This window comes from Chrysemys picta, chromosome 1, assembly GCF_011386835.1.
Source record: "Chrysemys picta bellii isolate R12L10 chromosome 1, ASM1138683v2, whole genome shotgun sequence".
Lineage (NCBI taxonomy): Eukaryota > Metazoa > Chordata > Testudines > Emydidae > Chrysemys > Chrysemys picta.
The window spans coordinates 294,511,240-294,655,418 of NC_088791.1; the positions used below are offsets into that span (position 1 = coordinate 294,511,240).

At 43.5% G+C, this 144,179-nt stretch overlaps 2 protein-coding genes and 1 long non-coding RNA gene across 3 annotated transcripts; 1 reads left to right on the forward strand and 2 right to left on the reverse strand.

Annotated features, from left to right (window-relative positions):
* Positions 1-1,610: 1,610 nt before the first annotated feature.
* On the reverse strand, positions 1,611-31,755 carry LOC135980873 (uncharacterized). Its single transcript, XR_010597791.1, has 3 exons — positions 30,689-31,755; positions 2,836-2,984; positions 1,611-2,337 (listed from the first exon to the last, which is right to left on the reverse strand). It is a non-coding gene; the product is annotated as an uncharacterized LOC135980873 (long non-coding RNA).
* A 7,556-nt stretch (positions 31,756-39,311) lies between these two features.
* NUFIP1 (nuclear FMR1 interacting protein 1) lies at positions 39,312-73,741 on the reverse strand. The gene is made up of 10 exons (XM_008168582.4): positions 73,378-73,741; positions 72,508-72,596; positions 69,070-69,174; positions 66,315-66,377; positions 65,891-65,967; positions 53,081-53,173; positions 48,729-48,994; positions 46,541-46,675; positions 44,616-44,857; positions 39,312-41,420 (listed from the first exon to the last, which is right to left on the reverse strand). Exons 1-10 carry the CDS (start codon positions 73,556-73,558, stop codon positions 41,085-41,087), a joined length of 1,587 nt encoding a protein of 528 aa, XP_008166804.3. The 5' UTR covers positions 73,559-73,741; the 3' UTR covers positions 39,312-41,084.
* Positions 73,742-73,795: 54 nt separating this feature from the next.
* On the forward strand, positions 73,796-109,740 carry GPALPP1 (GPALPP motifs containing 1). Its single transcript, XM_005287173.5, has 8 exons — positions 73,796-73,930; positions 80,830-80,968; positions 82,886-82,984; positions 93,279-93,387; positions 106,474-106,608; positions 106,782-106,946; positions 107,341-107,439; positions 109,407-109,740. The coding sequence occupies exons 1-8, from the start codon at positions 73,846-73,848 to the stop codon at positions 109,620-109,622; spliced, it is 1,047 nt and encodes a 348-aa protein (XP_005287230.2). The 5' UTR covers positions 73,796-73,845; the 3' UTR covers positions 109,623-109,740.
* Positions 109,741-144,179: the final 34,439 nt, after the last annotated feature.

Sequence of the window (144,179 nt, forward strand, 5' to 3'; positions counted from 1 at the left end):
TCAACACCAGTGCTAGGAAATTTACACACTAGAGCCACCAGCCTGTTAATTAAGTCTTCTTTCACAACAAAGAAATAATGTAATTAAGTCACTGCTTTTATTGTTGGCATTTCCAGTAGTGCACGACTAAGCATCTTGTAAGAGAAAAGACACATTTGCTGCAGACTCATTAACACTTCAAAATTCATTTCATTTGAATGGGCAACATTTTTCAATGTATAGGCAGGATAGATGTTCATTGGGTCATTGTGATGTCAAACAGTTTCAATGTATTATTAAAATCCAATTTAAACTTCATATCACCTCTGAAGCCAACTGATTGATTTATGTTTTACTGGCATTATGCATGAATCTGTCACAATTATAGGATATCACTAGGGTGGGGTTGAGATTATAGCTACCCAAGTTTAAAAATAAGTCAATACTTGCATTTTGATAGCAACTTCCATTCTAGGGTCTCAAAGTTCTTTACTGGCATTTGTTACATTTCACAACACTCCAGTGAATATGGAGTACTATTGTACTGACTAGCTAATTCTCAGAGTTTAAGTGATCACCCAACAAATCAATGGTAGAACCAGGACTAGAAGCTAGGAATCCTTGTTCCTAATCACCTGCTGTATTTACTAGGTGACACAAAACCATTAGTATCTCACCAAAGAAAATGCACAAACAATGAGACCATACTTTCAAGGCCTTAACAGACCTTTGAGTTACTGGGTGCAGATGAATTTCTCATGGCTCTTCTGGGAACCCTCTCCAATTTATCAAGATCCTTCTTGCATTGTGGGCACCAGAACTGGACGCAATATTCCAGCAGCGGTCACACCCATGCCAAATACAAAGATAAAATACTTTTCTACTCCTTAATCAAGATTCCCTTGTTTATGCATCCCAGGATCGCATTAGCTCTAGATGTGTGGGTCTAGAAAAACCTGTAACATTTCAGAAAAACAAACAAACTTTTTTTCCATTCCGCTCCCACCCCCTCATCCCTCAAGGCCGGGTATGAAAAAATTGGAAATTTGGGGAAAAGTTTAAAAGAAACTTTTATGTGAAGAATTTTATCTCGGAATGAACAGTGAAATAATTTTTAGAGTTACTTTTAAAAGTGGTATTACTGCTGCACTCGAATCCTTCAGAATGCTAATAATTAAGACTACGTTTTAGTCAGAGGTATTTTTAGTAAAAGTCATGGACAGGTAACAAAAATTCACGGCCCACGACCTGTCCATGACTTTTACTATATACCCTGATTAAAACTGGTGGGGGAGGGTGCGGCTCGGGAGGGCGGCCCTGGGGGCGCCACAGGTGCTGGGGGGGATGGCCTGGGGGGCGCAGCCCACGGGACGCGGGCTGGGGTGTGTGAGCCACGGGTTCTGAGGAGGCGGTCGCGGCCTGGGGGGTGCTCGGGGGGCGGGGGGGTGTCACGGCCCAGAGGGGCACTGTGGGTGCTCAGGGGAAGTGCGGGTGCTGTGGGGGGTTGTGACCTAGAGGGGGCGCAGGTGCTCGGGGGGGCATGGGTGCTGGGAGGGTTGGTGGGGGCTGGGGCAGGCTCCTGGGAAGCGGGGACCCCAGCTCCTAGCTCCATGTGCTGCCTCCACTCTACCCCAAGCCCCAGTTCTGCAGCTCCCGTTGGCTGGGAACCACAGTCAATGGGAGCTGCAGAGGCAGCACGTGGAGTTAGGAGCTGAGAGAGGGGAGTTCCTGTCGCCCTTCCGGGAAGCCCCCCCCCCAGGTAAACACTGCCCTGAGCCACAACCACAGCCCTGAGCCCCCCCCCCCCAACTCCTGCTGCTGGGGAATGAGGGGGGGCCGTGACTGCCCTAGCCACGACTGATGTGCCTGACCCAGGGGCTGCCCGAGGTGATCAGGTGACCCCTGGGCCAGGCGCTCTGGCTGCTGCAGAAGTCACGGAGGTCATGGAAAGTCACAGAAGCTGTGACCTCTGTGACAAACACGGAGCCTTACTAATAACTAATAAGTATTTCAAATGAAGTCACATTATTTCAAAACTTATAATATTAGCCAATTACAAGTTCCTATATTCTGAAGATCTATATACCATATATTTATCAGTGTAAACCCCTGAGGCATATTCTTACAGCCCCAATCAGCAGCGGGCACTGCCATCTCTACTAGAGAATAGGAGTGAGTACAAGGGTCCTTTTTGTGGATTGCTGCCTGCCGTCCTCTGGTGACTTCTGTCCTAGAAGTGGAGTTTGGTGTAGGACAGCTGCTACCCTGAAGCTGCTGTCCTCCAGACTTGTCCCAGTGAGCAGGCCACTCATCCCAGAGACATCATTTCTCCTCAGTGGACTGGGAGATTGACACCTTCTGTCAGAATAAAATGATAACTTTAAAACTCTCTAGCAGAACAAGATAGGTAAGTGTGGTGATGTCATTTGAAAGTTTATTTAAAAACAAATAAGTTCTTCATGAACCAGTGCTAACTGAACATCTTAAAGTAGTTAAAGGTGTACGACACACTGTACTTGGTTCACCTGCAGAACTCTCTGAAGATTCAACAGCCAATTGTGTCTGCAATCACTCTAGCTGAATCAGACAAACCACTTTTGTCAGACATTCCTCAACGTATGGCCAAGACAAAGTCAATTGGTTTTGACAATCTACATGCATCTGCACTCACAAATCAGGATGTAATAAAAGTGAAGGACTTTATTTATAGGTGAGAAGAATTTTGCTGCAAGCCAATACAACCTGCTGTAAACCTTTTAGATTAAAGGTAGTAATGTTAGTGATGACAGCATTTTACAGTATCTGACTAAACTATTAAACAAGCAACATGCTTAGGACTAAATATTGGCAAAGTACCTTCGAATGTTGCAGAATACAGAATCTCTTCAGGTGTTTGGTCCAACAATGCAATCTGTGAATCTGCCAAGCACGTTGCTCCTACAACATGGTGGCAATACAACCACTGGCTCCTCTTGCTTCCCAATTGCTTCAGATTCCTCCATCTTCTGCAGCATGTGAAAGAAACTGGTCAATGTTTGGAAATATACACACAAAAATCAAGAAACAGACTAACATATGAAAGACTTGAGAAACTTGTTTCAATTCATGCAAATCATCAGTTTAATTAAGTACATAGTGAACGCTCAGAATCAGAAGTTGTGGATCTTTCACACGCAGATTCTGATTAGAGAAGTCACAAGTTAAAATTTAAGCTAGCATTTCCATGATTATATTAGTAACTAAACTGTTTTAAGTTATACTACACTTGTTTATAGGATGGCTAATTTTGCCTACTGTTGTGACACTTACAATGATAATGCTCTACTAAAGAGCCTGGTGTTTACTATAAAGTTTGGATGTTTACCCAGATTCATTGCTGGTCCTTAATATTGTGCTGTGTTAACAACATTACACTGAATATATATAGGATTTATATATTTATATATTATATATTTATATATTATATATTCATTTTCTGAGCTTTTTCTCTAGAAACATGAGTGTTTTCTATATCTGCATTATAAATCAAGTCTCTTTTTACTTACTGTTTCTGGGTCTTGTGGATATAATCTTCCTTTTTGTTTACAAGTCAAAGTATTGATGCTTTCTATTTTCAAAAAATTATTTCCCCCCCTAGTTTAAAGATACGTCAACAGGCAACAAAATACACTTAAGTACCTGAGCGTGAAGCTCCATCTCTAATACTAGGTATATTTGTTGTTATTCAAAAGTAAAGAATGTATACTTATTTCATAAATATACCTAACAGTACTTTATGTTCTAACTAAATTATGCATAACACATTCCTCATTCTTAAAGAAGTAATTAATGTTTACCTTAGATAAGCAAATAAGTACTGCAGATATTTCTATTTTTTTGCCAAATTTCCATTTTTTTTCTGAAAAAAATAAAAAAGGCTGGTTTTTTTTGCATGCCTTCAAAATTTCCAGAAATTTTACTTCTCTCTTTTGGCTACAGTACATACAGGGAGCTCATGTTCAGCTGATTATCCAACATGCCCCCCAAATCTTTTTCAGAGTCACTGCTTCCCAGCATAGTTTTCCCCTCCTATAAGTATGGCCTACATTCTTTGTTCCTATATGCTTACATTTACATTTAGCTGTATTAAAATGCTTCGTGTTTGCTTGCATCCACTTTACCAAGTGATCCAGATCGCTCTGTCCTTCATTATTTACCACTCCCCCAATTTTTGGGTCATCTGCAAACTTCGTCAGTGATGATTTTATGGGTTAAGGTCTTTTCTGCCAGGAAACATTTCTCTCTCAAACTCTTTTTCTATATCTATTGCTCCATTATATTGTCTATGCTCCATTACATTTCCTATTGCATTGTAATGGAGTATAAAAAACAAGTAACCTTTCCAAGCTGGAAAGGTTGTTGGAAATGTGTTGGATGCTCCCCTCTAATTGTGTTGACTGAGGGGGAAATAAAGGGGCCATAGAAGGGAAGGAATAGACTGCACACTGCATGCTCCCCTAGCCAGTCAAATCCCCAGGCAGACATACCATGGAGTAGAGTCTGTGCAAGTTGGCATGGGGAATATTGGGCCTAGAAGGGGGTGAAGCCAGGAGAGTAGCCACTCTCTATGGTCTGCTTTCCTAGGATCCAGTGGATTTCTGAGTGAAAATTCCTACAAAGGGCCCAGAAACATCCACATTGACAGTACTGCAGGGCTTCAGCTCCCTGAATGTTGTAAATAAGGCATGAGATGTTTCCATTTTAACCACTTGAGAGCAACTGGGAAACTTGGCAAATGCAAAATGAAATGAGGAACAACAAATTGTGTAGCAAAACTGTCAACACATTTTCCTTCATGCTTTCCAGAGACCATAGCTCCACTCCTCTGAGTCAGGTTCTGCATGGCATACATTAATCTAGCCTAAATAAGATCCTGTTAATTCCACTGCCAAGTGTTTACTTTTGAAGGCCATATTCTTTCACCATAAATGACTTTGGATGACACTTGTCACCATGATACCTATTCTTGAAAATATGCATTGTGAAGTGCATTGGCATTCTACAGGATTTTCTGTGCTCGTGTACAAAGAAAGCAGTTTAAAGGTTTTGGTCATGAGAATATTGATAATTCCCCCAAACCAAAACTTGGTTAAAAGCTATTTTAGGCTGCTACTGCCCAATGTCACCCAATTCAAAATCAATACTGAAATTTGCATGAATATGTATTGTATGGATTGCCCATCGGTCCACTTCTCCCACAAAAAACCCTCTACACCGTACTGCCCTCTGAATGAGAACCACACTCTCCACCAAGATTACACCTACTTCTGTATTACAGCCTTTCTTCAAATCTGCTTTTGCTGTGATGCTGCAAATCACTCTCCTTTGGCATCAGTTAGGCAAGCAGTGAGCTGAGATGTCTGCTTTTCTGCTCAATTGTTTTACCTATCTTCCCAACCCCCAACTTCCAAACCCCACATTCCTGTTAATCTCTTTCCTCTTCCTGCTGCATCTGATGAGAGTGACATTTTCTAAATGGTTGTGTAAGTCCAATGGGGCCTAAATTGGAAACACATTAGTCCACTGTTCTGACTCCATGTGGCAAAGTCAGGAGTAAAATAGGCTGATGTTGAAGCTTGAGACATGACAGCCTCAATGTTGTCTGATATTTGCAGGTAGGTGACAGTGCATAATGCTCAGATATGATCAATGTTAGGTAGTACATCTATTCAGTGCAGCTGTCCAGTGTGTCTGAAAATGGAAAGCAGATGAGGCCAAAGGGGGAGTCATGGCTGCCAAGGTGGCCAACTCATAGAATCATAGACTTGTAGGATTGGAAGGGATCTCGAGAGGTCATCTAGCCCAGTCCCCTGCACTCATGGCAGGACTAAGTATTATCTAGACCACCCCTGACAGGTGTTTGTCTAACCTGCTCTTAAAATCTCCAATGATGGAGATTCCACAACCTCCCTAGGCAATTTATTCCTATGCTTAACCACCCTGACAGTTAGGAAGTTTTTCCTAATGTCCAACCTAAACCTCCCTTGCTGCAAATTAAGCTCATTGTTTCTTGTCCTACCCTCAGAGGTAAAGAAGAACAATTTTTCTCCCTCCTCCTTGTAACAACCTTTTACATACTTGAAAACTGTTATCATGTCCCGCCTCAGTCTTCTCTTCTCCAGACTAAACAAACCCATTTTTTTCAATCTTCCCTCATAGGTCATGTTTTCTAGACCTTTAATCATTTTTGTTGCTGTTCTTTGGAATTTCTCCAATTTGTCCACATCTTTCCTGAAATGTGGTGCCCAGAAGTGGACACAATACTCCATCTAAGGCCTAATTAGTACAGAGTAGAGCAGATGAATTACTTCTTATGTCTTGCTTACAACACTCCTGCTAATACATCCCAGAATGATGTTTGCTTTTTTTCAATGGTGTTACATTGTTTACTCATATTTATCTCGTGATCCACTATGACCCCCAGATCCCTTTCTGCAGTGTTCCTTCCTAGGCAGTCATTTCCAATTTTGTACATGTGCAACTGATTGTTCTTTCCTAAGTGGAGTACTTTGCATTTTTCCTTATTGAATTTCATCTTATTTACGTCAGACCATTTCTCCAGTTTGTCCAGATCATTTTGAATTTTCATCCTATCCTCCAAAGCACTTGCAACCCCTCCCAGCCTGGTATCATGCACAAACTTTATAAGTGTACTCTCTATGCCATTACCTAAATCACTGATGAAGATATCGAACAGAACCAGACCCAGAACTGATCCCTGCGAGACCCCACTCGTTATGCCCTTCCAGCAAGACTGTGAACCACTGATAACTACTCTTGGGATGTTTTCCCAACAATTTATGCACCCCCTTATAGTGGCTCCATCTAGGTTGTATTTCCCTAGTTTGTTTATGAGTAGATCATGTGAGACAGTATCAAAAGCCTTACTAAAGTCAAGATATAACACATCTACCGCTTCCCCCCATCCACAAGTCTTGTTACATGACATGACACCCAACATTATTGTTAGAAGAAAACCAGGTGTCCCAAAGTGTTGTCAATATTGCTGCCTCCTCCCCAGAGTTTCAATCCATGTACCACGCCTGTCTATTACAACATCAGCCACTAAACTTCTGAGCACATCTGTGCTAGGGAATCAGTTACTGCTATCTTTTGCTAATTTTCATATAGCAACTGTGAAAGCTTCCCAAATAAGATGCAATGCCACAATTAAACTGAATGCATTTAATAGCCAAATGCTTTGAAAATCGCAAAGTGATACCACTTCTTATTTCCCTGGGGCTTGCTAGAAAAATAGCTCCTATTAATGAGCCATATTCTGCACCCATTTACATTCAGTCAATTCCAGTGAAAGCAACAAATTGTCTGGGTGTAAATGAGAACTAAATTAGGCCTATAATTTTCCATTTAGCCCTATTTTACAGCCTGCCTTGGTTCACTGAACCAATCAATTAATCATTATAAAAGCTCCATTTATATTTCACTCTTCGCCCTGGTACTTCAAAGCACTTTGCAAATATTGCCCAAATAACAGCTGTGCAGCCACATCTGGGCTAGAACAAGCTTGCAGCTTCAAGGACAACGGCCAGCTGCTTTCTGACTCTTCTGACTTATTTTTTCCTGACATATTAACTGGAAAATAGATGAAGCTATGAGCCACAGAAGCGTAGACCAGCACAACTCATTTCACACAAGTGTTCCAGCCCAAAATCAAATCAGGGTCCCAAAGATTAAAGGTAAACATGTGAATCATTCCACCCTCTGCCCCTAAACTTTAATGGGGAAGCATGACTCAACTATTCAGAAACAGTTTAAATAGGGCACAGATGTAGCGATGGATCACCACACAAATCTCCAGAGCTCTGTCACTGTTTGTCACTATTCTTATGGTTTAACTCACAGCCACCAGCAACAGTTCCATCTACTCCACAAGCCAGGAACCAAAGGAATTGTGACAGGCTCTTTCTGCATGTGTAGAACGAACTTTCACAAATGTTAGTATTTTGGAAAGAGATACAAATAAAAATCATCGGCCACTGTGCAGAACGTCCTGTGAAACATGACTGCCTGTTGCAGCACGGCCAGCACCCGCTGGTTTCACTGACCCATTTGCTACTTGAATTTAACCATCACAAATGACAGATCACTTCAGACAAATTCCCTCGATTTCTGTCACTTGAAAAAGGAACGTAACATTCACGTTGAGTCTGGTCGAGTGCCCACTGCTGTCCATGGGAGTCTTTCCATTTGTTTCAATGGGCATTGGATGAGGCCCATTACTAGATTTAAACTTCAGTATAAGCTTCTCATGCTAAAAGCCCTGTGAGAGAAACAGCGAGGCAGCTCTTACCTACAACACAGGAGAGACACACTGAACTATGTACTCCAGATCCAGAATTTTGAGTCAGGGAAACCAGGACAAAATCCTTACCCCTCTATCCCTCAGACAGGTGGATAAAATAACATGAAAATAGAGGAGAGTGTCTGGCATGGTGAATTGGCAGGATACAGGGAGGGAAGGGAGCCCCTCTTGCTTAGAACTAGTAAAAAATGTTCCTTTCAAACTTTTTAGGTTGGAAAATCTTTTTTCATTGAACATTTGTTTGGATTTTCCTTTAGAGGGGCCTTCCACACATTCTTTCCCTTTATTCCACCCCCTCCCCCACATCTTCCCCTTTGCAGCCACATAATCCCCTAAAATGATCTAAGGCTTTGGGCATGGAGCATGCTAGAACAGAAGTAGGGGGAAGCAGAGCCAAGAAGTAGTTAGACTTCATATTGTGCTCCCCTCAACTGCCATGCTTTACCCATGTACAAAGAGCAAAACACAGTGTACATGAAGGATGGGAAGGGATGACAGGGGAGGAAGAGAGAGCGTAGCTGTGGGCCTGGATTAGGACAAGTGTTACCACCAGCTGTGAGGCAGAGGCACAGACGAGGGAAATATTAGGTACTACACCTCTACCTCGATATAACGCTGTCCTCTGGAGCCAAAAAAAATCTTACCGCGTTATAGGTGAAACCGTGTTATATCGAACTTACCTTGATCCGCCGGAGCACGCAGCCCCGCCCCCCCGGAGCACTGCTTTATCGCGTTATATCCGAATTTGTGTTATATCGGGTCGTGTTATACTGGGGTAGAGGTGTATATAAAGTAATATCGACAACTTAATGCTCAACTGTCAAGTGTCTCTCTTCCCTTCCCTGCACTTCGGAAAGTTCCTCCCAAAAGAAAGATTCAGACCCGCCCTTCTCATGGACACGGATTTCTCTGACAGAACCCAGCCCTCAGTTGCAAGCACATTGATGTACAAGGTAAGAGAGCAGTTCCATAGCAGACCTGCATTTAGATGCTGTATAAACGGGAGCCAAATATTCTGACCAGTAACACACAATATAAAAGATATTCCTCCCTCCTCCCCAGAAAAATAAAAAACAAATTTGTTGTGGCAGAACTCCACTTGTCACACAGATTGTATTTGGCCTCATCCCTAGTGATTCCGAGCATTCTGGTAAGGAAATTTAAAGTAATCATGTGGGTGGGAGGTGGAAACAGACTCAAGAATTCACCACATATCCCATTTCCTTGGGGAATAGCATTACAGTTAGACCTTGGTAAGTCCATATGTCGGAGGATGGAGCCAAGTCATGAGGTCTAGCTTGAATCTGTAATCGAAAACATGAGCCAAACCATTGCAGCTGACTATACACATCTGAGAAAGTAAAAATACCCTATAAAAGGTCCCTGTGGCCACCTTTTAGATAATGCCAGAATAGTCTTATTGGGTTGAATCTTTGTCAACCACGGACACAAGGTCAGCCAGAGACATGAGCTGAATCCAAGCTTCGCTTAAGCCTCCACTGCTTTAGCCATTTTAAGTGATGCTAGCAGCAAGATGGAAACTTTACTGTACTAGCACGCAGTCTATAATATATACCATATTGATAGTCACTTTTACTTCCAGGATATTAAATCACAGACAACTAATCATTAGTTAGTTGCCATCATACTAAACAAAGAAACAAAACAAAAATCACACAAAGCATCTATTTCTCTTTCCCAGTACAATCTGAAAGCACTTTAAAGTGTGACACTGACACCCTCTGGGGAAAACTTTCCAATTAGAAGCATATCTGCAGATACAAATTCCCCCTCTTCTTTTTAAATCTGCGCCTCTATATTTATCAACTGGAATAATAATCGTCTCCAGTGGTAATCAGTGGTGATGTCACAAATAAAGGATTCTAACTTCAGGCGATGTCTCAGGAAGCGCTGATCAATAAAGAGTGTTTTCATGCAAAAATAATAAATAAAACCCAATAGTGAGGGGGAGATTTGTGCAGTATAAGACTGATCTACAATACTGTATCTCAATAGAAGGATTTTCCATCTACCTTAAGAAAATCCAGAGAGCCCATAACTGTAGAATATAGGCATTAATCTTTCTCAAAATTTCACGAGACATCACTGGCTCTTTAAAGACTTATTAAAACACAATGAGGACGGTTATACTGTTGTGTTGTATGGTCAAAAGAAGATTACCAAATACTGTACTGTTTTTCTGCAGTGGGTTTTCTCCCTACACTGAATTGTACGTCTCATCTAGTAAAACTACAGTTGATAACATGGCAATCGGATTGTTTCGCATGGGTTCTACTGGCCTTTTGTTAAAATTTCAACCAGAAAGTGCATTTACATTTGTAATGTGTGTCGTGCTGCCTTGTCAGTGCTGCCCTTTGGGATAATCAGGATTTGAGGAGAGCGGTAATAGACGGATGGGGAAGAGAAATAATTCCCCTTGTTAAAATAAACGAATTAGTTTAATATAAACATGAAAAGGACCAAAGGGAAAGGAAACTACCATTGTTCAATGTTTTATTACTTGAGCAGTGGGCAAGAAGCCATTAAAAATAAACTGCCAACCTGTTCTAGAAAGCCTTATAAATTTAAGCAGACCTTTGGGATGTCTTCCTTCTTATAAATTACAGCTTTCTACAAAATCTCACTTTTGCAGAGAAATACAACCCATGGAAGGGTTGGCAAAAATGAATGGAAAAAATATTGCTTTTCACTGCTGATGTGATGCTTTACAAAATACTCAACCGTTTGTGTGTATACAGCAATTAAGCAATAACATTAATGGAATTCAATCCGCACCAGTAACAAAAATAGTCTAATACCAACTGATAAATACTGAGACACAAATCAAAAAGCTTTATTTTTAGCAACTTACACGCTTCAGAAAACATCACTATTATGACACCTCATGGGGGGGAAAGGAAGCTTGTAAATGGAATGAAGCAGTTACTTGGACCCTGTCCTCCAGCAGAGCTAATCCAGGATGGTTGCTGTAATTGAATCCATTGTGGCCCATTGTAGATGCTCTGAAAGCTCATTCTGGTTCCAAACAGTCTTTGTGAGTGGTGTACTTGCCCCCCCAAAAAATATTTTAGAATTCTTTACAATGGGCTTGATCATCTCAGTGCCAACATGGAATCCAGACAGCTGTTTTAGAATTTTAAAAATGTCGTAAAGAGTAAATAAGTGGTCCCCAAACCACGGTCCATGGGCAGCTGGCTGCTCAGATGGTTCTGGCTCTCCTCTGCTTCCAGCTCTATACACTGTTACTTTTCCAGGTATACAGCTACTATAATTGTTCCAGGGATGTTACCCAATGGAATTACGAGCAGGAGAGGTGGTGGCCCACCAGATCAGCTCTCTGTCAAGAACAGATCCACATGCTGAGGAAGTTTGAGAAGCCCTGGAGTGACTCCATTAGAGTAAATAATGATGTGCTATTTCAGACCTGCAAGTTATAAATGATGATGATACTGTCCAGACAAAGAAATGGTAGCCACTGACACCATTATGTGAAAACTGCAGGAAAATGCCACATTTTAATGGCAATCGCCATCAGTGTGTTGGACAGGAAAACCTTCTTGCCTCCTTTTGCAATTGATACCTTTCAGGGAAAAGCCTCATGAGAATTTGTTCTCTACGACTCAGTTGTAATAAGTAATTTTTTTCTAAGAAATCCACCACCAACAAAAAAACACATTGACATCAACCCTAAATCCTAATTATATTCTGTTTAGAAGGGCGAGCAGCTGAGAAAACAGTAGAGCAACTTACTATTTTACTGTGCTTTGTGCCTTGTTTTTCTTTATCATACCTAATTGGGAAACTTAGTGAATTCATATTTGTGAAGTGCTTAGAGACCCTTTTATGAAAGAGCCGAAACAGAGAGAGAGCACAGCAATTGAGTGAGCTGCCAAAGTGAGGCGATTTGGCTGCAGGGGGAGGAAGATGAGGGATTAGACCAATTTAAAAAGACACCAACTCCTCAAGCAAAGCAACCGACAAGAAAAATAAATACACCTAAACTTAGCCCTGGTCTACACTACAAAATTACTTCGGTATAACTATGTCGCTCAGGGGCATGAATAATCCACATCCCTGAGCGACGTCATTATACCCACCTAAGCACCGGTGTAGACGGCGCTATGTGGCGGGAGAGCTTCTCCCACTGACATAGCATCTGCCTCTTGCAGATGCGGATTAACTAAACCAATGGGAGAAGCTCTCGCCTGTCAGTTTAGAGCATCTTCATTAAAGCGCTACAGCGGTGCAGCTGCATCAGTGTGATGCAGCATTTTAGGTGTAGACCTGCCCTTAGGTCACATCATAAAAAGCCACAAGCATGAAAAAACGCAGCCAGAAGACCAGCAGAGGGTGGGGGCTATCCAGTTTATTTCATTGAGTCTAACATGTATGGTTACCTGCTGTGTGTGTGTGTGTGCCAGCATGCAGTGCAAGCTATTCACAACCCTCAGAGACAGCGTATGGGCTCTGGGGGCCAGAGTGGCTGAACTGGAGTATCAAAGGGAGATAGAAAAGTAGAGGAGACTTTTGAGGATGCAGTAGAATAGTCCCACGTCCTGTCCAACAGCTCCTATGCTGTTAAGGAGAAGGAAAGTCTCAGGGACTGGAGAACATCAAGCTGGAGTGGAGGCAAATGATCCCATAGTTGGGTCCCACCTTCCAGATGTCATGATATCCTCTCACACGAATGATATCCCTCTGGGGACAGGGACCCCAATTACTAGGAAGAGACCTGGCAATAGTAGTGGGGGATTTGATTATTAGAAATATAAATAGTTGAGTTTATGATGACCAAGATTTTGCATTGTGAAGTGCCTGACGGGTGTGAAGATAGCGGATCTCATGAGACATCTACATAGTTTTATAGGCAGTGCTGGGGAGGAGCTGGTGGTCATAGTACATGTAAGTACCAATGACATACAGAAAGGTACAAGAGGTCCTGAAGGCTAAAGTTAGGCTGCCAGGTAAGAGATTAAAGTCCAGGAGCAGTGACAGTTAGCTAGGCAGAGCTGCAGGGTGTCAATGCGTGGATGAGACGATGGTGTAAGGAAGAGGGATTTAGGTTTATCAGGAACTGTGGAATCTTTGGGGGAAAGAGTGGCCTATGTAGGAGGAATCAGCTCCACCTTAACCAAAACGGAACCAGACTGTTGGCACGTAGAATTAAAAAGGTAGAGAATTTTTCAACTGAAGGCTGGGGGAAAACCAACAGCTACGGAGGAGCACACAGCTTGAGTGGAGACATTCCTTAGGGCTGAATGTATTGAAGGAGGAACTCTATATCCAGGGCCAAAGACTGTATACCAGAAGCATTGCTGCCCCATGTCCAGGCAACCCTCCGTTAAGCAAAGAGGAGGCAGGAGGGAGGGAACTAAACAGCAGCCTCAGATGTCGTAAAAAAAGGAGAGCTCTGATTGGTTCTTTACCCCAGCGACCAGATGCCTGGGAGAGAGGAGGTCCCTCCTGCTCCCCAGGTGTCAGCTGGAAGGGAAGAGAGAGGGCCAGAGAAGAAGGGAGTATCCAGCTCCCCCATAGATTGTTTTTCCAGTTTTCCCAATCCTCAGTTGGGAAACTCCATCGAGTTAGGCCCTGTGGGAAACTATCACACCACTGCGATGGAAGTGAGTGCCCGACACACCATACGGTTTGCCTTTTTGACCGCTGCTGCACATTGTGTGGAAGTTTTCAGAGAACTATCCATGGCAATGGTGGGCTGCGAGACAGTTTGTTTACATTAACCATCCGTAGGCACGGCCGCCCGCAGCTCCCAGTGGCAGCGGTTTGCCGTTCCCAGCCAATGGGAGCTGCGGGAAGCGGCGCAGGCGCCATGCCTATGGATGATCAGTGTAAACAAACTGTCTCGCAGCCCACCAGTGGATTACCCTATTTGAAAACTTCCACACAATGTGCAGCAGCGGTCAAAAAGGCAAACCAGGCATGACAGATATGCTAAACATTCATATGCCCCTTCATGCTTTGGCTACCATTTTGGAGGACATGCTTCCATGCTGAAGACGCTCATTTAAAAAAAAATGCATTAATTAAATTTTTGACTGAACTCCTTGGGGAAGAATTGTATGTCTCCTGGTCTGTGTTTTACTTGCACTCTGCCATATATTTAATGTAGGGTGACCAGATCACAGAGGCGAAATATCGGGACGCGGGGGTGGGGGGGAAGGGGGCGGAGCCAAAAAATAAAAAAGCCGGTAGGGAGAAAAAAAAAAAAAGCATGAACAAGCGGGAAGCGCCTAGGCTGGTGCCGGCCACACGCAGATGTAAACAGCGGCCCCCGGGTCCCGGGATGCAACAACCCCCGCCCGGAGCCCGATGCCGCGGAGATGGGCATGGACAGGGGGAGCACCCCCGCCAAGTCCCTGTGCCGAGACCGTCCTGGGCTGGCCGCGGACGCGCCAGCGTGTGGCAGCCCCTTCCCTGGCAGGCTTCAGCTCCCCGCGGGCCCGGGAGTGCAGAGCTGTAGCTACCTTCGCGCCACTGGGCTACACCCCGCTGGAGAAGCGGGACCTTGCCGCGGCCCCCAGGCCGGGACTCGCCCAAGCATCGCGGGACGGGATCGCCTCACCTAGGGTCGCACACCCAGCCAGGCATGCACTGCTCCCCCCGCCCTGCCCCCCGGAGGCAGACAGACTCACAGATTCTAATTATCCCCAGCACCGCGGCGGAGCCGCCGCCCGACCGGCCCTTCCAGCCGCTCCTCCGCCTCTCCCTCGCCGCATGTCAGGCAGAGGCATGTGCCTGGCACCCAGCGCCAACTACACCCCTCCGGGGCCGGGGCGCACGTGGCGGAGGTGAAGCCCCGAGGAACCAGAGTCCCCACGCGGACAGCTGCTGCCCCCCCACCCATGGGCGCGTAGGGAGCCGGTTCCCCAGGCTGGACCCGGGGCTGCCCCCCTGCAGGTACCTCCCGCCCTCCTGCCTGCGATTGGGCCAGGGCCAGGCCGGACTCACCCCGCTGTCCCCCAGGCCTCCTCCCTCCAGCGCTTGCCTAGGAGGGAGGAGGAATGCGGCGTGCTTCGGAAAGAGGCGGAGATTTGGGGAGGGATCCAATGGGGCAGTTGAGGGGGTGGGGCCAGGGCGAGGATTTGGGGAGCTATCCAATGGGGGAAGGAGGGGGCGGAGTTGGGGTGAGGGAGGGGGTGCGAGCCAGAGCGGAGGGCAAAAATTGCTTGTTTGTCCAGTGTCCCGACCAAACATTGGTCGTGACGCGGGACAAACGAGCAAATATCGGGACAGTCCCAACAAAATCGGGACGTCTGGTCACCCTAATTTCATGTTATAGCAGTCTCGAATGATGACCCAGCGTGTTGTTCATTTTAAGAACACTTTCACTGCAGATTTGACAAAATGCAAAGAAGGTACCATGCAAGATTTCTAAAGATAGCTACAGCACTCGACCCAAGGTTTAAGATTCTGAAGTGCCTTCCAAAATTTGAGAGGGACGAGGTGTGGAGCATGTTTTCAGAGGTCTTAAAAGAGCAACACTCCAATGCAGAAACTACAGAACCCAACCCAAGAAAATCAACCTTCTGCTGGTGGCATCTGACTCAGATGATGAAAATGAATATGTGTCGTTCTGTGCACTGCTTTGGATCGTTATTGAGCAGAACCCGTCATCAGTATGGATGCATGTCCTCTGGAATGGGGTTTGAATCATGAAGGGACATATGAATCTTTAGCACATCTGGCACGTAAATATCTTGAGGTGCCGGCTACAACAGTGCCATGCAAACACCTGTTCTCACTTTCAGGTGACACTGTAAACAAGAAGCAGGCAGCATTGTCTCCTGCACATGTAAACAAACTTGTTTGTCTGAAAAACAACAACAAGGAGTCTGGTGGCACCTTAAAGACTAACAGATTTATTTGGGGATAAGCTTTCATGGGTGAAAAACCTCACTTCTTCAGACGCATGGAGTGAAAGTTACAGATGCAGGCATTATATAATGACACATGAAGAGAAGGGAGTACCTCATAAGTGGAGAACTAGTGTTGACCGGGCCAATTCGATCAGAGTGGATGTAGTCCACTCCCAATAATAGCTGAGGAGGTGTCAATTCCAGGAGAGGCAAAGCTGCTTTTGTAATGAGCCAGCCACTCCCAGTCCCTATTCAAGCCCAAATTAATGGTGTTACATTTGCAAATGAATTGTAGTTCTCCTGTTTCTCTTTGAAATCTGTTTCTAAAGTTTTTTTTGTTCAAGAATAGTTACTTTTAAATCTGTTATAGAATGTCCAGGGATATTGACGCGTTCACCTACTGGCTTTTGTATGTTACCATTCCTGGTGTCTGATTTGTGTCCATTTATTCTTTTATATAGGGACTGTCCGGTTTGGCCAATGTACATGGCAGAGGGGCATTGCTGGCGCATAATGGCATATAGAACATTAGTAGACGTGCAGGTGAATGAGCCCTTGATGATGTGGCTGATGTGGTTGGGTCCTCTGATGGTGTCACTAGAGTAGATATAGGGACAGAGTAGGCAACGAGGTTTGCTACAGGGATAGGTTCCTGGGTTGGTGTTTCTGTGGTGTGGTGTGTAGTTGCTGGTGAGTATTTGCTTCAAGTTGGGGGGTTGTCTGTAAGTGAGGACTGGCCTGCCTCCCAAGGTCTGTGAGAGTGAGGGATCGTTTTCCACCACTTGCCACACCAACAGGCCAGCAAGTCCCCTTTAATTTGAATGCGAGTGGCTGCATTTACCTCCCACTGATAAATAAGAGCAGTGTTTTATACTAGTTCTGTGAACAACTATTTGATAATCCTACATTTGTGAAGGTCTAATGATCGTTGTGCAGTAACCCTGACAGGGGGTTGGGATTGCTGAAATAGATTAACCTATTGTTTAAAAAACAAAAGACAGTATCCAAAGCTAAGAGACGGACCGAGGATGATCGGTTCATATTTTGGGGTGGGTTTTTTAAATTCATTCAGCAAAGCCTTCTTACCAAAAAAGCTATGTAAATATAGATATTGGTACTTCTTTGGTGCCTTGTTTCAGCTATTATCCTAATTTTTGAAGTCACCAGCTTGCTGTGCAGTAAGAACCCATTTAGCTGAATGCCGTCATGGCATATGGTGCAATGTAAGCACAAAACTTGGAATACAATCTACCGATGTTCCTAAACCACATCCCATAACCTACTTCCTAGGCCTGCCGCCAGTGTTGTGCTATGAGTCACGAAGGGAAACAAATAGAATGTGAAATTAAATAGGACAAAGCCCCTTTGCAGCATTTCAGAGCAGGACAATCATTGCATTGCAACATACAAATTAAGCCAGGTCTGAGTGACTCTTCTCCAACAGATCCTCATGTTTGTAATAAGAAACATCTCTTTAATTAGTTTCACCTAATGAAATTTGTGTACTGTAAAGTGGGAGTTTTGCTCCTGGGCAGAAACTAAAAACTTCTCTCAGCTCAATTGGGCCATTTTTTGTAGCAGTCATTAGCAAATTTTATTGAATCCTTGTGTCAAAACAGTAACAACTATTGTTTGCCTAGAACACAGGTCCATTTATAAGCTGCAATATGACACATCTTGGAAACCCCCCACTTGAAAAGCACTTCTACAAAATCCATTACTGGCAAAAAAGAGTAATTTCAGATTCTCCAAAAACACACAATAGAGAAACTTCAACCTGATTTTTAGTTTGCTGTGATCCACATTCATTTATCTGTGCCATCTTTCCAAGCATGGCTAAAAAAAAACTTTTAAAAAATGAAATAAAAAGGAGGAGGGAAAGGAGGCACCTCATTTTTCATCTCTCCAACTGAAAGCTCGGGGTTGCTCATTTTCATTACATCAAGGCTCTGTAAAATGAGTAGAATTCCTAAGATGTACATTTGCTCTTATGGAAATATTGACCCATAAGTTTCTGTTTAAATCCTCTCTGATGGCCTCCAGAGACAAACCAATATCCATGGTAACAAACAACTTCACTGCAGAACAGAGAACACATCCAGAAAGGGTATAATAGCTCTGTGTATTGATGACTAAAAGTCTGAAAGCTTTAAGTCTGAAGCATAATGGAAGAGGACTCATTTTCAGCTGAATCGCAGAGCTTTTATATCAGGATGCCGTTTTGCAAACATGTCAGAGAGAACCTAAAGAAAAATCAGAGTTTTGCCCAATAGTTTGATTTCACAACTATTTTATAGAAGGAGAGAGAAAAGGTGGTGCTCCATTCTGAGTTTATGGTTCTCCATTGAGCAGCTAAAGAAAAAAAAAGGATCAGAATGAACTACAATGGAGAGGCGGCATAATGCGCAAGAATAAATCACCAATAAAGACAAAGTGTTCGGATCAATAGTTCTTATTGAAATCCTGTTTTCTGCATATATTCACTCCCTTCAGGGGGTTTGTAAACTTCGGCCAAAAGGCCATGGTTCAACATTTCAGACTCTGCTGTTCCACCTTAGGCACTTAAATCCACATGTAGGTACCTTAATGAAAGTAGTCCAATTTTCAGAGCTACCGTGCTATCGTGTGTGTAGGTGCTGCTCTGAGAAGCCACGATACTGTGGGCTGGGAAATGTAAGTTGCAACGGTCAAGCTCTGAGCAGTGGCTCAGACCATTTGCTGTTGCTTGGCCCTGTAGCCCAATGAGTGAAATCCTGGCCCCAATGAAGTCAAGCGACTTCAAGAAAACCAGGGTTTCATCTACCCTGTTTCCCCGAAAATAAGACAGTGTCTTATATTAATTTTTGCTCCCAAAGATGCGCTACGTCTTATTTTCAGGGGATGTCTTATTTTTCAATGAAGAAGAATACGGTACACATTTTTTTGCCTTATTATCGGGGAGGTCTTATTATCGGGGGGATGCCTTATATTACAACGAGAGGCAAAACTGTAAGTAGGCCTTATTTTCGGAGGATGTCTTATTTTCGGGGAAACAGGGTAATGAGTCTATCTTCTCGATGGACTGACGCCTGGCAACCAACTGGCAGACACAACAGGCTTTCCTGTAGCCCAAATGGCCCACTCTGTTTCTCTGAGGTTAACTGCACAGTGTAGGGTAGCTTTGTCAATAGGCCACCACCCCACTGCCTGTCTCACTGAGCCATGCTTCAAACGGGACCCAGCAGCACTCACTTCTAGACCAGAAAGGATCAAAGCATAGGACCTTAAAAACAAGCCTTAATGTTAGGTTTAGGAAAAAGGTGATTTTAGATCATTTTTAAAACATTTTTCGCTTCTCGGTCCCCAAGAGCCCAGCACAGTTAGACTGCTGGTAAATAAGACAGCAGACACTGCAGGTAGAGAACATAAAACATAGTCCCAGTAATTTCATTTAAAAACAAAAAAAAACCAAGCTAACCCCTTCCAAAAAAAGACCTACCTATTATCTGTGACAAACCCAAAATACACAATGGGATAGGGTATAAAAACTATCAATGTTCCTTTGGAACGATTTGCCTAGCACATAATTTGGCTGCTTGTGGGTAATGCGACCATCCCAAACTCATGCTGATACCGCACCACACTGACCTGTACTCCCCATCTAGAGTGTTATTTCCAGGAGTGTGTCAGCTGTTATTATTGCAAATCAGATGACTATGTCAGAATCAGAAGAGCATCACCCATATGTTAGACAGGAGGAGAGGTCTTTAGTTTTGGAGACAGTTTGAATTCCTAATACCGATGTGCCGCAAAGGAACATTTACCACTGCCCACAAGATGTTTTGGGACTATCGTACTTACCACAACTAGTAATGCCATTGGGCATGGGCTATGTGCCACACCGCATGGAAAGATGATGCCACACCAGACACACCCTTCCTTCTCTGTACATGCCTTCTCATACTACGGCTTCCTGTACTTCCAGTAAATGTTTTTGTCGCATAGCTCTCTGGAGGAATGAGATGGTCTGTAATCAAGAGCTAGTTATTTGAAAATTAACACTCAACATAGCATCTCTAATGATGTTGTCAGGACAATGGCTTTATATCTTGACAGTAATGCAGTGTCTCCTGTCACTACGCAGGGGTACTGGTTCATTATCCATGTAAGTACTAATCAACCCCTGCTGGCTTAGCTTCGAAGGTCTGAAACACATGACCCTTTGTCCCTGTTACCCTACTGACTTTATGTCTTCCCAGATGCATCCCTGTTTGAAGATGAAGCCAATGCCATAATTACCAGTATTGCAGTTCATACTGCAAGGGAGTCCAAAATTATGTCTCACTTCACTAAAATGGACTTTGAAAGAGACACTGTCCTCTAGCAACACAGTAAAGTATTAATTGATCAAAGTGTTTTAAAAAAACAAACTTTTCATCCATATTTGCAAGAACAACAAGGAATCCAGCATACACCCAGGACGACGCCGGCACAGATCCAAAAGGCGTGAAAGTGATTGGAGCTCAAATGCATAATATAAAACAGACCAAAAATCTCCTCCTCAATTATTCTCAGTCAAAAGACATGTGGGAGGCAGGCACTATCTTCCCATTGTACAATTGAAAATTTCCCCCTTAAATTCCACAGAAACTGGTGTTGCTGAATGATTAAAGAACGAGAAACAGGATGACTTCCTCCTGCCCAGTAAAACTTGACAGTGATGCACTGTGCAAAGGGCAGCAGAGATTCAGATTCTGTCACAGATTAAGCCACAGGCTGCTAGTCCACACCATTTCTGAAATTTACCTCTTTCAAAACAGAACATGTTGCTTTTCTAGGCTTTAATCGGTTATCTGGAATTTATTAAGGGAGAGCCAGTGAACCAAAATTTGCTTCCCATCAAGCACACACACACAAAAGCCATCAAATAGCTTTTGATGAATGCCAAATGAGGTTTTCATCAAGGCCAACATTTTCAAACCTGGATGACTGGAATTAGGTTCCTAAATCCATATTTAGGTACCTAACGAGAAGTGACTTGATTTTCAGGTGTGCTCAGTAACCCTCGCTCCCAGAGGAGCAAAGAAGCTAGCTGGAGAAGAGTTGTACTTCTTTTAGCCTATCAGTGCAGCTACTAACAAACAAGACGTGGTTTGCTGGATCACAACTCCTCACAATTCTTTTTTTCTCACGCTGCTAACTCTGACCCTGCTGCAGAAATTCCATTCCCCATAAACATAAATGGACAGTTCAAATGAATGACCATTGGACCCTATACTTGAATACAATCAGTGACTAGAGAATATTATGATTTTTCACTGAATGGTGCAGGATACAGCATAGAAACACTGAGGGTCAGAGTGCTCAAGATTCTCTAGTTCCTGTTCACCAGCAGTTGCAGGTGTGGATCAGACTATTGGACACTGACACAATACAGTAGCACATTGAACTTTTCCTCATTAGCTAATTACAGAGAAACTTAGACGACCTTATTATATAAAAATAGACAAAAATAATACGGTAATTCAGAGGACACAAGTCCAGATCTTCATCAAACAGTAGTGATGTTAATGAATGCAAAATCCTTCCGACAAAATGGCAGTTCTACTGAAGTAGAAATCAAAGTTCTCTCTTACACACACTATGCCTGAATTAAGTGTTTCCATATTCCGAGTTAGAGCATACTGTTAAAACAAAACAAAAAACCCCACAACCTTCAGACCAAGAGGAAGCCTGATTATTCTTCATGCACCCAGAATGCATGAGTCCACATAGAAACCCAGTTATGCTCTGCTGCATCTGATCTCCTTTGGCTCATCCCTAGTTTCAAGGCTTGTTCGGCAGACCTGAAAAGAAGCATATGCATTTCTTCCACCAAGGCCAAGGCATGCATCAGACAGAAGGGAGGGATGATGTGAGCTGCCTACAAGCTGTGAACGTGTGTGTTCATGCATTTACAAGAACTCTCACATCGTGACCGGGTGGAACAGACTTCTAGTGATTCAGCAGTTAAATGCACCCAGTACATGCAATCAGCAAGAATTATAAATAGAAATGCTGGGTGATTGGATGGCTCAGGCAGCCTGATGAGGTAGATTATATAAACAGAGATCCTGCAGTTATGCTCATGACTGGAACAGGACAACTTTGAATCCCATTTATATCCTGAATTCCCTTATTAACACTTAGGCTATGTCTACACCATAGTCTATGTTGGCAGAACTTATGTCACTCAGGGGTGTGTATAAACCACCCCCCTGAGTGACATAAGTTACACCAACACAAGTGCTTGTGTGCACAGTGCTATGTTGGCAGGAGAGCTTCTCCCACCAACATACCTTCTGCCAATCGCGGGGTGGGTTTTTATGGTGGCGGGAGAGCTCTCTCCCGTTGACACACAGCATCTTCACCAGACGTGCTGCACGAGCACCACTACATCGGTACAGCTGTGCCACTGCAGTGCAGTACATGTAGACATGGCCTTAGATTGTAAGAAAGACACTGGGGCAAATTCCTCATCCAGCTCCATGAAGTCCATGGAGTTGCACCCAGGACCGGTGTAACCATTAGGCAAACTAGGCGGCCACCTAGGGCGCCAAGATTTGGGGGCACCAGAAAGCGACGCCAACTCCAGCAGCTCCCCGACCCACCCCAGCTCACCTCCACCTCCGCCTCCTCCCCTGAGCGGGCCGCCGCATCCTGCTTCTCCCCCCTCCTTCCCAGCGCTTGCGCCACAAAACAGCTGATTTGTGCAGCAAGCCTGGGAGGGAGGGGGGAGCAGGAGGAATGCATGTGCTTGGGGAAGAGGCGGGGATTTGGGGAGGGATCCAATGGGGCAGGAAGGAGGCGGAGTCAGAGCGGGACTGGGGTCATGGGGAGGGAGGAGGAGGAGGAGGAACGCACGCATTTGGGGAAGAGGTGGGGCCATGGTGGGGATTTGGGGAGGGATCCAATGGGGCAGGGAGGGGGCAGAGTCGGGGCGGGGCCAGGGGGACGGAGAGGCGCAAGGTGGAAGTTGCGCCATGGGCACAAAATATCCTTGCACCGGCCTTGGTTGCACCTGAGTTAGGCTTTGCATATAACTGAGCAGAAGTGATGGCTTAGTATCAATGCTAATAACTAAATATCTATCAATACGATATACAGCAGCGAGACAGACAGGGCATGGTGGTCTGAACACAGGACTTGTGGGGGACAAGAACTATTGAGTTGAAATCCCAGCTCTAGACAGAGATTCTAGCTGTGGGCGGGAATCCAAGTCACTTAATGGGTGACTATCCTCAGATTGTACCTGGTCCTTGAGGGTCAGGATTAGCAAATCATCCAGTAAGGGTATAATTTTAAAACTATGATTTTGTCGGGGTGGAGTATTGAGAGTTCCTTCCAGAAGCCTTGACTCTACACCAGGGATAAGCTCCCACTAAGTTGTCTGAAAGGAACGACTCCTCAGACTCCCACAAGGCAGCAATGGGGACACTCAGGACTAGGCAGCGGAACAAGTGGATCTCTAGGACATACTGCAGTTGACAAAGGGTGGGAAGGAGCAAAAAGCACCATCAGGAGCCTTTATTAGACTGTGGGCATCAGCAGGGAAGGGATGAAACAGAAACTCCCACATAGGAGAGGTCCAGAGCATAGGGACGCCTCCTCCTCCAATGATGCCTGATATGGGGCAGGACACAATAGGTGCTAGCATTCTGAAAACCTGTTTGGATAAGTACTGCAACGTTCCATTTAATCACTTATCAAAGCCTTTTAGTCATGGAATTTTGCAATACTACTCATGATATGTATTTCCACTACTTCTGGGTTTTAGCTGGGCCAGAAATTCCATTCCAAAATCTTGGTAGCATCTACAGATGCCAACAGAATTCAGGACCCATTGTCGCAGGCACCGATGAAGTCACAGTGACAGTCCTTGCCCTGAGGCGTTAACAGTCTAAATAGACAATATGCAAAAAGGATGGGAGAAAGCAAGTATTTTAGGAGGAATTTCTGTGCCTCCATTTCTTGTGTATAAAATCGGGATAACACTTCCCTACCTCACAGTAATCTTATGAAAGGTAAATTAGTGCATGCAAGGGGCTTTGAGTTCTGGATGCTATTTAAGGGCATTGCAATTTTGCCATTATGAAATTATACAGACCTCTGAACCATGCTGCATTATTCTAGTAACACACAGGAGAACTTGGTTGTTGACTTTTGTACATTACATCGAATGAGTGAATTTTCCTTCGTTCCTAGTTAGCGCGGTACAGTCAATTAAAAAGCATTTCCCCCTTTGTATTCTTTGCTACAAGTATGAAGCTTATTGTCCTATTTATCACCATTGAACTGCATTTAGAGGAGTTATTTATAGGCTTGAAAAAGATGAATCTAAGTGGTGAACTCAAACTGGGTCAAACAAATGTCTCTTTGGTCTTGGCCTTTTAGTTAGTTTAATGCAGCCAGACTGAAAAACTACAGTCTCCCCTAAATACTTGCAGTAGAAAGCGCTCACTGTTTGTGTGTTAGAGGGACACGTGGTGGGTAGCAACTCTACATTTACACTTCCCTAGACCAGTGGTCTCCAAAGTGGGGTGCACGCACCCCAGGGGGTGCGCAAGAGCATCCTTTGGGGTGTGGGGCAGGAGGAGCACCGCTGGAGCAGCACCACTTTTTCTTTTCCCCCTTCGGCAATTCGGCCAGGAGTCTAAGCGGCTTTTTTTTTTTTTTTTGCTTCGACAGTTCGGCCAGGAGCAGGGGGTGCGTGCTCAAAAATTTTTTACTGATGGGGTGCGCGATCAAAAAAGTTTGGAGACCACTGCCCTAGACAACCTGCTTTTGTTTTTTTCCATTTATCTTTAATATTTCAGCTAGCCAGATCAGTGCAGTGAGGAAGAGATATTAGTCAACTATGGAATTTCTTGGAGGGGTATATAAGGTTAGTTATTATAATTGCAAAGAACACACAAGTGACATGAGGTGTTAATATGGAAATGACTTTGTTACTGCCTGCATTAAGCTTCGGAGCATGTCCAGTGCAAAACTAGAAGTTTCCAGAAGCCTGAGCAGACTCAGGTTTGACGGGAAAGAGTGAGAAACTCATTAACTGTGTGGATACACCTCTTGGCCTAACTGCAGAGTCTTTGTTAAACATTTCAGGGCACATCTGCATCACAGTTTAAAGCACCACTGTACGTTGTAGGCTCCTCTTCTATTCCTTTTTGTCTGTTTTTCCTTTATGGTCACAATGACAAGGTTGCCAAAAAACTAGACCAACCAAGTACCACATATCCAGCTTGACAGCATCTCTAAGGGTAGGACTACACTGCATTGTAAAGTCAGGTCTGTGGGACCTACACTTGTGGACTCTGTTTCTGAGCCCCTGCTTGAGTGTCCATACTACATTGTAAACCTGAACCTGGGGCTCACAGCCGTGCTAATACATCCATATTGGACTATGCAGATCTTCTGACCCAGAACCGTGGCTTGAGCGCCATCCACACTGCAAAGTGACAGAGTTTGGACTGGAGTTTCAATGAGACTCGGGCTTTGACTTGGGTTCGGAGTGCTTGCTGACGCGAGTCACAAAGGTGTATGTGTATGGTAGTGGGGGTTGAGCTCCAACCTGAATCTCAGCCCAGATTGACAATGCAGTGCAGATGTACTCTAGGTCTGTATTCAGTTTGCACAAATGAAGAGACTGAAGCAACCCCGCTGTTTATGGAGCTCTGGCCCAGAGACTACAGATCCAAGGTTGCTCATTTCAAGATGGAGCACAGAATGCTAAACCCTGTAGTATGCAGAGTGCTCTATGGCTCAAAAGCTTGTCTCTCTCACCAACAGAAGTTGGTCCAATAAAAGATATTACCTCACCCACCTTATCTCGCTACAGCCCTGCAGTGAGAGGTCTCTCCCTGTTAATAATGAAGGCAACAATAGGCCACATTGCCAAATTAGAGTCATGCAATCTCTTTACAAAGAGTGAAGATACACATTGAAGAAGTACAAGAGTCAATACCACTGTTGGCTGAACATTTCAAATAAAAAGTAGATCCAGGGGGGTGGGGGAAGAGTGAGTCACTTAAACAGATGACACACTAGCTTGTGACTCTAGCTTTTAACACAGAAAGCAACTGCTACTTAAGCATTAGTTTTAAAAAGGAAATCCTAAGTGTATTTCCTTACTGAAGTCCCAACTGAATTTACTAATCCCATGTAGGGAACAATTTGTAGTTCATCTATACACTAATTTTGAAAAAGACAATGATTCAAATGTTTAAAATAGAATGAGAGAGACAACTTTATATTACCAATTTTCTCATGATGTGTCACATTGCATCAGGCTTTATTAAAATGGTTACATTTTGGGTTTCCCTGTGGGGTTTCACACATCAGAATTGTGACGGGTTGGATCACAGAACCCCCTTTGGAAGCTACCAAGAACACTTCTGCCCCTGCTGTCCTGCCATGTCAGCTTAGGACTTCAGTGCCCTGCCCGGTTTGAGCCGGACTCACTAGCCTGCTACAAACTCAGACCCAGGTCTGAACCATGTCCCCTAACAGCTGTAGGCTTCACTGAAAGCAGCTTACAGAAGTGTTCTTGTCTTTAACACTCAGATGCCCAACTCCCAGTGGGGTCTAAACCCAAATAGATCCGTTTTACCCTGTATAAAGCTTATACAGGGTAAACTCATAAATTGTTCACCCTCTATAACATTGATAGAGAGATATGCACAGCTGTTTGCCACTCCCAACGCCCCAGGTATTAATATATACTCTAGGTTAATTAATAAGTAAAAAGTGATTTTATTAAATACAGAAAGTAGGATTTAAGTGGCTCCAAGTAGTGACAGACAGAACAAAGTGAATTACCAAACAAAATAAAATACGCAAGTCTATGTCTAATACAGTAAGAAACAGAATACAGATAAGATCTCACCAGTTCCAGTAAGCTTCCTTTTACAGACTAGTCTCCTGCTAATCTGGGTCCAGCAATCACTCACACACCCCTGTGGTGACTGTCCTTTGTTCCAGTTTCTTTCAGATATCCTTGGGGTGAAGAGGCTCTCTCTTTAGCCAGCTAAAGAAAAAATGGAGGGGTCTCCCACAGGTTTAAATAGACTCTCTCTTGTGGGTGGAGACCCTCTCTTCTCTCCTATGCTAAGTCCAGCTCCAAGATGGAGTTTTGGAGTCACATGGGCAAGCCACATGTTCATGCATGACTCAGAACTACAGGTAGCAGCCATTGTTCACATGCTACCTTGAACGTCCTCAAGTAGACTTCTTATGTGGATTGGAGCATTCCAAGATCCATTGTTCCTTAAGTGCTTCTTGATTGGGCACTTAACTTTGCAAATTCCTTTCTAAAGAAGCTGACCAAATGCCTTACAAAGCTTACTTAGAAATCAAGCAAGTATACAGCCAATATTCATAACTTCAAGTACAAAAATTATATGTGTGTACAAATAGGATGAATAGATTCAGTAGACCATAAGCTTTACAGAGATATGTTACATGGCACATGTAGCATAAAACATACTCCAGTTATGTCATATTCCATAAAGCATTATGGGATACATTGTCACAAGAATTATAATGATCTTCATGTACAGCCAAATTTTGATTGCCCTTCCAAGTCACAGCCACTGTCCAATTTACTGGCAGACTCTACTTGACTTCCTTCAAAGGCTATTAGAATGGCCTTAATTCCTCAGAAAGGAGTTCCATTTATTGAAGTCCTTCCACGACCTTCACTTGAAGGCCTTGCAAACAAACATCCCCAGGAGATCAAGAATTAGTAGTATTTGCATGGGGAACTCAGGCAAAAGATTAAGTGACTTGCCCATAATCAAACAGGAAGCCTGTGGCAAACTCAGGGTTTGAACCCAGATCTAAGTCCTAGTCTAGTGTCTTAAGCACAAGACCATTCTCTCTCACTTGCAACAAGGCACCCCCAATTGAAAGTGTACTTAGCCCGTCAGTCCAGAGTCAAACAATGCAACCCAAGACTCTTACCTGGCAAGGTTGAGAATTAACACTAGGCTATGGGCTCAGTCTCCTCTGAAGGCATTTTTACAGACTCTTTTATGCAGGTGTCTGCACGTGTGCATAATTAATGAGCCACGCATATTTTTAATTTTTGGCACCGAAAAAAGCTTCTGCTGAAAAGTTGCTGCAGTTCTGCCATTTGCCCACCAGGGGGCGCTGTGGTGATAGACCACAGCAGCCGCTCCCAGCCAGCTAGGGAAGAAAAAGAGCCTGCCTTCTTCACAGCACCTGTTGGGCCGGGTCAGGAGCTACGGGGAGACTGACAGTGTGGGGTGCTGCGGGGGGTTGTCAGACAGGGGCTCAGGGCTAATGGAGGAGGACAGACTGTGGCAGGGGCCGAATGGGAGTGGAGGCACAGGGCTACAGGGGGAGGGAGGTGCAGGGCCAGATGGTGATGGAGGAGGGAGTGCAGAGCTACATAGGGACAGCGGGTGGCTGTGTAGGGGCACAGACACATGGGGACAGGGGGCGGGGGAACAGGGACAGGGGAGTGGCTGGGTGAGGGCACAGAGACATGGGGAGTGGGGAGGGGTGCAGGACCATGTGGGGATTGGGAAGCAGGTGTCTGACTGGGAGTGGAGAGACTAGGGGTCAGCCAGGGTCTGCCTGGGGGAAGCTCCCTAACAATCCCTCCAGCCCCCCCAAAAACCTGTTCTATACTTTTCCCACCCATACCCAACAACCCTCCAAGTTCACACCCTTCCTTCCCATCAATTACTTCCCTCTCCCTCAGCTCCTCCATTACCCCTGACTTCCCCCAGCCTTTGCACTGCTTCTGGGGGGTGCAGGAAATATGGCCTGTATTGTAGTTCAAATGAATTATTACTCAGAGTTCTCTACTAATATGCCTAGTAAGGAATCTATTTGTCAGAAAACATTTTCTGAATCTTTTTTGTTGTTTGTATTGTTACCGACATATTTGCTGACAGGTATTTTGAAATAAATGACCAAAAATAATTGAAACTGGTGTGATTATATTGTGTTATTTTGACAAATAAAATATGCAGAATTTTGCAGAATTTGAAAATAGTGTGCACAGAATTTTTAATTTTTTTGTTGCCAATTTTTAATTTTTTTTGCATGGAATTCCCCTAGGAGTAAAGCATGCATGTGGCATACTATAGCTCTTGTACGTAAATGATCAGAGATTCATATTCTCTCTAATTTCAGAGATGCAGCCCAGAGACCATGGTTACTGCATGAGGGGAAATCACACATCCTCCCACAAAGGACAGAAACCTTTTCAATCTGAATAGCCTATCTAAGAATCTGTTAAATATGGGCCAGCTTAATCACTGGTGTAACTGTTAGAGGCAATGGAACTGCCCCAAGGATGAATTTGGCCCACCACCTTTGCCTCAACAATCTCTCATTAAAACTAGAAATTTAAAACAAAGCCCCTTGCCCTTAAAGCTGACAGAGGTGCTTAGCCTGCTCCTTTTCCATACACCAAATCACACCATAATGAAATGCTAAGTTTCTGCTTTAATTGGTCCCATAAATATCAGGTACTACACCTTTATGACACCATTACATTTATTCAATTCTATGCAAAAAGCAAAGATTTTTTGAAACCGGGTTTATACTCTTTCTTCTTCTTCTTCAAAAAGAAAGCCTGAAATGTTGCTGCTCCAGCCCCATCCCACCTAAGTTAAGGTATTTTTTACTTCAGAAAGAAACAGAAGTGTCAATTCTGGTCTTCCTTGACTTTGCTAGACAATGCCAAGGCAGTCTCAGGCATGGATTAGGAGCTCTCACACCTTAACTAAATGCGTAAACAGCACTGCAAAAATCTTACAGACATGGTGTCTCTCAGAAATGTGAATTAGAAACTGAAGTTAAATAGGGGCCAGCAAAATCAAGGGGGTGAAAAATAGTAAATATTAGGGTGTTTTTTTTTTAAATCCTATGTCTTCACAATATAAGGCAGGCAAATTTCAGGACCTGTTTTGAGTAGATCTAGAGAGACAATACCTACCTAGTGATTAAAAAAATAATAATTAAAATTTAGAATTAATTCGCCTTAACTGAAAAGCGAGGCATGCAGTTTGGGAGACCAAAAAGTCTCCGAAATGTGGTACTGAGCAATTGTATCATATTTGTGACTCAACATTAGGAAATAACCTTAACTACAGAATTGCCTTGGACAATGTACTAGCATCCTCCCTTTCACATCCTAAACCTTCCCCATTTCATTTGGTCTTTTGACCAATCGTGCTATCAAATCACAGTTCATTCTGCAAGTCTTCTTAACGGGAGAGCTATTTATTTCCCCACATTAAGTTGGCATAGGAAGCAGAGTTAAAAATACACCTAACGCGCACATAGGGCAAAGGGGTTGTCCTCCAGTAAGAATAAGTAGATTAGTACAGACAAGTAAATGCTGACATTGCTAGCTAAATACATTATGATCCTGTCCAAAACCAGGATCTTAACTTACCTAATTCAGATAGACCAGCGGGGCACACTTGAAAGAGGTTTCAACAGCCTGATATATGCAAAGCGCATACTCTTTTACGATGACAGAAAGGTAACAGTCCCATCACCAATGCAGAGAGAACTATTTCTGTGAGTTCTTTTTATGACACAAGTAATATTCCCACTACCTGAGAGAAAACCCCACCTCCCCCCATCCCCCTTTTAATCTAAACATTAGTCATATTGGTTAAGGAGCACATGCAACTGCAAACTAGGTTTGCATGCATAACAACAACTATGCCACAAGTGGCCAGTTAAATTCAGAACTGACAGTTTGCCTATATAAATACTCAACTTGCATACAGAATCACAACTATATATGCATTTTCAAAGAGAGTCAGACACTTAATCTTATGGACTGGGAGCACAGTTCCAAGAGACACTATGGTTAATGGGGTTAATTATTAGTTGCACATTCATCTTGTTTTATTTTTTTCTTTCCTGTGATCTTACATTGCTTTTCTTTTGATTCTTCGGTCTCCCTTGTCAGTGAGGAGTTCTTAGTTCAGACCCTTACAAATTAATCAGTCTCAACAGGAACAGTTTTTCCTGATGAAATCTACAGTAAAAAAAAATGTTTTTTAAAACCTACTACTGTGCTTTGGAACGTCTTTCAGCGTGTCACATTCTCCTGGATGTTAGTTTTGTTTTACTGGGCTGGTATTTGTTTTAAATGACAGGGACTTATACAGACAGACCGTATAAAAGTCTATATAGCATGTACAATAGAGAAGAGATGGAAAAATTGTACTCTGCCAAGAACCACCACATCTTATCAGCTACAGACAGGAGACTCTGCCTGAAGAATCCATTTAAGGACAGTCACAGGAGCAGCAGATGGGACGGGGCAAATCACCCACACACAAAAAGCAGGGAAGTGAGGGAATATTTACAAGTTATTAAATGCTTCTAGATTGTATCAACACAGGAATATTGAAGACTGATACCACTCTGGTTCACTAGCCCCAGTGCCCTTCCAAGGAACAATGCTTAACACGTAGGTACTTTTCATCCATCTCTCTCAAAATTACAAGGTTTCAGAGTAGCAGCCGTGTTAGTCTGTATCCGCAAAAAGAAGAACAGGAGGACTTGTGGCACCTTAGAGACTAACAAATTTATTAGAGCATAAGCTTTCGTGGACTACAGCCCACTTCTTCGGATGCATATAGAATGGAACATATATTGAGGAGATATATATACACACATACAGAGAGCATAAACAGGTGGGAGTTGTCTTACCACCTCTGAGAGGCCAATTAATTAAGAGAAAAAAAAAAAAAATTTTGAAGTGATAATCAAGCTAGCCGAGTATAGACAGACAGTTAGATAACAAGTGTGAGAGATTCAATGTTTGTAATGGCTCAACCATTCCCAGTCCTTATTCAAACCGGAGTTGATTGTGTCTAGTTTGCATATCAATTCTAGCTCAGCAGTTTCTCGTTGGAGTCTGTTTTTGAAGTTTTTCTGTTGTAATATAGCCACCCGCAGGTCTGTCACTGAATGACCAGACAGGTTAAAGTGTTCTCCCACTGGTTTTTGAGTATTTTGATTCCTGATGTCAGATTTGTGTCCATTAATTCTTTTGCGTAGAGACTGTCCGGTTTGGCCAATGTACATGGCAGAGGGGCATTGCTGGCACATGATGGCATATATCACATTGGTAGATGTGCAGGTGAACGAGCCCCTGATGGTATGGCTGATGTGATTAGGTCCTATGATGATGTCACTGGAATAGATATGTGGACAGAGTTGACATCGGGGTTTGTTACAAGGATAGGTTCCTGGGTTAGTGGTTTTGTTCAGTGATGTGTGGTTGCTGGTGAGTATTTGCTTTAGGTTGGGGGGTTGTCTGTAAGCGAGGACAGGTCTGTCTCCCAAGATCTGTGAGAGTAAAGGATCATCTTTCAGGATAGGTTGTAGATCTCTGATGATGCGCTGGAGAGGTTTTAGTAGGGGGCTGAAGGTGACAGCTAGTGGTGTTCTGTTATTTTCTTTGTTGGGCCTGTCTTGTAGGAGGTGACTTCTGGGTACTCGTCTGGCTCTGTCAATCTGTTTTTTCACTTCAGCAGGTGGGTATTGTAGTTTTAAGAATGCTTGATAGAGATCTTGTAGGTGCTTGTCTCTATCCGAGGGATTGGAGCAAATGCGGTTATATCTTAGAGCTTGGCTGTAGACAATGGATCGTGTGGTGTGTCCTGGATGGAAGCTGGAGGCATGTAGGTAAGTGTAGCGGTCAGTAGGTTTCCGGTATAGGGTGGTATTTATGTGACCATCGCTTATTAGCACAGTAGTGTCCAGGAAATGGACCGCTTGTGTGGATTGATCTAGGCTGAGGTTGATGGTGGGATGGAAATTATTGAAATCATGGTGAAATTCCTCAAGGGCTTCTTTTCCATGGGTCCAGATGATGAAGATGTCATCAATGTAGCGCAAGTAGAGTAGGGGCGTTAGGGGACGAGAGCTAAGGAAGCGTTGTTCTAAGTCAGCCATAAAAATGTTGGCATATTGTGGGGCCATGCGGGTACCCATAGCAGTGCCGCTGACTTGAAGGTATATATTGTCCCCAAATGTGAAATAGTTGTGGGTGAGGACTGAGATCCCCACTTTGAACTTTAGGGTACAAATGTAGGGGCCTGCATAAAAACTTCTAAGCTTAATTACCAGCTTAGCTCTGGTTCGGCTGCCACCATTTTCAATGGATTCCCTCCCTGGGAAACCTTGAAAAACCTTCACCAAATCCCTGGTGAAAACAAATCCAACCCCTTGGATTTAAAACAAGGGGAAATTAACCATTCCCCTCCTTCCTCCCACCAACTCCTGGTGAATCAAGATCCAAAACCCCTTTGGATCTAAAACAAGGAAAAAATCAATCAGGTTCTTAAAAAGAAGGTTTTTAATTAAAGAAAAAGTTAAAAATCATCTCTGTAAAATCAGTATGGAAATCAACCTTACAGGGTAATCAAACTTAAAGAGCTCAGAGGACTCCCCTCTAGTCTCAGGTTCAAAGTACAGCAAACAAAGAGAAACACTCTAGTAAAAGGTACATTTACAAGTTGAGAAAACAAAGGAAAACTAACACGCCTTGCCTGGCTATTTACTTACAAGTTTGAAATAGGAGAGACTTGCTTAGAAAGATGTGGAGAACCTGGATTGATGTCTGGTCCCTCTCAGTCCCCGAGAACGAACACACTTCCAAACAAAGAACACAAACAAAAGCCTTCCCCCCCCAAGATTTGAAAGTATCTTGTCCCCTTATTGGTCCTTTAGGTCAGATGCCAGCCAGGTACCTGAGCTTCTTAACCCTTTACAGGGAAAAGGATTTTGGAGTCTCTGGCCAGGAGGGATTTATAGTACTGTACACAGGACAGCTATTACCCTTCCCTTTATAGTTATGACACGCCCCCCAAATCACAGATAGTGTTGGATGTTCGGTTCCACACTGGCTGTGATTTCTTCCTGGAGTTCTAGGAGAAAACAGAGTTAATAAGACACATGTACCTTTAGACATACTACTGATTATATAAAAACTAACAATATGTTTCATTCCAAGAACAATTGTTAACCAGTTAACTCTGGGAAACTTTCCCGGGAAAGTGCATCAGCCACTTTGTTAGAAGCTCCCGAAATGTGTTGTATTTCAAAATCAAAATCTTGGAGAGCTAAACTCCACCGAAGAAGTTTTTTGTTATTTCCCTTGGCGGTATGAAGCCACTGTAGCGCAGCATGGTCTGTTTGTAGTTGGAAACGCCGTCCCCAAACATATGGGCGTAGCTTTTCCAGCGCGTACACAATGGCGTAGCATTCCTTTTCACTGATTGACCAATGGCTTTCCCTCTCAGACAGTTTCTTACTGAGAAACACGACAGGATGGAATTCTTGATCCGGTCCTTCCTGCATTAAAACTGCTCCCACGCCTCGCTCGGACGCATCTGTGGTTACTAGGAACGGTTTGTCAAAGTCTGGGGCCCTTAGCACAGGGTCACCCACAACTATTTCACATTTGGGGACAATATATACCTTCAAGTCAGCGGCACTGCTATGGGTACCCGCATGGCCCCACAATATGCCAACATTTTTATGGCTGACTTAGAACAACGCTTCCTTAGCTCTCGTCCCCTAACGCCCCTACTCTACTTGCGCTACATTGATGACATCTTCATCATCTGGACCCATGGAAAAGAAGCCCTTGAGGAATTTCACCATGATTTCAATAATTTCCATCCCACCATCAACCTCAGCCTAGATCAATCCACACAAGCGGTCCATTTCCTGGACACTACTGTGCTAATAAGCGATGGTCACATAAATACCACCCTATACCGGAAACCTACTGACCGCTACACTTACCTACATGCCTCCAGCTTCCATCCAGGACACACCACACGATCCATTGTCTACAGCCAAGCTCTAAGATATAACCGCATTTGCTCCAATCCCTCGGATAGAGACAAGCACCTACAAGATCTCTATCAAGCATTCTTAAAACTACAATACCCACCTGCTGAAGTGAAAAAACAGATTGACAGAGCCAGACGAGTACCCAGAAGTCACCTCCTACAAGACAGGCCCAACAAAGAAAATAACAGAACACCACTAGCTGTCACCTTCAGCCCCCTACTAAAACCTCTCCAGCGCATCATCAGAGATCTACAACCTATCCTGAAAGATGATCCTTTACTCTCACAGATCTTGGGAGACAGACCTGTCCTCGCTTACAGACAACCCCCCAACCTAAAGCAAATACTCACCAGCAACCACACATCACTGAACAAAACCACTAACCCAGGAACCTATCCTTGTAACAAACCCCGATGTCAACTCTGTCCACATATCTATTCCAGTGACATCATCATAGGACCTAATCACATCAGCCATACCATCAGGGGCTCGTTCACCTGCACATCTACCAATGTGATATATGCCATCATGTGCCAGCAATGCCCCTCTGCCATGTACATTGGCCAAACCGGACAGTCTCTACGCAAAAGAATTAATGGACACAAATCTGACATCAGGAATCAAAATACTCAAAAACCAGTGGGAGAACACTTTAACCTGTCTGGTCATTCAGTGACAGACCTGCGGGTGGCTATATTACAACAGAAAAACTTCAAAAACAGACTCCAACGAGAAACTGCTGAGCTAGAATTGATATGCAAACTAGACACAATCAACTCCGGTTTGAATAAGGACTGGGAATGGTTGAGCCATTACAAACATTGAATCTCTCACACTTGTTATCTAACTGTCTGTCTATACTCGGCTAGCTTGATTATCACTTCAAAAGTTTTTTTTTTTTTTTCTCTTAATTAATTGGCCTCTCAGAGGTGGTAAGACAACTCCCACCTGTTTATGCTCTCTGTATGTGTGTATATATATCTCCTCAATATATGTTCCATTCTATATGCATCCGAAGAAGTGGGCTGTAGTCCACGAAAGCTTATGCTCTAATAAATTTGTTAGTCTCTAAGGTGCCACAAGTCCTCCTGTTCTTCTTTTTAAAATTACAAGGGTAGTTAAGCATTCCCCTTGCTTTACAGATAGGGAAACTGCGGCAGCAAGGTTAAATCAATAGCCCAAGGTGATACAAAATCAAAGAGCTGGTAATGAACCCGGCTCTTTGACTCAAGAGTTTGGATCCCACTGCCTTCTCTTTCAAACACGTGTAGATATGGAATTTTAAACATTTAGCTTCTTACTATAATCTTCTTTCTTTAGTGTTCTCCTCTCTTTGGCTCTCCAAGATCAACTGCAGTACCTGGTCTTAGCTTTGCTTGGGTACTCATGGAGTCCTAGGACATTCTCCATCCTTCCAAGAGGAACTGTAACTTGCAGAGAACCGCAAAACATTCTTCTACCCTAACAAATATCCATCTTTAAAAATAAATGGCAGACACACTTCAGTCAATGGTAGCCAATGTAGCCCATCCTGGGTAACCCACTTAGATACTGGTACTAGTTTTGTGTGTGTAAAACCCAATGAAGGCTGGGTTTCTACATGTGTAACAGGACGAATCACCAACATATTCTACACTAGGTCTAAAAAAAAAAAAAAAAAAAATTAATGAGGTTAGGAGACCTGCATTTTTGTCCATAAAAGATTTTATAACTAAGTTCGATGGACATCTTGTGAATAATGGGGTTTAGATGATGAACAGAGGTGAGCACACATGCATTGTTGTGGATAGGCAACGTGGTAGTGATGAGAAGATCTTGATATACATCTTTTAGGTAGGGTCAGCTTATCCCAGTTTTTAGCTCCAATTCTCTGAATTATGCCACAGTATCTTGGTTTGTGATGGGGTCCCCGTGGGCCAAGCCGGGCTGCCCCTGTTGGCCCAGTGTGGGGTTGGTACACCCTGTCACCCAGCTCTCGGGATTCCTTGCTAATTCAGGGAGTTGCAGCCAGGTGGGGTTTGGCTCCCTGGCAGGGCTGCGTAAACAAACGGTCTATGGTCCCTGAGCCCACGGGCTGGGGCAAGAGCAAACAGCAGCCACGCCTAGTGGCCTGTGGAGTGTGGTAGGGGAACCCAGCCCCTCCAGCTTCACCAGGTTCCGACCAAGGGCCCTAGGAAGCCCGGGACTTCCTCGCTAAGGATTTAGGCATTGGCTTTTACTACCTCCCCTGGGTCACTTCCTATCACAAATTGCAGCAGGCATCTCCTCCGCTGGTGGTGGCCTGGCGTCCCCCGTCAGTCTCCGCAGTCAGTGAGTCATCTGCACTGTAGTCTGTGTCCATGGGCTCTGCTGCTTGGAGCATCCTCAGCATCTCTGGAGGAGTCTGCAGTACACATCCTTCCTCCTCAACAGCCAGCCCCAACTGAGCTGGGCTGCCTCCTTTTATCTGGCTCTTCCACCTGGAGCATGCACAGCAGGGGAAAGGGGGCATGGCCTCCTGAGCCCACAATGATTGCTCAGTCCCCATTGGCTGAGTGCAGGGTTGGTACACCCCTTCACATGGCTCCGTACCATTTTTGATCCTATTTTTAATTCTGAAGTCTGCAACTTTAGAACTGCTACAACACAAGTACAGACGAGCTGCAAGAACCTTCATGTAAAATTACACAAAATCACAAGGAGATGCTTACAGTTCAGTAATACAAGGACACAAAGTTCATTTCTTTATACCAGTCACAGACAGAAGCCATCCCATAAATGAGAAGCAAGGTTCAAACAAAACAGAGTTGTCTGTTAAGTCACATCACCATTCACAAACTTGACCAAGGTTTAGACAGCTATAAAAACGGACTTCAGTTTTTCTGGATTAATAAGTGAAACATGGAATTTTAAAAGAAGGGTAATGAATTTAAATCAGACATCTTCTGTAGCTAAGTTACCAAAGCTGAAGGGAGGGGGGGAGGGGGAGAGTGAAATGTTGAGTATTTTTATCCAAAGCTGAAAGCTCCATTTTTCAAACAGTAATGCCATAATCCAACCAAAATCAATAATGAAACAATTAAAGGCCATGCATAGCATAATAAAGAAATCAGCTGCTGTGGATTCAAAATGCAACTGGTTATTTCTTACACAGCCACAGACAGGCATCTTAATGCAAGTGGGAGGAAAAAACCCATAGTCATACTCCGATACAAAAAGAAAAGGCAAAGCGTCAGAAGCAAAACTGCAGCTGCTTGACATAAGCAAGACAGGAAATTACAGCATTAACATTCCAATGTGAAGGCTAGATAAACGCATTAGGAAAGCTAATACTGGAATGTCAGGTGAAACTCCCTGCTGACTTACAAAAGGAACCAAAGTGAAAAAGTTGGGTTTTTTGTATGCAGACCAAAGCTGCTATTCCTGGCTTAATGCAACCTACATGTCTTCCCTAGATTAAGCAGAAGCAGTTCATTCCTGGAGCACAAAAGGCAGTTTTAAATATATGCAGTACAAACACCACAAAAGCAAAATGAATGATTGATTTAAGACAGGTAGTCCTTCTATGTTAAATAACAAGACTCCTTGTTGTGGCACCAGACTCCTTGTTGTTTTTGTAGATACAGACTAACACGGCTACCCCCGATACTTGACACCACCTATATTAAATGTTTTTCCCAGAAAGGCCCCTAAGCCCACCACAACTGTGGGACAGGAGGGGGGCAGGAGGGGGAGAGAAAGACTTCTAATGGGTCTACATTTTGTAGAATTTTAATAATCTTAGATCAGCAAAAGAAGTACAAGCAATTCATAGCAGAGCCTTCCTCACTCAGGACCTCCCTCTGCAAAAGGAGATTTGCCACAAACTTCAAAAGGAACAAGAGCAGGACCTTAAGGGGTGGATTAGTTACCCAAAAAAAAAAAAAAAAAAAAAAAAAAAAGTGCAATTCTGTAGTAATCCTAACTTGCTCATTTTTGTTTACCACACTGATGCAACTGTTGATTTGACACCCCTTCCCCTCCCACATCCAGACTGAATACAAGTGTATCCAGAAACCAAATTCTGTAAAAGTTCCAATCTCCTTAGCTAAATTTTCGCTGTTTATTTTTCACTGCAGTAAACTGTGTAACAGCCACACTCAAGGTAATAAAATGAAGTGATGGTATGTGGGACCACCATGGGAAGGATGAGTCATCTGGCTTGCAAGTACATATATAACAAGTTTATGATTGCTGTATTTAATAATCTATTACATATACACATTCCTAGGACTCATCACCCTCTTACATGAGTGCCAATATTTATATAATTCCATAAATGTACACAGTATCTTACAAACACAGTATACAGTGTAGCTATATATAGTAGAGCAGTAAAGATGGAATTTTCAGCTATTCCCTTTCTCCTGTACTCCATGAACAAGATTTATTTCCACCAAACTGGCAAGTGTTTTAAAAACTGAACAAGATAGCTTAATACATACAGCTATTGGAGAATACAAAAACCCCTACAGTCCTTAGTATTCTGCAGGTTACATACAGGGGTGTACTTGTACCAGAATGAGTAAAGCAAAGAAAGATAAATGCATTTCCTGAGAAGGCAATTTAATTTAGAAACTGAGCCTACAATATGTAATAATTGTGGCTAAAATACAGAATGTGGGGAACTATTTTTAAGTAGACTAAGTCACTTTCATATCCTATTTCCACTGGGAGTGAGACAAACTGACAGTTGAACTTCACAAGAAGGTGCCTGACAAATGTATACACAATTTAACCAAAAGGTGGTGAACTTATTTTTAAATCCTCAACTAATGCAAACTTTAAAGCTCATAAAAGCTTGTATGAGATTTATAACTTCAGGCACCACAGAAAAGAATGAACATTTTGTATGAGTGACATTAATAGCACAAGTCCAAGGAAATCCACGGGATGTGTCACTGGCATTTTAAAAATGAATCAGAAAAAGCAGGTTATAGAATGCCAGATAACAGTCTTAATTTTATATTAACTAGGGGAGATAAACAGAAACTCATCCTAGGAAGTTTCCTTAACTCCAAAATTAAAATCTAAGGGCTTTGGAGCGGAGCCCAGAGATGAAGGGCGGAGCAGCTCCGGAGCAGTGGAGCTTTTGCCTGGAGCTTGCTCCGGAGCCGGAGCCCAACTCCAAAGCCCTTAATTTATAGCACTCATTCCTACAAGCAATAAGGATCGATTTCAAGAGCTAGTTCAGCCAAGCAATGACCAGCTACAGCAGTTAAGGCTTGAGGTGAAGCTATGTCTACAGTTACAGGCAGTTATTAAAGGATGGATAAAAGGTAGCAGTAGCTACTGGTTTGTCACTTAAGGAATGATTTCAAACAACTTTCTACTCTCTACTTAACTCCCCACCTAAAGCTGCCACCACCTTAACTGTGCTTCCATTCTCTCTGCTCAACTGATTTATTGTACTAGGTAGATTTCAGTGTGAAAGTTTTAGAGCCAAACCAACTATTTCGTAAATTTTATATTTTAAACCAACAACAGCTGAGAGATGTTTTAAAAATTTATTTCAAAACGTTCACAGGCCCACTAACCCTCCTGTGACAACTGGTTGTCTACGCAAGTTAGAGAGCACCATTATCAACTGCATAATTTTGCTCTGATTATGGTTTTAAAACACTGGCATATTCTGTAATGAAGAGTCCTCAATTCAAACCCATGGACAAACAAACACTGCTACTGAAGAAAGATGTAACTATGCTCCACTACTGAGCTTTTCAAGTAGAAGGCAAAGAGCCATCTGAAATGGATTGTAATTTCCACAAGGAAAGGGTCACTTCTGGCAGAGTGTTCAGAAAAGTGATTTTAATGGTTCTTAAAATACAAAAGATAGGATTTATTTTTTTCCTATTCTACTGTCTTTCAAAAAATATTTCAGTGAAGTACAAAAGTTGAGCCTTTGGTTCACCCTCCATGACAGAGGCATGCCGTAACAAATGTCAGTTTTCTTCACACTGACTCGCTGGGGTTTCCCATGTCTCCTCGTCTATATAGTGAATCATCTGTGACGCCTGACCTATAGCTGCTTTGTCACTTTGAGATATAAATAATGCATCTTGTTCTTCTTCTGCTAATTGAAGGTCAGAGCTACAAGAAACATTAGATCCATCAGGTCTGGCTGTCAAAAACTCCGCTGCAGCTCTAGAAGCCTGTCCGCTGTCAGTTTCAGCGACTGGTTCTGTCTTTAAGTGAAGTCCAAACATGTCATTTCGGATAACGTATCGAACACACTGGAGAATCACATTCCTTTCGTGTCGTATGTCCTGGGCTAATAACTGGAATGAAAAAGAGAAAGTGATGCAGGTTTCTGTTTCCTAGTCAGTAACAGATGCAAAGTAAACAAGGTATGGCGACACATTAATTTAGATGTATTTGCAAATGTATATAATAGGCTTGCAAGCAAGACCTGGAAGCAAGAGGCAGGAGAAACTACCCTATTAGATTGAATTCAGGACTTGGAGCCAATCTCAGCTCTACCACTGATTTACTGTGGGGTGCTGGCAAAGTCAGAGTCTCATCTGTAAAATGGGATTATTTTCCAGGGATGCTGCAAGGCTTGTAACAGCGATACACTGCTTTGGAAGATGTGAAGTTTTAATTAGTATGTGAACATTATGACCCTGATTCAGTAAGGCACCTTTGTCCCATTGACTTCAAATTGGATAACTCACATGCTTTAGCACTTTGCTGAATCAGGGGGCTAAAGTTCTATCACTGCATTAGAGCTGGTTGAATTTGACAAAATTCTTTTGAATGAGCTGTCATTCCCAGTTTAACCTACATGGCAGAAAAATTAATACATCCAAATGCCATTAATTTTTCCATGAAAAAAAATACACAACGTTTCTTCACTAGACTGCTAAAGACATTATTTTCTTTGAACTCCTACTAATGCTTCGAGAAAGTTAAACTAGTATTTATACAACAGTTGGAAGACTGTAGGACGTTTTTGGGGTTGTGAACGCTAAAAGTAAATGGACTTTGCTGAATAAGATGTGAGTATAAAGTATAAATCTGTGAATCTGATCATTTACAAGAGAACTACTGTAAAAAGTTGCACTCAGCTGAACTTGGCATGCAAGATCTGATGGGAAGCAATTTTTTGTTATAAATTTATTTCCAACAAAGAAGTCTATTTAGCCATTTAAAAGGCTGTTTGCTATCCATAATAGCTTTTTAAAAGAGTTGCAGGCAGTTAGTCCATAAAATGAACTAGTTACACTTTTTGATATTTACCTATACATAAAATGATTGAAGGCAGTTCAGCTTATTGTAATCATTACACACACACACACACACACACACACAGAGTGTGAGGACAGTGTAACAACATTCTTGTTGCTGTAGTTGGGGTAACTGCAGAATTCCCAAGTGGTGGCATGAAAAAGCAGATGGGATGCACAATTATCCTTTAATAAAGTTTGTTAACTGGCCATCTCTCTCATTATATTTAAACCATACGAGCAACTAGGTGCACAACACCTTTTTATCCTGCTGTATGTATTGACAAATATTGGAAGAAATAGGATGTATGGGTTTTGTTATTCTCAGTCAGTCTGTATGCTATAAATGTATCTAAACATACATGGTCATACGTGGGACAATGATAAACATCCTGGGTGTACTGAAGCTGATTTAATGAACGTCACCAGAAAGCTCTGCAGCACCACCACAAGATCTGCTTTTAAAAAAACCACATCATTTCACACACAGCATGTTCTTTCAATAAGCAAATCCCTTTGGAGGGAGGGAGAAGGGTGGACAGGTTTTCGACAGACGTTCTGACTTTGTTTCTCAGAATTTTTACACCACTGACCACTTCCTACAGTGGCAATCCTCTTCTGGATGCCTCCCATCGCAAACACCCACTCCAATCTACATTTTTCCTGCTACAACCATAGTGATTAACATATGAACAAGTAATGTTAGGACAATATGAAAGTGAGAAGACAAAAATAAATATGCTTTACAATTCAACATCTGTTCCATCCACCTAAGATCCCCAGCCCACATATTATATCTATGCAATTTATTCCTTCTCTCTAGCGGCAGAACTTGACATTAGTAGCCAGTCCTTTTTTAGGCACAGTTCTTGCTGTTCTGATCCCCAACACTGCTTTATAGATTGGTTCCATCCTTAGCATTGCCACACCTCCAATTTCAGTATTGCTTGAAAGGAACCAGGGTTGGGTTTTTTCCAACTTTCCTCTGCCGCATGGGGCAATGATCGCCTGTTATGTCCAGATGATCCTATCTCACCTAATCTATTACCTGCCACTGCAGAGGCCTTGGGCATTGGTGGCACCTCAGTCTCTCCTGTTTCTCTCTGCCTCTGGCACACAACAATTTAGTACCTGTAATACACAGGAGGACAGACTAGATGATATAATGGTCCTTCCTGGCCTTAAATTCTATGAAATGACAGCTGAATCTGCCAGAGAAATGTAAAGAGCAACTATGCTGGATGAAAGTTGTTGTTGGTTTATTTTGCTTAAGTTTAGTTGGTCAGAATAGCCTCTGCATACCCCAGACTCAGCCTCAGCTAGAAGGAAAAGTCACAACATGAAGACTGACTGCTTTGGTCAAGGAGGCTTCACCTAAATCTTCAGAACACCAGTGATATACAGGCCAGTTTGCGAACCAGTGAAAAGTATATTTCTACATAGAAGAGGCCTGTGTATGCAGGAGGGAACCATAGAATCATAGGACTGGAAGGGACCTTGAGAGGCCATCTAGTCCAGTTCCCTGCACTCATAGCAGGACTAAGTATTATCTAGACCATCCCTGACAGGTATTTGTTTAATCTGCTCTTAAAAACCTCCAATGACAGAGATTCCACAACCCCCCTAGGAAATGTATTCCAGTGCTTAACCACCCTGACAGTCAGAAAGTTTTTTCTAATGTCAAAATGGGGAAGAAGGAGAGAAGAGGGTTGGATAGGATGCCTGATGTTCCCTGACAACCGTTCTAGCTGATTAGAGATAGGTGTTGATAGGGCACAAGGCCACCATCCAGTCTGTCTCAGCCAGAAGGCGGGGACTCACATCCTCACTCAATGTAGGACCTCACATCAAGGGGGCAGAGGGAAGGGAGAAGAAGGGAATCCGAATAATGACTGGACCACATAAAAGCAAGCATGATTTATAATGTGAATCTTTAGAGCAATAATAATAATAATAATAATTTTTTTGTCCTCAGTGTAGCTTCCAAACTATGTGATTAAGTTTTCAATTCTGGCTCACCAAAGCAAGCCATAATCTGAACAGTACCATGAAGTAATCTGTTTACATATTTGTGCAACATTTTTGCTGAACTGCATGTTCATCCAGCCACCACCTTAAAAGAGCTGCTGCAAATATAGACAGCTTTATACTGTAATATGACTCATGTATAGTTAAAGTAAGACCCCTGTGTGGCAGGCAGCCATTATTTAAGAGAGAGAGAGAGAGAGAGAGAGAGATATCCTTTACCATTTCCAGCAGTGTTGGACGACGTTTGGGCAGTACAGGGAGCGACTTCTTCCTCCGTCTGTTAGAACCTCTGCAATGCCCTGTGTTTGTATTTGAGCTCACCAACGTTGCACTTGTAAATTCTGCACATTCCTTGCGGTTTATGCTATTTGGACTTTTAGGGATATTTGAAGCCTGAGGAATATTTCGGAGGATAGTCTGATTTTCCTTAAGAGCTTTTGCTACAATCTTGGCAGGAACTTCTAAAAAAAGAAAGAACAAAACTGTAAACTCTCAAAGTCCTAAATAACAATCACATATCTCCATACTGACAGCTCACCTAATTACTACTACTGGTACTAGCATGCCCTGTTTTAATGATCATGGAGTTCTACAGAGGAGGGGATCTTATCACCATTCCCATAAGAGAAAACAAGCACACAGAAGTTAAGTGATTTGCCCAATATCAGAGAGCCAGTAGAGAGAGGCTGGATCAGAACTCAAGTCTCTGTTTTGCAATCAGTCCCATGTTCCATACATCAGAGCATACTGCTTTCACATTATAACCCAGTTTGCAGTGAAATACATGGCCAAGAAGGATGGCTCCGTGGTTAGGTGCTAGCCTGTGACTTGCAAGATCCAAATTCAATTCCCTGCTCTGCCACAGACTTCCTCTATGACTTTGGGCAAGTCACTCAATCTCCGTGTCTCAGTTCCCGGTATGTAAAATGGGTGGTAATAGCACTTACCTCCCTCGCCGGGGTGTTGTGAGGATAACTACATTAAAGATTGTGACATGCTCAGATATTACTGTAATGGTGACCACGGAAGGAACAAGCTCTGCATTAAATCAGAATGTGCACTCAGTCTCCAAACACTACAAGAATCTCTAGTGGTAGCACACTTATGTAGAAAGTACTAGAAGCTTGGATATTAGCTCACAGGGTGAGTGACAGCACATTCCTGGCCCTCTTCACCAAACACAATTTTAGGGTAAGGATTTTAAGGCTGTTTTTTTCCCTCACATACATTTCTCCAAAAGTTATACATTCTCTTTTTGGATAGGATGTATCCCCACCTTTATCTCAGAACAAGGTGGTAGGACAGGGCACGTAACATGGGGGAAAGAAACAAAACAAGAAAAACAACATTGTGAACCTGCCATCCTTTGAGGAAACTCTGGAATGTAATATAAAAAAAGAGAATGATTATTAATAGACAGGCTATGAACTAGATAAATCAGAGGTCTGATCTTGTAGGCAATTCTAATGTTCTACACTCAGTGAATCCTGGGTATACAAATGGTACATTGTGGTTGCTACTGCAATATAAATAATGAGTGGTCTCTCCTCCAGGGAGCAACAGTTGCTCTTAAAGTAGCCTCAGTGAAGTCTGCTGGGTTTTCCCATCCTTCCATTCATCCCATGTTACCTTTTTCATTCTCCATTTGTGTCTGTGTTCGTATGACGTACACTGAACACTGCAAGCATAACAGCAGAAAACCATCCCCCTTGAGATACGAAACATTCTACCTTTAACACACATGGTTCCTCACTGCCTAACAAGCTAGAGTGGCAGATCCAAGGCTGCTCTCAATTACTCCACCAGCAACCAGAAGTGCCAGGAACCAGGATGTGTTCCCACTCATGAATATCCTGGAAGTACAGCCAGTAAATATTGTGTTTATGTCTTTGGTTAGATCTAAGAATGTAAGTCTCCGAATATAAAAAGCTGCAAATTTACATATTCATAAATGAGGACAAAACTATGGGAAGAGGGATGGCAGGAGGTGGACAGAAAGGCAGGAGAGGCAAGGTGCCTACACTGCATGCCACTTTCCTTCTCAGATTGATTTTTATACGGAGACAAAGTGTCTTTTCTGGTACACTTTCAAAACTTTTGCTGTTCATAAGACAGAAAAAAAAGCTAGTTAGACCCCAACTCACCCTCTGGCTCGCTCTCGCTATCTGATGTGCTGCCATAGTTGGTCACCAGTGAACTCAGGGCAGAGGTTACCTGCTTCGGAATGACAGTTACTCCCAACTTTCCATCCTCTGCAGTTGCTCCATCCTTGTCCGATTCTGCAAAGAGAGTACCAAGACCTTTCAATGCTCCTATATGTCGACAGCCAGCTTTGTCACTAGACCTTCTCCTGGAGAATATGCATCTGATACTGGACAAGGTTATTCAATACCATTGCTTGATAAAATGCATGCTACTTTCTTTCCATTAACATTCAGGGGCAGGAGTTGTCTAAACACCGATTTATAGCCCTGAAAAAGGCTGTAGGGGAAAAAGCAGTTTGATTTCTCTGAACAAGGACTTGGGCTTTTGGCTCCATCTTCATATAGTGAATTTAATTACAGTCTTTGCTATTAATTGCAAATAGCAGACAGAGAGGGAGAAACTTGTTTAGATTTCCCGGATGTAGTCGGGTGATAAATATGTGCAGAAATTAATCTTTTACAGGGGGAGAATTATTTACATTTAAAATTAGAATTTCCAAGGGGAAGAAATTTTGAGATCCCATTGTGAAATCACTTTAAGGGACATTCAAATCAAGCTTACAAGACTACGGCAGGGGTCGGCAACCTTTCAGAAGTGGTGTGCCGAGTCTTCATTTATTCATTCTAATTTAAGGTTTCGCGTGCCGGTAATACATTTTAACATTTTTAGAAGGTCTCTTTCTATAAGTCTATAATATATAACTAAACTATTGTTGTATGTAAAGTAAATAAGGTTTTTAAAATGTTTAAGAAGCTTCATTTTAAAATTAAATTAAAATGCAGACCGCCGGACTGGTGGCCAGGACCCGGGCAGTGTGAGTGCCACTGAAAATCAGCTCACGTGCCGCCTTTGGCACGCGTGCCATAGGTTGCCTACCCCTGGACTATGGCAATGAGATCTTGGAGAACTTGATTACTTAAAAATATGTATTTAGCGCCATCTGTATGCATGAGTGAGTAAAGAGTTTATAATCCAAGTTGTTCACGATAACACAGAATGCCAGGGAGCTAAGATACAGGATAAATGGACCAATGACTTATGAATAGCTGCTAGTGGGCAAAAGGGAAAAATCTACAAAAAGCAACCCAAAGTAAACAATTAATCACAGATAGATTTAATGGGATGCAAAGGTATATGTACCAAGATGCACCATTTCCTTTGGAGGCATCACAGATATACTCAAATGCTGGCATTTAACCAGAAGGCTAATACATATCAGTTCTTTTGCATGGAACCTACATGGAAATTTGGGGGGGGGGGGGGGGGGACATGCAAACCCCCCTATTAGTAACATTATTAGAAAGGTGTCTGTTAAAAGTTTTTGTGGAAGCCTGGTTCAATTACAAGAATTAAAGAAACACTACCTGAAATCAGGATTTTGTAACAATTGTATTACCTATGTATTAACCCCATATTAGATTATTAAACATGAAAATTTAAAAAAACAATTTGTCACTATTTTTGTTTTACTTTTTACATTTCACTCACCTTAAGACAATGAAGTCAGTTTCACTTTTAGGTTCTCAGAACAGCAGAATTTGGTTTCAAGCATAAAGGGACTTTCATTTTTTTTTTTAAGCAATTTTTTTGGGTGGAAACATTTCTACTCCTTTGTTTTTAAATCAAAGTTTGTTTTTACAACAGTTAATTCTGGACCAAATTTAAGTTAACACTGTCCCTTTAATCTATTTATTGTAGAACACGTAATACTGTACACAAACTTTTCCTTGGCAGGGTTTCCTAATCGCTGACCAGGAGGAAAAAGTTTCAGGTTTCTTCTATCAACATTTTATGTTCTTAGCAGGAATTTCCATTCAAAAGGAAATTCTAATGAAAATCTGGGTACAAGGGTCTTCAGTGAAGCTGGCAGCAACAAATCTATGACCTACTAACCTTTGAACTGCCTTGGCCGTAGTGCAAGAAAGTCCTAACAATGTTTTAAGTGGCAGATAGAAGCATTGTCAAGTATGACAGAGCATTTATCAATGGCATCTTCCAAACCAAGTACAAAGTCTTTGAAAAGACAAGCTCTTTCCAAGTCGCCAGCTCTCCTAAAAAGCTGTTACCTACGTAACATTAATTCCCCCTAAAGTAAAAGATTTCTCCAAGCTCCTTTCCTCATCTTACCAGCATCACTATTTGCCAGAATGCCAAGTGGATCCACATCCTTCCTATAGGTCTGTGCATCTGAAACAGATTTTTTTTCAGGTTCCTTAACAAACGTATGATTTTCTGGTCCACCAGCTGAATTCTGAGCTTTCAGCGGAGATGCATCATCTCCATCACCTTTCTTAAACTTCTTCCAGAACTGACGCTTCTGCTTCTTCTTCTGTCTTCCTTGCCACCCAGAAGTCTCTTCATCTTGTGGAGCTTTCCACATTCCCTTCATTTTGCTAGAGGAAAGAAAATGTAAAATTCTTAAATACCACCACACAAAGTAAACAGCCCCCCCCCCCCAAACAAAATTTAAAAACCCTGTGCCAAGAGATTAGAGGAATATTTATCCTTCAATACAACATTTTTCAGCTCTCCCTGTCTTACATTGCTCTGCCCTGCTTCAATACTTTAATCTGCCAGTTTCAGCATATTAGTAGCCAAATGCAGTTTACTAGAATACCCATCTACAAGTGCTTTATTTGGGGTTAATAAGTCTCATTTGGCTATTGGCACAATGAACTGAGACATGACAAAAGAAAGAGGAAGCTATGCCAGACACAAACATGGGGGAAAAAAAAAAAAAAAAAAAAAGACTACAAAGAAAGCGAGACAGAGAAATGGAGAGACACACACGATCATGGGGTGGGACAAGCTATGACCTTGGTGAGAGAAGAACAAAACTAGGCAAGCTTCTTAATCCCCAACACAGTGGTTGAAACAGAGTCCTAGATTTTTCGCTTCACATTACAAAGTCAACATTCTCTTCATTCAGACAAATAAGGCCATTCAAAGGCAGAAAAACAGAAAGGAAAGTATCTCTCATCAGCATATGCCTATTATTGATGTCACCTTAATTTTAGCATATACTGCTACAGCACTTTGCTGAATACTGAAGCCTCAGACACCAACCTATCACTCCAATTGCAATGACCGCTTACACATGTGGGTAGGGGAAGGGAAAGGGTGCAGAGGTAGAAAAAGGTAGAATGGACTGCTAGTGAGGGAAGGGGAAAACAATTTTCCTCCTTTAGAGCAGGATATTTCAAGTTATATCAGGGAAACATGGAACTGTGTTTTTAATAAAAGTAAGTTAAATATAGAGCTATAGTGTGCTAATTCTACAAATCACAAATGAGCCTCCAATCTACATATTTGAGATTATGGTGAAATGCTGGAAATGTGTTTAGACCACGGTTACAGTGAGAAGAGCACCTATAAAAGTGTTAATCCATGCCTGCTGAGAATGGGTCTTCTAAGTGATAATTTATTTAGCGTTTTGACAAGAGCTTAATTGCACCTCCAGACTATTATATTAACACAAGAATTCCCATACCAGAGTGGACCAAATGGTTTATTTTATTCACTACCATCGCTCCAACAGTTGAATACACAGAGCACATTAGAGGAACCTTTCTAATACCTGATAAATTTTGAAATACCATACTAAGGGCAAAAATTTCTCCCTAAAACCAGATGATTAAGGCAATTTGAGTTCAATTCCAGCTGTGCCACATTCGTCCTTTGACCTTAGGCAAGTCATTTCACCTCTTTGCGCACCAGTTCCCCATCCACTAAATGGAGATAACACTTTCTCCCACACTTTGCCTTTATTTAGGCTGCAAACTCATTGGGGCAGGAACTGTCTCTTACTACATGTTTGTATAGTGGCTAGCAGAATGGGGCCATGAACTCAGTTTGGGGTGTCTAGGCGCTCCTCTAACATAAATAGCAATACTTAACCAATGTTTCACAGGTTAAGGGAAGCTGTGATGCTGGAGGTGCTGTCTTTTGACCAAGACATAAAACCAAGGCCCTGACCACTTGTGGTCACTAAAAACCGAGGGCACTTCTCAAGAACCAGAATTGGATGTCCCAGTCAAATTCCAATTTGGAAACTGCATTCTGCCCTCCTCTGCTGGTTCTATTAGCAAATGCATTCTTCACTTCCTGTTCAGAATTACAGCATAACTGTGCAGTATTAACCAGCTGCTACATTCCACCCTGCAGGTAGCTACATTTAAGTGACAGGTGAAGTAGTCCTTCTATAGCTCTAATCTACTCCATAAGGATGTTGAGAATTAACATTTGTAAAGTACTTCAGAGGGCCAGAATTCAACGGTGGTATAGAAGTATTAAATGCTTTTGAAATATCTTACTTCTCTATTTGCCTCAATAGGAAAGCTTCCAGAGAGCAAGCTGAATTCTCTCCTGTCGCACACAACAGTAAATTTGCAAGATTAAGCACCAGTTCCAGATTTTTATTGTTGACATTCATTCATACCAAAAACTACAGCTTTTTGGGCAGCAGATTGAGTTTATAGTACTAACAGTTAGGAAAGAGGCTTTTTAAAAATGCCAGGGTTATAGAGATCACTTAGTGAGAACAAACAGGAAACCGTTTACATCATATTTCTGCTCGCTCTTCTGACCAGAAGAAAGATTTAAGTAGAATTGCTGAGTGACACCTAAGGGCTGCTGCTGAGTCACAGCTCACTAGTGAAGCCACATGCCTTAAAACAAAAATTATTAAAGACCACTGATTTTGTTACTTTGACAAGCCAGATTCAGTTTTAACTTTAGTTACTAAACAAGTAGGAGCATCTCAATGTCAGCTTTCATGCATTCAATGCTTTAAATTCACAACCAGTACTGAGAATCAAGCACTTGTTGAAGTGCCCCTGCAACTGCAAACCCCTCCTCCCCACGCAAGGAGAATCCCATCTTATTTCTTTAAAAGCAGGGGGCTTTGCTATGGGCCAGAAGAGATGAGTAAAGGCAATCTGAAATGCTACCAGAGATATAAGTGATGGGAGTGGCTTCTGAAGCTTTGTCTACATCGGGGTACGCAACCTATGGCATGCGTGCCAAAGGCAGCACGCGAGCCGATTTTCAGTGGCACTCACACTGCCCAGGTCCTGGCCACTGGTCTGGGGGGTTCTGCATTTTAATTTAATTTTAAATGAAGCTTCTTAAACATTTTAAAAAACTTATTTACTTTCATACAACAATAGTTTAGTTATATATTATAGACTTACAGAAAGAGGCCTTCTAAAAACGTTAAAATGTATTATTGGCATGCGAAAACTTAAATTAGAGTGAATAAATGAAGACTCGGCACACTTCTGAAAGGTTGCCGACCCTGGTCTACATTAAGAATATTTGCAACAGTTGACATTACCAAATTAGGTTACACTGGTATAAATCCACTTAGCATTTGTGCAGCCCATCTGCCTGAGGGATTTGCACTGACATAACCAAATCAATGTAGTTACACTGGTGCAAGATTTTTTAAGTGTAGACAACTTCAAGGCCCAAGCCCACTTTCCCACAGCAGAAAGAAAGGTCCACAAAGAGGCAGGAAGGAATCTGACATAAACTGGCAACATTCTTGCTGCCCCCACTCAGATCCTCTGGTTCACTAAACCAGACCCTGGAGGTTTGGGAGATTATAACACCTTTAAAAAAAAATCCCTCCCTACAGCAGTATTCAAGTAAAGCCACTGATGAAGCTCAACATGAGGCAGACAGTATGCAAAAAGGTGGGGTGGGGGGAGGAAAGGAGCAGAGGCCACACATATGGAGATATGGAGGGGGGAAAAAAATAGATCAGAGTACATGAGGGGAGTGAACAAATAAAATCCAAGAGGAACAAAAAAAGAGCCCCAGAGGAGAAATCAAGATGAGGCAGGGTGGAAGAGATGAAAATAAGAGTATTGAAGGTACTTTCAGCTACCAAAGCAGTTTACAGTGATAATTAGATAGCTTAGAAACTCAGATATATAATTCCTTCTTAAGTTTGTTATTATTGCTCTGACCCCACCATTTGAAAAAATGAAGGGGAGTGGTGGAGGGAGGGGAAGAGAAATATAATCTAGAATCATAAACCAACTCACTTTTTTTTTTTGTTTTTTTCCCTCTCTTTTTTGCAAGGGGGTAGTGAATTAGATCGGTCAGATTCAGGCAGGCGGCAAAGTCACACAATGCAACTTTTCTTTCAAAGACTCAGCGTCTAGTACTTTAGCCTAATGGCTATTCTGCAATTTGGTTTTCTTAAACAAGCCAGAGTGGAACTCTGCGAGCACATCAAAGTTGCAAACGTATTGTTTCAACCAGATCAGACTCACTACAATCGACTGTAGAATACTGTGAACAATGTATTAAATTTGTAACATGTTGGTGGGTTAAATGAAGGATACAAGTCCACTCAGTTTATATAAGTGTACAGTGAAAGTTACAAGTATTTGCATAATAGGTAAAAAGAATCAAAGATAGTATTTTTGGACTAACTACTAGAGTGAACAAAATTGTCAGAAAAAGCTTACCCAAACTGTGTTGTTGTCAGCACTTCTCCTCTCTCCTCTTTTTCTATCTGTAATGCTTTCTTCTTTTCAATGTTTGCCAACGTAGGAAAGTTTCTAGAGCAAATAAATATATATGTTTTTAAAATGTTTTACACACCCCTGCTCTAACCCACATTTGCATTATGAACAGCACAGGAAAGATTTAGTTGCACACACAAAAAAATGAAATATTAAAATCAAATTGTTTCCTCCTGAAGCAGGGATTGGTAAGAATAATACATATACCTCTACTCCTACATATGTAGGTGCAGATGGACCTTGAAGTGCAGAAGCTTTTTACACACACACCCTCTATGATAGCATAGGATTATGCCCTACAATTTTTTATTTTAAGTGTTTCATCCAATCTAGTTTTAACTGTCTTAAAGGTACAATATATGTTTAGCAAGATAGTCTCATCCTCCATGTGAAAGAGTTTCTGCTTATCAGTCTCATTGACGTGGGGTTTTGAGATGAAATAAAAAACAAAAGTGTATCACAAAAACAGTCTCTGGATGCATATTCAGCCACAACACTTTCAGTATCTAGATGTCATTGCTCTGTCAAGCACTTTGAGACCGCAAAAGGCTATACATAATAATCTAATTCTATTCTGTTCTTTAGGAGAGTAATTCAGGTCATTAACATTTTATAAGTCTATTAAGATGGAAGAGTGAGAAGCCTAGAACAGCTATACATATATATTATCAAAAACAGTCTTCAGACCTAAATATTTAGTCTTGTCACACTCAACTCCTTTTATTTTATAACAGCAGAAGTTAAGTGCTAAAAAGTCACACTGATGCAAGACAAGCTGAAGGACAAGGATGGAAAAAGCAGAAGTGGTTTCTGAAACACCTGTCTTGAACAGAAACTCTGGTATTAGGAGGTTTTCACAGATCACGCTTAGATTCATTTTTTCATAGATTCCAAGGCCAAAAGGGACCACTGTCATCATCTAGTCTAATTTCCTCTATAACACTCCCCCAAATAATCCCTCTTTGAACTAGAAACTTTCTTTCAGAGAAGCATCGAGTCTTGATTTAAAAGTTGCCAGTGATGGAAAATCCACCAAAATCCTTGGTAAGTTGTTCCAGTGTTAATTACCCTCAACTCACGTACACCTTATGGTCAGTCTGAATTTGTCTAGCTTCAACTTCCAGCCACTGGACCTTGTTATACCTTTGCTAGATTGATGAGCCATTCAAAACACATTCACTGTGCCATTTATTTATTATGAAGAGATGATTTTTAAAAAAATCTTTCAAAGTATTGACTGGTAATAGGATATGAAGCCTGTTACCTTCAGGTCACCAGTTCAAGTGCAGCCTAGATTGCTAGTCACCAGAAGTCACAATATGATGGCTATTCAGTAGCCTATATGCAAAGTAGGCAACATCAGTCCAGACCCTAGTGGGAAGGTGCCCACATTTCAAAAACTACAGTCACACTTAGCTTCTTTGTTGGCAGAGAGATCAAGAAATGAAAAAGCATAGATAACTACACGCTTACGGAGACAATCTTTCCACGTCAGTGCTGGGGCACATTTCTGGAAAAGCTTAAACTTTTGAACATGCCATACAGATTCTGAAAGCTTCAGTGCCCAAGCTTGTCCACAAAGTACCCAAACTACAGAAAAACAAATCTTTCTGGCAGAGATCTTAAGAACATGAGAACGGCCATACTGAGTCAAACCAATGGGCCATCTAGCCCAACATTGTGTCTTCCAAAAGTGGCTGGTGCCAGATGCTTCAGAGGGAGTGAACAGAACAGGACAATTTATTGAATAATCCATCCCCTATCATCCAGTCACAGCTTCTAGCAGTCAGAGGTGTAGGGATATCCAGAGCATGGGGTTGTGTCCTGACCATCTTGGCTAATAGTCCCTGGTGAACCTATCATCTGTAAACTTACCTAATTCTTTTTTTAACCCAGTTATACTTTTGTCCTTTACAGCACCCCCTGCAACAAATTCCACAGGTTGACTGTGCACTGGGTGAAGTAAAACTTTCTTTTGTTTGTTTTAAACCTGCTGCTTATTCATTTCATAGAGCAATGTCTGGTCCTTGTGTTATGTGATGCGATAAATAACACTTTCCTATTCACTTTCTCCACACCATTCATGATTTTATAGACCTCTATCATATCCCCCCTTTAGTCTGTTTTAGCAGCTGAACAGCCCCAGTCTTTTCAATCTCTCCTCACATGTTCAATACTCATAATAATTTTTGTTGCCCTTCTTTGTATTTTTTCCAATTCTAATATATTGTTTTTTTGAGATGAGTAGACCAGAACTGCATTCAGTATTCGAAGTGTGAGCATACCATGGATTTATATAGTGGCATTATATTTTCTGTCTTATTTTCTATCCCTTTCCTAATGGTTCCTAACACTGTTGGCTTTTTTGACTGCTACTGCACATTGAGCAGATTTTTCAGAGAACTAACTCACTCACTCCAAGATCTCTCGAGTGGTAACAGCTAATTTAGACCCCATTATTTTGTACGTATAGTTGGGATAATGCTTTCCAACGTGCATTACTTTGCATTTATCAATACTGAATTTCATCTGCCATTTTGTTGCCCTGTCACCCAGTTTTGTGAAATCCCTCTAACGCCTTACAATCAGCTTTGGACTTAACTATCTTGCATAATTTTATATCATCTGCAAACATAGCCACCTCACTTGTTTACCCCCTTTTCCAGATCATTTATGAATATGTTGAACAGAACTGGTCCCAATACAGATCCTTGGGGAACCCCACTATTTACCCCTCTTCAGTGTGAAAACTGACCAAGATTCTTTCCGATCTTTTAAACAGTTAATGAACCATGAGAGGATCTTTCCTCTTATCCCATGACTCCTTACTTTGCTTACAAGCCTTTGGTGTGAAACCTTGTGAAAAGCTTTCAGAAAAATCGAAGTATACTATATCCACTGGATCACTCTTGTCCACATGTTTGTTGAAACAAAAAATTCTAATGAATTAGTGAGGCATGATTTCCCATTATAAAAGCTATGCTGACTCTTCACCAACATATTGTGTTCATCTGTGTGTCTGATAAATGTGTTCTTTCCTATAGTTTCATCCCATTTGCCTGGTACTGAAGGTAGGCTTACCAGCCTGTAATTGCCAGGATTGCCTATGGAGCTTTTAAAAAATACCAAAAAAATCTGATGTTACCTTAGCTATCCACCAGTCATCTGGTACAGAGGCTAATTTAAGCGATAGGTTACATATCATACTTAGTAGTGCTGCAATTTCATATCTTAGTTCCATTAGAACTCTTGGGTAAATACACTCAGGTCCTGGTGATATATTACTGTTTAAATTTATCAATTTGTTCAAAAACCTCCTCTGACAACACCTCAATTTGGGTAAGTTCTTCAGATTTTTCACCTAAAAAGAATCTTGTAAAGAAGTTCAAGTTAAGGAAGACTGCTTCCTGTATAAGCATAAATGCCCTATCAAGTCAAGAAAAGGGTAGTTGGGGAGGAGGGTGGGGAGAAACACTCCTCTAAGCAGAGAGAGTATCTGCACTATAGAGGCATCTCTTCTCTTTTCCCAAGATGAACTTGTTTTTGATTTACAGACTGTTAACATTTCTCAGGGCATATGTCCAAAAATTTGGACAAAAAAACAAAACAGTTTTTGCCTCTTTTTCAAAGGGTAGTAGGACAAGGGCATTCTCCCCCCGCCCCAATTAATCACCAGTCAAAGAGAGAGACTCAAAAAACAAGGAAGGGCCTTAAAAAGGTCAGGTACAGGCTCTGTCCAAGCAGTGGAGAAAAAGCACATTCCAGTATCTAAGCGCCTAAAAATACCCTGTCCATCACTTGGAAAAGAACTGGTCTCGGTAGATTGATTTAAATCAAAGCAATTGAAATCACTGATTTTAATCATTATTTAAATCTGCAAGCAGGAAGCCTTGATTTAAATAATTGATTTTAATCTTGTTTTGCATTTGTACTTTTTACCCCTTTTTCTAAAGATGGGCTGATCTTCATTGGTTGGTAAGCATTAAAACATACTGATTTGCAACTACACCGCTACCTCGATATAATGCGAATTCGGATATAACGTGGTAAAGCAGTGCTCGGGGGGGGGGGGGGGATGGGGGGGAGAGGGAGGCTGCGCACTCCGGTGGCTCAAAGCAAGTTCAATATAATGCGGTTTCACCTATAACGCGGTAAGATTTTTTGGCTCCCGAGGACAGCGTTATATTGAGGTAGAGGTGTATATATAGCCTTTGCACTAAATTTGGTGCTTTTTACTAACAAGGAGGAAACACCATACCTACATACATTTGTAAGCAATTATGTAGCTTACGGACATTTGTTCAGATTCTTAATTTTTTCCTTTTACATTATGTAGAAAACGGCGAATGATCCATTTCTTACTTCCCAGATTAATTTTTACTTGCGATTGTAAATTTAAATCCAATTGAAAAAACCCCACAAAACCAGCATTTTAAAATAGTTTAATGAAAAACAATCTTAAATGTACTGGATTCATAAAAAAAATTAATGAAAAATTGTTTTACATTTAGAATTAACTGATTAAACAAAATAACTGTAGTTAGTGAATTTAACTATTGTTTCTGGTCACCAGGTCCTTCAAGGTTTCAAAACTAGCAGATCTCAACCTCTCACACATCATTTTCATTCATAGACCGGAAAAAGGAAACAAGCTTCCCTGCTTTTTCAACTCCCAATTAGTTTCTTAACTTTGAAAGAACTAATCATTAAATTGAACTAATTGAATAAACTAAAGAAAATATTCTCTCTGCACCTGCAGAAGTGACTATTGCTGTCAAAAGCTGGTTTAGCCCTTTAACGGACTCTGGGTACTGCTTAGCCAGTGATTTCCATACGTTCAGTGCTTTGGCTTTCTTTAAAACTTTAACAGCAAACACACACTGCTTAATAGTACTTTTTAAAATTATTTAAACAGAATTAATAGATTAGCTTAGGCCTTTACATAGGCTGTCAATATTAAATACAGATTTATTTTTTAAAAAAAATTGAAGTATTTAATTAAAATAAAATCAATGGTCTCAAGTTGCAGTGGGGGAGGCCTCGGTCTAGATTGGATATTAGGAAAAACTATTTCACTAGGAGGGTGTTGAAGCACTGGAATGGGTTACCTAGGGAGGTGGTGGAATCTCCATCCTTAGAGGTTTTTAAGGCCCCGTGGGGCTTGACAAAGCTGGGATGATTTAGTTGGGGTTGGTCCTGCTTTGAGCAGGGGGTTGGACTAGATCTCCTGAGATCTCTTCCAACCCTAATCTTCTATGATTCTAACATGTGCTAACAGGTTAGCAAGTTGTGGCATGCCGTACACTCCCCATACTTCAACCTGTTAACACATTAAAAATACTAACTGCCTCATCTTTGCTAGACTTTTATCACGTTAGCAAACAGGGGATAAGAAAACACTTCTTGTCCTGGTGTGGCTGCACCAGCAGAGAGGAAACAGGACCACTCTAGCAGTAGAGTTTACTTTAGGTAAAAGACCACAGACAAACTAACGAACTTTTGGTCAGCATTAATACTCATTCACGGAGCACCCAAGTGTGCAGCACAAAGCAATGTAGAAGACAGTCCCTAACCTGAACAGCTAGAAACATGACAAAATGGGCTGGGAGAAAAAGTGGAGCAAGGAAAAACAAACAAAATCAGAAGGAGATGATCAGCCAATGCACATTCTACTATACCTAGGCCTGAAGTCCAACTGAAAGGGAAATGTAAGAATTTCAGATTACTCCAGAGTTGCTTTGCTATAACCTTCACAATCTTTCCCCAAGAAGAGATGGCTAGAGAAAGGATAGTTCGATTCCTTATGAACCAATGGAATACACAGGTTTCATTATGAAGGAGTACTTCCCATATTACTCTAGAGGAAAATTCTGCCCCAAAAAATAAAAATTCTGCACACAGTATTTTAAAATTCTGCAAATTTTATTTGTCAATAAATAAATGTGTAGGCTCCAGCATGGCAGGGAGGGCCCAAGCTGCTCGCTGCACAGAGGTTGGAGATCACTCTGCAGCCCTTGCTCCTGGGACAGGGATTTGGCGGTGAGGCTGCACCCGACCCTGATGCAGCACAAGGGTGCGCAGGCAGACTCAGCCCAGCAGGATCCAAGTGTGGAGGGGCTTAGTGTGGTGTGAGAGGGTTCTGTGTGGGGCAATCTGGGTGCAGGCAACTCAGTGGGGGGAGTCCAAGGTGTGGGGGAAATAAGGAAGCACAGGGGTTCATTGGGGGGGGGGTTGGTGCAGGGGCAAGGGGACGCTGCAGGGGGATGGTTGGAGCTCAGTGAGGGGATCTGGGTGTGGGAAGATGGGGCTCAGTGGGGTGGAGGTCCAGGTATGGTCCAGATGCAGGGGGGTGAGGTTCATGGGGGGAGGGGGGGTTCAATGGGCCTGCTTAATGGGGGAGCCCCAGTTGCTGCGAGGGGATGCCAGGCTTCTGCTTCCCCTCCCCATTCCCCTATCCCATTCTCTTCCCCACTGCTTCCTCCTCATTCCCTCCCCCTTCCTCTCCCCACTGCCCTATCCCACCCCACCATCCTTCCCCCATTTCCTAGCCCTGCTCCACCACAAGCACGCACCGTTGTACAGAAAACAAGATGGCTCCCAGCACACAGAAGGGGAGCTCAAACACCACTACGACCCAGGAGACAGCATCAAGCTTCAGAGCCAGCAGAACCAAACAGCACCCTCCTTCACCCAGGCAGCTCTGCGCTCGCAGAAATGGGGGGATGGCAGTGTGCCCCCCCCACGCTTCACCTGTTTGGGGGGGCAAGGCTCCCCCACTTCCTCCCCCAAACTAGGTGCATTGCCCTCCCCACTAAAATTCCCTTTGTTTCCCCTGTATTTTCTGCAGGGAAGCAAAGAAATCTGCAGGGGGATATGAATTCTGCACATGTGCAGTGGCGCAGAATTCCCCCAGGAGTACTATATCAAGGAAGCAAGATGAGAACAATGCACTCTGAGATAGTAAGGAAGGCAAACATATTTATGGTGAATAATTCTTATTACCCTGCCTCTCTCCCTGCATGCAACTGCCAAAACAACAAGTCAAGAGACTTTTCCACATGCTGGAGGCAAATACACAAATGAGATTTACTAGCTTTATCAATAAAGTCGACATCAGAGCCCTCTGTTGGCTGCCTGCGTTGCCTTTGAGCACAGAGGCCCCAAAAAGCACCTCATCACACCTGCCTAACTTTAGGTTTCTGAGGCTGAGGAGGGGCTTATCAGGCCCCAACACTACCCAAACAGCCTCAGGACTTTCAATGAAACAGCAAGTGCAAAGTCCATAGTCACCACCACAATTAAAGTGACATTTCCTAGATTTAAAAAGTTCTGTTTGGGCAGGCTAAGAAGAGACGAAAGTGTCAGTTTTCCTATAGCAGGTGGGTATGCATCCTTGATGTAGGTGCATTCTCACTAACAGGTTTTAGTAGAACACACATTCTTGGAAGATGGAGCAACTAATATAAAAAATAAAATATTCTGATCCTACAAAGTAACTATTCATAGTTGAAAAAACTAGCAACAGAAGAGGAATTAAAAAGATCCCTTAAGAGTCTTAACACAGAAATGAATACAACTGTTGTCTATTTATGAGCTCACCAATGATTACCTTAAAAAAAAAAACCTCTCTCCTGAGTAACCACAGGAACTTTCAGAAAGAAGAAAATTGTTTTTCTAATATCACAAACCCAGACTGCATAACAGCTCAGATTCCCTCTGGTGCTCCCTTTTCATTACTGTGACTCAACAGCACAGCTTCAGTTCTAAATTGTTACTTTACTGGAGGCCCAATTACTGCTTCACAAAAGCTACAGTTTTTCAGGTATTAATAGAGCATCCTCATTTTATAAAACGAGTATCAGAAGCCACCCAGGTAGTCATTTTGTTGCACCTATTTATTATAAATAAGATGCCCACACAGGCAATGAAAGCACTGAAATAAACCACAGAACTACACCACCTAGTGGACTTGTTTTAGAACAAGTTCTGAGTTACACAGCCTTATTATTCCTATTCATTATAGCTCAGCAACAAGCCCATTTCCAAGTATTTTTCTCAGGCAATTTTATACCAAGTTTCTACAGTAACTTACTTGCAATTTGACATTAAGAGTATCTGCACTCACATACGGAGTAGAAAAATTTGAGTTCTTACACAATTCAGGTATAAAATATTTCATCAGTAAAAGTTTACTTAGAATTAACTGCAGACACCTTTATAGTCAACTCAAATTCAACAAGGAAATCATACAGTTTTACTTTATAAAAAGTGAATAATTTTTGCAGGGTACCTACAAATTTGCCAATGCCCTTACTCAATCCAGCTCATACTATTTTCCTCATCTGTTAGTGTCTAGTACAGAATGTTTATACACATATAAACCTAGAACTTTTCCAGTGACTAGGCAGCCAGCTAGACCATGCAAATTGAGGGCCGGGCAACAGGTGTTTGGCTTACCTGCATACCCCAACAGAGGGCTGTTTAGAAACATAAAAAGTGCCATACAAAATCAAACCTGAGGTCTATTTAGACCAGTATCCCATCTCCAGATGCTTCAGAGAAAGGTGGAAGCAAGCACTAAGCAGTAGGCAGAGGTGTGATAATCTGCCCACACACACCCCCCCACACACATTAGATCTCAACCTAATCTCTAATAGTAAGAGATTGTCTTAATCTCTAAAACGAGGCTTAATATCCCTTTCACAGAATTTATTAATTACTACTTCATGAAAAAAATCTATTTTAACTTGTTTTTTGAAAGGTAAAGCACAAGAGAAAAAAGTACAACCTTAATGCTGCAATAGCACCTATAAGCCAACCAGGTAAGGGCCCCATTATGCCTAGCATTGTACAAACATAGTGACAGTCCCTGCCTCAAATAGTTTACAATCTGAAAGACTAAACTGTTACACTTCCATCTCCAACTTCAGAAGCCGGAAAAGAGAAGCCCTCATTCTAAGGGAATACAATAAAGTAATAATCACTGCTATAACTATTTTTCCTTTCTTTTTTTTTAAAAATACCACAGAAGATCTAAGGAGATCACCACACATTGAGCACACGACTGTAGTTTTCTCCCGAAACAGGACAAACTCAGCAGTCGCTACTTCAATGTACAGAAGACCTTAAATTTGGTTCTCAGGATGACCAGTTTCAAAACCAAATCCAAGGTGCAGACTAGTAAAGTTCTACTGTATTATTTAGAACCATTAAATATTTACTTGGGCATTCTGTTAGTCATGCTCCAGTCATCAGCAAGATAGAACCTTGTAAGTTAACTTCCTGTTCTTTTACTGAAAATTAAACAGTCTTTAATTTCTGAACCGATGTAGAGGTACTTAGTCTGATGTACAAAATGCATCTCATGTGCTACAAGTATTTTGTAATAAAATCCTAAACAAAAAAAACCGAACAGCATTTTTAAGTGTAGATCAAACAGTAGCCATGTCTTCATGTCTGAACAGCTTAAAACCCATTACATAAATGAATGTTTCAATTTACTTCTTACTATAGATGTTAACACTTCGTGTTTTGTTATCTGACCTTCCTAAGGGCAATGTTAGAGAAGATAAAGTATGACTACAAACAAAACGGGAGTCTTGCTGTACAAGCAAACTGATCTGACATCAGCACAAGTTGGAAATTTGCCCACAGATATTCCCCAAAAAGGAGACTTTTTGTATCCAAGTGATGAAAGGAGTTGCATGTGAAAAATCCACTATTAATTTTCAACTACCCTAAAATACTAGATTTTTACTTGGAGCTATCCTAGTGCCACAAAAATCAGTCATGGATTACAGATATCATAGATTAGATTTAAAGATATTTTTATTTAATGAACTCTGCAACACTTATTGTATTTACATAATGTGGGGAGGAGGGGGTTCTAGAAGCTTTGCTGAAAAAGAAAGCCAGTTTGCTATGACACCAAATTCCAGGTAACATGAAAGTGGGCCAAGAAATTCCTTTTGAATTGCTTTAGGATAAAGAGGAAGCTTTGGTACCTACAGCAGCTAATAGTCACTGAAGTTATCAGACAGAAATCAAGCTTGTTTTTTCCCCCATTAACTGTTACTCCTTGGGGAATTCTGCGCATCCGCATCTGTCTCGCATATTATATTTTCATGCACAAAAAAACATTTCCCTCAGCAGTGCTGCAGTTCCACTTTTTGCCCACCAGAAGCCGCTGTGGCACCGGAACAAGCAGCTGCATTCATGCCTCTGTTCTAGCATCACAGCAGCCTCTGGTGGGCAAAATGTTTTTTATGCAGGAAAATAAAAATTTCTATGCCCAGTGCTGCTGAATTCCCCCAGGAGTAGAGTCCATCACAGCATCCTGCCTGAGGAGTCAGGTTAGGACAGGGCGGAGCACACAGAGCTGCAGGGGAGTCACAGACTGGGGTTCAGAATGACTAGTGGGGGGGACGACAGACGGGCATGGGCTCGGGAGCTAGTGGGGTGACAGCGTTGAGCCTGGGGATGGAGACTGCAGAAACCTATGGGGATGAGGGATGCTGGGACAGGGGCGGATGTACTTAACTGAATAGGAGAGGCTTGGGGTCACCCCTAGCTTTTCAGAAACTCCAAATCCTGCCAGCATGACTTCCCATCATCTTACCTGCCAAAGTCTGTCAGGCCATAGCAATTTTTCTAGGAAAATCTCTGTTTGTAGCAGAGATACTCAGTCCCCTTTGTCAGACAAACTTGTCACTGGGCCTCCCTCTCTCCCTGCCCCCTCCTTGCCACTGTTATGACTGAGACATGGTGGGAGAGGGAGGGTTGGAGGCGGTATCCTGACAAGTAGAGCTTGTAGATCTACCACAGAGAAGGGAAGATCTCCTCCATCTGGCAAACCTCTTTTGATTCTCTAGGGGTGAGTCCCAAACTGATGGACCGTGGCAGGTTTATTAAGAGAGAGTGTGCAAGCAATTCTTAGTATGTCTCCAGAAGGAGAAATCAGAGAGCCATGTGGGAGAACAGAAGGCACAGGGTCAGAGCAGTGGGCTTCCCTGCACTTCCCAGCCAGCCTACCCACCAGTTCCCAGCCCAGTATCCCAATGCCCACTTTATTTCCCCAGTTCCATAGTACCTTTTTCATCCTACACCAAATCCACTGACCCATTCCTCACAGAAAGTCTGTTCATGCTTCCTTTGTTTTACTGCAGGGTTTTTATGTCAGTAAATCTGAATAAAAAAAAAGTCCTCAGGTGTGAATATTACAGAGTAGGAAGTGGAGAAGCAGTTCTGGACACACAAGATGTTCTGTAGAACATGAAAGAGCTACAGTTACGTGCCAAGAGATGTCTTCCAGGGACTCTCTGGGGTATCTCCCATCCAAGCAATGGCCAGGCCTATTCTTATGCAATCTAGTAACATCATAGTCTATTGCAATACGACTGCAAGCTGGAGCCAGTTTTGTTTCTGAAGCCATTACAAAGAGACGTCCAGTAATAAAACCCACCTCTCTAATATAATGCTATAAAGCATTACCACTAATTTTCTCTCTCTGATATATATAAATAATGAATAAAATAAAAGGGAGAGCGAGACATTACACACCTATATAAATATAAAAATGTTCATAACCCACAATTGCAGCCAGAGAAACAAAATCTAGAACATCTGTGACAACCTGAACTATTAATCCGGTGCAACCTGCTTATCTTTGAAAATTCAGTAGGATCAAGTCCAGACCAGTACAGTGTCTATCTTCAAATATCCAGCTGTTTTTCTTTCAGCTTATCTGTGAGTGTAGGCATTATCTCCATTTCACAGATGAGAAAGTGGTCATTCCTATAAGTGCATTAATCACAGAATAAGCTTAATCAGTTTAATCTCCTATACCTTTTGATTTAAAGTGCTTTACACTATTACAAACGGGAAAAGGTTTTTGTAGTAAAAAGAGGTACCGAGCAGCACTCATCCTTGAATAAATGCTCTTTATGACCAGGGACATACACAAAGGGGGGGAGCAAGCAAGGGCACGCCCTCCTCACCCCACCCCCCCTCAAAAATCTCCATGTGTCCCTGCATCAGCCTGCAGCCAGCCGCCCTGCTGCTTCCTCCATCCCCAGGCTGCAGGGACACAGAGTGCGCTGCTGCCAGGGGGAGCCACTGCCTCCTCGCTGCTGGGCATCCCCACCAGAGGCGTCCAGAGAAATAGGGGGGAGGGGAGGGGAAGAGGGAAGGAGAGCGAGTGAACCTTTCATTTGTGTGTGTTTAACGTGGCCTTCCAAAAGTGGTCAAATGTAAATTCCTGCGCACGTCCCTGTTTATGAATTAGCAGAGCTTGCTGCATGATAATCAAGAGATACAGGTTAGAAAAAAAGTTAGGTACAAATTTAAAGTCTACAGAAATTACTTGTCAATTTCTGGAAGTCTGCACCCAATGAAGTGTACTATAGAGGTGATGAGTACACCATTTTCAGATGTTCACATCTTCATTATTTCAGACCCAACTATTTCCAACTTCATCCAGCACACATTCCTCATTTCAGGAATCTGAGCTTTAAACATGACATGTACAAACAGTATGAGTTATCTAAAGACAAAATAATGCATCTTAAAGATTGAGGCATATATTTTTCTTGCTGGCGTAACTTAAGAGTTTGAATCTTTTTCCCCCCCAAGCATTAAAAAAATTATTAAGTTAAGGGCTAGGAACCCCAAGGGAAAAGTGCATGGGAGTGATGAGAAGTTTTGGAATTGAAAGCCTCTTACAACTTAAACTATACCGTCTCTGAGCTTACTCACCTTTTTCTTTCCTCTCTCCATTTAGCAATCTCCTCTGGAGTATCTAACTGTATTCTTTTAGCACCAGGAGCATGCATCTAGGGAGGACAAGTTTTCAGAAGCATTACAAAAAGTGACTGAATATTCCCTTTATGCAATTACACAAAATTCTGCAACTTTAAAAACCCAGACATTGATGAAATTGGGTGTAGCATATAGAAAATGAGAAGACTAAAAATGATACATGGTGATTTTCATTTCTATTATGTTGGCTTTTACATGCTTTTCATGTTTAATTTGGGATTGAGGGTCAGTTTTAAGGCTGAGACTGGAATTTGTCATTCTAGAGAAATATAACAATGCATAAAGACAGCCAGAGGAGAAGCTAATAATCAATTCTACAATTTTCATGGACTCCATTTTTGAAGCAGTTTGGGGTACCTACATTCTTCCAGTGAATCTGAACCAACTTCTCATGTGCACTGAAACCGCAACCAGGTTCTGCACACTGCAAGAGAAGAAAAAAAAAAAAAAGAAAAAAATATATACTCCAACACCATTTGAATGGAATTATGCACACAAAAAGAGTCAAGATGTAGCCCACTTATTTTTAACTACATTGCATACCACTGCATATTAGATCACTTTCTTGAATGGTGAACAAAATAACAACTGCCAACATAGTCTTAGTTACTTGCACAGAGCTCTGAAGATGTAAAAGGCTAAGTACCAGTACTACAGCATTAACAATTAAATTAAAAAAAAAAGACATTCAGTTACTCAGTGGCCTAAGAGTAATACATTATGTTCACTATGTTTTACAATATTTATTCTCCACAGTACTCATTTATGATGACATCTTAGGATTCAGAATGCACTCAACAGTTTATAACAGTGAAGATCTTCCATCATTTCATGCAGGAATTGGAGCAGCTGGCATCCAAGAATTAGTCTTAGACCCATCATAAAGGACTTGCCAAAATTGTACACACACTGTAGTCATCCCTGTTCTAGGGAAGGAGACCGTCAGCATTTCAAATTGGATGCAAACACCCAGCACAAGCACATTGTCAACACATCTTAGGTTCATGCTGTACTGGATACCTATCGGTGGCCAAAACAAGGCAAATCCCTCTAGCAGCGTCACCCCCAAAGACTTCAGTAATTCACGCAAAATTGTATGACTTCACAAATCACAGATAATTTCAACTACTGATTACCAATTTTACATTGACCATTATGAATCAAAGACCTACATGACCAGCACCCCAACGCCTATAAGTACAAGCAGAACCTATGTACTCACTTAGGGCCTCCATTTTACATCGTAATAAAAAAAGAACACCCGCAACAACACAGTGACTCCTTGCACCATAGGTGCTGACTTTTGGTTTTGCTGGTGGGTGCCCCATCCTGGCCCCGCCCCACTCCACCTCTTCCAGCCCCATCCCCCTAAACCTCCCTGAACACCTCCTTCTTGCCAACCCCCTCCCCTAAATGCCTCCCGCCTGCCGCTCACTCCTTTCTGCCCTCTCCTGCCTTAACGGCAAAGTGCGTGTGCTGGAGGGATGCTCTGCCAGTTTTGAGGGGAGGCTATTTTCAGCATATTTATACACTTTCATTCTAGTTATTGAAAGTGTGTCTATCATTGGTATCTCCCCTTCTTGATGTTTCCCAGTTCTTGCTCTCCACCTGTGTCCCTTTTCCCATCTCTCTCTCTCTCTCTGCTCCCCACCTCCCAGTGGCTCTGTTTAGCGCTCGCTCCCACCCACGCACTCAAAGCAGTTCTGTCGCTGCGCTGGCCGCAGAGGGTGGGGTTGGGGGGAAACTGGCCGCCCTGAGACAGAGAGGAATTTAATTCAACAGCCCAACATAGAAATGGCCCATTCATTTATCCTGCTGTATGGCTGCTGTGTCGCTCCAGCTCCTCTCATTCCTCAGGGCTGCAGCCCACCCCTGCTTTGAAGCTCGCTCCTGACTCCCTCACACACTATGTAACTTTTGTGGGAGGGGAGCCCCTGGTGGGACCATGGCCAAAGGTGGCCATGGCCAAAGGTGGGTTGCAGTCCAGCATCCTGAAGCAAGACGAGCTCAGGTGTTCCCAGGGAGAAGCAAGGCAGCGTCTCCTGAGTTGAAGCTGATACAGGGGGGTGGATGCAATGGAAGGGATTCCCTGGGAGCTGCGGGGGGGGGGGGGGGGAAAATCAATCCTTTCTGACATGGGGAGGAGGGGACGCTGATGGGGGGGGGGGGGGGGAAGAGGGAGGGGAGAGAGAGATGAAGTTTATCTCTGGAAGGAAAAGCCCCTCAGGCAGGCTTGATCTGGGCGTGGAGGGACAGCTTTGAGCTGGGCAAGCATTATTTTGCCAGGGATGAGAGCACGCACAAGGGCAAATTTTTCTTAAAGGAGCCATGCCCTTTGGTTTGTTCCCCCTGCCCAGCACTAAGGGGGTCCGCAGCTGGTTTCTCCTGGCTGCAGGGAGGGGCACAGGTCCTGGGGGAGACACCGGGGTGGGCTGAGAATAGCTGGCTCAGTCCACGAGAAACCCCCCAGCCTGTACTCCTCCCAGTAGCCCCCTGGGGTTAGCCAAGAAGCTGCCTGCCCGTCTCCCTCCAGCCCCCTGCCGAGAGGCTGCCCACCCCTCCGCAGCTAGCCCAGAAGCTGCCGTGCCCTGGCTGCTTGTCCCCCCTAGCCCAGCTCCCTCTGCCCTGAAAATTAAAAGGACTCACATCTGCCTGCAGTGGAAGGTGGGAGCCTGCTGGGAGCTTCACCAGCTGCAGGGGAAACAGCTGATAGGCGGGGACTTCCCGCCAAACAGCTGATTGGCTGCAGCCAGCCAAAGAGCTGATGAGGGCTACTGCGCATGCTAAATAGCTGATTGGCAGTTACCAACAGCTGATCTCCCCACTGGGTGCTAAGCACCCACTAATTTTTTTCCATGGGTGCTCCAGCCCCGGAGCACCCACGGAGTCGGCGCCTATGCCTTGCACTATTTGGAGTCAGCGAAGGAGATGACTCCAGAGAAAGTGCCACCTACCACCTCCTGTAGCACATGATTTTCCGTTGGTGATCTCCCATTCAAGCACTGACTGGGACCAAAACCTGCTTAGCTTATGAAATCACAGGCCAAATCGTATGACTGTAAATTGTAAAAATAAGCTGCTTTATAAGACAAACTTTCCCGCACATTTAAACTAACCTGTGTGTGCTGTGCAACATGTTCATCATACTTTTCTTGGTTTTTATAGCCACGATCACAAGTATCACAATAATGAGAGAAAACTGGTTCTTTTTTCCTTTTGTTCTGTTAAAAAGAGTGACACTGTTATCTTCATTGCTTCAAAAAATGAAGTTACACTTTATTTTAAATAGAAACCAATATGCCGGAACATGCTTACAAGAAGACATTAAAATTATTTTAGTTGGTGTTTCAATAGTCAAAACATTTGATACATAATCTAGACCTGGGGATGGCAACCTTCAACCTTTCAGAAGTGGTGTGCCGAGTCTTCATTTATTCACTCTAATTTAAGGTTTCGCGTGCCAGTAATACATTTTAATGTTTTTAGAAGGTCTGTCTCTATAAGTCTATATTATAAAAGTAAACTATTGTTGTATGTAAAGTAAACAAAGTTTTTAAAAGGTTTAAGAAGCTTCATTTAAAATCAAATTAAAATGCAGATCTTATCAATTTAGTGCAGTGGTTCTTAACCTGGGGTGCACGCCCCCCTAGGGGTACGAGATGCCCTTCCTGGGCGTGTGAGACATGCGAGATTTCATTAGAAGCTGGGGGTGGCTGCAGAGCACTGGGCCAGGAGCAGAACCCTGGGCTGGCAGCCGGTACCCCAGGCCAGCAGTGGGCTGAGCAGGGCCGGAGGCCCGGACCCCGGCTGGCAGGGGGCCGGGCGGCTGGAACCCCAGACCAGCAGAGAGGTGAGTGGGGCCAGCGGCTGGTATCCCAGGCCGACAGCAGGCTGAGCAGGGCCGATGGCTGGGACCCTGGCTGGCAAGGGGCCGGTGGCCAGAATCCCAGACCGTCAGTGGGCTGAGCAGGGCCGGGATCCTGGCTGGCAAGGGACAGGCGGCTGGAACCCCAGACCGTCAGCTGGCTGAGCGGGGTGGCAGACAGAACCCCAGACCGGCAGCAGGCTGAACCTCTCAGCCTGCCACTGGTCTGGGGTCCCGGCCGCCGGCCCCTGCCAGCTGGGGTCCCGGCCGCCGGCCCCACTCAGCCCGTGGCCGGCCTAGGGTTCCGTTCACCCAGGCAGGCAGTGGTCTCAGCGGGGCCGGCGGACAGAACTCCGGCTGGCAGCAGTGTGCCAGTAAAAATCAACTCACATGCCGCCTTTGGCATGTGTGCCGCAGGTCGCCGACCCCAATCTAGACTGAAAAATGACTAAAAAAAATATCAAAATTATTGTGTTCCATATCTCGCAATTTCCAACCCAAATGTGCTCAGTTTACAAGTAACATCTTTTTACTAAGTATCAGAGGGGTAGCCGTGTTAGTCTGGATCTGTAAAAAGCAACAGAGAGTCCTGTGGCACCTTTAAGACTAACAGATGTATTGGAGCATAAGCTTTTCGTCAGATGCACGTAATGGAAATTTCCAGAGGCAGGTATAAACATGCAGGCAAGAATCAGTCTGGAGATAACAAGGTTAGTTCAATCAGGGAGGGTGATGTCCTCTGCTAGCAGTTGAGGTGTGAACACCAAGGGAGGAGAATCTGCTTTTGTAGTTGGCTGGCCATTCACAGTCTTTGTTTAACCCTGATCTGATGCTGTCAAATTTGCAAATGAACTGAAGCTCAGCAGTTTCTCTTTGGAGTCTGGTCCTGAAGTTTTTTTGCTGTAAGATGGCTACCTTTACATCTGCTATTGTGTGGCCAGGGAGGTTGAAGTGTTCTCCTACAGGTTTTTGTATGTTGCCATTCCTGATATCTGACTTGTGTCCATTTATCCTTTTACGTAGTGACTGTCCAGTTTGGCCAATGTACATAGCAGAGGGGCATTGCTGGCACATTATGGCATATATAACATTGGTGGACGTGCAGGTGAATGAACCGGTGATGTTGTAGCTGATCTGGTTAGGTCCTGTGATGGTGTTGCTGGTGTAGATATGTGGGCAGAGTTGGCATCGAGGTTTGTTGCATGGATTGGTTCCTGAGTTAGAGTTGTTATGGTGCGGTGCGTGGTTGCTGGTGAGAATATGCTTAAGGTTGGCGGGATGTCTGTGGGCGAGGACTGGCCTGCCTCCCAAGGTCTGTGAAAGTGAGGGATCATTGTCCAGGATGGGTTGTAGATCACTGATGATGCGTTGGAGAGGTTTAAGCTGAGGACTGTAGGTGATGGCCAGTGGAGTTCTGTTGGTTTATTTCTTGGGCTTGTCTTGTAGCAGGAGGCTTCTGGGTACATGTCTGGCTCTGTTGATTTGTTTCCTTATTTCCTTGTGCGGATAGCGTAGTTTTGTGAGTGCTTGGTGAAGATCTTGTAGGTGTTGGTATCTGTCTGAGAGGTTGGAGCAGATGCAGTTGTACCTCAGCACTTGACTGTAGACGATGGATTCTTGCCTGCATATTTATACCTGCCTCTGGAAATTTTCATTACATGCATCTGACGAAGTGGGTATTCACCCACAAAAGCTTATGCTCCAATACATCTGTTAGTCTTAAAGATGCCACAGGAATCTTTTTACTAAGTGTCACCACTGCCAACATAACCAAAATGCCAAAGTGGCCTCATCACAGAAATAAAAGTTCTTGCAAGGTTAGTATGTCTCAACAATAAAATCACGTGCACAATGTACAATTTAAATAAGTTGATTAGCGCATCCCTCCCTTGAATGGATCCAGAACTTGCAGACTTGTCTCATCATGAAATGCTCTCATTTATAACATAATATTTAACACAGAGGTGGGCAAACTATGGCCCGCGGGCTGGACCATCCTGTCTGGCCCTTGAGCTTCCGGCCGGGAAGGCTAGCCCCTGGCCCCTCCCCTGCTGTTCCCCCTCCCCTGCAGCCTCAGCTCACCATGCCACCAGCGCTCTGGGCAGCGGGGCTGCAAGCTCCTGCCGGGCAGCGTGGCTGCCAGTCCTGGTGCTCTGAGCGGCATGGTAAGGGGGCAGGGATAAGGGGCATTGGATAAGGGGCAGGGTGTTCCAGGGGCAGTCAGGGGACAGGGGGCGGTTGGATAAGCATGGGAGTCCCAGGGGGCCTGTCAGGGGACGGGGGTGTGGATAGGGGTCAGGGCAGTCAGGGGACAGGTAGCAGGGGGATTGGATAGGGGGTGAGGTTCCAGGGGGGCAGTCGGGGCAGGGGGGGTCCCAGGAGGGGGTGGTCAGGGGACAAGGAGCGGGGGGGTTGGATGGGTCAGAAGTTCTGAGGGGGGCAGTCAGAGGGTGGGAAGTGGGAAGGGACCAGGCTGTTTGGGGAGGCACAGTCTTCCCTACCCAGCCCCCCATACAGTTTCAGAACCCCGATGTGGCCCTCAGGCCGAAAAGTTTGCCCACCCCTGGGTTAACATATGTTACAACATATGGTTATAACATGATCCTAACTGGTGTGGTAGGATTAAGACTACTGTATCCCAGAAGTACAACTGAGTTACGAAGCGCCACATAATAGCTATTATAAGTACCTTTTGCTTGAAGTTTCCACCTGGAGAATGTTTAAAAAATGCAGGTGTTGGTTCAGCTTGCCATTCTTGGGTAAAATGGCAATTTCCACCTTCAATAAAAAAATATTACAAGAAAAATGAAGTTACACATAGCTGTTCTTCAATATAAAGCAGTGCACTCTAAATAATCTTACAAAAAATATTTTGAAGAAAAACACAAATATGGAAGTTTTTTGATCCATCTGATATTCCTTACCTCATCTGTGTAATCACAATATTACACTACTTGTTATCTTATACTCCAATACATCATTGCTGAGACCTCTCAGGATCTCCCTTATTCTATCAATGCTTTTAAAAAACTGCCTGAAAATTAGTGCTACCACTTCAAAAAAAAAAATCTAAAATACTGATTTATTATTATTAATAGTGCAGATAACACATGGATTTTTTGGTTTGTTTTTTCAATGACATCATCAACATGGCAAACCCCAAAAGGACACAGTCTCCTTGGAGGTATATTATAGCATCACCAAATCTTTGACAAATAAAAGACAAAAACCTGGGTTGTGAAACTTGGGAAAGAGCGTGGGAACTACCTCGTCCTTCTTTCAGTCATAAGCAAGAAGTAGCCAGCACTGGAGGAAAGCAACAACCACCTAAGCAGAGCCACAAGCCAGAGTGCACGTGAAAAGCAGGGTTGCAGCACCCAGGACCACTCCTCACCCCCGAGATGCAGGTGGGGAGAAACCCTGCGCGCCCCACAGAAGGACGGATATGGGGGGAACGGGGCAGGAGCCCCTCGGAGGGGGGGGTTTCGTTGGGTGAACAGGAGGGGGGAATACCCAGCCCAGGTGCCCCTCCCTTTTGCCCCCGCGGGGGTCTCCCTACCTGGGTGCGGGTCTCTCGGCAGCTCCCCGTACGCCGATGACGGCTGGTACCATGCGCCAGGCGGCGGATAATCCGCAGGCGGCGGCGGCGCCCAGAAGCCGGGGTCCCAGGCGGGGGGCGGGCAGAACACAGGGGGCCTGAACATGGGAGGCGGCGGCGGGTACCAGGCGAACGGATTCATGTCAGGCCCGGAAAGACCCCTCCGGCCACCCGTGCTACCACTGCCAGCGGCGCTTGCTTCCACATGGGGGGGACAGGCGGCCGCTGCATTATACGTCACTTCCGGGACTACTGTAAACACCACGCCCCAAAGCCAGGGTGCGGAACCCCGCCGGCCACACTACCGAGTAACGTCATCGCACAGCGCCGGAAGGGCTATGGGGACCGTCAGCCGCCTATGCGCCGGCGGCTTTGTCTGGGCCGCAAGCGTCGCTACGCCATACGCATGCGCGGCGGTGTTGTTGTGCCATGGCCCGAGAGCTGATGGGGCCGGCGCTGCCCCCGGGCTTTGCCCGCTGTGCCGAGGCGGACCCGGACGAGGACTTCAGCCAGGGTGAGGACGCGATAGAGGACAGGGTTTGGCCTGGGTTTAAGCAGCAGCTCGGCGCGGCCCGTGAGGCGGGGGCGCCTCAGAGGGATTCGGTCCCGTCCCAGCCTGGGGCTGTGTGTAGCCCCGGCCCCGCGCCCGCCCGCCTCCCACCTGAACGTGCCCGGGCCAGCGGGACCCGTCAGCAGCCCCGCCCAGGCTGTTCGCCCGCTCGCTGGGCGGCACTTGCTGCGCTGCGGTGGTTTTCAGGGGATTTCCGAATGGGTCCGCGCCTCCCTTCGACACGTTCTCGGGGTCCGCAAATGAAAAAAGGTTGAAACCCGCTGCTGTGCTGCAGAGTGACCCCTCTCTTCCCTGCTACGGCCTGCTGTAGCTAAGGCCGAGACAAGCTGCTTGTTTCACAGTTGATTTTCGGTGTCCTCTAATTCAAGTGAATTTTTTCTTTGTGACACTGAGGGCCACAGCTGCAACTTGCTGCACCCAGTTTTCAGATGATTTCATACAGATTATCAAAGAGAAATACACCCAACCACTATATTTTCTTGTAGTTGTGTTCTAGGACCTAGGATATTTTACATCAGGGTTTCTCAATGCACCACAACCCCCTTCTGACAACAAAAATTACCATACGACCCCAGGAGGGGGCACTGAGCTCACCCGAGCCCTGGTGCCCTACGTGGGGATGGAGAGCAAAAACCCAGAGGCTTCAACCCCAGGCAGGGGGTCTGCATCCTGAGCCCCCCTGCCTAGGACTGAAGCTGTCGGGCTTCGACTTTGGCCCTGGGCAGTGGGGCTCGGGCTTTGGCCCAAAGCAGTCCAAGCCAGCCCTGGTGACCCCATTAAAATGGGGTTGTGACCCACGTTGGGGTTCCGACCCACAGATTGAGAACCGCTGTTTTACATACATACGGCTGCCATATAATTTACTATTTTCTCTCTTCGGGGGAGGTATTGTTCATGCTACTGACTTTTTTAGACTTACTACTTTTTTCCGTATCAGAGGGGTAGCCGTGCTAGTCTGAATCTGTAAAAAGCAACAGAGGGTCCTGTGGCACCTTTGAGACTAACCTCTGTTAGTCTCAAAGGTGCCACAGGACCCTCTGTTGCTTTTTACTTTTTTCTGGCCTTACACTTTGTCTATTTATGGGTTTGCTAGCATTTACTTGTCCTTTACCACAGATGACAAAATGCAGTTAGACAGCAGATACCTCAGGTTTGGTTCACCTACAGTAGGTTGCTTTATCATACTTCACTATTTGCTGCTTCATTTTTCTTAAGAAGGGACTATATTTTAAACTAATTTATTGGGGAGGATGCTTAAATTATGTCTTAGCCCAAAATTTAACTTTGTGTCTGAAAACAATTTTACTTAATTCATTCTATCCATGAGTATTCTTACAACCATATTTGAGCACCCACATTACCCCTTGAAAATCACATCTGATGTGCTTTGCAATGCATAAAATCACCAGACAAATATGAAATACAGCGTTTTATATGTCTTGCTGCTGCTTATGCTGATCTACATTGTGCTAGTTCTGAAGAAGCCTCTCAGAAAACAGTTAAGATGCTGGTATTTGCTATGTATTGTTGGAATGCCCTTGAGAAAGATCTAATGTGGCTCTGCAACAAATTCTGTAAAACATTGTCTGCAGCTCAGATAAATGGATTTAAGCTAAACCTCATTCAGTATTATGAGATGATTCTCTAGAGAAGTTTTAATATGGTTACTTAACATGTGTAAAATGGTCTTAAAAGGTTGTTATATGGAGGCAGATTATGTTAACCACTTTTAAATAATATTACTTTATTCTTAGTTTAAATGCCCATCTGGGTTTGTTGGTAATTTGTTTAGAAGCGGCTTCCAACAGTTCAAGGCAGGGGTCGGCAACCTTTCAGAAGTGGTGTGCCGAGTCTTCATTTATTCACGCTAATATAAGGTTTCGTGTGCCAGTAATACATTTTAACATTTTTAGAAGGTCTCTTTCTATAAGTCTATAATATATAACAAAACTATTGTTGTATGTAAAGTAAATAAGGTTTTTAAAATATTTAAGAAGCTTCATTTAAAATGAAATTAAAATGCTGAGCCCCACAGACCAATGGCCAGGACCCGGGCAGTGTGAGTGCCACTGAAAATCAGTTGAAAATATGTTAAGGCCTAAACTTATTATTGTATCTGAAACAGGGATCGGAAACCTTTGGCACATGGCCCATCAGGGAAATCCGCTGATGGGCCGGGATGGTTTGTTTACCTGCAGCGTCTGCAGGTTCGGCCGATCGCAGCTCCCACTGGACGCAGTTTGCCATTCCAGGCCAATGGGGGCTGTGGGAAGCGGCGGCCAGCACATCCCACGCCGCTTCCCGCAGCTCCTATTAGCCCAGATCCGGAACGGCGAACCGCAACCAGTGGGAGCTGCGATCGGCTGAACCTGCAGACGCTGCAGGTAAACAAACCGTTCCGGCCCATCAGCGGATTTCCCTGATGGGCCGCGTGCCAAAGGTTGCCGATCCCTGATATTTAAATAAAAAATAAATACTGTATATACGCATAAACCGAATTTTTTCTAGTAAATAAGGGAAGCACCAGAGAAGGGGGTCAGCTTATGAACAGGTATAGAGAGGGAGAGGTGGGACAGAGGCCCTCCCACCAACAGAGGGAGCAAGGAGAGGCAGCAGAGCCAGAAGGGAAGAGGCGGGGCCAGAGTCTCTCCACTTCTGGACACGCTGCTCTCCCCCCAGCCTCCGAAGCAGCTGCAGCTCTGGGGCTGGCAGGCTGCAGCCGTGCCGCTCGGCTCCACCCCCCAGAGCAGGCTGTGGCCGCACGGCCCGGTGTAGCAGCACGGTGCGGCCATGCCACCTGGCCCGGCCTGCTGGAACATGCTGCGGCTGCGCCGCCCGGTCTGGCCCGCTGGAACAGGTTGCGGTCGTGCTGCCCAACCTGCCGGAGCAGCTCCAGCCAGGCCAGAGACATCCTCCCCAGATAAGGTGGGAAGGGATGGGATGGGGGTCCCAGGCTAGGGGTGGGGCCATGTGGGGTTACTCCCCTGACTCCCAGCTTCTCCCCCCATCTCCCCCCCCCCCCCCAAAAAAAAAAAAAACATTTCCCCACCAGTTGCTGTCCCGGCCCATCAGGGTAAGCAGCTGGCACGCCGGGACGCTTTGTTTACTTAGGTTTACCTCCGTGCCTGCGGACACTCAAGGTAAACAAACCATCTCGGCCCGCCAGCGACTTATCCTCATGGCCCAGGAGCCAAAGTTTGCTGACCCCTGAATTATAGGGTCGGCTTATGAATGAGTCATAAAATTTTCCATTTTTACTTATCCATCTTGGGGGGGGTCGGCTTATAAACGAATCGGCTTGTGATCGAGTACTGTAACTCCTCACTTAACGTTGTAGTGTGTTCCTGACAAATGCAACTTTAAGTGAAACGATGTTAAACGAATCCAATTTTCTCATAAGATTTAATGTAAATGCAGGGGGTTAGGATCCAAGGAAATTTTGGGGGGGCAGACAAAAGGCATTATATGCTGTATATAATACCGCTTCTCTCCAGCCGGCTTTGAAGGGGAAGGCGACGCTTCTTTCCGGCCGCTGGCTGCGCGGCTGCCTCTGCTCCTCCATGGGCCGGAGGACTCAGGAGGAGCAGGGGCAGCCGGGCAGCCAGTGGCTGGAGAGAAGGGTGCATCCCCTTCAAAGCTCCGCTTCTGTCTGGCCGGCTTTGAAGGGGAAAACGCTGCTTCTCTCTGGCCGCTGACTGCGCGACTGCCCTTGCTCCTCCTGAGTCCTCCAGCTCATGCTCGCAGGGCTGCATTCCGAAAGGGGCTTTAGAGCTGCAGGCCAGGGCCCCGGGGCCTCCTTAGCCCAGGGCCCTGCAGCCCCTAAAGCCCCTGCATTCCGGGTGGCCCTGCCTGCCGGGGGGGGGCGGGGGAGAGGGGCAGCTTCCCCGCTCACTCCCTCCCTCCCAGAAAGTCCTAAGTGCTGCCAAACTGCGGGGGAAGCACTGGGAGGAAGGGAGGGGGAGGAGGCGGAGAAGAGGAACTTGTGCAATGCTCCCTTGTAAAGTCAGCCAAAGGACATTATAAGGGAGCATTGCACAACTTTAAATGAGTATGTTCCCTAATGGAGCAGTGACGTAACTTCGAAACAACGTTAAGCGGGAGGACGTTAAGTGAGAATCATAGAATATCAGAGTTGGAAGGGACCTCAAGAGGTCATCTAGTCCAACCCCCTGCTCAAAGCAGTGAGGAGTTACTTATGCTTAATCCATGAGCCTCTATCAAAAACTTTTGAGTTAAAAGCTGCTTTTCTATATACGGAATTAATTGGGGGGGGGAAACAGCCAACTTCTGAGGTTAAAATTTAATAATATGGCACAACAGGTTATATGCTGTACTATGGGCTTATTTTGTTTAATTAGAAAAATTGATATGCTGTTTTGTGTGTTTAATTAAATTCTAGTTAACATCCTAATACAGCAAGAAACAAATCATGAGCAAGTTAATTATCTAGTAAATAACCAAGATATCATACACTATTTTCTAACATACTAAAAATGTACAATTAATAAGAATCTGAAAATATTAAGCTACTGGTGCAACTTGCTAGGGGATAAGGATGTCTGCATTCCACACCTGCCACTGCTGTCACCACTTCCCAGATGTTCCTTCCTGGGCCTTGCTCTTGTTTGACTAATACTTGATGTTTCTTTTCTTTTGACCTGATCTGAACAACTCTTCAAATATGTATTTTTTTTTTTATTTGTTTGGTAGTTGAATTTATGTGTGAGCTTGTCCTTCACTTTTCCTCGGACATTTTCATTTCTAGACATCTTTTTTAGCATCTACCTTCTTCAGAGAAAATGATGTACAAAATTGTGCACTTTCAAGCTTGTAATTCCATCAGAAAAGGTTAATTTGATACCTGAAATCAGAAGAGTGAAGACAACCATTTATTAATGTCAACATTCATGAAATGGATTTACTACTTCACATGCACAGTTTGGTTATGTGTAATTTTCATGAGGCAGTATGTCAGCAAATATTTAATAATCCTTTCTTTTGGCTTCATTATGCCTACTTATTCTTTTTGCATATAACATACACAAAACAACTACATTAAAAGGGCACTATTAAGGTTTCAATGTTAAGCATTCAAAAGTTAGGAGATGCTAGAAGTAAGGTTCCTTTTATAGACACAATGTTCATATCTCTACCAAATTTAAAGTCCCTGCATTAAAGGATCTGTTAAAAGAAAAGATTGTTTTGCCCATGTTAAAAAATTCTTCCAATATATATTTCCTTAGCTCTGTTCCTAGAAAATGCTGAACTATTTTGGCTGAAATTTTCCAAATATTTCAACCCGAGACAGACACCAGGCATGGAAAACTTCAGCCCAAATGGTTAATATTTGGTAAAGTGTTAAGTTTCTGAAAACAGGGTCTTATAATGGGAACTTTTGGGCAACCTTAATAATAAGTAGCATTAGCCGCCCCGTTTATAATTGCCTGTCACATCTGTAGGATACTTTACTCATTTAGGTCTGATCCTCCAAACATTTATACATAAATTTAACTTTACACATGTGTAATGCCGCTGAATTTAAGTTGTGAAAAGTTGAGAATGTGCATAGGTGCTTTCAGGATCAGGGTCTTAAACATATATATATTTTTAAATAACTGATAAAAATGGGCATGCATTCAGTTACACTGATCAAACAAACCAAAATGGGTAACATATTGACCGTAGTCAATATAATATATTGCTTATTAACCCTTGCCTCTTTCCTGTGTCTTCCAAAATCACGTCTTATAATTCTGGGGCGGGGGCAACTCTGACATGAATCACCAGAAATATCTGGTATTGAAGTGGATTCATGGGTCTGTTGTCTTGGTTCATTTCCTTTCCATACAAACAAGAAGCTGAAATGAGAGACAGATCAGTGGTTGCTTTGTAAATTGAATGTGAAGAAATGATGAGTTGTGTAATGTCCCCATTAATCTTTCTCATTCTTGTCTAAGGCTACGTCTACATTACGGGGGGGAGGGGGGCGGATCGATTTCAGATACGCAAATTCAGCTATGGGAATAGAGTAGCTGAATTCGACGTATCTGATCCGACTTACCCCGCTGTGAGGATGGCGGCAAATCGACTGCTGCGCTCCCCCGTTGACGCCGCTTACTCCTACCTGGGCTGGTGGAGTACACGCGTCGATTCGCGGATCGATTATCGCGTCCCAACGAGACGCGATAAATTGATCCCCGAGAGATTGATTTCTACCCGCCGATCCAGGCAGGTAGTGAAGACAAGCCCTAAGACTTGCCTAATAAAAATTGAGCTCCTAGATGGCTCTGGTTTATTTTGCATAATTTAAAAGGTCACAACTCTTTAATTGTAGATGTAATTTTCTCTCAGCCTTCATTTATATGGCTTCATTGTACCTGATTTTTTTTTTTGTTTTGTTTTAATTCTTTGGCTGTAGTAAAAGTTCACTGTACCTCTTCCCAGCCAAATAAGTTTCCCTTCCTGTTTGCCTTAAAAATCAGTGTTTGAAATTTCAAAAGGCCCTGTAGAGTTTATGCCTCAGAATGCACTGTGAAATTATAAAAAGCCCAGTAGTGTCAGAGCCATTCAATCCTGTGATATCAATTATTCATTTAGACCATAATTCAACAAAGCACTTAAAACACATGCTTAAATCAATCTTTATTCAGCAAATCATTAACACTTGTTCTTACGTGCTCGGCTGTGTCAGGACCTTTGTTAAATCATTGTTAACTCTTATGTAGAGACAGGACTGTTTGAATAAAGTTAAATCCAGCGAAATACATATTTTGATGATACCAAAGTGGTAATGTTCTTTTAAAGTGTTTAATCAAATATCCACACTAAATCTTGATGTTTAGTTGCAGGTCCAGTATTGCCTCCTGGCTACAAAAAAAGCTCAGAAATGCATGACAGTGATGAAGACTCCAAGTCTCCTCCTCTGCTCAGAGAAGCAAATAGAGATTCTGAAGAGGAGCAGGACACTGATCCAGTACCCAAGTCAGTCTGTTTGTGTGTGATTCATGTATTTACTCTGGTAAAATAAGCAGAAATTGGACCACTTCATACAATGAGTTGACTGAATTAGCCCAGATGCAGAATCAGAAAGGGGCTTTATTATGCAACTAAAGAAAGCAAATGCCACACCAAGATAAAGTCTGCTAACATTGTCTCCTCATCCTTTCCAGGGTGATAGTGGCTGCCTAATCTGTGTGTCTCCTTAGATTGTGACTGGCTTGTTCAGTGCAATCTGAATTGTTCATTTCATTTTAATTTTGTATCTAGGTTGACGTGTCACTTAACTTTTAGATGGTACTTTTAATTTGTGAGTATACACAACAGATGTGGATGATAGACACTTTATTAGAAATTTGAAAACTTAATATTGTGTGAATTCTGTTTCGAAAGTACAGCAAAGTTTCCCTGCAGAAAGTAATAAGCAGCTTGTTAGTATAACTATATTAAAGTTGCTGTGATGGGCCTGTTCATGGAAGTGTATTTTGATAAACTATATCTTTGCTAGCAATAAGCAATGGATCTATAATAGACTTTGGGTGGACTGTGAATTTTGAAATTAGTGTTTCCTAGTATAAATGTATATTAAGAAGCATATTGGAGGTAGAAATGAAATTTTGAGGTTTTAAAAAAAAGAAAAAGGCCAAAATTTTCAAACCTGCATACCTGAACTTAGACTCCTATATCCATATTTAGGAACTTAAATAGAAGTGGCTCAATTTTCAGAAGTTCTAAGCACCCACAAATCACATTGAAGTTAATATCTAGAGGTGCTTAGGGTCTTTGAAAATTAAGCCACTTCTAACTTTAGGCATAAAGTCTTGAAAAATGTGGCCTTTGACTCTACATGAATATAAACATACTAATGGGAGATACTGCACCTGTTTTAGGAGGTGCAGTATCTCTGACTATTCTTACCTGTTATGGTAAGAATAGTCAGATTGTCATAACATCAAAGTTATAGATCAAATGGATGATCGCAGGGAAAATTAGCTTACCAATGACACAGTGAACAATTTTCAACTCCCATTAGGCCTGATCCAACTCTGATTCTCTGACAAGTTAATAGGATTCTTTCTGTTGACTTCAGTGGGAACTAGTTTGGGCTCCTAGATGCAGCGTTCATGTTAAAAATGTTTAAGATAAACAGATAATAGAGTTATCTCCTTTTTAGACTATCTATTTAACTTAGGTATTTGTGACATGCCTATCATCATAATACTGTATATAGGGACCAGTCTGACTCCCATTGAAGTCAGTGTAAAGATTCCTGTGCGTGATCAAGCCCTTAACAAGTGAGGGTATATGATTATTTTGATTTGAAGGGCGGAAAATTTTTTTTTTAATAGCAAATCTCAGCAAACTGCACATATTCAGATTTAATGGGACTAGTCAAATGTGCGAAGTTTAAAAACGTGCAAGTGTTTGCAGGATTGGAATCTTAGAGGGCATTATACTATTTCCATGTAATGATCATTAGTGTAAATACTCCCTACTTTTCCCCCATGGTTTTATTTACTGATTGTTCAGTCTAAAATTCGATTTGGAAAAGTACTAGTCAAAATGTATAGAATGATGGTAAAAATGTAGCAAGAAATATGCTGGTGTTAAAATTACTTTGTGCATGCAAAACAAGCATTACCGTGTTTTACTATTTGATTTTCTCTTTCTGCACCAATAACATTTTTTTAAAATGTCACTGCAGTGTAAGAATGAGGCTTACGCTAACAAATATTTAATTGCTCCAAATTATTTCAGATTCTTATGCTGTGTTTCCGTGGTAACAGCAAGATAGTACATAATGTAAGACTTTTGGAAATCATTTTGGTTTTTTTCCTTTAAAGTGTAGATAATTGCCATCTATGTCAGCGTAATTATTAAGCTAAATCACTGTATTTGTAGAAAACAGAAAAGAGCTCAGGAGGATGATGATGACGATGATGGCTTTTTTGGACCTGCTCTTCCTCCTGGATTTAAAAAGCAGGATGATTCTCCAGAGAGGTAATTAAAGCGGAATAGTGTTCAGGCTTCTCTCGTTAGAGCCACAAAATATTTTATTGAAAATAATTGTTTTATCAGTGAATACCTTAGTTATACTTAAGATTTATGTGATTACAATTCCTTCTTTCACATAGCAGTGATCCTTTGTAATTTGAGTACAAAATTCCCCATGTATCCTCTGGAAAGTCGGAGAGACGAGGAAAATTGTATATGAACTGTCTAATCATATTTTGAATCTCAAATTTCTCCCACCTTCTAAGATAAAGCTCAAAAAGAGTATGCATGTTAGACAGGCAAACTGTTGTATAGAATATGCTCGTGTTTTTTCAATATTTATTTTGAAGATTTTATAGGTATTGTCTAATACCTATAACTACCTTAGGCCCAAACACTATGAACTCCTCAGGCGCAGGGCCCACCTGCATGGAACTCATTGCAGGACTGAGACGTTAATTTGTTTCTATGTAATATAATATGACATATATTATTGCAATGGTTGTTCTGTTAATACTTTGGGATCATTAGTTTTCTTCATGTAAACAATGCTGAATGGAGTATGTTTGTTAAAATCATATTTTACTAAATCAGCATTGTTTATAGCCTCTTTGTCAGAAACAAAGCCCATTCAACCACACTCAATGATAAAATACCTATTGGAGAAAGCTAGTTGTTAATTTTCCGTTCAGAATTTGTTAACTGCATCTGACAGCCTCCTAATCTTCACATCAATCTCCGCTCTTTCCAGTGTAATTCAAAATGATATTCTGTATGAAAATCACTACTTTCAAGAGAACATTAGTAGATAAAATGTTCAGCAGAAACTTCCTTGCAGATTTGCTTTTGACATCTGTGCTGTTTGCTTCCTCAGTGCTAGAAAGAGTCAGTAGATAGAATGATCCAATATTTACCTGTCAGAAATAATGTCATTGTTAGGAAGATGAGCCAGTCTGTTGCTGAACAGTTCTGGTTGTAGCATTACTGTCTGCAAGAAATTCTGTAGTTGAAAGTGTGTCTCAAATCTGATAACTTTTATTGAGAGAGGATTTCTCTATATTAAGAAATACGACTCTCTCTCCTCCAGGTTTAAATCTGTTGAGATGATTTGGGGAACCTCTCTGTGTACAATGTATAAATTCTGGTTAATTTTATGAGATTGTATCATTGAGTGCTGCAATGTGTAGTAGGTCTACCATGGGCTGCCAGGATCCATGACATCTCTCTCATTCACACAAACCCACCAGTCTGGAAGAAATTACAGAACAAATAAAATCATTAATTTTAACAACTGAACTCTGGCTGAACAATGGGTATGCTAAGGATGGTGCTTGGCAGAGCCCAAAACATGAGCTTTGTGACCTAGTAGTTGGGGCTAGCAGCAGAGTCAGGGTTGTGGTCACACCAGTGGTCAGAAATCACACCAAGGGTCAAAGTCAGAGTCTGCAACTTGGTCAGGGCAAGGAAGCAGGCAACAGGAACAAGGCAGGGTAGATAGCAGGGACCTGGTCTCAGAGATCTGGGCATCAACAGACCTAATGACTAGTTGCTCAGACGAGGCATGGGACAGGATGTCTTGTACCCAGTGGTGTCCAATCGGCTGTCAGCTGTTAGTCATCTGACCATGCTGAGTCAGTGGGTGTAGCTCCTGGGATGAGGTATTAGCAGCAGTTCTGTTGTCCGCCCTTGTAGCTCAATGGTGCAGAAGATAAGGCTGTTGCTCAGCGGCCCATGCTTTGAGACCTATGGCACCTGACAGTGTCTGAGCTGTGAAAACTAATTCTGCCCAGGTTGTCTGAAGGGAAGAAGGTTGGAAGAGTGGAAAAATCCCTTAACAGGAAACCAAAGAAACCAGGTGGTAATACCTTTAAAAACTCAGAGGGATTCAGACACAAGGAGAAGCTTGGGCAGGAGAGGGGAACAAACAGAACTTGTTTTTGTAGCAAAGGGGACCTTTGACTGTGGGACAAGCCAAGGTCAAAGGAGGCTGGCGGGAAGAGAGGGAGATGAGACTAGAGAGATTCCATGTTCCAGAGGAGAAGCCATGTGCAGGAGAGCAGAGAGAGAGGAAGGATCCCAAACTCCATAAACAAACACTGAGCCAAATCCCAAAGAATGCGCAAGAGAGGTGAGAAAACTGAGGCAGGGATGGCATGCAGGTGTTGTATTGTTTTGTCTAGATATGTATATATCTTGTGCTGTCTGTAGTAAAGAGTGACTGGTTTGGGAACTCTTTCAAAGCCTGTGTATTGTGTGCTTCAACTATCATGTCCCTAGAGAGGTGAATGTAAACTAGATTTCCCACGAAGTTGGCACTCTGGGAAAGGCTGTGCTTATGATACTGGAGAACCTGGGGGAGCTAGCACGAAATACAGGGCATAGGCAGTTGAACATTCAGAAGGGGATGTAAGCTGGAAAATCTGCACATCCAAGATGTGGCCAGTGACCCAAAGGACTCTGCTTAGACTCAGGAAGCTTAAAAGCACATAGGCTCAAAACAGCAGCGTGGTGAGTGTCCGACAGGCAGAGTTATACCAGAGCTGCCACATCTTTAATGCAATAAAACTGTCTCCAAATGTGTAGTTAAAAGTAGTATAAATAGCTGGTATAATTATTTCAGGATAACATATGGTATCTCAGCGCTTGCTTTCATTATTAAGGCCATTACCCGCTGTCAGGGTTCCCACCCCTCTCTGAACTCTGGGGTACAGATGTGGGGACCTGCATGAAAGACCCCTTAAGCTTATATTCCACCAGCTTAGGTTAAAAATTTCCCCAAGGCACAAATTCCTTTCCTTGTCCTTGGATGGTATTGCTGCCACCACCAAGTGATTTACACAAACATTCAGGGAGCGGCCACTTGGAGCCCTAACTCCCCCAAAATATCTCCCCAAACCCCTTTACCCCCTTTCAGGAGCGGGGGAGGGGCTTGAGAATAATATACCAACCGATAGGTTAACAAAGTGAGCACAGATCAAATCCCTGGTTTTTAGGACACTGAAAATCAATCAGGTTCTTAAAAGAAGAATTTTATTTAAAAAAAAAAAAAAGTAAAAGACTCACACCTGCAAAATCAGGATGGAAGATAACTTTACAGGGTAAATAAAAAGATTTAAAACACAGAGGATTCCCCTCTAAGCTTGACTTCAAAGTTACAAAAACAGGAATAAATCTCCCTCTTAGCATAGGGAAAATTCACAAGCTAAAACAAAAGATCATCTAACGCATTCCCTTGCTATTACTTAGAATTTCTGTAATTTTTAGATGTATCAGTTCAGGATCTTTTTAGGAGCTGGGTTACCTGCCTGGTCTCTCTCTTTGTCTCGAGAGGGAATCAACAAAGAGAGCACAAACAAAACCTTCTCCCCTGCTCCCTTTCCCCCCCCCCCCCCCATTTGAAAGTATCTTCTTTCCCCATTGGTCCTTCTGGTCAGGTGCCAACTAGGTTAATTGAGCTGATTAACCCCTTACAGGTAAGTGATTCAGTACCTCTGGCCAGGAGGGATTTATGTTATTGCATACATAAAGGTTGTTACCCTTCCCTTTATATTTATGACACCTCTCATCCTTCAAATCCCTCCTCAAGGAATGATTTGTGCTGTCACACCTGAAGTCAGCCAGACAATGGCTAGGTGGGGCAGCAGCTGGGGAAAGCAGATTTTATTATGTATTAATTTGTTTTTTTTTTAAATCTTTAGATTATTTGGGACCATCTAGTTGTGCACATCAATAACAACTCTATGTGACTGTTACCCTTCCTTTCCCCCTTCTTATTGTACAAACTCAAGTAAATGTGAACCAGCACCCGGCACGGTGGGGTACTACCTGGGTACTACCATAGCACAAATAATACTGAAAACATGTTTCATTGGACGAGACGTTCTTTCAGCCATATACAAATAGGATCTCTAATAAAACAGCCAAAGTGTCTGATCCTGAAAGCTTTACACAGTAGGTCCTCTTGATGTCACGGGACTACTCATGTGAACGTAGCTAGCAGGGTTCGGCCCACAGGGGGAAAGGCAGCCATTTAAAGGTGAACTAGAGAGCAAAGAACTGTGCACCTTTCACTTCTACTTTCTGACATAGAGTAAATTCCGCTTATTAGCAATCCCTCGTCTGCCAGCAAAAGCTTGGTACTGTATTACTGTCAGTTGCTAATAAGCAAAAGGCAGGTTTTCAAGGTAGTACCCAGGGAAAGAAGCACTTGGACATGCCTTTCCTGGCTGCAATCCTGTAAGCCTGGCTGCAGGCAGGGCAGCAGCAGGGATGGAAGCTGCAGTCTGGATGCTGGGGCTTTCTCTGGGGATCAGAGATGCTGGGGACCCGTGGGGCTGCACCATACCTCTCCCTGCACTCTCCAGGGGTTGGGGCTCAGCATGTCCCAGCACTTCCTTTCTTCAACAGTGCAGACCCCCAGCAGGGCGCAGCCTGGAGAGTGCAGGGAGTGGTACCATGCAGCTCCGACATCTCTGCTGCATTTCCCCTCTCCACTGTTCCCCTGACCACACCTCCTGTGCCAGCCCGCAGCCACTTACCTCCTGTGTGGTCCCTGTGCACAGGATGATTTGCCAAGCTGCTGTCCCAGAAGGAAGTACTGGGATGGACTGAGCATCAGCCACAGACAGTTTTCCAGGCCTGCCACCAGGGAAGCATGTTCGAGCCCTGCAAGCTTGTGTGCAGGGTGTGCACAGCACATCCCAGTGGTTCCTTCCCTGACTGCAGCCCTGCAAACCTGTGTGCAGTTAGAATCTTTCGTTTAAAAAAAAAAAAAGTTACTAATAAGCGGCATGCTGTTGCAAATAATTAACATTGATGTTAATGGGATTGGATTGATTACCAGCAAAATATCGCCAGTAACCAAAAGTTGCTAGTATCAGGATTGCTATTAAGCAGGATATACTGTATTAAGAGTGTCTTAAAGTCTTTTGGTCCACTCTCCTCCCGGATTTTTTTCTGCTTAGCAACTTGCTTCTAAACGGTCAAATTAAACAAAGCACAGTTAGGGCTAACATGCATTAACTGAACATTTGGGGCCAGATTGTGCCCCATCCTGTGTGCTGGCACAAGGGAGCAAAGGGGCATTAAGGGATCCCCTTGCACTTTGAGAGTAACAAGCTTTGCAGAGCTACCATCTCCCCTTCTTGAGCAAATGTGTGAAAAGGGCAGGGACCACGCAGAGCCTTGTCTCTCTTCTACCACTCCCCAGTGCACTGGCAGTGTAACTATGCTGGCACATTGGAGAACACATGAGGTGACTGGTATAGACCTGATGCCATTTACTCCCTCCCCAGATCAGTGGGGAGAGTGGGAAAAAGATTGTGATGGCTAATTAGTGTCTCCCTCCTGGGCTGTTCCAGGGGCAGCAAAACAACACAGTGCCCCTTATGCTGGTCAGATTACAGTCTGCTCAATCTAGTCCATAATTACTGAAATAAAATGATTCATGTTGATTTCAGTGCATGGATATCCCAATGTATGAATGGTTCATAAGTATATGAGATATACTGTTTATGCGTTGTATAATATATCCCCACTCCTTTCAAACATCTTTATTTCTCAGACACATCTTTCAAATTTGTCAAAGCATATATTCTTAATTGAGCACTGTATATATGACAATTTTTAGCTTTTAAAACACCTTTTTTGAGTTAGTCAAGTACAAAATATAGATGAACCGTTTTCTTTAGTTTTGAAAATAATATAACAGCAGCCCTGTTTTCTGCCTCAGTCCGTAGAAAAACATCAAAGCTGTGCCAAACAGCAGAGCTTATTAACAAGATTTCACTCAGATTCACACTTGCTGTTCAGAGATCCTCTGGGCAGCCAGCAAGCTGTCAAAAATCCTGTCAGTTCTATGCTGCTGAGGAAAGTCCTGAGCAGCAGCAGAGTTACTCATGCAGAAGACACCACAGAAATGGAGGCTGTGGGACATATAGAGTATTGAAAACCATTTTCCTACCCCCGTCCTTGGAACAGCCTACAAGGTGGGAGGGGGTAGAGTAGCTGAGGCTTTGCCCCTCTTTCAGGCTTTGTCTATGTAGGGAAGTTTTATGGGTATAACCCCCAGCATAGATACTCTACTCTGGACTATGAGGGAACTTCTCCACTGCAGCTGGGGTGTGATTCTCAGCACAGGTAGACAGACTTGTGCTAACTCTGCCTCAGCTAGTGTGCTAAAAATGTCAGTGCAGGCACTGCAGCATGGGCAGCAGCTAGGGTTAACCACCCAGGCTTGGACTAAGGGCTTCGGCAGGCTTGGACTCAGGCAGCTAGCCCAAGCCGCTGCCAGTGTGGCAACATCCACACTATTTAGTGTGCTAGCTCAGGCCTGTCTACCTGCACTCACGATCACACTCCAGCTGCAGTGTCGTAGCCAGAGTAGCTTTCTCTTGTTTGGCGTACACCCCTTCTTACGCAACATAAGCAAAACCGACAAAGGCACTCTTCCACCAAAATAAGGTGTGCCACCAGTATAAATGTATTTGTTTTAAATTCACACTTCCATTATACCAAAAAGCCTTCCTGTGTGGACACTGCCTTAGTAGTGAGAAAGCAGAAGAGAAGACAAAAAGCTGCTTCTCTCTTCCAGCAGCTAGATGGGGGTGGAGCTTCACATTTAGCAGACACTTGTAAGCCAGAGGCTGCAATGAAAGATGGAACTCTCTCTAGCTAGGGGCAGCACCACAGTAGAATTCCCTTCCTGGCACTCCTGCTACAGCAGGCTGGCTTCTCGGGGGAATATTGACCCTGAACCTTGCAGGTGCCCCCTGTTTACACATATGCCCCTTGTTCTATCTCCTTTTTGTAGGTGTAATCCTCTGACTATAGGAGTCTGGTAAGGTTTTGCTTGAAGTCTTGGCAATAGCATCACTACTGCAAGGCTTGATTGATTAGATTATAACAGATTTAATAAAAGCATAATTCAGTAGCCCTGGGGCTCATTTCCTCTGTGCCTAAAATCTCACATTCAGGGTTTCAGCCAGCCGTCTGCAGGAGTCCGGAAGATATTATTTTTCCCCCAGTATATTCTGGCTTGGTGTTTTTGTTTGTTTGTTTTAATCTCCTTTGAAGCATCAGGCATGGCCACAACTGGAGATAGGACCTTGGATGTGGAGGGCCAGGACTCTGAAGTGTCACTGAGCATTTTCTCTCTCTCAGGTGCTTGGCTGGCTGGTTCTTACTAACATTCTGAGAGTCTAACGCATAGACACTGACTCCGTGGGTGCTCCGGGATTCAAGCACCCACAGAAAAAAATAGTGGGTGCTTAATAACCAGGAGTCAGAGCTTGAGTGTGGAATGTGATGAGTTCTGTGCTGTTAACAACTTCTGCCCTTGGCAGGCAGTTTGTTTATAAACAGAGGCAGGGTGATTAAGATAACAAAAGGCTTGTCATTAAATTAAGGATCCTTAGATGATCCTGAAAGCATTCCCAGGCACTCCTTTAAAAGATAGGAAACAAAGGGTAAGAATAAATGGTCCATTTTCAGAATGGAAAGAAGTAAATAGTGGTGTCCCCCCGAGGGGCTTTTGCTGGTCTGGGATCAGTGCTGTTCAACATATTTGTAAATGATCTGCAAAAAGGGGTAAACAGTGAGGTGGCAAAGTTTGCAGATGATACAAAATTATTCAAGATAATTAAGTCCAAAACAGACTGCAAAGAGTTACAAGGGGTCTCACAAAACTGGTATTTTTTGTAACAAATTTGTTACCAAAATGGCAGATGAAATTCAATGTTAAATGCGAAGTAATGCACATGGCAAAATAGAAACCCAATGTGACGGTTTGGATCACAGAAACCCTCTTGGGAGCTGCCACCTGATGTGCCAAGACTACGTCTATCCCTGTTTTCCCTGCCAGCTCAGGATTCCAGCACCCTGTCTTGCTGAGCCAGACACTCCCGTCTGCTGCAACAAAGACCCAATGGTCTGAATTACTTGCCTCAAAGCTGCAGGTTTACCTGAAAACAGCTCACAGAAGTGTGCTTGTCTTTAGCACTCAGATGCCAAACTCCCAATGGGGTCTAAACCCAAATAAATCCGTTTTACCCTGTATAAAGCTTATGCAGGGTAAACTCATAAATTGTTCGCCCTCTATAACACTGATAGAGAGATATGCATAGTTGTTTGCTCCCCCAGGTATTAATACATACTCTGAGTTAATTAATAAGTAAAAAGTGATTTTATTAAATACAGAAAGTAGGATTGAAGTGGTTCTAAGTAGTAACAGAGAGAACAAAGTAAGTCACCAAGCAAAATAAAATAAAATATGTGCAAATCTATGTTTAATCAAACACTGAATACAGATAAGATCCTCACCAGTTCCAGAATGCTCCCTTTTACAGACTAATCTCCTTTTAGCCTGGGTCCAGCAATCACTTACACCCCTTTGTTCCAGTTTCTTCCAAGTATACTGGGGGGTGAGGAGGCTCTCTCTTTAGCCAGCTGAAGACAAAATGGAGGGGTCTCCCACGGGTTTAAATAGACTTTCTCTTGTGGGTGGAGACCCCCCTTCCTCACTCCTATGCAAAGTCCAGCTCCAAGATGGAGATCTGGAGTCACCTGGGCAAGTCACATGTCCATGCATGACTCACAGTCTTTACAGGCAGAAGCCATTATCCACATGGTATCTTGTATGTCTCCAGCAAGACTTTTTATGTGGATTGGAGCATTCCAAGATGCGTTGTTCCCCAAGTGCTTCCTGATCGGGTACTTAACCTGGCGAATTCCTTCCTAAAGAAGCTGACCAAATGCCTCACAAAGCTTACTTAGAAACCAAGCAAGCATACAGCCCATATTCTTAACCTCAAGTAGAAAATGATATATGTGTACAAATAGGATGAATAGATATGGTAGACCATAACTTTTACAGAGATATGTTACATGGCACAGGCAGCACAAAACATATTCCAGTTATGTCATATTCCCATAAAGCATTATGAGGTACAGCGTCACACCCAACACTACATACAAAGTGATGGTGCCTATATCAAGAAAGAGATTTTGGGGTCATTTGCTGTACTCTGGAAGCACTGTGTTTCCAGAGTACTGCCAATTCATAAGAATCCTCCTCACTGTGCCTGTATCATTCTGAACTGTGAAATGCTCATTCTCCTGCTTCAGAAGACATAAAAATTATCTCCAGTCATCAATGGGACAGACACAACTGAACAATGTAGCTGTCCTTAATGTGCATCTCAATAATACCAGGGAACCTAGATGTAAATAAGATTGCTGACAGTTTCATCCCGAAAGCTACAGTGAGACATAATGTCTTTAAACTGGGACGTTGGTGAAGACGGCTTGTAGGTGATTGCAATCATCTTAATATACTGTAATTCATGATAATGTAATTATGTAGTTCATAATAATTGAATCATTATTCAAATAGTAAAGATACCAATGATAGACACATTCAATAACTAGAATATGAAAGAAATGTATAAATATGCTGAAAATAGCCTCCCCCCAAAACTGGCAGAGTGCCCGCCCCCCCCCCCACACACACACACACACTCTCTCTCTCTCTCTCTCTCTCTCTCTCTTCAAAAGCACCCACGGGCAAAAGCAAAAGTCAGCGCCTGTGGTCTAACAGATCATCATATGCAAGGTCAGGAAGGAATTTTCCCCAGGTCAGACTGGCAGTGACGTTGGGGGGTTTCGCTTTCCCCTGCAGAGTGTGGGTGAGAGTCACTTGACAGAATTATTGGGGTATATCTCATTTAATCATTTCCCTGACATAAAAGGGGTCTCAAGCAGTGATGCACCTCCATCCCTCCTATTCTTGGTCTGTGGCACATAATAGTCCAATGATTCTCTTGTCTAATTTGGGTTTAGTGTGTGGGTGCTGCGTAATGTTGTTGGCCTGTGAATATACAGGAGGTCAGTCTTGGTGATCTGCTGGTACCTTCTGGCCTTAAACTTTAATGAGGTACTTTTGATTGCACAAAATGTGCAGATCATATTGATAAACAGATGGAAAGTATTTAATAGAGACAGTGTCTACTTGTGGGGGGCTTTTTAAGTGATAACTTTAAAAATCTCCTGGAATGTGGAGATGGAAGTGTGATTTTTCAAGTTGATGATATCCCTTTATGAATGTAATGCATAGAAAGTGTATGAATATTAATGAAAATGTGACTTTTACAAGAGAATACACTTTCAACTTTACCACTTCATTGAACTGTTCAAATATTGATTCTTGCTGCAAACAATAAAAAGTTGTTACTTAAATGTGCTTTTCATGCTGATTCTTTTTTAAATTAGGGAAAGAAAATAAGATTTTTTTTTTTTTTTTGAGGCCTGTTATAGGTCCTGCTTTACCACCTGGTTTTAGGAAACCTACACAGTATAGCGAGGATAACAGCTGTTCCATAGGATCTTCTGTTTCTTCGGAATTCCATACCCAGGTTTGTAAAAACTGAAATGGCACAGATCTATCTTGTATTTGTAGTGCATTGGCATCTGAAGGATTTTAACAAACTGATAGTCTGATCCAAAGCCCATAGAAATAACTTTTTAATACAGTAGATCTTGTTTTAGACCGTAAACTCTATAGGGCAGGGATTTGTCATGCTCTGTAGGTGGAAAGTGTCTGGCTCATTTTGGGTGCCACTGCAGTATAAATAATCAGTGCTAATGAAGTAGTTTCTGAACTGTAACTGCAGAATCCTGTCTGAAAGGGGTCATGCAGCAGAGAAGTAAGTTTCTTTGCCCACCTTTTCATTTATATTGTGCTTGAGCATGCTAGGCACCTCAAGGAATTTAAAAAAGAAAATCTCTGCCCTGTAGAGCTTACAATCTAAGTTTAATTATCTAACAAGTGAGTTGGGAACAAACATGAAGAGGGGGAGTTGTTGACGAGCAGGAGGATAGAAGTAAGGAACTGGACAAAGCAGAGGAAATGTGAGGTCTGGGGAAAAGGAGGGGTGGAGGTGCAAGCAGCAGGTGTTAAAGTAACAGGCAAACTTCTTATTCTTTGCCACTCAGGGTATGTCTTCACTACCCGCTGGATCGGCAGGTAGTAATCGATCTATTGGGGATTGATTTATCACGTCTTGTCTAGATGTGATAAATCGATCCCCAAATGTGCTTCCCGTCGACTCCGGAACTCCACCAGAGCGAGAGGCAGTAGCGGAGTCGACGGGGGAGTCGCAGCCGTTGATCCCACGCCGTGAGGACCTGAGGTAAATCGATCTAAGATACTTCGACTTCAGCTATGCTATTCACGTAGCTGAAGTTGCGTATCTTAGATCGATTCCCCCCTCCTAGTGTAGAGCAGCCCAAAGCCTGCTCTTTCTTGGTTTTGCTGGAGGATGGGTATTGTAGACTAAATTAAATAAAGTCAGGCCTGTGGACTTGTAGTCAAAGTGTCCCCTCACTTTCTCCCACTGTGATAGCCTCCCCCCTAGAGCTTCCCTTCCCAGGACCTAAAATGCCAACAAATCCCAAATAGACGGTATTCACTTCCCTGTCTCTGGGAAAGAGACAGTCAGGTGGTCAGCATGTCTTGATGGACTCTGAAGTACATTTCTGGAAGCCTGAGACAATACCCATCAACAGTTGAGTAGTGAGGGATAGAGTGAATTCCCAACCACCCCATACCTGGGAACTTCACTCTTGCACCAGGAACAGAGGCAGGAATTTGGGGGTGCTTCCCAAACTACCATCTATCCCTGCACTCCTGTGGTGGTTGGAGAGAAATCCTGAAAGTTGTTTAGTGCTGGGCTCAGAAGATTCTTATACTAGATATAAAGAGCTGTTAGACTAGTTAGTATGAGATGTCACACTGGTTTTGAAGGAGCAGGGGTGTTGAATATTTAACAATGACAGTTCCTCCATTTTGTATTGAGCTTAAACCCCAGAGTTTTAAAGAGCATGTCTAAAAATCTCATATCTTCTCAGTTGCTCTTCTTTTGTGATATGACAGTGGTTCTTCAATTGCTGTAGTCTTGGAGGGTAGATGAGGCCTGAATTGTATGTTTAAAATATACACACACCCCTTTACATGCTTCCTTTATCCATCATAAAGTAGTAAAAATTGGACACAGCACTCCCACCTCCTCTGTTGTATGTTAGCTTCAATTATGGGTCAGATCATGGTGTGCTTTAGGATGGGAAATGGTCATTTTTCTTCCCATTTAGTCTCCTCCCTAGTTAAGGTTTCTTTCAAAATTGTGCTCATTATTCCTTCCCATTGCCCTTCATGTCTTTCCTCTTTCACTACTGAGTGCCCAACTCCTGCTGGGATGTACCTTGCAGGGAACTCTGCTCCAAGGTAATATATATATTGGTAGGGAAGGTGTAAGATATGACAGAAGTGGTGCCAGATGTTTAGTGTCATAACTAGGGCTGTCAAGCGATTAAAAAAAAATTAATTGCTATTAATGGCACTGTTAATAATAGAATACCATTTATTTAAATACTTTTGGATGTTTTCTACATTTTCAAATATATTGATTTCAATTACAACACAGAATACAAAGTATACCATGCTCACGTTATTTTTTATTACAAAATATTTGCACTGTAAAAAACAACAAATGGTATTTTAATTCACCTAATACAAATACTGTAGTGCAGTCGCTTTATCATGAAAGTTGAACTTACAAATGTAGAATTATATACAAAAAATAACTGCATTCAAAAATAAAACAATGTAAAACTTTAAAAAGAAGAACAGGAGTACTTGTGGCACCTTAGAGACTAACAAATTTATTAGAGCATAAGCTTTCGTGGACTACAGCCCACTTCTTCAGATGCATATGCACGAAAGCTTATGCTCTAATAAATTTGTTAGTCTCTAAGGTGCCACAAGTACTCCTGTTCTTTTTGCGGATACAGACTAACACGGCTGTTACTCTGAAACCTGTAAAACTTTAGAACCTAAAAGTCCACTCAGTCCTCCTTCAGCCAATCGCTCAGCGGATCAAGATTGTTTACAATTTGCAGGAGATAATGCTGCTCATGTCTTGTTTACAATATCACCTGAAAGTGAAAACAGGCATTTGTATGGCATGTTGTAGCCAGCGTTGCAAGATATTCACATGCCAGAAGCGCTAAAGATTCATGTGTCCTTTCATGCTTCAACCAGCATACCAGAAGACATGTGTCCATGCTGATGACAGGTTCTGCTCAATAACTATCAAAAGCAGTGCAGACTGACATGTTCATTTTCATCATCTGAGTCAGATTCCACCAGCAGAAGGTGGATTTTTTTTTTATTTTTTTTTTTTGGTGGTTTGGATTCTGTAGTTTCTGCAGAGTGTTGCTCCTTTAAGGCATCTGAAAGCACCCAAAAACTGAGAGGGACGAGGTGTGAAGGCACTTCAGATTCTTAAACCTTGGGTCGAGTGCTGTAGCTATTTTTAGAAATCTCACATTGGTACCTTCTTTGCGTTTTGTCAGATCTGCTGTGAAAGTATTTTTAAAAACAAAAATGTGCTGGGTCATCAGCCAACCCTGCTATAACATGAAATATATGGCAGAATGTGGGTAAAACAGAACAGGAGACTTACAATCATAGGTGAAAGTAAGCCGGTATGTGTGCCGGACTGGACCGGCTTCTCTGGCGGTGATTTAAAGGTCCTGGAGCTCCGGCCCCTGCGGGGAGCCCCGGGCCCTTTAAAGCGCCACCCAAGCCCCGCTGCCAGAGCTCCGGCGGCGCTTTAAAGGTCCCGGGGCTCCCCGCAGCAGCCGGAGCCTTTGGCTCTTTAAAATATCTGCCGGAGCCCTGCCACCGCTACCCCAGCCTCTGCTGCTGGTAGCTCAGGGGTTATTTAAAGGCCCTGGGGCTCCCAGCCACAGCCCCAGGGCCTTTAAATCTTGAAAGGCCCTGCCTCTTCCAGTTAAGGCCACGCCCCGCTCAGGACTCCGGGGGTACCGGTGAGTCCTTTAAGTTACTTTCACCCCTGCATACAAGTCTCCCCCAAGGAGTTCAGTCACAAGTTTAATGCATTATTTTTTTAAACGAGCGTCGTCAGCATGGAAGCACGTCCTCTGGAATGGTGGCCAAAGCATGAAGGGGCATATGAATTTTTAACATATCTGGCATGTAAATACCTTGCAGTGCCGGCTACAAAAGTGAGAACAAGCATTCACACTTACAGGTGACATTGTATATAATAAGCAGGCAGCATTATGTCCTGTAAATGTAAACAAACTTGTCTTAGCGATTGGCTGAACAAGAAGTAGGACTGAGTGAGCTTGTAGGCTCTAAAGTTTTACATTGCTCTCAAAAATAAAACAATTATGTAACAAAAACAAAAACAAAAAATCTACATTTGTAAGTTGCACTTTCACAATAGAGAGATTGCACTACAGTACTTGTATGAGGTGAATTGAAAAATCTCATTTCATTTTAGAGTGCAAATATTAGTAATCAAAAATATAAAGTGAACACTACACTTTGTATTCTGTGTTGTAATAGAAATCAATATTAGTGTAAAAAATCAAAAATATTTAATAAATGTCACTTGGTATTCTTGACAGGTTTCAGAGGAGCAGCTGTGTTAGTCTGTATCCGCAAAAAGAAGAACAGGAGTACTTGTGGCACCTTAGAGATTAACAAATTTATTAGAGCATAAGCTTTCGTGGACTACAGCATATGCATCCGAAGAAGTGGGCTGTAGTCCACGAAAGCTTATGCTCTAATAAATTTGTTAGTCTCTAAGGTGCCACAAGTACTCCTGTTCTTCTTTTTACTTGGTATTCTATTGCTTAACAGTGTGATTAATTGCAATTAATTTTTTTAAAGGCATTACATTTTTTTGAGTTAATCATGAGTTCACCACCACACTTCACATGAATCAACTGATTCAGCTTCCAACCTTTTATACCAAACCTCATTGAGACAACAGGGAGGCTATATTATACATGCTAGACCTCAGAAGAGCCCTAGCCTTCTACCTGGATAGGATGAAGGTTTTCAGGATGTCTTTTAGACTTTTCCTTGCTGTTGCGGAGAGGTCCAAGGGCTCAGTCCAGAGACTCTCCACGTGGGTGTCAAACTGGATTAGACGGTGTTATCAACCTTGTAATATGACCCCTCCAGATACTATTCGCATGCCCTCCACAAGGTCGATCTCCTCACCCATCACCTTCTTCAAGAACATCCTATCTCAGAAATCTGTAGAGCAGCAACATGGGCATCAGTCCACACTTCCACAGAACACTACACGATCACTGGAGACTCCACCTCCTATGCCATTTTCAGCGCCACAGTAGAGTCATCTGTAACTGACCCGACTCCGAAGTCCTAACCCGCCAATAAGGATAGTGCTCGGGATTTACCTGCAGTGGAGCACCCATATGGACGCTAATCAGAGAAATTACTCATTTTGTGCAGTAATTATGGTTCTTCAAGATGTGTTCCCCATGGGTGCTCCGCAAACCACCCTCCTTCCCTGTACTCCAGGGTTCTTGTCTGGGACTCTGCAGTAGAGAAGGAACTGAGGGGGGTTAGCCCGCATCTGCTGTCTAATCAACACTACTACTGAAGTTCTCCAATCAGCAGTGCAGGGAGGCAAGCACACCTGCAGTGGAGCACCCATAGTGACATCTCGAAGAACCATCCTTACTGCACAAGGTGAGTAACTTCTTTTACACTGAAGTCTGGTGGTGGGTTTTTTCCTCTCCACTCTTTTCTGCCACTTTCTCATCTACTGTTTGGAAGCCCACCTGTCAACTTAAACTCAGCATGCCAAAACTATCTCACCCCCAAAATAAATCTCTCCTCTTCCTTGCTCCATCATATTAGATAATTCCACAGTTGTCAGTTTTGTGGTCCCACAGCCTTATTGTCATCCTACTCTCTTGCCTTCCTCTAACGTTCAGGGTGTGTCTAAAGCCTGCCACATCTTGCTTTACAAAATATACAGATTTCTTACTGACTGGGGGGGGGGGGCGAAGGGGAAGAGAGAAAGAGAGAGACACCCTTGTCCATTGGGATGGTTCTCAGGGTACTTAGGACTATTGATCATGTTGTTACCCCCTGCCTCTTGCAAGTAGCCACCTTGCCCACAGTGGCTCTGGTACTTCCCTACCACCACCAGCTTGTTCGCCACTCAAGCTTGCTCCTCTGGGCTGTGCCAGCCCTGTTCTTCTTCGAGTGCTTGCTCATATCTATTCCATTAGGTGTGTGCGCGCCGCGTGCACGATCGTCGGAAGATTTTCTACCCTAGCAACACAGCCTTCATGGCGCTGAATATATACCCCAGCCGACCCGGCGCCCCCTCAGTTCCTTCTTACCGCCCCTGACGGTCGTTGGAACTGTGGAGCGCTGCTTAGCTGTTCTCCACTCTCCCTAGCTTAGTTAGTTATTCGCAGTTATAGTTATAGTTATAGTTCTAGTGTTTATAGTTAAATAGTTTTAAAAGTTGTTCTAGTTGTTATAGTAGTTCAGGGGATTAAGGGGGTCGTCTCCCCCTTTCTCCCCCGGCCGCGGGGCCGGGCTCATGCCCAACGCTCCCGGCTTCAAGCAGTGCGCCTCCTGCGCTAAGCCTATGCCCACGAGCGACCCGCACGACTCCTGTCTGAAGTACCTGGGAGAGTCCCATCAAACAGATAAGTGCAAGATCTGTAAGGCCTTCAGACCAAGGACCAAGAAGGAGCGGGACTTTCGGCTCCGGCAACTCCTGATGGAGGCGGCACTTAGTCCGGACGCTCCATCTACAAGCCAGGCCCCGGCACCTAGCGCCTCTGTGCGCAGTGCCCCGGCGGCACCGGCCATGCCGACCACGCGAGTGGCGTCGGACAAGCCTCCCCGGCACCGGACCTCGTCGGCACCGCAAGCACAGCAAGTGCCTCGGCGCCGGTCATTATCCCCAGGGCATAAAAAAGCACATAAGACGGGGACCTCCGTGCCGAAGACGCCGGCTCCCCCAGTGCCGGGGGTAGAGCCGCGTCCGCCGGTGGAGCACCGGAAACAGGTGCCTCCAGCACCGTCGACTCCGGCGCCGAGGCCGTTGAGTCCGGTGCAGATAGCATCTCCACCGAGGCCGGCGGTGATACAGTGCCTCCCGTCGACTCCAGAGACCTTCGCGGCGGCGAGAGACTTAATAGCTCTCACGGAGCCGGCACCGCCCCAACCACCGGCACCGACGGCACCGTTGACTCGCCCGGTCCAGTCGAGGGGGAAACCTGCCTTGATGCGCCCTCCATCGCAAGGGCTGGAACCTCGGCACTGATCCAGGTCCCGAAGCAGGTCCCCACGCCGCTCGCAGTCCCGGCACCGAATATCACCTCAGCACCGGTCGTACTCGCGGCCAAGATCTTCTTCGCGGCACCGCTCTACGTCTCGGCACCGCTATGATCGTCGGCACCGATCAACGTCGAGACGTAGTTCTCGGCACCGCTACGGTCGACGCTAGACGTCGAGAGGCCGCTCCCGGCACCGGGCATACTCCAGGTCCTCGTCGAGGTCCAGATCCGACTCCCGGCACCGACGAGGTCATCGGCACCGGTCGCGGTCCCGGCACCGATCGCCGGCACCGCGTAGAGATAGATCATCTCCGGACCGGCACCGTGCGGCACCGCAGCCCACGGGAATAGTCTCGACGCTCTCGGCACCGCCATGGCCATCGAGATCGGTGTCTCGCTCCTCGGAGGACCTCTCGAGATCGGCATACCCCCCTCAGGGGCAAGCCGAGGAACAGGACTTGGGCCATTGGCAGGACATAACAGAGGACCATTCTCATGGCCCATCTCACTGGTCGTTTTGGACCCCGTGGGCGTACCATCAGGCGCAAGGGGCTCCAATTGCTTCGACCTCTCGCTCCGGTCACTCCGCTAGAAGGGCCCCGGAGTCCACCATCTCTCGGCCTCCGCCAGGGGGCATGGAGGCTTCCGTGTCCGCACCACCTGACGCCCTGGACCCAAGCGCAGGTGATGCTCCGGCCCAGGAGCAGGGAGACCAGGACCCTCCCTTGGATCCTGTACCACCGGAGGCATCTTCCTCTTCCTCTCCGGATGAGGCAGTGGCGGGCACATCGTGCACAGGTCCACCTCCAATAGATCTTCGGGCTCACCAGGATCTTCTGCGTAGGATGGCCCGTAATATGGACCTGCAGGCGGAGGAGATAGTGGAGGTGCACGACCCCATCGTGAATATCCTCGGAGCAGATGCCCCATCGAGGGTGGCGTTACCCCTGATCCGCACGATACAAGCCAATGCATCTACGATATGGCAGACTCCTGCCTCTATCCCACCCACAGCGAGAGGGGTGGAAAGGAAATACTTTGTCCCGTCCAAAGACTACGGGTACTTGTATACCCACCCCCAGCCGTGTTCACTGGTGGTGGCATCAGTGAACGCAAGGGAGCGCCACGGTCAGCAGGCCGCAGCGCCCAAATCAAAGGAGGCTAAGGGTCTCGATTTATTCGGCCGTAAAGTTTACTCAGCCGGAGGGCTGCAACTTAGAGCGGCTAACCAGCAGGCGCTCTTGAGCCGCTATAGCTTTAACTCCTGGAACTCTATGGGGAAGTTCAAGGAGTTGGTTCCCCAAGAGTCCAGGGAGGAGTTTGGAGCCCTGGTAGAGGAGGGTAAGAAGGTGGCTCGGACCTCCTTACAGGCCTCCTTAGACATAGCGGACTCTGCTGCGAGAACCCTGGCCTCAGGTATCGCTATGCGGAGGATCTCCTGGCTCCAGGTTTCGGGTCTGCCTCAGGAACTGCAGCAAACCCTGCAGGATCTACCCTTCGAAGGACAAGGGTTGTTTTCAGAAAAGACGGACTCTCGCCTGCAGAGCCTCAAGGACTCCAGGACGATCATGCGTTCCCTGGGGATGCATGTTGTGGGCCCTCAGCGCAGGCCATTCAGACCGCAGCCTCAGCGCTTCTACCCCCCCCCCCCCCCCCCCGCCTCGTCAGAGACAGGACTCGGCCCGGAGGCGAGGGCGAGGTGGTAGAAGAAGGTGGACCGGCCCTCAACCCGGTCAGAACCAGGGGCCACCTAGACCACCTTCAGGCCCCAGGCAGAACTTTTGAAGGTGCGGTCGAGGACGGCGCCCCAGTCATCCCCCAGGATCCAGCCCCCTCCTTTCGGGATCGCCTTTCCCATTTCCACCGTGCCTGGTCCCTTATAACCTCGGACCGTTGGGTCCTTCGCACGGTGGACAGGGGATATGCTATCCAGTTTTCTTCAATCCCCCCCTCCTCCCCCCCTTCCCCGTCCCTCTTCAGGGACCCTTCTCACGAGCAACTTCTTATACAGGAAGTTTCCACGCTCCTTGCTATGGGGGCCATAGAGGAGGTTCCAGTGGAGTTAAGGGGCAGGGGATTCTATTCCCGTTACTTCCTCATTCCCAAGTCCAAAGGAGGTCTGCGACCCATCTTGGACTTGCGCGGACTCAACAAATTCGTAGTAAAGTTGAAGTTCCGCATGGTCTCTCTGGGGGCCATTATCCCTTCCCTCGATCCTGGAGACTGGTTCGCCGCCCTCGACATGAAAGACGCATACTTTCACATCGCAATTTACCCGCCTCACAGACGCTTCCTGCGATTCGTGGTAAACAAGGTGCACTACCAATTTGCAGTCCTTCCCTTCGGCCTATCCTCGGCCCCAAGGGTGTTCACGAAATGTATGGCTGTCGTGGCAGCGTACCTTCGTCGGCAAGGGATACAGGTGTTCCCGTACCTAGACGACTGGCTGGTACGCGGTCGCACCAAAGAGCAAGTTCGAGCCCACGTCCACATAATAGTGCACACATTCAACGAGTTGGGCATCCTACTCAACAAGGACAAGTCCACTCTAGAACCTACCCAGAGAATAGAATTCATCGGCGCAGTTCTAGACTCCAGACGTGCACAAGCCATCCTGCCAGACAACCGCTTTTGCACCATCACGAGCCTCATTCAAGGACTCAAGGCCTTCCCAACTACCACGGTGAGGTCGTGCCTTACCCTGCTAGGTCACATGGCTTCCTGCACGTACGTAACCAGGCATGCCAGACTTCGGCTTCGCCCACTCCAGACCTGGGTGTCATAGATATACCGCCCACATCGGGACAGCCTGAACATGGTCCCGAACTCGGTCCTGACCTCCCTCACATGGTGGCTAGATCACAATGTGGTTTGCGAGGGGATGCCGTTTCACGCCCCACAACCCTCTCTGCACCTGGTCACAGATGCTTCATCTCTGGGTTGGGGCGCCCATCTCAACGAGCACCATACCCAGGGCCTGTGGACTGCACCCCAGCTAGCCCTGCACATCAATGTTCGGGAATTGATGGCGGTGCGCCTGGCGTGCCAGGCATTTCTCAATCTCCTACGTGGCCGCTGTGTGTTAGTTCTCATCGATAACACCACGGCCATGTTTTACATCAACAAGCAAGGAGGAGCACGTTCGTCAATTCTATGCCAAGAACAGGAGTACTTGTGGCACCTTAGAGACTAACAAATTTATTAGAGCATAAGCTTTCGTGGACTACAGCATATGCATCCGAAGAAGTGGGCTGTAGTCCACGAAAGCTTATGCTCTAATAAATTTGTTAGTCTCTAAGGTGCCACAAGTACTCCTCGTTCCTCCCTGGAGTCCAGAACACTTTGGCGGACCGACTCAGCAGGTCCTTTCAAACGCACGAGTGGTCTATCCGTCCGGACATCATACATTCCGTTTTCCAGAAGTGGGGGTTTCCCCAGATAGACCTGTTTGCATCTCGAGACAACAGGAAGTGCCACGTGTTCTGCTCCCTGCAAGGTCGAGCTCCGGGCTCCCTCTCGGATGCGTTTCTCCTTCCCTGGAAAGACCACCTGCTTTATGCCTTCCCTCCGTTTCCTCTGGTCCACAGGGTACTGCTCAAATTGCGCAGAGACCAGGCACAGGTTATTCTGATCGCTCCAGCGTGGCCGAGACAACATTGGTACACCACGCTGTTGGAACTCTCGGTTCAGACACCGATCCCGCTTCCATTATGTCCGGATCTCATCTCTCAGGACCACGGCCGGCTGCGTCACCCCGACCTGCAATCACTCCACCTCACGGCGTGGCTGCTCCATGGTTCACCCAGGTAGAGCAGCAATGCTCACACTCTGTCCAACAGATTCTGCTGAGCAGTAGGAAGCCCTCAACACGGTCCACGTACCTGGCCAAGTGGAAGCGGTTCTCCTGTTGGTGCGAACAACGAGCCACGCCCCCGTTACAGGCACCTATTCCTCTCATATTGGAATATCTCCTCTCCCTAAAACAGCAAGGGTTGGCGATATCTTCAATTAGAGTTCACCTGGCCGCTATATCGGCTTTTCACCCAGGAGAACTCGCGTCCTCGGTATTCTCTAACCCGATGGTCGTTAGATTCCTCAAGGGCTTAGACCGGATGTACCCACAACAACGTCAGCCCGTTCCGACGTGGGACCTCAACCTGGTTCTCTCCAAGCTCACAGGTCCTCCATTCGAGCCACTGGCCACCTGTTCACATCTGTACCTATCCTGGAAGACAGCCTTCCTCGTAGCCATCACCTCAGCAAGGCGCGTTTCTGAACTCAGGGCGCTTACATCCGAGCCCCCTTACACAGTTTTCCATAAGGATAAAGTGCAGCTTCGCCCACATCCTGCCTTTCTCCCTAAGGTGGTTTCTCCATTTCATATCAACCAGGATATATTTCTCCCGGTCTTTCATCCTAAACCACATGCTACTCGCCAGGACCAACGTTTGCATTCTCTGGACGTGCGCAGGGCCCTGGCTTTCTATATTGACCGCACAAGGCACTTTAGAAAGACGACGCAACTCTTCGTTGCAGTGGCCGACCGAATGAAAGGCTCACCGGTCTCCTCACAACGCCTATCCTCCTGGATTACGTCTTGCATCCGGACTTGCTATGACCTGGCAGGTGTCTCAGCACCGCACATCACCGCTCACTCCACGAGGGCCCAAGCTTCCTCGACGGCTTTCCTGGCTCAAGTTCCGATCCAGGACATTTGTAGAGCTGCGGTTTGGTCATCAGTCCACACGTTTACAGCTCACTACGCACTAGTGCAGCAGTCCAGGGACGATGCTGCATTCGGATCAGCAGTTTTGCACACAGCAATGTCTCACTCCGACCCCACCACCTAAGTTGGGCTTGGGAGTCACCTAATGGAATGGATATGAGCAAGCACTCGAAGAAGAAAAGACGGTTACTCACCGTTGTAACTGTTGTTCTTCGAGATGTGTTGCTCATATCCATTCCAAACCCGCCCCCCGTCCCCACTGTCGGAGTAGCCGGCAAGAAGGAACTGAGGGGGTGCCGGGTCGGCTGGGGTATATATTCAGCGCCATGAAGGCGCCACTCTAGGGGGCTCCACAGCCGACCCGCCGGTGTTGCTAGGGTAGAAAATCTTCCGACGATCGTGCACGCGGCGCGCACACACCTAATGGAATGGATATGAGCAACACATCTCGAAGAACAACAGTTACAACGGTGAGTAACCGTCTTTTGTTGCCTTGTAGGTTACCAATAGATGCCACCACTCTCCTCTGCCACTTGAATGCATCTATCCCACTTAACAGGCCCCACCTTTACATCAATGGCAAACTCCTTATTCTCATTTTCAAGGCTTTGCACAACTCTGCCACTTCCTACAGCTCATCACTAGTCACTTGGCAGTCTTTCGCAGAACTTGTGTCCTTCCATTTCCACCTAGCTTAGTTCTTCTTAGATGGACTTTTGCGCCATCTCCCATTCAGCACTCTAGACCTGGAATGTCTCCTTTTATTCTGTACTCCATCCAGCCTTCTTCAGTTCTAACTTTCCCAACAATCCTTCAAATTGAAATTCCATTTTAAACAACGTTGAAAGGAAATTAAAACACACACACACACACACACACACCACACAAACCAAACCTTAACTAGGAACTAGCACAGCATGTGCTGTACCAGTGAAGCAATTCCATAACTATATTCTGTTTATTCCTTTCTTCTTTCCACCCCCGCCCTTTCCTGTTCTCCTCCTCCCAACATCCAGTCTTACTATGATCAGTGTAGATTCTAAGCTCTTTTCTTGCTATGTAAAATGCTATGCACACCTATGGCAATACATTCAGAATGTTGATGGCAGTAATGGAGGATATATTGGTGCCCATGATATCAGAGTTGTACATGTACACTTCACTTGTTTCTGATGTTAATCATTTATCACTGGAGCTACAGGAGAGTGAGCAGAATATCAAAAGATATCATCTTGATAAGTATTCTACACATCTTAAACAAAAAAAAGTGCATTATTAATGTCTCTCTGGCAAGAATTCTATTGACCACCACTGATGACACTTTCAGAAGTGTAGAGATTAGAAATAATTTGGTTTCTGTTAAGGGCAATGGGAGTTAGAGCTGGGACTGGACAGCTTTTAAATGCTTGGATATACAAGTAATGTGTATTTATAATACACCTGTTTCTTAATATGAATTGAAAGAAATTATTGGTCATGGGCCTGTTTGAGAAGACAGTTGGGTTTATAGCTACGAATATTTCTATAGTGACCTATTATGGTTGATAATGTCTTATTTTATTTTTGGAAGGCAACAGATAGTAGTGAGGAAGATGATGCTGTCATAGGTCCAATGCCCGCAAAAGGACCAGTAGAATCCAGTGTAACTAGAGACTTTGAACGCAGAGCTCAGCAAATGAAAGAAAAACTTACTTCTTCAGATGATGTAAGTTAATAATTTTGACTGTGCATGTTTTCTTGGCCTAAAAAGATGTGAATTTTAGCAAGCTCAGCTGTATGTATTGAAGATGCTAAATGACTGTAGCACTGAATAAAATGTTATCTAGAAGAATCCACAATTTATTTATTAACATTCCCGCTATGATTTTTTTCTTAAAGGATGGGTCCAAGCAAGTTTCAAGGGAGTCTTGGATGACTGAGCTTCCACCAGAATTGAAAGGCTTTGGATTGGGCCCAAGAACTTTCAAGAGAAGAACAGATGAGAAATCAGGAGATAAGTCAATTTGGACAGATACTCCAGCCGACAGAGAGAGGAAAGCCCAAGTGAGCGTTTATTCATTCATATAAACATGCAGACAGTCTATATGTTATCAGTCTTCTCAGAGTTCGCCTCTGCTATTCAGGGATAACCTAATAAAAGTGCTCTCATGTTCCCAAACACAGAAATTTCAGACCTAAAAGTAGTTATTTTCCTTCTTACATTAAACATTATATCTGTCTGCTATGGCCTGGGAAGTCTATTGTTCTGTATCAATTTAATGAACAGCCAGTTACTGTTTCTTATCAAGCAGAACAAAAATGCCTGAGGGGCAGAGGTACAAAGGCTCTATATCTTGACCCGCTCCTCTAATATTTAAGCAAGATAAGTATAGATTTCTTTGTCACTTACTTCAAGTATGCTGCCTGCTAATAATTGCAGTCTGCTTCCATTCATCAGGAAATGCAAGAAGCAAAGAAGTCAACTAGTAAAGGTGATGAAGAAATTGTATTATCAGCGAGAGACAAGAGACTGGCTGAGCAGCTGTCTTCATACAATGCAAGTATAAGCACAAAATGCTTTTTCTTCTAGGTTTCCTTTAATTCTTAGCTCTCTTTTGGTTTCTCATTCCTAGCACTGTTGGTTTCCATGGTGATATCACTATATTCTTCTCTTCTGGGGCCCAAACCTGCAGCCATTTAAGCCATTAGAGAATTTGTCATGGACTTCAACAAGAGCAAGATTGGGCCCTCCCGCTGCTGCTGAAAAATAGTGTCTGTGTGTAGGTTTTTATATGCCTTTTCTTAGATGAGTTTCAGTTCGTGTTTTACTTAAACGATTCCTATAAACTTCCATTGCTGGGAATAGACAGTTTCAAGTCAAACAGTAAAAGACATCACTGAATTACAGGCATCCCTGGAAGAAAACAGCATTACAGTTTTAATCGAAAGGTTAAAATACAGAACCATCCAAAGGAGGCTCAATGTGCCTAAGAGATCAATACCATAATTGTCTGCCTTTCGGGCAACATTTTTACTTGGAAATATTCCTTAGTTTCTGCAAAAGCAGTTGTAGTTTTCATGGACAAATATTGGTAATTAAAAATCTGAGCCTCATAGCTTCACAATCACTTCCCTCCCCCACCCACTGCTGTTTCACAGCGTGGGCTATTGTCTGTCCTACAGCTGCCCCTTCCTTTTCTCCCTTGTTTACAGCCATCAGCTGGAAGACAGTCAAATCTCCTAAGAGAAAACAATTAACTGAGAGAACAAGCAACCTTGGTTTATATTAGAAGAATTGAGTTTATGGGGCATTCTTAATAATTTATTTGCAGTTCATTAGGTGATGCATCTTTTTAGATTTATAGGGCTTGCAGATCCAGAGCTATTAGTGTACAGTCTTGAATTTTCTCTATTTCCTGCTGCTTGTTCAGTTGTGGACATTACATAAATGCAGTTTTTTTAAGTTGTATTCTGTTATCTCCCCTACCAGAGAGAAACTTGCATATACTATTACTGTGCAAGGTTAGTTGATGCCTCTTAGAATGTTTTGAAAAATGTTCTGCGTTAAAACAAGTCTTAGGTCATTTTCAAATGGCTTTTCTTCCTTTTTCCATTGATTTCCTACCAAGGACAGTTTCCTGGAAAGTGCTTTATATCTTAAAATGGTTTCTTTTCAGCATCTGCAGTGATAACTTGGCACTATCAATCCTCTGGTGTAACTATTAAAGTCAGTGGAATTACACCAGGAATGATTCTGGCCTGTGATTTAATGATTTTCCACAGCAACAGTTTGATATCACAGAAGATGGTGACTACAACTGGGGAATAAGCAGAAGGAAAAATAGAATTTAACAAAGAGCTTGTCATCATGTAGATGTCATTAAAAATACAGACAAAGATAGAAGTAGATTTGCTTATAGACCAGTTTGTGTCAGGCCTTTGCACAGGTTTGCAATGGGATGGGAGTCCAAGGAACTGCCTAGCCATAGCAGGACATACACATTTTGCTCTCAGAGGATGGTGCAGCATCCCCTACTTGGGACTGATGTCGCTCCTGTTTAAAAATCGATGGGAGTTTTACCATTGACTTGTATGACAGCAGCATCAGGTTCTGAAAAACAACATAAGCCCCTAATTCAGCAAAGCACCTAAGCCAGTACTTAACTTCAAGCATGTGAGTAGTCCTGTTGACTTCAGTGGACTAATCAAATGCTTAAGTGTTTGCTGAATTAAAATCAATCTTTAGTACTTTTTTCCTGTAACTTCATATTCGTTTGTCTACAGTGAGTTTCAGAGGTAAGAACCCCATTCTAAAACAGTATATAAAAGTGTTTTTTCTAATTTGAGTTACCCGGCACTCGTCTACACTGAATTTCATTTACTTTCATGTTGCCCAGTAGCTTATCTTGTCTTTCTGAAATTCCTCAACCATCCTGACTCTTGACACAGTTTAAGTCATTTTTGTTTATGCTATATTTCACCGTCATTCTGCAATATTCACCCTCCTTCTTCCCCTATTTCCAGGACTCAAAAAGATCAGAATCTCTCATGGATATGCATCATAAAAAATTAAAGAGCAAAGCAACTGAAGATAAGAAGCCTCAAGAGAGAAGGCCATTTGACCGAGACCAGGACCTCCAAGTCAATCGATTTGACGAAGTTCAAAAGAAAGCCCTGATAAAGAAATCCAGAGAATTAAACACCAGGTTTTCACATAGCAAAGGCAATATGTTTTTATAATGCAAAGATATGAAGTTTTCTTTCAGGAGAAATCTATTAAACTTCAGCAACTTCCAAAACAAAAGTACATTTTTCTGTAAATACTTGTGTGCAAAATAAATTTCTTTATGCTTAAAAAGGAATGTTGATATGTCAGTTATTTTTTCTTATATGTAATATGCTATTTAGGAAATGCGCACAACAAAATTATACAATCTGTAGTGTATAAAAATCAGAAACGATATTTAGTTCAAAATTGTTGCAAGATAAGTTGGTTAACCACATTTTTAAATCAACCTAATATTTCAAAAAGGATAAATTTAAAAGTGGTTATTGGGACCCTTTGAGATTTACCCAGGCCAGTAAAGCATTCAGTCACCACCTGCCCTGCAACTGTCAAAGCACCCACAGTTATGTTGCTGTGGCTCACAGCCCAGACAGCCTACAAGCATGCAGGTCTCACCCAGCTTCTGCCACCCAGTTACTCATTGCAGAGGGACCTCCACAACCCTTCCAGCCCCAAGTTCTCCCCAGAGACATCTTTCTGCAGTGCTCAGTCCCCTCTTATTGTAGCACCCCCAAAGCTATCAATTTTTCTGCTCCTTTAACAAGGCAGTATACAGCAGCGGGTTAACTTACCTGGGGTTCTCTCACCCTTCCCTTCAATCATAGCCCTGAGTTGGTTTATATAAAACTAAAAAGTTCATTAACATAGACATAGGTTTAAGTGATAGCCTATTTTTGCAACCATTTCTATCAAGACTGAAATGCAACAAACTATAGTCTTTTTGTTCAAAAAAGTTCTCACCATAGTCATTCTTCCAGCATGGCTGGCTAGTCCTGGCTGAGGATCACTTACATAGCCTGAAGTGCTTGATTTTCTTTGTCTCCTGTGGTGAAGTATAACTTAGGGGATCTCCTCTCCCCCCCTTTATAGTCCAGTAAACATTTGAAATGTATAATCTTGAAGTGTATCCCCAGATAAAGTTCTTTTCCCCTGCTGGCTCCTCCCCAACTTGTGACTTTTACAATGCACATGATCTTCTTGCAGTCTACGATACAAATGGCTGGTCCACTTTCCCTTGTCACACTTGGCTTGAGGTGTCAGCCCCTTTCCTTTGTCTGGAAAAACCTCTGTATCAACTTCCCCTGATATGCCTGGTGTAGACATTTTTAGTTACCAATTTCCAGCACGTTAGTATAATTCTTTGCAGGTTTATTGTACATATATCAGAATATTGACCAGTGAGTTATTAGTTTTCTGATGACATTAAATGTCCCCATTGGATTTAGTGTGCGAGGTACACTGAGCTGGCCAGACCAGCTGAAATTCATTGCTCCATACTAGGGAGCTCCATACCATCTGGCACTGAGGTGCTCCTAGGGTCAGAGTTATATTAACTAAATGCGGATTTAAAACTGGCCTTACAACAGTGTTGAAAGTTCATTTTTCTCCTGCTGTTTCTGAGATACTGGGTCCGATCTGAAGTCCAAGGAAAGGCTCCCATTGATGTCAGTGGGCTTTGAATCAGGCTGTTATAGAGCACACATCCTTGGAGTGCCCCCTTGCCTCAGTGTCTAATGTCACTGGTATCCTCAGCTCCAGCACCTCCTGCAGGCTGCCTGGGTCTTCCATGCCTCAGCCATCCAGCCAAGCCCACAGTTCAAACCCCTTCTGAATACTCAGAGTCCCAGTTGGCAAACAAAAGGTCCTTCACCCCTCCTGGGCTCAACTCAGTACTTTCTCACTCTTGCTGGAGTTCCAGCTTCCCTGGCTTTCCCCCTGCTGGGAGTCCAAATACAACAAACAGGTGCTCTACCCCTGCTGGCCTCTTTTTCCTGAATGCCCCAACTCAGGGCTCCCTCCCAGAAGCCTACCCTGCTTCCATTGGCCTCTTCAGTTACCCTCTTGGACCACCACCCCACAGACTGCCTTCCAGCTCTACTCCTGTAGTTCAGCTCTCCAGCCCCAAACTGCTGGGCCTCTCTAAAAGCACCCAAAAACTGGCCTCCCAGACCTGACAACAAGCATCCCCTACTGTCTCCCTTCCCTAGTGCTTTGACCATCTTCCTTCAGGGGATCTCTCTTTTACCTCTAAGCCATAACTCAGAGCTCCTCCCTTACAGGAGCCAGCACTGGTTCTCCCTAGCTTGTAGGCCCAAGCCTTGCCTGGGAACAGCACTTTCTTTCTTACTCACACCTGGGATCTCCCTTCCTACCTGAGCCACCTCCTATTTATGCTGTGCAGGCAGAATTATAGAACTCAGCTTCTCCTTTGCTAATTGGCTAACGAGCCACCATCTGGAACAGGTACCAGCTCCTGGGTGTAGTTAGAGGGTCATCATGTGCCAGTTAAGTCTTGATTCACCAAGCTGGGAAGGGTTGCAAGCATTCTGGAAGACAGGATATAAGGATTCAAAATGACCTTGATAAACTGAAGAATTGGTCTAAAAATCAATAAGATTAAATTCAGTAAAGACAAGTACAAAGTACTTCACTTAGGAAGGGAAGATCAAATGCACAACTACAGATTGTGGAATAACTGGCTAGCCAGTAGTTCTGCTGAAAAAGATAAATTGAATATGAGCCAACAATAGAATCATAGGACTGGAAGGGACCTCAAGAAGTCATCTAATCCAGTCCCCTGCACTCAAGGCAGGAGTACATAATAACTAAACTATACCTGACAGGCATTTGTCTAACTTGTTCTTATAAAACCTCCAATGACGGAGATTCCACAGCCTCCCTAGTTAATTTATTCCAGTGCTTAACTACCCTGACAGGAAAGTTTTCCTAATATCCAACTTAAACCTCCCTTGCTGTAATTTAAGCCCATTGCTTCTTGTCCTATTCTCAGAGGTTAAAGAACAATTTTTCACCCTCTTCCTTGTAACAACTTTATATGTACTTGAAAACTGTTATGTCTCCCGCCCCATCCCATTCCCCACCCCCCCCACCCCCGTCCTCTCTTCTCCACTCTAAACAAACCCAGTCTTTCCAACCTCTCCTCATAGGTCATGCTTTCTAGATCTTTAATCATTGTTGTTGCTCTTCTCTGGACCTTCTCCAATTTGTCCACATCCTTCCTGAAATTTGGCACCCAGAACTGGACACAATACTCCAATGACCCCTTATCAGTTGGGAATAGAAATTAATGGGCAGAAGGTTTAAAACAAACAAAAGGAAGTATTTCTTCACACAATACAGAGTCAACCTGGGGAACTTGTTGCCGGGGGATGTTGTAAAGGCCAAAAGTATAAATGAGTTCAAGAAAGAACGGAATAAGTTCATGGAGTATAGGTCCATCAATGGCTAATAGCCAAAATGGTCAGATATGCAACCCCATGCTATGAGTGTCCCTGAGGGAATAGACAGGTGATGGATTTCTGTATAATTTTCCTGTTCTGTTCATTTCCTTTGAAGCATCTGGCACTGGCCACTCTCTGAAGACAGGATACTAGGCTAGATGAACCTTTGGTCTGAACCAGTATGGCCATTCTTATGTTCTTTTATTATCTTATGTTGCCTCTCTAAAGTCATTGAACTTTGGAAGATATAGGCAAGGACAGAGGCCATCTTTGGCATCCATCACTAGACAGACAGAAGGGGCTAGAGCTCTGCAAGCTAAGAAAGATGGGCCCTTCAATCAAGGAGGGGCTGAAGCCACTGGAAATTGAAGATAGGGGAGAAACCTGCTTAGGCCAAGACCTTTCACCTAGGAAGACAAAAGAAGTAATCAGCATAACCTGCAGCACAGAAGATATATATTAATTAGGAAATCCTTTCTAACTAGAAGGATAGTTGGCTACCGGAATAGGTTACCAAGGGAGGTTGTGGAATCCACATCATAGATAGTTTTTAAAAACAGACTACACAGCTGCCAGGGGTGGGGTAGGTTTACTTGGTCCTGCCTCAGCATGGAAACTGGACTAGACCTCTCAAGGTCCCTATGATTCTGTGACTTCCATGAGAAAAAACACAGTTTGTATTTGTAAATTGAGCAAATTTGATTTGGAAATCAAGATATAATAAACATGAAGCCTTACAATATTGTTCCAGTAACTTTAGTACACAATCACACTTTAATCTTAGCAAAGTTACAGAAATTTGCAGTTACATCTGAAAATCCAGGCCAACACACATTCACTTATGTCCTTTTATCACTCGTACCGCTCTTTCTTGCACAACAGCATAAGCAAAAGTCAGCGAAATAACCTGTATTATTGACATTAACTCTATTTTAAAATTGTCTGATTCAAGTTCATAGACTTTGTCTTTATTTTAATTCCCCTGATCCTTTTTAAGGAGGCATTGAGAGAACCAAAACTTGTCCATGTAAGTAATTTGGTAAAAAGACTTTAATGACTTATTTGAAGGTGATGTGAACTTTTCAATTATTACATGATAAATTTATCATGGCTCACATCATAGTTCAGAACAGTTACTGTGATATACTGTGTCTGGGTTTCTTTACCTCAACAGATCAGCAACCGACACACTGCCATGTTTTCAGTCATTAGTTTATTGAGGTGTAATACATAGGCCCTGAGGGTGCAATGAATCTGTGTGCTGACATTTTTTGTCATTTTCAATGCAAAAAGTTAATGTGCACAATAGTTAGTTTCTAAAACAATAATTGAAAAAACAATGTAGCCTTATCTGCAGAACGTTGTTAAAATCAGTTGGTTTTGAGGTAAAGCCTCTTAGTTTTTCAGGGGAAAAGAAGGTTTGTGTTAGGGATTAAACCACCAAAGAGATTTGAGATTTTTTTTTTTAAATAGGCTTAAATCAGTGTCACAACAAATTACACCTCAATAGGCCATTAGCTTCTGGACAATCTACATTCTCACTGGTGATTGCAAGAACTACCTCCCCTACAGTTGGAGATTGAATAACATTCCTGTGGCAACTATGACATTGCTGACATGGAAGTGTAACATTAGGAAAATATTTAATATATTTTAACTTCTTTGGGCATTATTTTGCAGCTAGAGACAAGGAGGAGGCGCTGCATTCTCTGAACAACCAATTCTTTATGGCCCACAGAAAATGCTCTTTAAACCACAGTTTGGGAACCACTGCCTTAGGCAAATCCTATCTGTATCAGGTGTCATTTTATGGCTAAGGTACTTGACTGAGGGCTCCTTGAATGAGGATTTCTCATATGAGTAAGGTTCGCAGGATCAGGTCCTTCACCATAAAAAGTCCCTTGATGTTAAAGCTTGGTTGCCACTGAAGTCAGTGGATAAACTCCTAGTGATTTCTGTGGGAGCTGCATTTAGTTTGTTCCTGAAGTGAAGGGTTATAACAAAAATACCAACAGATCTGTAGCTACAGCAGCACAAATAGAGCATTACAGTCATTTTGCACTGCTTCAGCCAGTGCGCCTTGAAGTGTGGGGTACAGAATTCTAATTATCAAAGCCTTGATATACATTTGGGAAGTCATCTCTGATCTGATTTTTTTCCCGATGCTTCACTTACTCTGGCTCTGATGAAGCACATGCTATAAACCGCAGTGGGGGGTAATAGCTGAATTTTTATTGAGAGTTTAAGCTTTTCATTTCTTTGTGTAAATTGAGTGAACTTTCAAGTTGGGTTAGTACCCAAATTAATCTTCCCCTAGTAATGCCAAATCATCTCCTAGGACACTCATTAAAATAAACAGTAACTCACTAAATTAAAAGCTCTGAAAGCTTGTGAAGAGATGAGCTGTTCTCTACAATTCGGGCAAACCAAATAGCATTTGTGCTAAAACTCTACTGAGTGATATTCAGAATCTCATTTAAAAAACAGTGTTTAGGTCATGAAAAGTCCCCAGTATAATTTCTGGGTAACATTTGTGGTAACCGCTCCTAAAACGTATGTAATAGCCTCTCTGTTGCTATTCTATGCTGCCAGCCTATATGGTGGCATTTCAATCTATGACTGCTCAGGAAATGTCAAAGGCAGGTTTAAATGGACTTATCCTGGGTTTAAAATGCTTATCTCTGTTTTGTGTAGCTGAGTATATTTTTAAAAGTCTTCATTAAAAACAATTCACAACAGTGATAGCCTCCTTTTATGAACTATACTTTTTAAGACATGCTTGGAAATCCAACCATAATGAAGCCAATAGAAAGAAGCATGCACTATGGCAGGTAAGATGTAAATGAAGAGGGTTAAGAAGGAATATTAAGGGGGAATGGCTGGATACACAAATAAAATAAAAACATTGTTCATATCAGAAGCCTGTAAGAGAATTAATTGGTAAATCTACTATGTTACCAGGAAGCAATAAAGGAGAAAACGGACATCTCAGAGACTTTAAATAATTTGTTTGCATCATCTTCACCACAAGGCAATGAGATACCATGATGAATAGAATAAAGTAGACTGAGATGTCAATCTGCGTTTCCAATAGAAACATGCCATCTCTTGCATACAGTTACAATGTACAACTCATGTTACTTTCACCTGATGATGTGAACTTTACAAATAGTAAAGAGCTAGTGAGGAAATGCAGATTTTAGACTCTGATAATGTAATTTTGTCTGTAAATAAAGGGTAATTTATATTTCTCAGGTTAGCAATGTCAGAGTGTTTTGTTTTTTAATTATGCATTTCTGTTCAGTGGAATTTTTTTCCTCTCAGAATAAAAGATTGTTCCAGGAATTGCCTTTTAGGTTTATTTCTACTATGTAGAACTTCTTTCTTTAAGTATGACTTTTAATATTAACTCCATACAAAATTATAACTACACAACTATATCAACTGTACACTAAGACTGAACATGATAATTAGCACTTCAAAATCTGAATTTGCCAAAGTTAAAGTTGGGCATATGCAGCCTTAACTCTGACCCCTTGTGCATATGCATTATGAGTCTTCAATTACATGATTTTATATTATTCTCAAATAAAATAAGAGTATACGTGTTTTTTATAACTGGACACAATGTATAGTATCTTGTAATATGTTTTTCATTCTTGTATGCTTACATTCTTTTAATTTTCATGGTGGCCTGATATTTCACATTCAATTTTCAAAGGCTCTGAGCTCAGCCAAAATCTAAACCATTGTTCAGAGGAACAATGAAAAGCACGCCTCAATGTCATCTTTTTTTCCCCAGCTATTTGTCAAAAAAGATTGCAAGAATTTTTTTTGTTTGAATAATATGGAGAATGCAGTCTAATAATAATACTAGTGCTTCTGGCTAGGGCTTGGCATTGTTTAGACAAGCACTTGTAAAGCTTCCCTGTGTGATTCTGCCAGTGCAGATGGTGTCTTTGTGTCTGAGGTCATTCAGGCGTGAATGTACTACCCTAAACCTGTCCTAAAGGTACTTTCCTATTAAATGCACTAGAATCTCCTCTGATGCTCTCAGCCCCATTAACCAAACGGAATTGTAGTTTGGATGAAAGCACAGAAATTCCAGATGCATATGGCAGATTTTTTTTTCTCCCCCCTGACATGGAGCTCCAGGCATTTACCTCCATTTACTCATAGTTGAGTTAGTTTTTCCACAGTCTCTTGTGAGCTGCAACTAGCTCTCCAAATGAGTTGCTAAAGCCCTTTCTCCAAAAAGAGATGATCCTGTCCTTTGTTACATATTAGAGGGCCTGATTCTCTACTCTGATACACTGATTTTAAACTGCTGCATTTTCAAGGAGTGTAATTGAATGTATTCTGCTTTTAAACTCAGTGTAATAGTAGTGAAACAAGACTCCCCCCCAAACCCCCCCAAGTCTTTTACAGTTGAATCTTAAGGCTTCCCAGATAGATAGCAACAGAGAATGCTGTCACGCTACCATGAGCAGCTGCAGCTGTATTTTCTTTCAAATGAGCAACCAACTTTATAAATATTCCAAGTGCAACTCTCATAAGTGGACTTTGAGAAAGCAGTGATGTCCCACACTCTCAGCTGGTGTCAATCAGCATAGTTCTGGAGCTCCCAGCACTCTAGAACACATGGAATTGCATCAGCTGAGAATGTGGCCCTGGATTTCAACATACTCACTTAGGGCATGATCCTGAGAGGTGGTGACTTAATGAGATTTGCAGATACTTCTCAGGTTCTGACCCTCACTAGGCATTCAGAGACAGTTTTTATAATCATTTGCCTGTAGAGCCCTGGCCTTCACTTTGAAATGGCTGCGAAAGAATACTGGTCTACCCTATAAGGTGACAAGATAAGAGTTGCGTCACCCTTCGGTATTCAGTCATGTACAGAGAATTAGCATAAACTTTTGATGATTTGTTTAAAAGCATCTCAGTTATATAAATTAAGTGGATGTTTAATCTCACTGTTTCTCAGAGCATCAGATCAAAGTGAGATGGTTTCTGCTGTGGTAGCACAAGGGTGACCAAAGTGCAGGCTGTTGGCTATCCATGGTGTTGGTAAAGCCGTTCTGGTCAAGGATTCAGCACTGCATTTAAATGGTCACATAAGCATGGTGCTGAGAGCACCTGTACTGCAGAGCCCCTCTTGCTAGGCTTGCTGCTTGCTGCTTTTTCTGTGGGTTTAGAGTCAAATAGCTCCTTTTAAAAACCTCTGGATCGCAGCAGAGAACACCTCATAAAGAACTAGAGAGCCTGTGCTACAGAGAGCAATCCTGCACAGGCAGGGAGGTGAAGTGGGTGGCCAAACCATCTCTAGAGAGCCTATTATCCAAATCCTTCCCTCCCTATGTCAAACCCATATTTCCCCATGTGAGGAGAGAAACATGAACCATGTAGGTGGAGGTCCCTAAATTCTGCTGTACATTCCTCTCTAGAGTAGCATAAATGTGGCAGGGGATAGGGCTGGCACATAGGCAGACGCCAAGGATTCACAAGCCTCTAATCCAGGTGATTTCTAGACCAAACACGTCAGCTCGTTCTGTCTCTGTATATGCCTCCCACTTCCTCCCTCAGTGCTGGCAGCACAGCTGTCACTTGTACTCCTTTGGCAAGGTGCGCACATAACCCTGTCAATGGGAGCACATGTGGGGTATGAGTTGTTGCCAGTAGTATTGTTTTGCACCTGGAAGGAACATGGTACATCAAACAGCAGTTCCCTGTCGCCTTCCCCTTCTGTCTTACTATAGCCTCCTTGTGCTGCAGAATGGATTTTGCTGTAAGTACAGCAAAGGAATTGTTGGTGACTCTGCATAGCCACTCCAGCCAGACAGGGTTTAGAAGGACCTGATCAGATGTACTGGGAGTTAATGGTGCTCAGCCCTTTGCCAGATTAGGCCCAGTTTGCATTTCCCCTTTGCCCTGCCCTGTAGCACCAGGCTCAGTTGTTGGCATCATTAACACCAGAGCAAAGTGCCAACTATTCTATATCTCTCTGCAAAAGAGAGGGGAATGTATGGCCCTATGGTTTCTATCTAACCTAATTGATTTGACTACACTAAACATAGCGGGCCTGGTTCTTATTTACACTAAAGCAACTTTACACCATTCTGGTAGTTAAAGAGCCTGATCCTTTCCCCCTCCGTCTGATTGCTTTGCAATGCTCCTTCTGAAAGGCCAGTGGCTTGCAGTGACAGTTTTAGTAAGGCACGCAACAACTCGCTTGCCTTAGGGGGTCCACGCAACAACTCGCTTGCCTTAGGGGGTCCAAAATGGTGTCTTCCATGTGGCGTGATTCATTCGTACAGTGCGTGAGAGGTCATGCTGTGTGAAGGATGCCATTTTGTTCTGGAGGCCAGATGGACAATGCACAGCCAGTCAGGCTTGCAATGCATGCCGTGCATACATAGATGACATGCCCCCTGGAAGCAGCTGAGGATTCCTTTCGCCTAGGGGAGTGCCTGGGTGGTGTTGGACTAGTGTAGCCAATTCTATACTACTCGCTCCTGGTCCCTCCCACCACCTTTCCCTGCACTGGGGGCATGTCTAAGGCAGGAGTGCGCCAGTCATCCTGGCTCAGCAGAATGGTCCCTAGGGGGATGGTAGAGGCATTGCAAGTTAGCACAGCCATTTTGTGTAGTATTTCAGGAAAAAAGGAGTACAGTTGGGAACAGCAGCTTCTTCTTACAACCTGTTTCCTGATTTGTACAAAACGATGTCAACCTGGAGGAAACTGTTCTGCAACCAACAAGGATTCTTTCCAGTTTCTAAGGCCTGGTCTACACTAACCCCCCAATTCGAACTAAGGTACGCAACTTCAGCTACGTGAATAACGTAGCTGAAGTCGACGTACCTTAGTTCGAACCTTCCGGGGTCCAGACGCAGCAGGCAGGCTCCCTCGTCGACTCCGCGTACTCCTCGCGCCGAGCAGGATTACCGGAGTCAACGGGGAGCACTTCTGGGTTCGATTTATCTCGTCCAGACAAGACGCAATAAATCGAACCCAGAAGTTCGATTGCCTACCGCTGAACCAGCGCGTAAGTATAGACAAGCCCTAAGATAATTTGTATCTTTTGTGAACCAGATGAGCTCAGACTTTCAAAGCACATATGCAGGCTACAAATAATTTGACTGAAATGAAAGGCAAGAGTAAGATTTAATATGGATGATCTGCTTTAGGGTGTTGTACTGATACGTGTTTAGTATTGAGTGCTTTTTAATTACTAGATTGGAATAACACAGTCTTCATGGAGTTTCTGCTCTTCTACCTTTCCTTGTTTACAGGAAGCTCTGTTTACTTGAAGTGTTTTTCAGAGGTGAGCAAGTAACCGTCCAGTATGATTCCAGATATCCAAATTCTCCAAAAATCCTAGTTATCTGAATCCAGAGTGTGCCCCCCCCCCCATGTTGCCCTGTTAACTAATTAGCTAATCACTTATGTTTATCCAAATGCCTGGTTATCCAAAAAATTTGGATGTCTCCCAGGCCATTCAGATACATGGGAGTCTACTGTATTTAAAACACTGCATTGCCTGTTACCTTCATGTAAGCACACATCTATTCCCCACATGTGCAAAGAGACAGACATGAAAAAAACCTTCAAAGAGGTTGTAAACCTGCACACAGCATTGCACAGCTTGCTCAAGATGTTACTTTAAATGAAAAGGCCTGAACCTACAAACTGCACAGATGACCCAATTGTGCTCTGACTGAATTCACTGGGAATTTTGTAAAGTACAGCTATAATTTTCAAAGAAAATTTGTGTGATCAGGTGCCATTCTGGTTAAGCCACCGAAACCCATAACTATGAAACATCATATTGCCTAGACAGTACTGAAATGTAGCTAGAATAACTTGACTCACCTATACCTTTACTAAGATAATACTATGGTTTGGACTAGCAGAATGTGTCATTCAGATATGAAAGGAGCCAACAGAGTGCTCAGACACTGACTGCCTGAAGAATTCCACTGAGTGTCTCAGGGAATGAAAAAGTCAAGACCACCAAAACTTTGTGTCAGGCAATGTGATGCAGATGACAGTCTCCCTAGCAACCATCGAAAAATTCTGTTGCTATAAAATGAAATCTAGATAGCTATTTATTCATGGGTCAGATGTTGTTTATCTCTCTACCATCTATTACAAAAGTCACTGGGCTTTTAATTGCCTCTTCAAAATCAGCAGGAAAGAGGAAAACAAGAGAGACAAAAGTAGGCACACATGGGCACAAAGTGAATGTAGTAATTTTAGTGATTTTTTTTTAAGTTTTTACTATTGTGAATTGCCTCAGCATTGTGTTCCCAAGGGTAGTGAAATCAAGGTTAATGCAGAAAGCTTTGCAATCTTCATACAATGCTTGTATTCATTATTATGCTGTGTACATGAGCAGAGCTTATTATGTGAATGTAAGCTTCTGACAGAGCTTGTGAACGTACATTGAGTTGTTTGGCAATTACACTGTCCCCTAATCAAGTGTTGACATTTAATTGCTTTTGTATAGCCTGGGGACTTGGCTGTACAAGGGCAGCAGGTAGACAAGCTCCAGTCTGAGGTCTGGTCTACACTACCCGCCTGAATCGGCGGGTAGAAATCGACCTCTCGGGGATCGATTTATCGCGTCCCGTCGGGACGCGACAATCGATCCCCGAATCGGCGCTCTAACTCCACCAGCGGAGGTGGTAGTAAGCGCCGCCGACAAAAAGCGGCAGAAGTCGATTTTGCCGCCGTCCTCACAACGGGGTAAGTCGGCTGCAATACGTCGAATTCAGCTACGCTATTCACGTAGCTGAATTTGCGTATCTTAAATCGACTCCCCGCTGTAGTGTAGATGTACCCCAAGTTTTTAAAACAGGAGCCAGGCAATAAGACCAAGGCAATAATACTTCATTTCGGAAATGGCATAAGTTGCAAATGATGGACTGTGTTCTGGCATTAGTCCATGTACAGGACTCCCCAGTTAACTCAATGGAGAGTTCTGCATAAAACAGAGGGGAGGATATAGTCTGATGCAAGTATTTGTGTCTCTTCATGAATTATAAACAGAACTAGCAGTGATGCCTGTAATTAAGGTTGCCTCACACTTTCCATTATAAGACTCTGTTTTCATTTGCTTATAACTTTGCCAAATAACTGCTTGGCCTGAAATTTTCTATGCCTCAGGCTGATTTTTTTCTCTTTTAAAGATTTTTTCAGAGAACAAAGTTGGTATTGTTTTGCCAATGTAAAAAAAATTCTTATAACCCTTTCATTGAGAAGTTCTTACACCTCCATCCATTGGAGCAGGAACTACAGATTTGGTGAGGAAAGGGTCTTTCACTGGAATCCAAAAAGTACCTTTTGCTGTCTATGTGAAAATCTACTCAAATTTGGCCAGGTAAGGAGCCTCTGAAAAATCTCAGGTTGCACATGCTCAGTAGAGACTGGTTAGAGTTTGGCAGCTAAATTCTTTTTAGATTTCATCTGCACTGGGATACTGCAACCAAGGGTGATAGGCTGAGCAGGACTGCTCCTCCCACCAGCCTGTGCAGTGCCAGGCAGCAGATTTGTGAACAGGGAAACTGTCTGTCCTGGGCTCTCAGGATCTTGCTGCCAGTACCCATGAAAAAGAAGACATCCCTGCTCATGTCTGGCAACAAACTCTTGTGGTCAGCTGTATCAAAAGATATTGATATATCTAAAAGAATCAGCATGGACAGTTTGTCTTGTCCATTGCTAGGAGGATATAATCAGCAAGCACAACTATTACATACCAAGGCTTATTACCGAATTTCCCAGAGTCAAAGAAATCTGAGGAATCAAGAAACAGCCAGTGTTGCCCAGTCATAATATTCTCAGTAACCTTCCCTAAAATGGAAGATGGGACACAAGTTGATCATCAGCCTTTCAACAGCAAGAGTTAATTTTTTTTTTAAGTGTAGGCCTCATGATAGCTTCTTTCAGAGCTGCTGAAATCCTGCCAGCCATTGTGGTGGGGTGTCCACCTCATTGAGGACTGGAAAGGATTAAGGTGGCCAAGTATGCCTATTAACTCCACAGGCTGCACCTAGAGGGAGAGACAGGGAGCAGGGAATTGATTGCAAGCAGGCTCAGCTGGGCAGGAACAGGTGGGGCCTATAAAGCTAAAAACCTTGCAACAGACAGAGGCTACTGAGAAAGGCAGCAGTCACAACCTGGGAAGAGGAAGGAAGGTTTGGAGCTGGCATTCCTAGAGAAATGGGGGAACCAAGAGTGGTAGGAAGAAGCAATGAGGGCTCAAAGAATAAAGCCCTACTAGGTTGAGGGTCCCTGGACTGGAACCTGGAGTAGAGGGTGGGTTCTCCTACCAGCCAGTGAAGGAGTGGTACATGATGCAGTGAATGGGAAGACTTTTTGATTTTGATATACCCCAGAAGGGGGGAATGCCGAGTGGCTGGCTGGAGGGCTGCGTCATGAAAAGGATGCTCTGGTTCATGGGATGAGAGGGGAGCTACAGACTTGAAAGAGAGATGATGCGATGGCATGTGACCATGGGAAGAAGTGTTGGCCTCAAGAGCTAATCCCCAGAGTGACCAGGAGGAGATGCCTGACAACCGGTAAGTGGTGCACACCCATAGAGAAACAGTGACATTCTCAACCTCAAATCTACATCAGTATTTTCCTGATGGCCTTCACCAGCCAGGAAGGACAAGGGTCCAGATCACATGTTGTGCCACAAAGCTGCCCCAGCACCTCTATAGTGAGAGTGACCAATACTGGCTGAAAAGCAGACAGAGAAGACACGGTATTTGGCGTATCAAGACACAATTACGTTTCCATGGCAGCAGAAAGCTCAGTCAGATTCTGAACAATTTTATCTGTAAAGTCACAGGAAAGTTTTCCACTGTGAGAAAAAATTTGATTTAGCAACCATGCGGAGACTCTGAGGATTCATCAAGTTCTCTACCACTCATAACAGTTCCACTGTGCCACACTTTGCAGCTGCTATGTTGGGAGAAAATAAATCTTTTAGTTTCCCTCTTAAAATCCCAGGATGCTGCAATTGGTATAAACTACTTCAGAAATTCTAAGTAGTTCGAAAAAAAATCAGGCCCTAAGTGTCTCATGTTGTACACCCAAAATTAGTACGCACTTTTGTCTATCGGGGCCTTAGTTTCTCCATGAGCCAGTTCGCCATCTGTAAAATGGGGATAATATTACCACCTCACTGCAGTGTTGTGAAGATAAATATCTATGAAGATTTTTTTTTTTAATTTAAACCACAATGGCCAGTTACGCTAAACATAAGCACTTAATCAGTCCTATCTAGGTCCTGTAGTATGTCATAATCCTCAACTCTATGGCACAATTCAAAAAATCTTCCTTTTTTATTAATACAACTTTTTGCCATGCCTTTTTACATTTTTCTGTACTAGACTTTTGAATTCCTATTCACTTAAGGGTATTTCTATGCCAATCCTTCTTCCCCCCTCCCCCCCCCCCCCCCGCCACAGCATTTTTAGCTGCTTTGTCTACCATTTCATTCCCTGTTATCCCAATATGCTCTGGGATTCAAGCTAATGCTACATGTATCCCCATCTGTACTAACTCTGTTATTAGACATATAACTTCATTGATTAAATCACTTCTACATTTGGAGACATTTTTATTGCCATATGGCCTGAGATCGAATCTGAAAAAATGACTACTGCTGCTGGGTGTACATCCCAGAGCCAATTTAATGCTAGCATTATTGCTACTAGTTTGGCTGTACTGACCACTAAAAAAAATCTGACTATTTCCCAATTTTGGTATACAATATGTTGTCCCTATTCTTCCTGGGTTTTTTTTATTGTTTTTTGGACGTGTGTGTGTGTGTGTGTATATATATATATATGACAACCTACTCCACTTTTCATCTACACACTGGTACATTTCATTTTTGATACATACTGTCTATTATTATTAAGTTTATAAAATCTAAATCCACATTTGGACATGTGACTTCCCATCCATAAATAGTTTTCTCACGACTAAAAGTTTTGACTTCATTCAGCTTTTCCTTGTGTCATAACTATAAAGGGAAGGGTAACAGCTCTCCTGTTCTTTTTAAGAACCTGATTGATTTTCCTTCTTTTAAGATCCAAGGGGTTTGGACCTGTATTCACCAGGGAATTGGTGAAGAGTCTCTCAAGGCTACCCAGGGAAGGGAATTAGCATCGAAAGTGGTGGCAGCGGACCAGATCTAAGCTGGTAGTTAAGCTTAGAAGTTTTCATGCAGGCCCCCACATTTGTACCCTAAAGTTCAAAGTGGGGAAGCAGCCTTGACACCTTGTCTTTCAGCTCCTGCATCCACACTTTAACTCGAACAGTATGTGGAGTTCTAACATCGTGTGCTATAGCTCACCTATTGAATTCCCCACAATCCCAAAATGTGTTTGGTACTTCATCATTGCAATTCCCATTAGCTTTGGCCCAGAAAGTTAGGTCCAGTAGTCTCACTCATAGTGTAATTGGCATTTCACTAGACGCTATCTGTAGCACACATATAGGTGTTGTAATAAATGTATCACATGCAATTCATAGTGCTTTGGCTCGTATTAAATCTCTAATTTTTTAAGTTCTGATTTTGATGCTGACCCAAAACCTTGTCAGCCATAGTTAATTAGTCTGATTAAGGCTCTATATACCATCAGTAGTGTTTTCTTATCTGTCTCCCAATTAGTCCCAGCAGGACTTAAGCAGGTCAATCCTTCCTGTACATTTATCTTTAACATAGTGTATATGATCTTTCCAAAGTAATTTAATATCAGATTTTATCCCTAAGAACTTGAATTTTTTAACCATATCTATTTGTTCTCCATACAGATAGTTTTATATTCCTTTGTAACTTTCCTTTTTGGAAAGATCAGTCCTTTGATTTTAGCAATGGAGAACTTGAAACCCCATGCATTTCCCCAGTCAAAGGTCTCTCATAACACTTCTGTTGATTCTGTTTTCTGACACCTCACTATTCCCGCTCTTAAACCACAAAGCAGAATCATCTGCAAATAGAGTAACACCTACCCTAGAATTTAATTTATTTTTGGACATCATATATCAAATATTAAATAAGGTTGGGCTGATAACACTTCCCTATGGTGTGCCATTTTTAATATTATCTATAATTGACATAACTTTCCTTGCATGGCCCTTTTACTCCAAAATTTTCTAATCCACCCATACATTCTTCTCCTTATCCCTATTGCATCTACTCTGTATAGAAAGCCTTTCCTCCATAGCATGTCGTGTGCCTTTTCAATATATAGGAAGACAACTACCCTGAAACACTTGTCTCGTACTTTTTTGTATTTCCGTTTCTAATTTAGCCACATGATCAACAGTGCATCTTCCTCTCCTAAAACCAATCTGCACCTTATCTGTAATGACAGTATTTTCCTTTTTGGAAACCAATCTTTCATTCGCAATTCTCTCCATAATATTGCCCAGACAGGATGTAAGAGCACTTGGTTTATAGGCAGCCACTTTTGTGGATAGTGTGCCTGGTTGTCATATTGGAATTACTAGTGCATGTCTCAACCCCATCCATATCACTCTTTTTTCCAATCGTGTCAAATAATTCCATGACGACCCTCAAACTGCTTTCTCAGAGAGCTATTTAAACATTGTTACATGTATTATCTTTACCTGGGGATGTATTCTCACTGATATCAACAGCTGTCTCAAGTTCTTGCATACAAAACCATTCATTCAGTGTAGTATCTTCATGTTTAAGACGACTAAATAATAAATCGTGATTCTCTTCAATGAATTGCCTTTTAATCCGGTGGAAAGTTGCACTTTGGTTTTCATCATTCCTCGCACTCTGGAAAGTTTCTGCTAAAACTTCTGCTTTCTCATTATCAGAATTTCTAACTATGTTGTCAGTCCCAAAATGACCTGGGATGTGGCTACTTTTAGTCTGAATTCCATTCATTCTTCTAATTTGCCCGTGTATTTCTGATGTCTTGGTATCTTTGTTTATCTGCCCACAGCACTTACTCCAAGTCTGATTTTTGTATAATTCTTTGTGCTATTACCTGATATCTTTTACACTTCATTAGATCAGCACTATTCCTTGTGTTTATTTATTGATTTTTGCTTTTTTATAGGATTTGTTCCTTTTATAACTGCCATTTTGCACTCCTCATTCCACCACGGAAGTGAGGCTTTTAGTTTTGAGGTACTTCAATAACTTAGTCTGGCTACAGTAGCTGCTGTTATAAATCCCTTTGTTACATTATCACTGAAATTCTGTCATCACTCACACAATGATTATTCAAATTCAGTACACTTGTAAATAGCGCCCAGTTAGCTTTCTTAAACTTACAGGTGGGTGATTTTCCTTTACCTTCAACCTTACCTTGCCTTTGAAAAGTAAGGAGCATAGGGAAATGATTGTTCCCCATTCCTTTTTCCTTATATAATTTTCAGTTGCATTTACTTCTGTCAAGGCTCCTTCCCCACTCTGAACTTTAGGGTACAGATGTGGGGGCCTGCATGAAAACTTCTAAGCTTAACTACCAGCTTAGATCTGGTCCGCTGCCACCACTCCCAATGTGCTAAGTCCCTTCCCTGGGTAGCCTTGCGAGACTCCTCCACCAATTCCCTGGTGAACACTGATCCAAAACACCTTGGATCTTAAAACAAGGAAAAATCAATCAGGTTCTTAAAAAGAAGGCTTTTAATTAAAGAAAGAAAGGTAAAATCATCTCTGTAAAATCAGGATGGAAAATAACTTTACAGGGTAATCAAACTTAAAGAGCCCAGAGGAATCCCCTCTAGCCTTAGGTTCAAAGTTACAGCAAACAGAGGTAAACACTCTAGCAAAAAGTACATTTACAAATTGACAAAACAAAGATAAAACTAACGTGCCTTGCCTGGCTGTACTTACAAGTTTGAAATATGAGAGACTTGTTCAGAAAGATTTGGAGAGCATGGATTGATGTCTGATCCCTCTTAGTCCCAAGAGCGAACTCCCCCCAAAACAAAGAGCACAAACAAAAGCCTTCCCCCCCCCACCAAGATTTGAAAGTATCTTGTCCCCTTATTGGTCCTTTGGGTCAGGTGTCAGCCAGGTTACCTGAGCTTCTTAACCCTTTACAGGTAAAAGGATTTTGGAGTCTCTGGCCAGGAGGGATTTTATAGTATTGTACACAGGAGGGCTGTTACCCTTCCCTTTATAGTTATGACAACTTCCAATACCTTCTGTTATAATTGTCAGGTCTGAGCAGGAAAAACTACCACCTGCTGCATTTAAATCTAGTTGGGGTGCAGTTGTTTAAAACCAATTAACTCTTCTAAGCATGCACCATTTTTATCAGTCGTCTTACTTCCCCACAATTTATTATGAATATTTAGGTCACCACATATAGTATATGGTCTTTTAGCATTCTTCACTGTTGCTTGTAGCTCTGAACTTTCTAATTTCCCACATAGGTTACAGATACTATAAATCCTTAAAGAAATATTACTCTTCTGCATTGTGACCTCAACAGCATTATAGTCTAGGCTTAATTCTTCATTCTCTAGTGCTATGTAGTGTATTCTTTCCCTTATGAAAGTACAAACTCCTCCTTTTCCTAGTTTTCAGTCTTACCTAAAGGCAATATACCCTGGAATTTTAAAAGCAAGCATTTCAACCAGCCATGTTTCCTGGATACATAAAGCATCTGGTTTAGTTTTCATTTCCAGGATATTTTCTTTTACTACTTGACCATGTACTATCAGACTGTGTGCATTCCAACAAAAGATTGTGATCCCCATACTAGTCATATTCATGCAATTTTGAATGAAGGTAATGGTGAAATATGGTCCATTGACAAGTTGCTAACATACAAATATTTTTCCACTGCCCTTGCTATAGGTTTTTTTTGTTTTTTTGTTTTTTACCCTTCGTCTCCCCATTTGTGATGGACAATTTATCACTTCTATCATAAATGCAATAAACCTTTCTTTTTTCATTACTGGTAGATCACCCATTCCTTCTGCAGTGTTTAGCCTCATTCTACAAAGAACGTGGTATGTCTGCAGGTCCCCTTTCCCTGTGCTGATTGTATCTTCTTTCTCCACCTGATGTTTTGAGAGTATCCTTACAGCTTCTGCAATTTTTGTCTTTATCTCTTTAACTTGCCTTTCCATGATATACCTGCTATATTTTGAACTGTGATTACCACTGCAATTACTACATTTGACCTCTATCCCTTCTATGTAATTTTCATAAGTGTATTCTCCCCCATTCTTACTGCATCTTGCTTTCCCTTTACAAACAGCTGCTACTTGCCCATACCGTTGGCACTTATAACGAGCTGGTTTGCCCTGAAAGTATAGTATTGTCATCAAATTAAGTACAACATCACCACTGTGAATTGGAATCCAACCCAGGGCAGAAATCTGAAATAAGGAAATCTACCTCTGTCAAAGGGTATATTTTATTTTGGAGACATGTAATCTGAGTACAATACAGCAGATTAGTTAGGAGGCCCTAAAACTATTATTTGAAAAGGGGGGTGGTGGTGGAAACTATACAAGCAAATGCTTACTGGGAGGAGAGAGTGATTGGATGGAGAGTAGGTGAGAAAGTGGTGTCTCAGCACCGTCACTTCTGCTCTACCTCTAAGTCCCCGGACCGCAGCATCCTCTTCTGGGCACGGCCCTCCAACTGTGCCCCACTCTGCTTTTGCCCCCATTCTGGGGGAACCATCTGTCTCTAGTCCAGATACTTGCCACTGTGGCCTACTGCAGCTTTTGGTCTAGCCCTTCATCTCAAGGGGCAAACTGCAGTCTAATACTGGCCATCCCCCTCTATGGCAAGTGGGAGAAAAGGTGAGGGGCCCAGCCCACCCACTACTCCAGGCTCCAACCCAGGAACCCTATAGCCCGTGGCCACATGCTGCCACTCCTCCAACTCCCGCCACCTATTTCCCTGGGCTACTTCCCCAGAGCCCTAGCACCTTCCTGGCCCCCTGTATCAGGGGCCTCAGTCTGGCAGTCCTCAGTCTGGAGTTCCCTATTGCTCCCCCGACCCTGCCCAACACTATTGTCAAAGTTAGACTCAGGACTCATAATTTGTCAGAACACTCTGTTTTATTAGCACGGCGCTCTGCTAATACATTCAGATAATGTGAGTCCCCATGCAAGATTCAAACAGTCTTATTTATACAGATAAAAGGGTGTGAACTAAACAAAGGGACAGAGAGAGCAAAATTGTAAAATTTGCATAGGGCACAATATGCATATCCTTCTTCCTTATTAATGCTTATCGATCTAAGGCTAATGCTTCACCAATTGCCCTTAAGTGGGGCAATTCATTAAGCAGTTAATGTCTACTTTCCTGCCCCCTGGCTTGCAGCATTTCTCATTTCTACTTAAAGGTACATACAGCATTCTTTAATTCATTCTATTTCTTTAATATAATTCATTTCACTTTCACACTATTTTATCTAAGGTATTCCTCTAAGGCAGCCAGTCCTTCTCCCTTACGCTCTAGGGAGAAACTGCCCCTGCTCTGTTTAGCAGCCATTCTTATATGGCCCACCCTGTCCCTGATTGGCTGCTCCAACAATCCTTCTCCTGATTGGTTCTCTACAAGCCCTCTTCCCATTGGTTGGGTTTTTGTGAAGCCTCCCAAAGAGTTGTCTTAACCCTCCATCGACCTATGGGGGGCAGCTGCCCCCCTACACCTACCTATCTCAGGGGTCTGAGCCCCTCCCCCTACCTCCCCTATTTTAGCTGGCATCTGGGGGTCCTGAGCCCACTTCCTACCCTTGAGTGTTCAAGATATGGGGGCCCCCTGCCCATCTGTGGGGGGTCTGACCCTCTTTTCCTACCCCCCAATGTGAGCCAGGTTCTGGATGGGGCTTGCCTTTCTGGAGGTGTCTGAGGCCCTCTCCCTACCCCATGTCATGTAAGCTGGAATCTGGGGTGCCTATGGGGGTTTAAGCCCATCTCTCTATCCGACTCCTGATGTGAGCCAGGATCTGGGGAAGCCCTGCCTGGGGGGGGGGGAGGGGTGGGAGGGAGAGAGAGAAAGGAGCTTAGACCATAGATTCCAAGGCCACAAGGGTCCATTGTGATCACCTAGCTTGACATCCTTTTTAACACAGAACTTTCCCCAAAATAATTCCTAGTGCATATTTTGTAGGAAAACAGCCAATCTTCATTTAAAAATTGGCAGTGATGGAGAATCCACCTCGACCCTTGGCAAATTGTTCCAATGGTTCATTATCCTCACTGTTAAAAAACTGTGCTTTTTGAATATGCCTAGCTTCAACTTCCAGCCACTGGATCATGTTATACCTTTCTTTGCTAGACTGAAGAGCCCATTCTTAAATATTTGGTCCCCAGGCAGGTACTTACAGACTGTCATCAAGTCAACCCTTAACATTCTCTTTGTTAAGCTAAATAGATTGAGCTTTTTGAGTCTATCCCTATAAGACATGTTTTCTAATCTTTTAATCATTCTCGTGACTCTTCTCTGAGCCCTCTGCAATTTATCAACATCCTTCTTGAATTGAGGACACCAGACCTGCACACACAGTATTCCAGCAGCAGTCAGATTAATGTCAAATACAGAGATAAAATAACCTCTCTATTCTTATTCAAAATTCCCCTTTTATGCATCCAAGGACTGCATAATTTGCATTAGCCCCTTGGCTACAGCAACACACTTGCAACTGATTATCCACAAGATCCCCCAAGGCCTTGTCTACACTGCAAAATTATGTTGACCTAAGTTATGTTGGCATACAGACACTGCAGTAATTAAATCTCTTTTGCGTGTCCACACTATGCTCTTTGTGTCAGCGGTGCGCGTCCTAACTTGCAGCACTTTAACTGCTGCACAGTGCAGTAGACAGTAGGTAGCTATCTCACTGTGCAGGGTGTTTTCGGAAGGGTATGCAATGCCTCATGGGGACCAAATGAGTCACATAAGGGTGTCTGGGAACATGATTTCAATGTCCCATAGTGCAGTGTTCTCCATCCCACAATTTAACCTGCATCCGATAATGTTTCGCGCCTCTTTTCAAAATCCCTGCAAACCTGCATGTCCCTCTTCACTGTCCACCATCTGTCTGAGACACATGGATCATGCACAGCTCTTCACTATTGTGACGAGTGTTGCAATTATGGGGCACCTGATCCAGAGGAGCTGCAGGGAACATGACGATGTCTTGGAGGCTAGATTACTGTGGGACATAGAAAGAAACAATTCAAGGTTGTTGTTGGTATTCATGGAGCAGCTGCAGATGGTGGAGCGTTGGTTCTGGACCTGAGAAACAAGCACTGACTGGTGGGATCACATTGTAATACAGGTTTGGGATGATGAGCAATGGCTGCAGAACTTTTGGATGCCTAAGGCCATATTCCTGGATCTGTGTGCCCAGCCCTCCAGCGCAGTCTGGTCACCCTATGATCGGTCTGTAGCTCTTACAGTCACCAAAATGAGATCTGTCTGACAGTGGAGAAGTGAGTGGCGATTGCTCTGTGGAAACTTTCAATACCCAATTGCTACTGATCAGTCAAGAATCAATTTGGAGATAGGAAAATGCACTGTGTGCGGGGCTATTCATCGCATCCTGCCACAAAGGACTGTGACTCTGGGCAATGTGCAGGACATAGTGGATGGTTTTGCAGCAGTGGGGTTCCCAAACTGTGGTGGGTAATAGATGGCACGCATATCCCTATTTTGGCACCAGACCACCTTGCCACAGAGTACATCAACAAAAAGGGCTATTTTTCTATGGTATTGCATGTGCTGGTGGGTCACCAGGAATACTTTACCAACATCAATGTGGGCTGGTCAGGGAAGGTGCATGACAAGCACATCTTCAAGAATGCAGGCTTGCACAGAAAGCTGCAAACAGAGACTTTCTTTCCAGACCAATGGATTATGACTGGGGATGTTGAAATGCCAGTAGTGATCCTGGGAGACCCAACCTACCCCTTACTCCCATGGCTCATGAAGCCGTACACTGGCCACCTCGACAGCAGCAAGGAGAGCTTCAACGCCTGGCTCAGCAGGTGCAGAAAGATAGCTGAATGTGTCTTTGGCTGTTTGAAAGGCTGCTGGCACTGTGTACTCATGAGATTAGACCTCAGTGAAAAAAATATCCCAAGGGTGTGTGCTTCATAATACCTATGAAGCAAAGGGGGAAAAGTTTCCATCAGGGTGGATGGCAGAGGTGCAATGGCTGTCTGTTGATTTTGAGCAGCCGGATACCAAGGCTACAAGGAGAACTCAATGCAGAGCTATTCGGCTCAGGGAGGCTTTGAAAGATCATTTCAATAGTGAGCCACAATGTGTGTTGATGCAGTGTGCTGTACCTGCCATTGCTGTATTGCATCCCAGTAAGAACCTTGTAATGAGTGCTGTGTGTGCAGTATTGTAACACTGCAAATGCACCTGCTGCGATTTATCTGTGAATGTCGTCGGCTCCAGCCAGCATATGTTGTGAACTAATGAGGATGAATTAAGTTTCCATAAATAGACTTTTTTATTCCAAACCCATGCAAACAGACACACTCATAACTGAATAAAACTTAATCAATAAAGGAGAAAGAGCTTTTGAAGGGGAAAGAACAGTCATTTCCATTTCACAAACACGTACACCAACCATGTCTCTCACAGGTCAGTGTATTTGCAGCTGTGATTGCCTGTACTCTCCCCCAAGATAGAGTTGAAGGGGAGTGCAGTGGCCCCAGACACCACAAGGAAGGTGGAGGGTCTAGGGCCATCCTGAAATGCTATTTTCCATGGGGTGTAGAGGGAGGCTAGCATGGGAGTTAAACCAGAAGGTTAACAAGAGTCTGCAGCATCTCTGTTTGCTGCTTGAGAAGCGCTAGCATCTCTTGCTGCACGTTCTTCTTCTTTTCCCGTGCCTTTCTCCTCTCCACTCTATCCTTGGCCATGCTCGGGTGACCAGATGAGGGGAAGAAAATATCGGGACAGATGGGGGGGTGGGCCCCACCAGCAGAGCAACAAACAAACAAACAAAAAAAGCAGAGTCCTGCCCGGGCTGAGCAAAAAAATAAATAAATAAAAATAAAACGAGTCCTGCCCTGGTTGAGCAAAAAAAAAAAAAAAAGCCAAAGATCGGTCGGGACACCGAAATATCGGGATGGTCCCGATTTTATCGGGACGTCTGGTCACCCTAGGCTATGCTGTCTGTAAGGGCAATCCTCCAAGCCCTGTGCTCGGTATCCAAAGCAACAGAGGCTTGCAGGCTCTCTTGTCATCCTACTTCCTCTTCCTTCTTTTCATTATCTCACTGAGCTGCTCCACTGGCATGGATGGAGAGGCCCTCAAGGCCACATTTCTAGCTGCAAAAGGTACACTGCACAGAGGTACTACTGTGAATGTATTCACAAGATAAATGGCAGGGAATGAGAAGCAGATAGCAACTGTAGCTTTATTTGGTTATTTCACTACCTCGTCTACCATGATTTAAAAAGAGTAAATGAACGGATGTGGCCATAGGCACCAACTTTTCCCGGCGACGGTTGGTGATCGTGCCCCCCCCAGCCCAACCCTGCCCCAACTCCACACCTACCCCACCCCTGCCCTGCCCCCATCACTACCCCTTCCCCAAAGTCTCCGCCCCCATTGGACTCCTTCCCCAAATCCCTGCCCCAGCCCCACCTCTTCCCCGAGTGCACCATGTTCCTCCTTCTCCCCCCTCCCTCCCAGCGCTTGCCACCGCGAAACAGCTGTTTCACGGGGGGAAGCGCTGGGAGCTAGGGGGAGAAGCGGCACGCTCAGGGGAGGAGGTGGAGGCAGAGGTGAGCTGGGGCGGAGGGGGGTGAGCTGCCAGTGGGTGCAGAGGACCCACCAATTTTTCCCCATGGTTGCACCTGCCCCAGAGCATCCATGGAGTCAGCGCCTGTGGATGTGTCCCTGAAATATCAAAGCAAATTGCCTACTTGAGGTTCCTTCTCCTGCATGAGGCTCGCCCGTGCTGGACTGTAGGGACTGACTTGATTGCTCTGAAGTCAAAAACTGGTCCTAGCTCGCTGCGCCACTGGATCCCTGGTTGCCTGTCCCCCATCCTCCTCCTCTTCCTTGTCCAATACCTCTTCCTGACTGTTCACTCGGAGGGCCTGTAACTCTGGCTCCTCCGAAGTTTCCACGAGGCTTTTGGGGGTGGTGGTGGGGTCTCTGCCCAGGATGGCATGCAGCTCTTTTAAAAAATGGTATGTCTACAGCTCAATACCAGCGTGACTATTAGCCTCCCCTGGCTTCTGGTACACCTGCCACACCTGCTTGGCTTTCATGCGACACTGCTGCACATCCTTCTTGTAGCCCTTCTCCCACATGCTCCAAGCAATCTGCTTCTAGATGTCAATGTTTGTACGGCTGGTTCAGAGCTGTGCCTGCACAGCGACTTCTCCCCCCAGACCCAGGGGATCTATCTCCTCCTGTGTACTCCAGGCACGAGTGCATCTGCAGCGAGGAACTGGCATGGTGAGCTGGGCAGTTGCCAAGTGAGCTCTCCACACCAAGCAAACAGGAAATGGAATTTCAAAATTTCTCAGGGATTTAGAGGGAAGGGGTGTGTAGCTGGCCGCCGGGCAGCAGAGTTCAAAATGGTGACCAGAGTCGTCACGGTGGGGCATTGTGGGACACCTCCCGGAAGTCACTAAAGTCAACGTAAGTAATTCGGTGTCTACTGACTCTGCGTCAATCTAACTATGTTGACCTAAGCACTACACCTCTCACAGAGGTGGAGTTATTAAGTTGGCATAGTAGGCGAGTTACATCAGTGGGAGCAACATTGTAGTGCAGATGCTTACAGAGTTGGGTCTACATAAGCTGCCTTATGTTGATCTAACTCTGTAGTGTAAATCAGGCTTAAGTGCTCTAAAATCTGCCTGCTTACACAGCTTGCCTTGAAATTTGTTATGCCTCATGGGAGTGCAGGGTAGGGTTAGTAAGCCAAATGTGAGATCATTTGAGAGAGTTTCCCAAGATACAGCCCCCAGAAAAAAAAACACAAGCATTTCATCAAGTTGAAGTTTGAATACCACTCTGGGCAGAAATCTGAGAATGAACTGTAATCATTTGGGAAAAATCAGCCTATATGAAGTCCTTTAAACAAAAAACAAAACAAAAAAATGTAATCTGAGTACAGCAGAATATTTGGAAGGCACTGAAAATATTTTTGAAAGGACAATGTATTATACATGTGCACACGTGCCTGGATGGGAGGGGTGATTAGGGGTGCAAGAGGATGTGGGAATAGGGGAGAGGGGTTTGGATCTGCAGAAAGGACAGGAGTATTATGGGGATGAACAGATGGTAGTTGAGGGAAGAAGGGTTAAGGGCTCAGGTAAGGGGTAGGGATTGGGGAAGTGCGAGGGCAGAGGTTGGTGAATAGAAAAAGTAGCAGAGGAAGTTGGTGGGTTAAGGGAGGGGACTGTCAGCTCTGAATTCTCCCCCTCCATGTGTGTTCTGGCATACGGGGTATAGGGTGTCAGAGCACCTCTCCCAACCCCTCCATGTGAGCTGGGATCTGGAGCCAGGGGAATTAAGGTAACAGAAATGTAAACCTCTGAAATCCTGAAAATGAAGTTAAGATACATATTATTCCTCTGGGGTGGAGGGGCGGCGGCAGGGGAGAACTGGCCAGTGTGTGTGTGTGTGTGTTTCTGCTTTGGAGCAGGCACAGACTGGGTGGACCTGGGGTATGACTGAGGAAACCTGGCTGAAGCAGGAGCAGGAGTCCCAGCTGGGGTTGGATAGTGGGAGTGAGGGGCCCAGCTCAGTGTGCAGCTCAGGCTACATAACCAAGGTAGCATGCAGCCCTCCAGTAAGCTGGTGCCTGTGATGTTTGTATGCAGCAGCATAGGGCAGGAGACAGAAAATAGCAACTTATATGTTAATGGCTTCTACAGATGGGAAGGGGAACAGGAGCTGGAAATGTTGGTGGGGGAGGGGCACTACATATTGCAGTGAATAGTGGAGTAGGGAGTGGAAAAGGAGAGAGACACACACCAGACTTCTCACATGCTTAAAGTTACTGTAACAAGCACGTAATAAAATTGTTACTGGTTTGGGACCATAGACCATGGATAAGCACATAAGAATGGCCCTACTGGGTCAGACCAAAGGTCCATCTAGCCAGATATCCTGTCTTCAGACAGTGGTCAATGCCAGGTGCCCCAGAGGGAATGAACAGAACAGGTAATCATCAAGTGATCCATCCCCTGTCGCTCGTTCCCAGCTTCTGACAAACAGAGGCTAGGGACACCATTCCTGCCCATGCTGGCTAATAGTCATTGAGGAACCTATCCTCCATGAATTTATCTAGTTCTTTTTTGAACCCTGTTATGGTCTTGGCCTTCACAACATCCCCTGGCAAGGAGTTCCACAGGTTGACTGTGCGTTGTGTGAAGAAATACTTCCTTTTATTTGTTTTAAACCTGCTGCCTATTAATTTCATTTGGTGACCCCTAGTTCTTGTGTTATGAGAAGTAGTAAACAACACTTCCTTATCTTTCTCTACACTAGTCATTGTTTTATAGACCTCAATCATATCTCCCCTTAGCCATCTCTTTTCCAAGCTGAAAAGTCACAGTTTTATTAATCTCTTGTCGTACAGAAGGCATTCCATACCCCTACTAATTTTTGTTGCCCTTTTCTGAACCTTTTCCAATTCTAATATATCTTTTTTGAGATGGGGCGACCACATCTGCACACAGTATTCAAGATGTGGGCATACCATGGATTTATATAGAGGCAACATATTTTCTGTCCTATTATCTATCCCTTTCTTAATGATTCCCAGCATTCTGTTCACTTTTTTGACTGCCGCTGCACACTGAGTGGATGTTTTCAGAGAACTATCCACAATGACTCCAAGATCTCTTTCTTGAGTGGTAAGAGCTAATTTAGACCCCATCATTTTATATGTATAGTTAGGATTATGTTTTCCAATGTACATTACTTTGCATTTATCAACATTTAATTTCACCTGCCATTTTGTTGCCTAGTCACCCAGTTTTGAGAGATCTTTCTGTAGCTCTTCGCAGTCTGCCTGGGTCTTAACTAGCTTTAGTAATTTTGTATCATCTGCAAATTTTGCCACCTTACTGTTTACCCCTTTTTCCAGATCATTTATGAATAAGTTGAATAGGACGGGTCCCAGAACAGACCCCGAGGGGACACCACTATTTACCTCCCTCCATTCTGAAAACTGACCATTTATACCTACCCTTTGTTTCCTATCTTTTAATGTCACAGCTAACCTGGTGGCTGAACTTTGTGATTTTGTCCTCACCCACAACTATTTCACATTTGGGGACAATATATACCTTCAAGTCAGCGGCACTGCTATGGGTACCCGCATGGCCCCACAATATGCCAACATTTTTATGGCTGACTTAGAACAACGCTTCCTTAGCTCTCGTCCCCTAACGCCCCTACTCTACTTGCGCTACATTGATGACATCTTCATCATCTGGACCCATGGAAAAGAAGCCCTTGAGGAATTTCACCATGATTTCAATAATTTCCATCCCACCATCAACCTCAGCCTAGATCAATCCACACAAGCAGTCCATTTCCTGGACACTACTGTGCTAATAAGCGATGGTCACATAAATACCACCCTATATCGGAAACCTACTGACCGCTACACTTACCTACATGCCTCCAGCTTCCATCCAGGACACACCACACGATCCATTGTCTACAGCCAAGCTCTAAGATATAACCGCATTTGCTCCAATCCCTCGGATAGAGACAAGCACCTACAAGATCTCTATCAAGCATTCTTAAAACTACAATACCCACCTGCTGAAGTGAAAAAACAGATTGACAGAGCCAGACGAGTACCCAGAAGTCACCTCCTACAAGACAGGCCCAACAAAGAAAATAACAGAACACCACTAGCTGTCACCTTCAGCCCCCAACTAAAACCTCTCCAGCGCATCATCAGAGATCTACAACCTATCCTGAAAGATGATCCTTTACTCTCACAGATCTTGGGAGACAGACCTGTCCTCGCTTACAGACAACCCCCGAACCTAAAGCAAATACTCACCAGCAACCACACATCACTGAACAAAACCACTAACCCAGGAACCTATCCTTGTAACAAACCCCGATGCCAACTCTGTCCACATATCTATTCCAGTGACATCATCATAGGACCTAATCACATCAGCCATACCATCAGGGGCTCGTTCACCTGCACATCTACCAATGTGATATATGCCATCATGTGCCAGCAATGCCCCTCTGCCATGTACATTGGCCAAACCGGACAGTCTCTACGCAAAAGAATTAATGGACACAAATCTGACATCAGGAATCAAAATACTCAAAAACCAGTGGGAGAACACTTTAACCTGTCTGGTCATTCAGTGACAGACCTGCGGGTGGCTATATTACAACAGAAAAACTTCAAAAACAGACTCCAACGAGAAACTGCTGAGCTAGAATTGATATGCAAACTAGACACAATCAACTCCGGTTTAAATAAGGACTGGGAATGGCTGAGCCATTACAAACATTGAATCTATCTCCCCTTGTAAGTATTCTCACACTTGTTATCTAACTGTCTGTACTGAGCTAGCTTGATTATCACTTCAAAAGTTTGTTTTCTCTTAATTAATTGGCCTCTCAGAGGTGGTAAGACAACTCCCACCTGTTTATGCTCTCTGTATGTGTGTATATATATCTCCTCAATATATGTTCCATTCTATATGCATCCGAAGAAGTGGGCTGTAGTCCACGAAAGCTTATGCTCTAATAAATTTGTTAGTCTCTAAGGTGCCACAAGTCCTCCTGTTTATCTTTTAACCGGTTACCAATCCATGAGAGCACCTTCCCTCTCATCCCATGGCAGCTTACTTTGCGTAAGAGTCTTTGGTGAGGGACATAAGATGAGACTTTTCTCACCAACCCTGAATAATTACACATTGTAAACATTTCAAAGCATGACCGTTATCCCTATTCCACTATAACAAAATGTATAGAACATGGGAGGAGCACTGAGGAATCACACAGGCCTGGTTTATACTAAAAATTTTGATCAACTATGTCACATCCCTGAGCACTGTAGCTATACTGACCTAACCCTTTGTGTAGCTGCAGCTAGGCCAAAGGAAGAATGCTTCCATTGAACTAGCTATCAAGGCTCAGGGAGGAGGAAGAGATGGGGAAAAACCCTTCCATTGGTGTAGGAAGCATCTGAACTATGTTTCTATAGCAGCGTATTCACAATGCCATAGCTGTGCCACTCTATTCACCATTGTGTAGAGATGGCCATAGCAACCATGTGGCCTAGAGTAAAGACCACTGGACTGCAACTATTAGCAGCTCTGGCACTGGCCTTCTGGGTGACCTTGGGCAAGTCACTTCACCCCTCTGCCTCAATTCCCCTTTGTTAAAAGGAGATAATGATATAAAGTTCTTTGAGATCATCTGATGAAAAGCACTATATAAAAGCTAGGTCTTTTGATCTTTACCTAGCCACAGTAGCATATCAACTGCAAACCCAGGTGAAAACTACAACTGCCTAAATGACCACTAACTCCTACTAACAAACATTTCCCTTTCTGTTTAAAAAACTAGGAAATAAAATGGCAAAAAAATTCATTAGTGCCGAGTTTCGGGAGCTCATGCCCTTCCAGAATACTTTGTTCAGCACAACTCAAACTTCTGAAACCCAGAAAATACAGAGTTAAGGTAAATACCCACACAACCTTAACTCTGCCCTCTTTGAGCCATACCCCAATTGCCCATAACACACACACACTCCTATTCTGCCTTTTCACTGTAATGGACAGGCACAACCTGCACTTGCCCTACACTCAACCATTGAACTTATCCCCCAACACCATACCACACTCATAAAATGTAACAACCACATCATAATCTTTTCCAGTCTCTTTGCATTTGCACACAAGATACCTTCTAAACCTATACTTCCCCTATCCATCATTTAAATCCACACACTGCTCTCATATCTCACCTCAGTATTGACAATACCCATGGCAAGAAGACCCCAGTGCGTTGCTATTGACACAATCTATCCAATTCAATTCTGTATTGAAATGATGCAGACTGGAACTTCAAGGTATACATGCACATCAAAGGAAAGATCCTTTGATAACACACATGCGGGGACTCAGACCCAGATCTTCTCATATCACACCTCTTCCTACCTGCTCCAGCTTATTCCTCCACCATTCAATACAGCTACACCTAACAGTAAACGCAGCTGGACTGAATGTAGATAACTCCCAGTGGCTCTTGCCAGCTGGGAGGTGGAGGGGAGAGAGTTAAGGTTGTGTGGGCATTTACCTTAACTCTTCATTTCCTGACTTTCGGAAGTTTGAATTTTATTGAACAAAATATTCTGGAAGTGCACAGGAGATCACCAGACAACCTTAACTCTGCACTAACAAAGTATTTTGCTATTTTTTTTTCTGCTCTAGCTTCCTTCTGCCCCTCTGTCCCTTTCCATCCTTCCAATGCCAGCTTCACTCTCTCTTCTCCCTGAATTACAGATCAGAAGCTTTTATTTAACATAATCTGTCATCAAAATAAAATTAGATGTCATTTGATTTTTAAATATTTAAGATTTTTCATCATTTCACATATATCCAATTTGATTTTGTAGGAAAATACTTTTTTTCTTTAGGGTAGGGAGAGTGGAAAGTTTTACTCCTGTCATTAATACCAATATTAGCATATGGAACAAGGAGACTTAGTGCTGTAATTAACAATATTTAATAGACCACAGGTACCATTTTAGAAAATTGCCACCAACACACACTCAGCAAGAATAGCACTAAAAGCAAAAGATCATTAGGCTCGAGAAGTAAAGATCCTAAGAAAGAAGCTGCAGTTAGTTAGCAAGAATGATGAAGCAGACAGGTCTGATGATTCAGATTAATCATCTCATTTAAAACAAAAAAAGGGGGGGAATCTATTGAAAATAGATTTACTTTGCAGCTAAACAGAAAATGCCTCATTCTATCATTATTTGGAACTAAAGATTGTTGTTTCATCTGAGACATGTGACTTTACTGCTCATGGTGTATAAAAATAAATGATCACAAAACTACTGACCTATCATGTTCACGGGCAGTATCTCTAAAGAAACCATGAGAATCAAAGGAAATGTAAATGAGTCAAGAAGCAAACAGCAGATAGAAGAGGATTTAGCTATACAGCATCCTTCATACTCACAGTATAAAAAAACACTTTAGAAACTGATAAGCTACATGGAGCGCACATTATGAGCTAAATAATAGCACAAAAAGAATCTTGGACTTTGAAAACCTCTTATTGAGAGAATGCTTGTTTGGCCAGTGAACTTTTCTTGAGAAGTGCTGATACTCTTTAACAGCTAACTGGACATATACCAGAAAGAGGCAGAGAGGAACTTGATTAAAAGGGACACTGTCAACTTGAAATCTAGTCACTTTTAAAAAATTGGTTAAAATAAAATTCAGATTCAACACCTGCCCTCTTAGTCCCCCTGATAGTTTTTGTGATTTTACAGCCACATCTTCCTACTTTTAAAAATATTTTTTCTCTTCCGTGCTGTTGTGTGAAAGATTCATACAAACAACAAGGGAAATTATCTATAGTAAAACTGATTGTACACCATGCCCCTGATTCAGGGAAGTATTCCTACTCAAGAAATCACTTAAGCACATGCTTAAAGTCCCAATGAAGTAAGTCCATGGCATCAGAGTTCAGGGCAACTGCAATGGTATTCCCTCTCTATGGTCCAGCAAGGGCACCACTCTAAGCTTCTGGCTCCCCATCTCTTGGCTGTCTTGGGTGGAGAGACATGTCTCTCTCCATTCTGATCAGGGTATTTTCAGGCTGTACAGTCCCCTGACCGTATTGTGATTTCCCCAGCAAAAGATAGGTTGCCTAAGCAAGAGTGGGTGGGTGAGATTCTGTGGCCTGCGTTGTGCAGGAGGTCGGACTAGATGATCATAATGGTCCCTTCTGACCTTAAAGTCTATGATTCTTTTGCCTTCTCTTCAGAGACGGTACACAGTGTAATTGTCACAGGTATAAATTAACACACAGATCTTTATAAGCAAGCAGATTTTATTCTTAATGCAAAAAGAATATAGATAAAATCTATTAAAACCAATAAAATTAACATACACACATGATAATAAGCTTACCAGAGATCATGCCAACCCCAACATGGGCTCTGGCAGGGGAGCAGTCCTTCAAACACCTACACAGGGGTTTTCCTGTGGCTTCAAGTTCATAAATAACTCTTTACCCAGAACTAGAATAGTCATTTGTGAAGCACTCATTTATCCAGTTTGGGCCTTTGCAGAGACCAGGAATGGGTTATCAGCCAGACAATGGATTTCTGCTCAAGGTGCAGCTTCAAAAGGATAGACTCAGAGACAGATCATTTGCATTGTCCTCACCCCAAATATTTCCTAGGAAATCCATGTCACAAGTGTTGTCCCAAAAAGTCCTTTGAAGATCCTAATACTTCCCAGAGATTGCATTAGTCACATCTCCTACAGAAATTACATACAGTTCCACAATAAAACATAAACAATTGCATTTTTAATACAATGGACCCATCAAACCTAATTCAATAAGATTTATTTTATTTCCATAAGGTTTGTCCAGTATATTGCAGAAGATTATGATATCTATCACAGATGGGATTTAAGCACACTGAGGCCAAAGTGTTTTCAAATGCACAATATTTATAAACGAGGAGAGGAGGGTGGGCATGGGGGGGATTTAGATCCCCCCCATCTCTATTTTAATGATCTTAGGTGGTTCTTTAGTAGCGTTTTCAGACAACAATAATGTTTAAGTTGCTAATATTTAGGGCTGTCAAGCGATTAAAAAAATTAATCGTGATTAATCATGCGATTAATCGCACTGTTAAACAATAATAGAATACCATGTATTTAAATAGTTTTGGATATTTTCTACATTTTCAAATATATTGATTTCAATGACAACACAGAATACAAAGTGTATGGTGCTCACTTTATATTTTTTATTACAAATATTTGCACAGTAAAAAATAAAAGAAATAGTATTTTTCAATTCATCTAATACAAGTACTGTAGAGCAAACTCTTTATCATAAAAGTTGACCTTAAGTGTAGAATTATATACCAAAAAAAAAAAACTGCACTCAAAAACAAAACAACATAAAACTTTACAGCCTACAAGTCCACTCAATCCTACTTTTTGGTCAGCCAATCACTTAGACAAACAAGTTTGTTTACATTTGCAGGAGATATAATGTT

Coding starts and splice junctions, on each gene's coding strand:
- NUFIP1 (XM_008168582.4), bottom strand. CDS start 73,558: ATGAATCCGTTCGCCTGGTACCCGCCGCCGCCTCCCATGTTCAGGCCC. Junction 53,174..65,890: donor TGGAGAGAGGAAAGAAAAAG/GTGAGTAAGCTC, acceptor TATTTGCTCTAG/AAACTTTCCTACGTTGGCAA. Junction 41,421..44,615: donor GTCCAACACTGCTGGAAATG/GTAAAGGATATC, acceptor TTTTCATTCCAG/TTATTAGCCCAGGACATACG.
- GPALPP1 (XM_005287173.5), top strand. CDS start 73,846: ATGGCCCGAGAGCTGATGGGGCCGGCGCTGCCCCCGGGCTTTGCCCGC. Junction 106,609..106,781: donor AACTTACTTCTTCAGATGAT/GTAAGTTAATAA, acceptor TTTTTCTTAAAG/GATGGGTCCAAGCAAGTTTC. Junction 107,440..109,406: donor AGCAGCTGTCTTCATACAAT/GCAAGTATAAGC, acceptor CCCTATTTCCAG/GACTCAAAAAGATCAGAATC.